This window comes from Oncorhynchus mykiss, chromosome 21 (genome assembly GCF_057628025.1).
Source record: "Oncorhynchus mykiss isolate SJ-2025 chromosome 21, ASM5762802v1, whole genome shotgun sequence".
Lineage (NCBI taxonomy): Eukaryota > Metazoa > Chordata > Actinopteri > Salmoniformes > Salmonidae > Oncorhynchus > Oncorhynchus mykiss.
In genome coordinates this window covers 35,307,693-35,416,458 of record NC_143042.1, presented here as the reverse complement: position 1 = coordinate 35,416,458, position 108,766 = coordinate 35,307,693, and the positions used below count along the sequence as shown (strand labels likewise).

The window sequence follows — 108,766 nt, the reverse complement described above, 5'->3', positions numbered from 1 at the left end:
TTACTCAATAGCTTGATCATTCTGTGTTCTCCAAGGAACATATAATGTATTCTTATTAATCTGGCTGGTATGACAACGTAAATGATGTCAATCTGGCATGAAAAACCTTAGCATTTATATTTATCTCGCGAGAAGGACAATGTTGGTCCAGTGTGTTTGTGTGTATATGTACGCCAATACGCCATGAAAGTGACTAGCCACTTCATCATTCTTCCGGAGTCAGTCCCCTAATTATTTTGAATGGGCTTGGCGATTATATATTACATTTGTGAAAATGCAGTTGTTTAAAATATATATTTATCAGAATATATTTGTGATTGCGGCTGAATTTACTCCTGCCAGATGCCTTTTAATATAATGTTGCGCTGACGAACATTGCGCTACATTTTTGCCCTTTTAAGGCCATTCAAAAAGCTAACAAACATTAGAAAACTATAGGTCTACTTCCTTGAAAATGTTGCTGCACTTTTGATGCACGTTAACACAACCATTGGAACAAAGTGTTGTTGTTTCGTAAACTCCATGTTCAGTTGGATGAGAGCACAAATGGCCATCGATCAAGCGTCAGTGGCGCAATTGGTTAGCGCGTTAGACTTTTAATTTAAAGGTTGGTGGTTCAAGCCCCCCCAGGGACGTCAGTTTGTTGTGCTCCATGATGTGGATGTGACATCCTGGACCTGTAATGAGATTCCTGTTATTTTGCCCCGGTCAATGCCAACACAAGCCTCTCTAGTGCAATCAGTTAGCGTGTTTGACTGTCAATCTAAAGGTTGGTGCATCATCACCACCCAGGGATGACATTTTTCAGATTGTGGAGATGTGAACTGACCCTTCCTGACTTGGCTTGAGCTTCCATGAGACTTTGGCCTGCTGAGGGTCAGTATAACCACAAGTCTCTGTGGTGCAATTGGTTGGCGCGTTAGACTGTTAATTTAAAAGTTGGTGATTTGAGCCCACCCAGGAATGCTGTCTTTCTGTTTCTAGTGATGTGGAAGACCTTCCTGGCCTTACAGTAAGCTTGCTTTTGACCTGCTGTGTTTCCTGTTGTCACATGTGATTGGTGTGTTGTTGAACATGAAAGATGACAAGTTATCATACCTACTGGTAAAATGGTTGTCAATGGTCTCTGATCTTCTGTTACTCAATAGCTTAATCATTCTGTGTTCTCCAAGGAACATATAATTTATTCTTATTAATCTGGCTGGTATGACAACGTAAATGATGTCAATCTGGCATGAAAAACCTTAGCATTTATATTTATCTTGCGAGAAGGACAATGTTGGTCCAGTGTGTTTGTGTGTATATGTACGCCAATACGCCATGAAAGTGACTAGCCACTTCATCATTCTTCCGGAGTCAGTCCCCTAATTATTTTGAATGGGCTTGGCGATTATATATTACATTTGTGAAAATGCAGTTGTTTAAAATATATATTTATCAGAATATATTTGTGATTGCGGCTGAATTTACTCCTGCCAGATGCCTTTTAATATAATTTTATTTTATTTTTATTTCACCTTTATTTAACCAGGTAGGCTAGTTGAGAACAAGTTCTCATTTACAACTGCGACCTGGCCAAGATAAGGCATAGCAGTGTGAACAGACAACACAGAGTTACACATGGAGTAAACAATTAACAAGTCAATAACACAGTAGAAAAAAGGGGAGTCTATATATACATTGTATGCAAAAAGGCATGAGAAGGTAGGCAAATAATTACAATTATGCAGATTAACACTGGAGTGATAAATGATCAGAAGGTTATGTACAGGTAGAGATATTGGTGTGCAAAAGAGCAGAAAAAATAAATAAATAAAAACAGTATGGGGATGAGGTAGGTGAAAATGGGTGGGCTATTTACCAATAGACTATGTACAGCTGCAGCGATCGGTTAGCTGCTCAGATAGCAGATGTTTGAAGTTGGTGAGGGAGATAAAAGTCTCCAACTTCAGCGATTTTTGCAATTCGTTCCAGTCACAGGCAGCAGAGAACTGGAACGAAAGGCGGCCAAATGAGGTGTTGGCTTTAGGGATGATCAGTGAGATACACCTGCTGCAGCGCGTGCTACGGATGGGTGTTGCCATCGTAACCAGTGAACTGAGATAAGGCGGAGCTTTACCTAGCATGGACTTGTAGATGACCTGGAGCCAGTGGGTCTGGCGACGAATATGTAGCGAGGGCCAGCCGACTAGAGCATACAAGTCGCAGTGGTGGGTGGTATAAGGTGCTTTAGTGACAAAACGGATGGCACTGTGATAAACTGCATCCAGTTTGCTGAGTAGAGTGTTGGAAGCAATTTTGTAGATGACATCGCCGAAGTCGAGGATCGGTAGGATAGTCAGTTTTACTAGGGTAAGTTTGGCGGCGTGAGTGAAGGAGGCTTTGTTGCGGAATAGAAAGCCGACTCTTGATTTGATTTTCGATTGGAGATGTTTGATATGGGTCTGGAAGGAGAGTTTAGAGTCTAGCCAGACACCTAGGTACTTATAGGTGTCCACATATTCAAGGTCGGAACCATCCAGGGTGGTGATGCTGATCAGGCGTGCGGGTGCAGGCAGCGAACGGTTGAACAGCATGCATTTGGTTTTACTAGCGTTTAAGAGCAGTTGGAGGCCACGGAAGGAGTGCTGTATGGCATTGAAGCTCGTTTGGAGGTTAGATAGCACAGTGTCCAAGGACGGGCCGGAAGTATATAGAATGGTGTCGTCTGCGTAGAGGTGGATCAGGGAATCGCCCGCAGCATGAGAAACATCATTGATATATACAGAGAAAAGAGTCGGCCCGAGAATTGAACCCTGTGGCACCCCCATAGAGACTGCCAGAGGACCGGACAGCATGCCCTCCGATTTGACACACTGAACTCTGTCTGCAAAGTAATTGGTGAACCAGGCAAGGCAGTCATCCGAAAAACCGAGGCTACTGAGTCTGCCGATAAGAATACGGTGATTGACAGAGTCGAAAGCCTTGGCAAGGTCTATGAAGACGGCTGCACAGTACTGTCTTTTATCGATGGCGGTTATGATATCGTTTAGTACCTTGAGCGTGGCTGAGGTACACCCGTGACCGGCTCGGAAACCAGATTGCACAGCGGAGAAGGTACGGTGGGATTCAAGATGGTCAGTGACCTGTTTGTTGACTTGGCTTTCGAAGACCTTAGATAGGCAGGGCAGGATGGATATAGGTCTGTAACAGTTTGGGTCCAGGGTGTCGCCCCCTTTGAAGAGGGGGATGACTGCGGCAGCTTTCCAATCCTTGGGGATCTCAGACGATATGAAAGAGAGGTTGAACAGGCTGGTAATAGGGGTTGCGACAATGGCGGCGGATAGTTTCAGGAATAGAGGGTCCAGATTGTCAAGCCCAGCTGATTTGTACGGGTCCAGGTTTTGCAGCTCTTTCAGAACATCTGCTATCTGGATTTGGGTAAAGGAGAACCTGGAGAGGCTTGGGCGAGTAGCTGCGGGGGGGGGGGGGGGGGGGAGCTGTTGGCCGAGGTTGGAGTAGCCAGGCGGAAGGCATGGCCAGCCGTTGAGAAATGCTTGTTGAAGTTTTCGATAATCATGGATTTATCGGTGGTGACCGTGTTACCTAGCCTCAGTGCAGTGGGCAGCTGGGAGGAGGTGCTCTTGTTCTCCATGGACTTCATAGTGTCCCAGAACTTTTTGGAGTTGGAGCTACAGGATGCAAACTTCTGCCTGAAGAAGTTGGCTTTAGCTTTCCTGACTGACTGTGTGTATTGGTTCCTGACTTCCCTGAACAGTTGCATATCGCGGGGACTATTCGATGTTAGTGCAGTCCGCCACAGGATGTTTTTGTGCTGGTCGAGGGCAGTCAGGTCTGGAGTGAACCAGGGGCTATATCTGTTCTTAGTTCTGCATTTTTTGAACGGAGCATGCTTATCTAAAATGGTGAGGAAGTTACTTTTAAAGAAAGACCAGGCATCCTCAACTGACGGGATGAGGTCAATGTCCTTCCAGGATACCCGGGCCAGGTCGATTAGAAAGGCCTGCTCACAGAAGTGTTTTAGGGAGCGTTTGACAGTGATGAGGGGTGGTCGTTTGACTGCGGCTCCGTAGCGGATACAGGCAATGAGGCAGTGATCGCTGAGATCCTGGTTGAAGACAGCGGAGGTGTATTTGGAGGGCCAGTTGGTCAGGATGACGTCAATGAGGGTGCCCTTGTTTACAGAGTTAGGGTTGTACCTGGTGGGTTCCTTGATGATTTGAGTGAGATTGAGGGCATCTAGCTTAGATTGTAGGACTGCCGGGGTGTTAAGCATATCCCAGTTTAGGTCACCTAACAGAACAAACTCTGAAGCTAGATGGGGGGCGATCAATTCACAAATGGTGTCCAGGGCACAGCTGGGAGCTGAGGGGGGTCGGTAGCAGGCGGCAACAGTGAGAGACTTATTTCTGGAGAGAGTAATTTTCAAAATTAGTAGTTCGAACTGTTTGGGTATGGACCTGGAAAGTATGACATTACTTTGCAGGCTATCTCTGCAGTAGACTGCAACTCCTCCCCCTTTGGCAGTTCTATCTTGACGGAAGATGTTATAGTTGGGTATGGAAATCTCAGAATTTTTGGTGGCCTTCCTGAGCCAGGATTCAGACACGGCAAGGACATCAGGGTTAGCAGAGTGTGCTAGAGCAGTGAGTAAGACAAACTTAGGGAGGAGGCTTCTGATGTTGACATGCATGAAACCAAGGCTTTTTCGATCACAGAAGTCAACAAATGAGGGTGCCTGGGGACATGCAGGGCCTGGGTTTACCTCCACATCACCCGCGGAACAGAGAAGGAGTAGTATGAGGGTGCGGCTGAAGGCTATCAAAACTGGTCGCCTAGGGCGTTGGGGACAGAGAATAAGAGGAGCAGGTTTCTGGGCATGGTAGAATATATTCAGGGCATAATGCGCAAACAGGGGTATGGTGGGGTGCGGGCACAGCGGAGGTAAGCCCAGGCACTGGGTGATGATGAGAGAGGTTGTATCTCTGGACATGCTGGTAGTAATGGGTGAGGTCACCGCATGTGTGGGGGGTGGGACAAAGGAGGTATCAGGGGTATAAAGAGTGGAACTAGGGGCTCCATTGTAAACTAAAACAATGATAACTAACCTGCACAACAGTATACAAGGCATATTGACATTTGAGAGAGACATACAGCGAGGCATACAGTAATCACAGGTGTTGAATTGGGAGAGCTAGCTAAAACAGTAGGTGAGACAACAACAGCTAATCAGCTAGCACAACAACAGCAGGTAGAATGGCGATTGATTAGGCAGAGAGGGTCGGATTAACTACACACAGAGCCTAAGTGCGGCTGGGGCCGACAGATAAAACATAAACAAGCAGAATGGATTACCGTGATTAATGGACAGTCCAGCATGCATCAGCTATGTAGCCAAGTGATCAGTGTCCAAGGGGCAGCGGTGGATGGGGCAGGGCAGCGGTGGATGGGGCAGGGAAGCTGGACTGGCGAGTGTTATCCAGGTTAGAAAACTAACAATGACTAAATAGCTTGTAGCCAGTTAGCTGGTTAGCTTCTGGAGGTTCTTGAGTGTGTTCTAAAAATGTAAAGATAATAGCGGTTCCGTATCACATTGGGTGAGGCAGGTTACCGGAAGGTATAAACAAATTAAAAATCGAAAAGGGATAGAAAGTAAATATGGGTTCAGTGAGTGTTTGGGACGCGGCGATTCAGACGGTTAGCAGGCCTGTGCTAACAAGCTAACAGTTAGTAGACGGTGCTAAACACGGTAGCAGTTAGCGGACCGGGCTAAACAAGCTAGCAGTTAGCAGGCCAAATTTGCAAGCAAGGAGATAGCAAGGGCTAGAGAGTTAGCCTTTGGGGACGTCGCGATGGGGGGAGTCAGTTTATTCCTCTTCATGCGGTGACATCGATGGACCGGTCGTGGGTCTGTATATTGTAGCCCAGGAGCTCAAAATGTTCCGTTTGCGATGGGAATCCGGGGATGAAAAATAAAAATAATAAATAGGTCCGTTATGCTCTGGTTAGAGTCGCGTTGTTCGAACTGGCGAGAGCTTTCCGAGCTAAAGGTTAGCTGATGAAGGGTTAGCTGAAGACCGCTAGCAATGTTTTGCTGAAGCTGGTAGTTAGTTGGCTAGCTTCAGTTGAGGGGTTCCAGATCTGAAGTAAATATAAATACTTTAGGAAAAATAGCTACGTTGGGTGAGGCGGGTTGCAGGAGAGTATTTAGAAGAAGTTGAGGTTCAGCAAAAAGTTTTAAAGATATGTGAAGAAAAAAAAACGAAAACAAACGATATATACAAGGGACACGACACGACAATACGTCCTACTGCTACGCCATCTTGGATCATTGATCGTTGCGCTGACGAACATTGCGCTACATTTTTGCCCTTTTAAGGCCATTCAAAAAGCTAACAAACATTAGAAAACTATAGGTCTACTTCCTTGAAAATGTTGCTGCACTTTTGATGCATGTTAACACAACCATTGGAACAAAGTGTTGTTGTTTCGTAAACTCCATGTTCAGTTGGATGAGAGCACAAATGGCCATCGATCAAGCGTCAGTGGCGCAATTGGTTAGCGCGTTAGATTGTTAATCTAAAGGTTGGTGGTTCGAGCCCACCCAGGGACGACAGTTGTCAGTTTGTTGTGCTCCATGATGTGGATGTGACATCCTGGACCTGTAATGAGATTCCTGTTATTTTGCCCCGGTCAATGCCAACACAAGCCTCTCTAGTGCAATCAGTTAGCGTGTTTGACTGTCAATCTAAAGGTTGGTGCATCATCACCACCCAGGGATGACATATTTCAGATTGTGGAGATGTGAACTGACCCTTCCTGACTTGGCTTGAGCTTCCATGAGACTTTGGCCTGCTGAGGGTCAGTATAACCACAAGTCTCTGTGGTGCAATTGGTTGGCGCGTTAGACTGTTAATTTAAAAGTTGGTGATTTGAGCCCACCCAGGAATGCTGTCTTTCTGTTTCTAGTGATGTGGAAGACCTTCCTGGCCTTACAGTAAGCTTGCTTTTGACCTGCTGTGTTTCCTGTTGTCACATGTGATTGGTGTGTTGTTGAACATGAAAGATGACAGGTTATCATACCTACTGGTAAAATGGTTGTCAATGGTCTCTGATCTTCTGTTACTCAATAGCTTGATCATTCTGTGTTCTCCAAGGAACATATAATTTATTCTTATTAATCTGGCTGGTATGACAACGTAAATGATGTCAATCTGGCATGAAAAACCTTAGCATTTATATTTATCTTGCGAGAAGGACAATGTTGGTCCAGTGTGTTTGTGTGTATATGTACGCCAATACGCCATGAAAGTGACTAGCCACTTCATCATTCTTCCGGAGTCAGTCCCCTAATTATTTTGAATGGGCTTGGCGATTATATATTACATTTGTGAAAATGCAGTTGTTTAAAATATATATTTATCAGAATATATTTGTGATTGCGGCTGAATTTACTCCTGCCAGATGCCTTTTAATATAATGTTGCGCTGACGAACATTGCGCTACATTTTTGCCCTTTTAAGGCCATTCAAAAAGCTAACAAACATTAGAAAACTATAGGTCTACTTCCTTGAAAATGTTGCTGCACTTTTGATGCATGTTAACACAACCATTGGAACAATGTGTTGTTGTTTCGTAAACTCCATGTTCAGTTGGATGAGAGCGCAAATGGCCATCGATCAAGCGTCAGGTCTCTGTGACGCAATTGGTTAGCGCGTTAGACTGTTAATCTAAAGGTTGGTGGTTCAAGCCCACCCAGGGACAACAGTAGTCAGTTTGTTGTGCTCCATGATGTGGATGTGACATCCAGTAATGAGATTCCTGTTATTTTGCCCCGGTCAATGCCAACACAAGCCTCTCTAGTGCAATCAGTTAGCGTGTTTGACTGTCAATCTAAAGGTTGGTGCATCATCACCACCCAGGGATGACATTTTTCAGATTGTGGAGATGTGAACTGACCCTTCCTGACTTGGCTTGAGCTTCCATGAGACTTTGGCCTGCTGAGGGTCAGTATAACCACAAGTCTCTGTGGTGCAATCGGTTGGTGCGTTAGACTGTTAATTTAAAAGTTGGTGATTTGAGCCCACCCAGGAATGCTGTCTTTCTGTTTCTAGTGATGTGGAAGACCTTCCTGGCCTTACAGTAAGCTTGCTTTTGACCTGCTGTGTTTCCTGTTGTCACATGTGATTGGTGTGTTGTTGAACATGAAAGATGACAAGTTATCATACCTACTGGTAAAATGGTTGTCAATGGTCTCTGATCTTCTGTTACTCAATAGCTTGATCATTCTGTGTTCTCCAAGGAACATATAATGTATTCTTATTAATCTGGCTGGTATGACAACGTAAATGATGTCAATCTGGCATGAAAAACCTTAGCATTGATATTTATCTTGCGAGAAGGACAATGTTGGTCCAGTGTGTTTGTGTGTATATGTACGCCAATACGCCATGAAAGTGACTAGCCACTTCATCATTCTTCCATGATGTGGATGTTACATCCTGGACCTGTAATGAGATTCCTGTTATTTTGCCCTGCTGAGGGTCAATGCCAACACAAGGCTCTCTAGTGCAATCAGTCAGTTAGCTTGTTTGACTGTCAATCTAAAGGTTGGTGCTTCGACACCACCCAGGGATGACATTTTTCAGATTGTGGAGATGTGAACTGACCCTTCCTGACTTGGCGTGAGCTCTCATGAGACTTTGGCCTGCTGAGGGTCAGTATAACCACAAGTCTCTGTGGTGCAATTGGTTGGCGCGTTAGACTGTTAATTTAAAAGTTGGTGATTTGAGCCCACCCAGGGATGCTGTCTTTCTGTTTCTAGTGATGTGGAAAACCTTCCTGGCCTTACAGTAAGCTTGCTTTTGACCTGCTGTGTTGGCCTGCTTAGGGTCAGTATAACCACAAGTCTCTGTGGTGCAATTGGTTGGCGCGTTAGACTGTTAATTTAAAAGTTGGTGATTTGAGCCCACCCAGGGATGCTGTCTTTCTGTTTCTAGTGATGTGGAAGACCTTCCTGGCCTTACAGTAAGCTTGCTTTTGACCTGCTGTGTTTCCTGTTGTCACATGTGATTGGTGTGTTGTTGAACATGAAAGATGACAAGTTATGATACCTACTGCTAAAATGTCTGTCAATGGTCTCTGATCTTCTGTTACTCAATAGCTTGATCATTCTGTGTTCTCCAAGGAACATATAATCTATTCTTATTAATCTGGCTGGTATGACAACGTAAATTATGTCAATCTGGCATGAAAAACCTTAGCACTTATATTTATCTTGCGAGAAGGACAATGTTGGTCCAGTGTGTTTGTGTGTATATGTACGCCAATACGCCATGAAAGTGACTAGCCACTTCATCATTCTTCCGGAGTCAGTCCCCTAATTATTTTTGAATGGGCTTGGCGATTATATATTACATTTGTTAAAATGCAGTTGTTTAAAATATATATTTATCAGAATATATTTGTGATTGCGGCTGAAATTACTCCTGCCAGATGCCTTTTAATATAATGTTGTGCTGACGAACATTGCGCTACATTTTTGCCCTTATAAGGCCATTCAAAAAGCTAACACACATTAGAAAACTACAGGTCTACTTCCTTGAAAATGTTGCTGCACTTTTGATGCACGTTAACACAACCATTGGAACAAAGTGTTGTTGTTTCGTAAACTCCATGTTCAGTTGGATGAGAGCACAAATGGCCAGAGATCAAGCGTCAGGGTCAAATACACCACAAGTCTCTGTGGCGCAATTGGTTAGCGTGTTAGACTGTTAATCTAAAGGTTGGTGGTTAGAGCCCACCCAGGGACGACAGTTCTCAGTTTGTTGTGCTCCATGATGTGGATGTGACATCCTGGACCTGTAATGAGATTCCTGTTATTTTGCCCTGCTGATGGTCAATGCCAACACAAGCCTCTCTAGTGCAATCAGTTAGCGTGTTTGACTGTCAATCTAAAGGTTGGTGCATCATCACCACCCAGGGATGACATTTTTCAGATTGTGGAGATGCTGTGAACTGACCCTTCCTGACTTGGCTTGAGCTTCCATGAGACTTTGGCCTGCTGAGGGTCAGTATAACCACAAGTCTCTGTGGTGCAATTGGTTGGCGCGTTAGACTGTTAATTTAAAAGTTGGTGATTTGAGCCCACCCAGGAATGCTGTCTTTCTGTTTCTAGTGATGTGGAAGACCTTCCTGGCCTTACAGTAAGCTTGCTTTTGACCTGCTGTGTTTCCTGTTGTCACATGTGATTGGTGTGTTGTTGAACATGAAAGATGACAAGTTATGATACCTACTGGTAAAATGGTTGTCAATGGTCTCTGATCTTCTGTTACTCAATAGCTTGATCATTCTGTGTTCTCCAAGGAACATATCATTTATTCTTATTAATCTGGCTGGTATGACAACGTAAATCTGGCATGAAAAACCTTAGCATTTATATTTATCTTGCGAGAAGGACAATGTTGGTCCAGTGTGTTTGTGTGTATATGTACGCCAATACGCCATGAAAGTGACTAGCCACTTCATCATTCTTCCGGAGTCAGTCCCCTAATTATTTTGAATGGGCTTGGCGATTATATATTACATTTGTGAAAATGCAGTTGTTTAAAATATATATTTATCAGAATATATTTGTGATTGCGGCTGAATTTACTCCTGCCAGATGCCTTTTAATATAATGTTGCGCTGACGAACATTGCGCTACATTTTTGCCCTTTTAAGGCCATTCAAAAAGCTAACAAACATTAGAAAACTATAGGTCTACTTCCTTGAAAATGTTGCTGCACTTTTGATGCATGTTAACACAACCATTGGAACAAAGTGTTGTTGTTTCGTAAACTCCATGTTCAGTTGGATGAGAGCACAAATGGCCATCAATCAAGCGTCAGGTCTCTGTGACGCAATTGGTTAGCGCGTTAGACTGTTAATCTAAAGGTTGGTGGTTCGAGCCCACCCAGGGACGACAGTTGTCAGTTTGTTGTGCTCCATGATGTGGATGTGACATCCTGGACCTGTAATGAGATTCCTGTTATTTTGCCCCGGTCAATGCCAACACAAGCCTCTCTAGTGCAATCAGTTAGCGTGTTTGACTGTTAATCTAAAGATTGGTGCATCATCACCACCCAGGGATGACATTTTTCAGATTGTGGAGATGTGAACTGACCCTTCCTGACTTGGCTTGAGCTTCCATGAGACTTTGTCCTGCTGAGGGTCAGTCTCTGGCCAAGTCTCTGTGGTGCAATTAGTTGGCGCGTTAGACTGTTAATTTAAAAGTTGGTGATTTGAGCCCACCCAGGGATGCTGTCTTTCTGTTTCTAGTGATATGGAAGACCTTCCTGGCCTTACAGTAAGCTTGCTTTTGACCTGCTGTGTTTCCTGTTGTCACATGTGATTGGTGTGTTGTTGAACATGAAAGATGACAAGTTACGATACCTACTGGTAAAATGGCTGTCAATGGTCTCTGATCTTCTGTTACTCAATAGCTTGATCATTCTGTGTTCTCCAAGGAACATATAATTTATTCTTATTAATCTGGCTGGTATGACAACGTAAATGATGTCAATCTGACATGAAAAACCTTAGCATTGATATTTATCTTGCGAGAAGGACAATGTTGGTCCAGTGTGTTTGTGTGTATATGTACGCCAATACGCCATGAAAGTGACTAGCCACTTCATCATTCTTCCATGATGTGGATGTTACATCCTGGACCTGTAATGAGATTCCTGTTATTTTGCCCTGCTGAGGGTCAATGCCAACACAAGGCTCTCTAGTGCAATCAGTCAGTTAGCTTGTTTGACTGTCAATCTAAAGGTTGGTGCTTCGACACCACCCAGGGATGACATTTTTCAGATTGTGGAGATGTGAACTGACCCTTCCTGACTTGGCGTGAGCTCTCATGAGACTTTGGCCTGCTGAGGGTCAGTATAACCACAAGTCTCTGTGGTGCAATTGGTTGGCGCGTTAGACTGTTAATTTAAAAGTTGGTGATTTGAGCCCACCCAGGGATGCTGTCTTTCTGTTTCTAGTGATGTGGAAAACCTTCCTGGCCTTACAGTAAGCTTGCTTTTGACCTGCTGTGTTGGCCTGCTTAGGGTCAGTATAACCACAAGTCTCTGTGGTGCAATTGGTTGGCGCGTTAGACTGTTAATTTAAAAGTTGGTGATTTGAGCCCACCCAGGGATGCTGTCTTTCTGTTTCTAGTGATGTGGAAGACCTTCCTGGCCTTACAGTAAGCTTGCTTTTGACCTGCTGTGTTGGCCTGCTTAGGGTCAGTATAACCACAAGTCTCTGTGGTGCAATTGGTTGGCGCGTTAGACTGTTAATTTAAAAGTTGGTGATTTGAGCCCACCCAGGGATGCTGTCTTTCTGTTTCTAGTGATGTGGAAGACCTTCCTGGCCTTACAGTAAGCTTGCTTTTGACCTGCTGTGTTTCCTGTTGTCACATGTGATTGGTGTGTTGTTGAACATGACAGATGACAAGTTACGATACCTACTGGTAAAATGGCTGTCAATGGTCTCTGATCTTCTGTTACTCAATAGCTTGATCATTCTGTGTTCTCCAAGGAACATATAATTTATTTTTATTAATCTGGCTGGTATGACAACGTAAATTATGTCAATCTGGCATGAAAAAACTTAGCATTTATATTTATCTTGCGAGAAGGACAATGTTGGTCCCGTGTGTTTGTGTGTATATGTACGCCAATACGCCATGAAAGTGACTAGCCACTTCATCATTCTTCCGGAGTCAGTCCCCTAATTATTTTTGAATGGGCTTGGCGATTATATATTACATTTGTGAAAATGCAGTTGTTTAAAATATATATTTATCAGAATATATTTGTGATTGCGGCTGAAATTACTCCTGCCAGATGCCTTTTAATATAATGTTGCGCTGACGAACATTGCGCTACATTTTTGCCCTTATAAGGCCATTCAAAAAGCTAACAAACATTAGAAAACTACAGGTCTACTTCCTTGAAAATGTTGCTGCACTTTTGATGCACGTTAACACAACCATTGGAACAATGTGTTGTTGTTTTGAAAACTCCATGTTCAGTTGGATGAGAGCACAAATGGCCAGAGATCAAGCGTCAGGGTCAAATACACCACAAGTCTCTGTGGTGCAATTGGTTAGCGCGTTAGACTGTTAATCTAAAGGTTGGTGGTTCGAGCCCACCCAGGGACGACAGTTCTCTGTTTGTTGTGCTCCATGATGTGGATGTGACATCCTGGACCTGTAATGAGATTCCTGTTATTTTTCCCTGCTAATGATCAATGCCAACACAAGCCTCTCTAGTGCAATCAGTTAGCGTGTTTGACTGTCAATCTAAAGGTTGGTGCATCATCACCACCCAGGGATGACATTTTTCAGATTGTGGAGATGCTGTGAACTGACCCTTCCTGACTTGGCTTGAGCTTCCATGAGTCTTTGGCCTGCTGAGGGTCAGTATAACCACAAGTCTCTGTGGTGCAATTGGTTGGCGCGTTAGACTGTTCATTTAAAAGTTGGTGATTTGAACCCACCCAGGGATGCTGTCTTTCTGTTTCTAGTGATGTGGAAGACCTTCCTGGCCTTACAGTAAGCTTGCTTTTGACCTGCTGTGTTTCCTGTTGTCACATGTGATTGGTGTGTTGTTGAACATGAAAGATGACAAGTGATGATACCTACTGGTAAAATGGCTGTCAATGGTCTCTGATCTTCTGTTACTCAATAGCTTGATCATTCTGTGTTCTCCAAGGAACATATAATTTATTCTTATTAATTTGGCTGGTATGACAACGTAAATGATGTCAATCTGACATGAAAAACCTTAGCATTGATATTTATCTTGCGAGAAGGACAATGTTGGTCCAGTGTGTTTGTGTGTATATGTACGCCAATACGCCATGAAAGTGACTAGCCACTTCATCATTCTTCCATGATGTGGATGTTACATCCTGGACCTGTAATGAGATTCCTGTTATTTTGCCCTGCTGAGGGTCAATGCCAACACAAGGCTCTCTAGTGCAATCAGTCAGTTAGCTTGTTTGACTGTCAATCTAAAGGTTGGTGCTTCGACACCACCCAGGGATGACATTTTTCAGATTGTGGAGATGTGAACTGACCCTTCCTGACTTGGCGTGAGCTCTCATGAGACTTTGGCCTGCTGAGGGTCAGTATAACCACAAGTCTCTGTGGTGCAATTGGTTGGCGCGTTAGACTGTTAATTTAAAAGTTGGTGATTTGAGCCCACCCAGGGATGCTGTCTTTCTGTTTCTAGTGATGTGGAAAACCTTCCTGGCCTTACAGTAAGCTTGCTTTTGACCTGCTGTGTTGGCCTGCTTAGGGTCAGTATAACCACAAGTCTCTGTGGTGCAATTGGTTGGCGCGTTAGACTGTTAATTTAAAAGTTGGTGATTTGAGCCCACCCAGGGATGCTGTCTTTCTGTTTCTAGTGATGTGGAAGACCTTCCTGGCCTTACAGTAAGCTTGCTTTTGACCTGCTGTGTTTCCTGTTGTCACATGTGATTGGTGTGTTGTTGAACATGAAAGATGACAAGTTATGATACCTACTGCTAAAATGTCTGTCAATGGTCTCTGATCTTCTGTTACTCAATAGCTTGATCATTCTGTGTTCTCCAAGGAACATATAATCTATTCTTATTAATCTGGCTGGTATGACAACGTAAATTATGTCAATCTGGCATGAAAAACCTTAGCACTTATATTTATCTTGCGAGAAGGACAATGTTGGTCCAGTGTGTTTGTGTGTATATGTACGCCAATACGCCATGAAAGTGACTAGCCACTTCATCATTCTTCCGGAGTCAGCAGGGTAGCCTAGTGGTTAGAGCGTTGGACTAGTAACCGGAAGGTTGCGAGTTCAAACCCCCGAGCTGACAAGGTACAAATCTGTCGTTCTGCCCCTGAACAGGCAGTTAACCCACTGTTCCCAGGCCGTCATTGAAAATAAGAATTTGTTCTTAACTGACTTGCCTGGTTAAATAAAGGTAAAATAAAAAAATAAAAAAATAAAAGTCCCCTAATTATTTTTGAATGGGCTTGGCGATTATATATTACATTTGTTAAAATGCAGTTGTTTAAAATATATATTTATCAGAATATATTTGTGATTGCGGCTGAAATTACTCCTGCCAGATGCCTTTTAATATAATGTTGCGCTGACGAACATTGCGCTACATTTTTGCCCTTATAAGGCCATTCAAAAAGCTAACAAACATTAGAAAACTACAGGTCTACTTCCTTGAAAATGTTGCTGCACTTTTGATGCACGTTAACACAACCATTGGAACAAAGTGTTGTTGTTCTGAAAACTCCATGTTCAGTTGGATGAAAGCACAAATGGCCAGAGATCAAGCGTCAGGGTCAAATACACCACAAGTCTCTGTGGCGCAATTGGAAAAATAACAGGAATCTCATTACAGGTCCAGGATGTCACATCCACATCATGGAGCACAACAAACAGAGAACTGTCATCCCTGGGTGGGCACGAACCACCAACCTTTAGATTAACAGTCTAACGCGCTAACCAATTGCGCCACAGAGACTTGTGGTGTATTTGACCAGTTTGTTGTGCTCCATGATGTGGATGTGACATCCTGGACCTGTAATGAAATTCCTGTTATTTTTCCCTGCTAATGGTCAATGCCAACACAAGCCTCTCTAGTGCAATCAGTTAGCGTGTTTGACTGTCAATCTAAAGGTTGGTGCATCATCACCACCCAGGGATGACATTTTTCAGATTGTGGAGATGCTGTGAACTGACCCTTCCTGACTTGGCTTGAGCTTCCATGAGTCTTTGGCCTGCTGAGGGTCAGTATAACCACAAGTCTCTGTGGTGCAATTGGTTGGCGCGTTAGACTGTTCATTTAAAAGTTGGTGATTTGAACCCACCCAGGGATGCTGTCTTTCTGTTTCTAGTGATGTGGAAGACCTTCCTGGCCTTACAGTAAGCTTGCTTTTGACCTGCTGTGTTTCCTGTTGTCACATGTGATTGGTGTGTTGTTGAACATGAAAGATGACAAGTTATGATACCTACTGGTAAAATGGCTGTCAATGGTCTCTGATCTTCTGTTACTCAATAGCTTGATCATTCTGTGTTCTCCAAGGAACATATAATTTATTCTTATTAATCTGGCTGGTATGACAATGTAAATTATGTCAATCTGGCATGTTTTGTAAACTCCATGTTCAGTTGGATTAGAGCACAAATGGCCAGAGATCAAGCGTCACGGTCAAATACACCACAAGTCTCTGTGGTGCAATTGGTTAGCGCGTTAGACTGTTAATCTAAAGGTTGGTGGTTCGAGCCCACCCAGGGACGACAGTTCTCAGTTTGTTGTGCTCCATGATGTGGATGTGACATCCTGGACCTGTAATGAGATTCCTGTTATTTTTCCCTGCTAATGGTCAATGCCAACACAATTGTCTCTCTAGTGCAATCAGTTAGCGTGTTTGACTGTCAATCTAAAGGTTGGTGCATCATCACCACCCAGGGATGACATTTTTCAGATTGTGGAGATGCTGTGAACTGACCCTTCCTGACTTGGCTTGAGCTTCCATGAGTCTTTGGCCTGCTGAGGGTCAGTATAACCACAAGTCTCTGTGGTGCAATTGGTTGGCGCGTTAGACTGTTAATTTAAAAGTTGGTGATTTGAGCCCACCCAGGGATGCTGTCTTTCTGTTTCTAGTGATGTGGAAGACCTTCCTGGCCTTACAGTAAGCTTGCTTTTGACCTGCTGTGTTTCCTGTTGTCACATGTGATTGGTGTGTTGTTGAACATGAAAGATGACAAGTTATGATACCTACTGGTAAAATGGCTGTCAATGGTCTCTGATCTTCTGTTACTCAATAGCTTGATCATTCTGTGTTCTCCAAGGAACATATAATTTATTCTTATTAATCTGGCTGGTATGACAACGTAAATTATGTCAATCTGGCATGAAAAACCTTAGCATTTATATTTATCTTGCGAGAAGGACAATGTTGGTCCAGTGTGTTTGTGTGTATATGTACGCCAATACGCCATGAAAGTGACTAGCCACTTCATCATTCTTCCGGAGTCAGTCCCCTAATTATTTTTGAATGGGCTTGGCGATTATATATTACATTTGTTAAAATGCAGTTGTTTAAAATATATATTTATCAGAATATATTTGTGATTGCGGCTGAATTTACTCCTGCCAGATGCCTTTTAATATAATGTTGCGCTGACGAACATTGCGCTACATTTTTGCCCTTATAAGGCCATTCAAAAAGCTAACAAACATTAGAAAACTACAGGTCTACTTCCTTGAAAATGTTGCTGCACTTTTGATGCACGTTAACACAACCATTGGAACAATGTGTTGTTGTTTTGAAAACTCCATGTTCAGTTGGATGAGAGCACGAATGGCCAGAGATCAAGCGTCAGGGTCAAATGCACCACAAGTCTCTGTGGCGCAATTGGTTAGCGCGTTAGACTGTTAATCTAAAGGTTGGTGGTTCGAGCCCACCCAGGGACGACAGTTCTCTGTTTGTTGTGCTCCATGATGTGGATGTGACATCCTGGACCTGTAATGAGATTCCTGTTATTTTTCCCTGCTAATGGTCAATGCCAACACAAGCCTCTCTAGTGCAATCAGTTAGCGTGTTTGACTGTCAATCTAAAGTTTGGTGCATCATCACCACCCAGGGATGACATTTTTCAGATTGTGGAGATGCTGTGAACTGACCCTTCCTGACTTGGCTTGAGCTTCCATGAGTCTTTGGCCTGCTGAGGGTCAGTATAACCACAAGTCTCTGTGGTGCAATTGTTTGGCGCGTTAGACTGTTCATTTAAAAGTTGGTGATTTGAACCCACCCAGGGATGCTGTCTTTCTGTTTCTAGTGATGTGGAAGACCTTCCTGGCCTTACAGTAAGCTTGCTTTTGACCTGCTGTGTTTCCTGTTGTCACATGTGATTGGTGTGTTGTTGAACATGAAAGATGACAAGTTATGATACCTACTGGTAAAATGGCTGTCAATGGTCTCTGATCTTCTGTTACTCAATAGCTTGATCATTCTGTGTTCTCCAAGGAACATATAATTTATTCTTATTAATCTGGCTGGTATGACAATGTAAATTATGTCAATCTGGCATGTTTTGTAAACTCCATGTTCAGTTGGATGAGAGCACAAATGGCCAGAGATCAAGCGTCACGGTCAAATACACCACAAGTCTCTGTGGCGCAATTGGTTAGCGCGTTAGACTGTTAATCTAAAGGTTGGTGGTTAGAGCCCACCCAGGGATGACAGTTCTCAGTTTGTTGTGCTCCATAATGTGGATGTGACATCCTGGACCTGTAATGAGATTCCTGTTATTTTGCCCTGCTGATGGTCAATGCCAACACAAGCCTCTCTAGTGCAATCAGTTAGCGTGTTTGACTGTCAATCTAAAGGTTGGTGCATCATCACCACCCAGGGATGACATTTTTCAGATTGTGGAGATGCTGTGAACTGACCCTTCCTGACTTGGCTTGAGCTTCCATGAGTCTTTGGCCTGCTGAGGGTCAGTATAACCACAAGTCTCTGTGGTGCAATTGGTTGGCACGTTAGACTGTTAATTTAAAAGTTGGTGATTTGAGCCCACCCAGGGATGCTGTCTTTCTGTTTCTAGTGATGTGGAAGACCTTCCTGGCCTTACAGTAAGCTTGCTTTTGACCTGCTGTGTTTCCTGTTGTCACATGTGATTGGTGTGTTGTTGAACATGAAAGATGACAAGTTATGATACCTACTGGTAAAATGGCTGTCAATGGTCTCTGATCTTCTGTTACTCAATAGCTTGATCATTCTGTGTTCTCCAAGGAACATATAATTTATTCTTATTAATCTGGCTGGTATGACAACGTAAATTATGTCAATCTGGCATGAAAAACCTTAGCATTTATATTTATCTTGCGAGAAGGACAATGTTGGTCCAGTGTGTTTGTGTGCATATGTACGCCAATACGCCATGAAAGTGACTAGCCACTTCATCATTCTTCCGGAGTCAGTCCCCTAATTATTTTTGAATGGGCTTGGCGATTATATATTACATTTGTTAAAATGCAGTTGTTTAAAATATATATTTATCAGAATATATTTGTGATTGCGGCTGAAATTACTCCTGCCAGATGCCTTTTAATATAATGTTGCGCTGACGAACATTGCGCTACATTTTTGCCCTTATAAGGCCATTCAAAAAGCTAACAAACATTAGAAAACTACAGGTCTACTTCCTTGAAAATGTTGCTGCACTTTTGATGCACGTTAACACAACCATTGGAACAAAGTGTTGTTGTTCTGAAAACTCCATGTTCAGTTGGATGAGAGCACAAATGGCCAGAGATCAAGCGTCAGGGTCAAATACACCACAAGTCTCTGTGGCGCAATTGGAAAAATAACAGGAATCTCATTACAGGTCCAGGATGTCACATCCACATCATGGAGCACAACAAACAGAGAACTGTCGTCCCTGGGTGGGCACGAACCACCAACCTTTAGATTAACAGTCTAACGCGCTAACCAATTGCGCCACAGAGACTTGTGGTGTATTTGACCAGTTTGTTGTGCTCCATGATGTGGATGTGACATCCTGGACCTGTAATGAAATTCCTGTTATTTTTCCCTGCTAATGGTCAATGCCAACACAAGCCTCTCTAGTGCAATCAGTTAGCGTGTTTGACTGTCAATCTAAAGGTTGGTGCATCATCACCACCCAGGGATGACATTTTTCAGATTGTGGAGATGCTGTGAACTGACCCTTCCTGACTTGGCTTGAGCTTCCATGAGTCTTTGGCCTGCTGAGGGTCAGTATAACCACAAGTCTCTGTGGTGCAATTGGTTGGCGCGTTAGACTGTTCATTTAAAAGTTGGTGATTTGAACCCACCCAGGGATGCTGTCTTTCTGTTTCTAGTGATGTGGAAGACCTTCCTGGCCTTACAGTAAGCTTGCTTTTGACCTGCTGTGTTTCCTGTTGTCACATGTGATTGGTGTGTTGTTGAACATGAAAGATGACAAGTTATGATACCTACTGGTAAAATGGCTGTCAATGGTCTCTGATCTTCTGTTACTCAATAGCTTGATCATTCTGTGTTCTCCAAGGAACATATAATTTATTCTTATTAATCTGGCTGGTATGACAATGTAAATTATGTCAATCTGGCATGTTTTGTAAACTCCATGTTCAGTTGGATTAGAGCACAAATGGCCAGAGATCAAGCGTCACGGTCAAATACACCACAAGTCTCTGTGGTGCAATTGGTTAGCGCGTTAGACTGTTAATCTAAAGGTTGGTGGTTCGAGCCCACCCAGGGACGACAGTTCTCAGTTTGTTGTGCTCCATGATGTGGATGTGACATCCTGGACCTGTAATGAGATTCCTGTTATTTTTCCCTGCTAATGGTCAATGCCAACACAAGCCTCTCTAGTGCAATCAGTTAGCGTGTTTGACTGTCAATCTAAAGGTTGGTGCATCATCACCACCCAGGGATGACATTTTTCAGATTGTGGAGATGCTGTGAACTGACCCTTCCTGACTTGGCTTGAGCTTCCATGAGTCTTTGGCCTGCTGAGGGTCAGTATAACCACAAGTCTCTGTGGTGCAATTGGTTGGCGCGTTAGACTGTTAATTTAAAAGTTGGTGATTTGAGCCCACCCAGGGATGCTGTCTTTCTGTTTCTAGTGATGTGGAAGACCTTCCTGGCCTTACAGTAAGCTTGCTTTTGACCTGCTGTGTTTCCTGTTGTCACATGTGATTGGTGTGTTGTTGAACATGAAAGATGACAAGTTATGATACCTACTGGTAAAATGGCTGTCAATGGTCTCTGATCTTCTGTTACTCAATAGCTTGATCATTCTGTGTTCTCCAAGGAACATATAATTTATTCTTATTAATCTGGCTGGTATGACAACGTAAATTATGTCAATCTGGCATGAAAAACCTTAGCATTTATATTTATCTTGCGAGAAGGACAATGTTGGTCCAGTGTGTTTGTGTGTATATGTACGCCAATACGCCATGAAAGTGACTAGCCACTTCATCATTCTTCCGGAGTCAGTCCCCTAATTATTTTTGAATGGGCTTGGCGATTATATATTACATTTGTTAAAATGCAGTTGTTTAAAATATATATTTATCAGAATATATTTGTGATTGCGGCTGAAATTACTCCTGCCAGATGCCTTTTAATATAATGTTGTGCTGACGAACATTGCGCTACATTTTTGCCCTTATAAGGCCATTCAAAAAGCTAACACACATTAGAAAACTACAGGTCTACTTCCTTGAAAATGTTGCTGCACTTTTGATGCACGTTAACACAACCATTGGAACAAAGTGTTGTTGTTTCGTAAACTCCATGTTCAGTTGGATGAGAGCACAAATGGCCAGAGATCAAGCGTCAGGGTCAAATACACCACAAGTCTCTGTGGCGCAATTGGTTAGCGTGTTAGACTGTTAATCTAAAGGTTGGTGGTTAGAGCCCACCCAGGGACGACAGTTCTCAGTTTGTTGTGCTCCATGATGTGGATGTGACATCCTGGACCTGTAATGAGATTCCTGTTATTTTGCCCTGCTGATGGTCAATGCCAACACAAGCCTCTCTAGTGCAATCAGTTAGCGTGTTTGACTGTCAATCTAAAGGTTGGTGCATCATCACCACCCAGGGATGACATTTTTCAGATTGTGGAGATGCTGTGAACTGACCCTTCCTGACTTGGCTTGAGCTTCCATGAGACTTTGGCCTGCTGAGGGTCAGTATAACCACAAGTCTCTGTGGTGCAATTGGTTGGCGCGTTAGACTGTTAATTTAAAAGTTGGTGATTTGAGCCCACCCAGGAATGCTGTCTTTCTGTTTCTAGTGATGTGGAAGACCTTCCTGGCCTTACAGTAAGCTTGCTTTTGACCTGCTGTGTTTCCTGTTGTCACATGTGATTGGTGTGTTGTTGAACATGAAAGATGACAAGTTATGATACCTACTGGTAAAATGGTTGTCAATGGTCTCTGATCTTCTGTTACTCAATAGCTTGATCATTCTGTGTTCTCCAAGGAACATATCATTTATTCTTATTAATCTGGCTGGTATGACAACGTAAATCTGGCATGAAAAACCTTAGCATTTATATTTATCTTGCGAGAAGGACAATGTTGGTCTAGTGTGTTTGTGTGTATATGTACGCCAATACGCCATGAAAGTGACTAGCCACTTCATCATTCTTCCGGAGTCAGTCCCCTAATTATTTTGAATGGGCTTGGCGATTATATATTACATTTGTGAAAATGCAGTTGTTTAAAATATATATTTATCAGAATATATTTGTGATTGCGGCTGAATTTACTCCTGCCAGATGCCTTTTAATATAATGTTGCGCTGATGAACATTGCGCTACATTTTTGCCCTTTTAAGGCCATTCAAAAAGCTAACAAACATTAGAAAACTATAGGTCTACTTCCTTGAAAATGTTGCTGCACTTTTGATGCATGTTAACACAACCATTGGAACAAAGTGTTGTTGTTTCGTAAACTCCATGTTCAGTTGGATGAGAGCACAAATGGCCATCAATCAAGCGTCAGGTCTCTGTGACGCAATTGGTTAGCGCGTTAGACTGTTAATCTAAAGGTTGGTGGTTCGAGCCCACCCAGGGACGACAGTTGTCAGTTTGTTGTGCTCCATGATGTGGATGTGACATCCTGGACCTGTAATGAGATTCCTGTTATTTTGCCCCGGTCAATGCCAACACAAGCCTCTCTAGTGCAATCAGTTAGCGTGTTTGACTGTTAATCTAAAGATTGGTGCATCATCACCACCCAGGGATGACATTTTTCAGATTGTGGAGATGTGAACTGACCCTTCCTGACTTGGCTTGAGCTTCCATGAGACTTTGTCCTGCTGAGGGTCAGTCTCTGGCCAAGTCTCTGTGGTGCAATTAGTTGGCGCGTTAGACTGTTAATTTAAAAGTTGGTGATTTGAGCCCACCCAGGGATGCTGTCTTTCTGTTTCTAGTGATATGGAAGACCTTCCTGGCCTTACAGTAAGCTTGCTTTTGACCTGCTGTGTTTCCTGTTGTCACATGTGATTGGTGTGTTGTTGAACATGAAAGATGACAAGTTACGATACCTACTGGTAAAATGGCTGTCAATGGTCTCTGATCTTCTGTTACTCAATAGCTTGATCATTCTGTGTTCTCCAAGGAACATATAATTTATTCTTATTAATCTGGCTGGTATGACAACGTAAATGATGTCAATCTGACATGAAAAACCTTAGCATTGATATTTATCTTGCGAGAAGGACAATGTTGGTCCAGTGTGTTTGTGTGTATATGTACGCCAATACGCCATGAAAGTGACTAGCCACTTCATCATTCTTCCGGAGTCAGTCCCCTAATTATTTTGAATGGGCTTGGCGATTATATATTACATTTGTGAAAATGCAGTTGTTTAAAATATATATTTATCAGAATATATTTGTGATTGCGGCTGAATTTACTCCTGCCAGATGCCTTTTAATATAATGTTGCGCTGACGAACATTGCGCTACATTTTTGCCCTTTTAAGGCCATTCAAAAAGCTAACAAACATTAGAAAACTATAGGTCTACTTCCTTGAAAATGTTGCTGCACTTTTGATGCATGTTAACACAACCATTGGAACAAAGTGTTGTTGTTTCGTAAACTCCATGTTCAGTTGGATGAGAGCACAAATGGCCATCAATCAAGCGTCAGGTCTCTGTGACGCAATTGGTTAGCGCGTTAGACTGTTAATCTAAAGGTTGGTGGTTCGAGCCCACCCAGGGACGACAGTTGTCAGTTTGTTGTGCTCCATGATGTGGATGTGACATCCTGGACCTGTAATGAGATTCCTGTTATTTTGCCCCGGTCAATGCCAACACAAGCCTCTCTAGTGCAATCAGTTAGCGTGTTTGACTGTTAATCTAAAGATTGGTGCATCATCACCACCCAGGGATGACATTTTTCAGATTGTGGAGATGTGAACTGACCCTTCCTGACTTGGCTTGAGCTTCCATGAGACTTTGTCCTGCTGAGGGTCAGTCTCTGGCCAAGTCTCTGTGGTGCAATTAGTTGGCGCGTTAGACTGTTAATTTAAAAGTTGGTGATTTGAGCCCACCCAGGGATGCTGTCTTTCTGTTTCTAGTGATATGGAAGACCTTCCTGGCCTTACAGTAAGCTTGCTTTTGACCTGCTGTGTTTCCTGTTGTCACATGTGATTGGTGTGTTGTTGAACATGAAAGATGACAAGTTACGATACCTACTGGTAAAATGGCTGTCAATGGTCTCTGATCTTCTGTTACTCAATAGCTTGATCATTCTGTGTTCTCCAAGGAACATATAATTTATTCTTATTAATCTGGCTGGTATGACAACGTAAATGATGTCAATCTGACATGAAAAACCTTAGCATTGATATTTATCTTGCGAGAAGGACAATGTTGGTCCAGTGTGTTTGTGTGTATATGTACGCCAATACGCCATGAAAGTGACTAGCCACTTCATCATTCTTCCATGATGTGGATGTTACATCCTGGACCTGTAATGAGATTCCTGTTATTTTGCCCTGCTGAGGGTCAATGCCAACACAAGGCTCTCTAGTGCAATCAGTCAGTTAGCTTGTTTGACTGTCAATCTAAAGGTTGGTGCTTCGACACCACCCAGGGATGACATTTTTCAGATTGTGGAGATGTGAACTGACCCTTCCTGACTTGGCGTGAGCTCTCATGAGACTTTGGCCTGCTGAGGGTCAGTATAACCACAAGTCTCTGTGGTGCAATTGGTTGGCGCGTTAGACTGTTAATTTAAAAGTTGGTGATTTGAGCCCACCCAGGGATGCTGTCTTTCTGTTTCTAGTGATGTGGAAAACCTTCCTGGCCTTACAGTAAGCTTGCTTTTGACCTGCTGTGTTGGCCTGCTTAGGGTCAGTATAACCACAAGTCTCTGTGGTGCAATTGGTTGGCGCGTTAGACTGTTAATTTAAAAGTTGGTGATTTGAGCCCACCCAGGGATGCTGTCTTTCTGTTTCTAGTGATGTGGAAGACCTTCCTGGCCTTACAGTAAGCTTGCTTTTGACCTGCTGTGTTGGCCTGCTTAGGGTCAGTATAACCACAAGTCTCTGTGGTGCAATTGGTTGGCGCGTTAGACTGTTAATTTAAAAGTTGGTGATTTGAGCCCACCCAGGGATGCTGTCTTTCTGTTTCTAGTGATGTGGAAGACCTTCCTGGCCTTACAGTAAGCTTGCTTTTGACCTGCTGTGTTTCCTGTTGTCACATGTGATTGGTGTGTTGTTGAACATGAAAGATGACAAGTTATGATACCTACTGGTAAAATGGCTGTCAATGGTCTCTGATCTTCTGTTACTCAATAGCTTGATCATTCTGTGTTCTCCAAGGAACATATAATTTATTCTTATTAATCTGGCTGGTATGACAACGTAAATTATGTCAATCTGGCATGAAAAACCTTAGCACTTATATTTATCTTGCGAGAAGGACAATGTTGGTCCAGTGTGTTTGTGTGTATATGTACGCCAATACGCCATGAAAGTGACTAGCCACTTCATCATTCTTCCGGAGTCAGTCCCCTAATTATTTTTGAATGGGCTTGGCGATTATATATTACATTTGTTAAAATGCAGTTGTTTAAAATATATATTTATCAGAATATATTTGTGATTGCGGCTGAAATTACTCCTGCCAGATGCCTTTTAATATAATGTTGTGCTGACGAACATTGCGCTACATTTTTGCCCTTATAAGGCCATTCAAAAAGCTAACACACATTAGAAAACTACAGGTCTACTTCCTTGAAAATGTTGCTGCACTTTTGATGCACGTTAACACAACCATTGGAACAAAGTGTTGTTGTTTCGTAAACTCCATGTTCAGTTGGATGAGACCACAAATGGCCAGAGATCAAGCGTCAGGGTCAAATACACCACAAGTCTCTGTGGCGCAATTGGTTAGCGTGTTAGACTGTTAATCTAAAGGTTGGTGGTTCGAGCCCACCCAGGGACGACAGTTCTCAGTTTGTTGTGCTCCATGATGTGGATGTGACATCCTGGACCTGTAATGAGATTCCTGTTATTTTGCCCTGCTGATGGTCAATGCCAACACAAGCCTCTCTAGTGCAATCAGTTAGCGTGTTTGACTGTCAATCTAAAGGTTGGTGCATCATCACCACCCAGGGATGACATTTTTCAGATTGTGGAGATGCTGTGAACTGACCCTTCCTGACTTGGCTTGAGCTTCCATGAGTCTTTGGCCTGCTGAGGGTCAGTATAACCACAAGTCTCTGTGGTGCAATTGGTTGGCGCGTTAGACTGTTCATTTAAAAGTTGGTGATTTGAGCCCACCCAGGGATGCTGTCTTTCTGTTTCTAGTGATGTGGAAGATCTTCCTGGCCTTACAGTAAGCTTGCTTTTGACCTGCTGTGTTTCCTGTTGTCACATGTGATTGGTGTGTTGTTGAACATGACAGATGACAAGTTACGATACCTACTGGTAAAATGGCTGTCAATGGTCTCTGATCTTCTGTTACTCAATAGCTTGATCATTCTGTGTTCTCCAAGGAACATATAATTTATTTTTATTAATCTGGCTGGTATGACAACGTAAATTATGTCAATCTGGCATGAAAAAACTTAGCATTTATATTTATCTTGCGAGAAGGACAATGTTGGTCCCGTGTGTTTGTGTGTATATGTACGCCAATACGCCATGAAAGTGACTAGCCACTTCATCATTCTTCCGGAGTCAGTCCCCTAATTATTTTTGAATGGGCTTGGCGATTATATATTACATTTGTGAAAATGCAGTTGTTTAAAATATATATTTATCAGAATATATTTGTGATTGCGGCTGAAATTACTCCTGCCAGATGCCTTTTAATATAATGTTGCGCTGACGAACATTGCGCTACATTTTTGCCCTTATAAGGCCATTCAAAAAGCTAACAAACATTAGAAAACTACAGGTCTACTTCCTTGAAAATGTTGCTGCACTTTTGATGCACGTTAACACAACCATTGGAACAAAGTGTTGTTGTTTTGTAAACTCCATGTTCAGTTGGATGAGAGCACAAATGGCCAGAGATCAAGCGTCAGGGTCAAATAAACCACAAGTCTCTGTGGCGCAATTGGTTAGCGCGTTAGACTGTTAATCTAAAGGTTGGTGCTTGGAGCCCCCCCAGGGACGACAGTTCTCAGTTTGTTGTGCTCCATGATGTGGATGTGACATCCTGTAATGAGATTCCTGTTATTTTGCCCTGCTGATGGTCAATGCCTCTCTAGTGCAATCAGTTAGCGTGTTTGACTGTCAATCTAAAGGTTGGTGCATCATCACCACCCAGGGATGACATTTTTCAGATTGTGGAGATGCTGTGAACTGACCCTTCCTGACTTGGCTTGAGCTTCCATGAGTCTTTGGCCTGCTGAGGGTCAGTATAACCACAAGTCTCTGTGGTGCAATTGGTTGGCGCGTTAGACTGTTCATTTAAAAGTTGGTGATTTGAACCCACCCAGGGATGCTGTCTTTCTGTTTCTAGTGATGTGGAAGACCTTCCTGGCCTTACAGTAAGCTTGCTTTTGACCTGCTGTGTTTCCTGTTGTCACATGTGATTGGTGTGTTGTTGAACATGAAAGATGACAAGTTATGATACCTACTGGTAAAATGGCTGTCAATGGTCTCTGATCTTCTGTTACTCAATAGCTTGATCATTCTGTGTTCTCCAAGGAACATATAATTTATTCTTATTAATCTGGCTGGTATGACAACGTAAATTATGTCAATCTGGCATGAAAAACCTTAGCATTTATATTTATCTTGCGAGAAGGACAATGTTGGTCCAGTGTGTTTGTGTGTATATGTACGCCAATACGCCATGAAAGTGACTAGCCACTTCATCATTCTTCCGGAGTCAGTCCCCTAATTATTTTTGAATGGGCTTGGCGATTATATATTACATTTGTTAAAATGCAGTTGTTTAAAATATATATTTATCAGAATATATTTGTGATTGCGGCTGAATTTACTCCTGCCAGATGCCTTTTAATATAATGTTGCGCTGACGAACATTGCGCTACATTTTTGCCCTTATAAGGCCATTCAAAAAGCTAACAAACATTAGAAAACTACAGGTCTACTTCCTTGAAAATGTTGCTGCACTTTTGATGCACGTTAACACAACCATTGGAACAATGTGTTGTTGTTTTGAAAACTCCATATTCAGTTGGATGAGAGCACAAATGGCCAGAGATCAAGCGTCAGGGTCAAATACACCACAAGTCTCTGTGGCGCAATTGGTTAGCGTGTTAGACTGTTAATCTAAAGGTTGGTGGTTCGAGCCCACCCAGGGACGACAGTTCTCTGTTTGTTGTGCTCCATGATGTGGATGTGACATCCTGGACCTGTAATGAGATTCCTGTTATTTTTCCCTGCTAATGGTCAATGCCAACACAAGCCTCTCTAGTGCAATCAGTTAGCGTGTTTGACTGTCAATCTAAAGGTTGGTGCATCATCACCACCCAGGGATGACATTTTTCAGATTGTGGAGATGCTGTGAACTGACCCTTCCTGACTTGGCTTGAGCTTCCATGAGTCTTTGGCCTGCTGAGGGTCAGTATAACCACAAGTCTCTGTGGTGCAATTGGTTGGCGCGTTAGACTGTTCATTTAAAAGTTGGTGATTTGAGCCCACCCAGGGATGCTGTCTTTCTGTTTCTAGTGATGTGGAAGATCTTCCTGGCCTTACAGTAAGCTTGCTTTTGACCTGCTGTGTTTCCTGTTGTCACATGTGATTGGTGTGTTGTTGAACATGACAGATGACAAGTTACGATACCTACTGGTAAAATGGCTGTCAATGGTCTCTGATCTTCTGTTACTCAATAGCTTGATCATTCTGTGTTCTCCAAGGAACATATAATTTATTCTTATTAATCTGGCTGGTATGACAACGTAAATTATGTCAATCTGGCATGAAAAACCTTAGCATTTATATTTATCTTGCGAGAAGGACAATGTTGGTCCCGTGTGTTTGTGTGTATATGTACGCCAATACGCCATGAAAGTGACTAGCCACTTCATCATTCTTCCGGAGTCAGTCCCCTAATTATTTTTGAATGGGCTTGGCGATTATATATTACATTTGTGAAAATGCAGTTGTTTAAAATATATATTTATCAGAATATATTTGTGATTGCGGCTGAAATTACTCCTGCCAGATGCCTTTTAATATAATGTTGCGCTGACGAACATTGCGCTACATTTTTGCCCTTATAAGGCCATTCAAAAAGCTAACAAACATTAGAAAACTACAGGTCTACTTCCTTGAAAATGTTGCTGCACTTTTGATGCACGTTAACACAACCATTGGAACAAAGTGTTGTTGTTTTGTAAACTCCATGTTCAGTTGGATGAGAGCACAAATGGCCAGAGATCAAGCGTCAGGGTCAAATAAACCACAAGTCTCTGTGGCGCAAATTGGTTAGCGCGTTAGACTGTTAATCTAAAGGTTGGTGCTTGGAGCCCCCCCAGGGACGACAGTTCTCAGTTTGTTGTGCTCCATGATGTGGATGTGACATCCTGTAATGAGATTCCTGTTATTTTGCCCTGCTGATGGTCAATGCCTCTCTAGTGCAATCAGTTAGCGTGTTTGACTGTCAATCTAAAGGTTGGTGCATCATCACCACCCAGGGATGACATTTTTCAGATTGTGGAGATGCTGTGAACTGACCCTTCCTGACTTGGCTTGAGCTTCCATGAGTCTTTGGCCTGCTGAGGGTCAGTATAACCACAAGTCTCTGTGGTGCAATTGGTTGGCACGTTAGACTGTTAATTTAAAAGTTGGTGATTTGAGCCCACCCAGGGATGCTGTCTTTCTGTTTCTAGTGATGTGGAAGATCTTCCTGGCCTTACAGTAAGCTTGCTTTTGACCTGCTGTGTTTCCTGTTGTCACATGTGATTGGTGTGTTGTTGAACATGACAGATGACAAGTTACGATACCTACTGGTAAAATGGCTGTCAATGGTCTCTGATCTTCTGTTACTCAATAGCTTGATCATTCTGTGTTCTCCAAGGAACATATAATTTATTCTTATTAATCTGGCTGGTATGACAACGTAAATTATGTCAATCTGGCATGAAAAACCTTAGCATTTATATTTATCTTGCGAGAAGGACAATGTTGGTCCCGTGTGTTTGTGTGTATATGTACGCCAATACGCCATGAAAGTGACTAGCCACTTCATCATTCTTCCGGAGTCAGTCCCCTAATTATTTTTGAATGGGCTTGGCGATTATATATTACATTTGTGAAAATGCAGTTGTTTAAAATATATATTTATCAGAATATATTTGTGATTGCGGCTGAAATTACTCCTGCCAGATGCCTTTTAATATAATGTTGCGCTGACGAACATTGCGCTACATTTTTGCCCTTATAAGGCCATTCAAAAAGCTAACAAACATTAGAAAACTACAGGTCTACTTCCTTGAAAATGTTGCTGCACTTTTGATGCACGTTAACACAACCATTGGAACAAAGTGTTGTTGTTTTGTAAACTCCATGTTCAGTTGGATGAGAGCACAAATGGCCAGAGATCAAGCGTCAGGGTCAAATAAACCACAAGTCTCTGTGGCGCAATTGGTTAGCGCGTTAGACTGTTAATCTAAAGGTTGGTGCTTGGAGCCCCCCCAGGGACGACAGTTCTCAGTTTGTTGTGCTCCATGATGTGGATGTGACATCCTGTAATGAGATTCCTGTTATTTTGCCCTGCTGATGGTCAATGCCTCTCTAGTGCAATCAGTTAGCGTGTTTGACTGTCAATCTAAAGGTTGGTGCATCATCACCACCCAGGGATGACATTTTTCAGATTGTGGAGATGCTGTGAACTGACCCTTCCTGACTTGGCTTGAGCTTCCATGAGTCTTTGGCCTGCTGAGGGTCAGTATAACCACAAGTCTCTGTGGTGCAATTGGTTGGCACGTTAGACTGTTAATTTAAAAGTTGGTGATTTGAGCCCACCCAGGGATGCTGTCTTTCTGTTTCTAGTGATGTGGAAGATCTTCCTGGCCTTACAGTAAGCTTGCTTTTGACCTGCTGTGTTTCCTGTTGTCACATGTGATTGGTGTGTTGTTGAACATGACAGATGACAAGTTACGATACCTACTGGTAAAATGGCTGTCAATGGTCTCTGATCTTCTGTTACTCAATAGCTTGATCATTCTGTGTTCTCCAAGGAACATATAATTTATTCTTATTAATCTGGCTGGTATGACAACGTAAATTATGTCAATCTGGCATGAAAAACCTTAGCATTTATATTTATCTTGCGAGAAGGACAATGTTGGTCCCGTGTGTTTGTGTGTATATGTACGCCAATACGCCATGAAAGTGACTAGCCACTTCATCATTCTTCCGGAGTCAGTCCCCTAATTATTTTTGAATGGGCTTGGCGATTATATATTACATTTGTTAAAATGCAGTTGTTTAAAATATATATTTATCAGAATATATTTGTGATTGCGGCTGAAATTACTCCTGCCAGATGCCTTTTAATATAATGTTGCGCTGACGAACATTGCGCTACATTTTTGCCCTTATAAGGCCATTCAAAAAGCTAACAAACATTAGAAAACTACAGGTCTACTTCCTTGAAAATGTTGCTGCACTTTTGATGCACGTTAACACAACCATTGGAACAAAGTGTTGTTGTTTTGTAAACTCCATGTTCAGTTGGATGAGAGCACAAATGGCCAGAGATCAAGCGTCAGGGTCAAATACACCACAAGTCTCTGTGGCGCAATTGGTTAGCGCGTTAGACTGTTAATCTAAAGGTTGGTGCTTGGAGCCCCCCCAGGGATGACAGTTCTCAGTTTGTTGTGCTCCATGATGTGGATGTGACATCCTGTAATGAGATTCCTGTTATTTTGCCCTGCTGATGGTCAATGCCTCTCTAGTGCAATCAGTTAGCGTGTTTGACTGTCAATCTAAAGGTTGGTGCATCATCACCACCCAGGGATGACATTTTTCAGATTGTGGAGATGCTGTGAACTGACCCTTCCTGACTTGGCTTGAGCTTCCATGAGTCTTTGGCCTGCTGAGGGTCAGTATAACCACAAGTCTCTGTGGTGCAATTGGTTGGCGCGTTAGACTGTTAATTTAAAAGTTGGTGATTTGAGCCCACCCAGGGATGCTGTCTTTCTGTTTCTAGTGATGTGGAAGACCTTCCTGGCCTTACAGTAAGCTTGCTTTTGACCTGCTGTGTTTCCTGTTGTCACATGATTTCCGGCGCCGACAGAGATGGCCGCCTCGCTTCGCGTTCCTAGGAAACTATGCAGTTTTTTGTTTTTTTACGTGTTATTTCTTACATTAGTACCCCAGGTCATCTTAGGTTTCATTACATACAGTCGAGAAGAAATACTGAATATAAGATCAGCGTCAACTCACCATCAGTACGACCAAGAATATGTTTTTCGCGACGCAGATCCTGTGTTCTGCCTTACAAACAGGACAACGGAGTGGATCCCATGCAGCGACCGAAAAAAACGACTCCGAAAAAGAGGGAAACGAGGCGGTCTTCTGGTCAGACTCCGGAGACGGGCACACCGTGCACCATTCCCTAGCATTCTTCTTGCCAATGTCCAGTCTCTTGACAACAAGGTTGATGAAATCCGAGCAAGGGTAGCATTCCAGAGGGACATCAGAGACTGTAACGTTCTTTGCTTCACGGAAACGTGGCTTACTGGAGAGACGCTATCCGAAGCAGTGCAGCCAACGGGTTTCTCCACGCATCGCGCAGACAGAAACAAACATCTTTCTGGTAAGAAGAGGGGCGGGGGCGTATGCCTTATGACTAACGTGACATGGTGTGATGAAATAAACATACAGGAACTCAAATCCTTCTGTTCACCTGATTTAGAATTCCTCACAATCAAATGTAGACCGCATTATCTACCAAGAGAATTCTCTTCGATTATAATCACAGCCGTATATATCCCCCCCCCAAGCAGACACATCGTTGGCTCTGAATGAACTTTATTTGACTCTTTGCAAACTGGAAACCATTTATCCGGAGGCTGCATTCATTGTAGCTGGGGATTTTAACCTGTCTACGATACTGGTTCCCAATTGGGGATCAACCCTCCCACGTTCAGCTGAAACGGTGGCGCATGGAACGCAAAAATATTCTTAAAAATATTTAACCTCCACACATTAACAAGTCCAATAGCTCAAATGAAAGATAAACACCTTGTTCATCTAGCCAGCAAGTCAGATTTCTAAAATGTTTTACGGCGAAAACATAGCACATATATATGTAAAACCACCACCAGACACAGCTCATTTCAATAGCCAAAACATGCAATCAACAAACGCAGGATTAAAAAATAAATCGCTCACTAACCTTTTGAAAATCTTCATCAGATGACAGTAATATGACATATTACACAGTACATATTTTTTTTTTCAATAATATGCCATTTATATCCATAAATGTCCATTTACAGTGAGTTCACCTTCAGAAATTACTCAAAAATGCCCGCAGGAAATCTATGTAGCGCGGCAAGATAACGTAAATAGACATCATAAACTTTGACTAAATATACATGTTCTACATATAGTTAGAAAGATACACTGCTTCTTTATGCAACCGCTGTGTTAGATTTATTTTTAACGTTACAGAAATCGCACACTATTCCATATGCTGAGACAGCGCTCAGTTCCAAGCTACATTTCCACGTAATGTTGGAGTCAACAGAAACACAGATTTAAGCATAAATATTCCCTTACCTTCGATGGTCTTCGTTCAGAATGTTCTGGAAGGCTTCATACTTACCCAATACATCGTTTGGTTTCAAGTCTTGCGTCTTTGTATTAGCTACTGCTAATAACATCAGCTGAAATGCACCCAAAACGTCCTCTGGTCCGGATAAGTTGCGCATCAAAACTTCAAAATTACACATTATATGTCGACTAAACAGGTCAAACTAAGTGCAGAAGCAAGCTTTATGATGTTTTAGACATGCAAAACAAACTTAAATTCAATCGGCCATCGTCTGCCCTTCTCTTGAGTGCTGGAAACAAAGGAATGGCTGGGACCAATTCGCGCCCATACGCACAGCCTATTCTCTCGTGGCACGCACTAATTTCACTCCCATAGGGTCAATTCTCGCGGGATTTGACAGATTTGAAGCTCTAATGAAAGAGGACATCTAGCGGAAGAGATAGAAAGTGTCCCCAGAATCATAGCTCGTTGGGAAGGGTGGGGGCCATGACGTCAAAGTTGCTCCAACTTTCATGGCCACAAAAACTAGTTTGGAAGAATGCCTGCCCTGTGAGTTCTGCTATACTTACAGACATAATTCCAACGGTTTTAGAATCTTTAGAGTGTTTTCTATCCAATAATAATTTTTATTTGCATATATTAGCAATTTTTGACAGATTTTTTTTCCAGTTTACTAGGGGTACCCAATCTCTCCAAAGGGGGCGTATGTCTGCCATATCCTTAACAGGTCAAGGCTAATCTGAAAACAAGACTCCCTACATTTTATCAGCATATCGATTGCGCAACCAGGGGTGGAAAGACCTTGGATCATTGTTACTCTAACTTCCGCGACACATATAAGGCCCTGCCCCGCCCCCCTTTCGGAAAAGCTGACCACAACTCCATTTTGTTGATCCCTGCCTACAGACAGAAACTAAAACAAGAGGCTCCCACGCTGAGGTCTGTCCAACGCTGGTCCGACAAGGCTGACTCCACACTCCAAGACTGCTTCCATCACGTGGACTGGGACATGTTTCGTATTGCGTCAGAAAACAACATTGACGAATACGCTGATTCGGTGTGCGAGTTCATTAGAACGTGCGTTGAAGATGTCGTTCCCATAGCAACGATTAAAACATTCCCTAACCAGAAACCGTGGATTGATGGCAGCATTCGCGTGAAACTGAAAGCGCGAACCACTGCTTTTAATCAGGTGTCTGGTAACATGACCGAATACAAACAGTGCAGCTATTCCCTCCGCAAGGCTATCAAACAAGCTAAGCGTCAGTACAGAGACAAAGTAGAATCTCAATTCAACGGCTCAGACACAAGAGGCATGTGGCAGGGTCTACAGTCAATCACAGACTACAGGAAGAAATCCAGCCCAGTCACGGACCAGGATGTCCTGCTCCCAGGCAGACTAAATAACTTTTTTGCCCGCTTTGAGGACAATACAGTGCCACTGACACGGCCTGCAACGAAAACTTGCGGTCTCTCCTTCACTGCAGCCGAGGTGAGTAAGACATTTAAACCTGTTAACCCTCGCAAGGCTGCAGGCCCAGACGGCATCCCCAGCCGCACCCTCAGAGCATGCGCAGACCAGCTGGCCGGTGTGTTTACGGACATATTCAATCAATCCCTATACCAGTCTGCTGTTCCCACATGCTTCAAGAGGGCCACCATTGTTCCTGTTCCCAAGAAAGCTAAGGTAACTGAGCTAAACGACTACCGCCCCGTAGCACTCACTTCCGTCATCATGAAGTGCTTTGAGAGACTAGTCAAGGACCATATCACCTCCACCCTACCTGACACCCTAGACCCACTCCAATTTGCTTACCGCCCAAATAGGTCCACAGACGATGCAATCTCAACCACACTGCACACTGCCCTAACCCATCTGGACAAGAGGAATACCTATGTGAGAATGCTGTTCATTGACTACAGCTCGGCATTCAACACCATAGTACCCTCCAAGCTCGTCATCAAGCTCGAGACCCTGGGTCTCGACCCCGCCCTGTGCAACTGGGTACTGGACTTCCTGACGGGCCGCCCCCAGGTGGTGAGGGTAGGCAACAACATCTCCTCCCCGCTGATCCTCAACACTGGGGCCCCACAAGGGTGCGTTCTGAGCCCTCTCCTGTACTCCCTGTTCACCCACGACTGCGTGGCCACGCACGCCTCCAACTCAATCATCAAGTTTGCGGACGACACAACAGTGGTAGGCTTGATTACCAACAATGACGAGACGGCCTACAGGGAGGAGGTGAGGGCCCTCGGAGTGTGGTGTCAGGAAAATAACCTCACACTCAACGTCAACAAAACTAAGGAGATGATTGTGGACTTCAGGAAACAGCAGAGGGAACACCCCCCTATCCACATCGATGGAACAGTAGTGGAGAGGGTAGCAAGTTTTAAGTTCCTCGGCATACACATCACAGACAAACTGAATTGGTCCACTCACACAGGCAGCATTGTGAAGAAGGCGCAGCAGCGCCTCTTCAACCTTAGGAGGCTGAAGAAATTTGGCTTGTCACCAAAAGCACTCACAAACTTCTACAGATGCACAATCGAGAGCATCCTGGCGGGCTGTATCACCGCCTGGTACGGCAACTGCTCCGCCCTCAACCGTAAGGCTCTCCAGAGGGTAGTGAGGTCTGCACAACGCATCACCGGGGGCAAACTACCTGCCCTCCAGGACACCTACACCACCCGATGTCACAGGAAGGCCATAAAGATCATCAAGGACATCAACCACCCGAGCCACTGCCTGTTCACCCCGCTATCATCCAGAAGGCGAGGTCAGTACAGGTGCATCAAAGCTGGGACCGAGAGACTGAAAAACAGCTTCTATCTCAAGGCCATCAGACTGTTAAACAGCCACCACTAACATTGAGTGGCTGTCGCCAACACACTGACACTGACTCAACTCCAGCCACTTTAATAATGGGAAATGATGTAAATATATCACTAGCCACTTTAAACAATGCTACCTTATATAATGTTACTTACCCTACATTATTCATCTCATATGCATACGTATATACTGTACTCTATATCATCGACTGTATCCTTGTGTAATACATGTATCACTAGCCACTTTAACTATGCCACTTTGTTTACATACTCATCTCATATGTATATACTGTACTCGATACCATCTACTGTATCTTGCCTATGCTGCCCTGTACCATCACTCATTCATATATCCTTATGTACATATTCTTTATCCCCTCACACTGTGTACAAGACAGTAGTTTTGGAATTGTTAGTTAGATTACTTGATGGTTATTACTGCATTGTCGGAACTAGAAGCACAAGCATTTCGCTACACTCGCATTAACATCTGCTAACCATGTGTATGTGACAAATAAAATGTGATTTGATTTGATTTGATTTGTTGAACATGAAAGATGACAAGTTATGATACCTACTGGTAAAATGGCTGTCAATGGTCTCTGATCTTCTGTTACTCAATAGCTTGATCATTCTGTGTTCTCCAAGGAACATATAATTTATTCTTATTAATCTGGCTGGTATGACAACGTAAATTATGTCAATCTGGCATGAAAAACCTTAGCATTTATATTTATCTTGCGAGAAGGACAATGTTGGTCCAGTGTGTTTGTGTGTATATGTACGCCAATACACCATGAAAGTGACTAGCCACTTCATCATTCTTCCGGAGTCAGTCCCCTAATTATTTTTGAATGGGCTTGGCGATTATATATTACATTTGTGAAAATGCAGTTGTTTAAAATATAAATTTATCAGAATATATTTGTGATTGCAGCTGAATTTACTCCTGCCAGATGCCTTTTAATATAATGTTGCGCTGACGAACATTGCGCTACATTTTTGCCCTTATAAGGCCATTCAAAAAGCTAACAAACATTAGAAAACTACAGGTCTACTTCCTTGAAAATGTTGCTGCACTTTTGATGCACGTTAACACAACCATTGGAACAAAGTGTTGTTGTTTCGTAAACTCCATGTTCGGTTAGATGAGAGCACAAATGGCCAGAGATCAAGCGTCAGGGTCAAATACACCACAAGTCTCTGTGGCGCAATTGGTTAGTGCGTTAGACTGTTAATCTAAAGGTTGGTGGTTTGACCCCACCCAGGGACGACAGTTCTCAGTTTGTTGTGCTCCATGATGTGGATGTGACATCCTGTAATGAGATTCCTGTTATTTTGCCCTGGTCAATGCCAACACAAGCCTCTCTAGTGCAATCAGTTAGCGTGTTTGACTGTCAATCTAAAGGTTGGTGCATCATCACCACCCAGGGATGACATTTTTCAGATTGTGGAGATGCTGTGAACTGACCCTTCCTGACTTGGCATGAGCTTCCATGAGTCTTTGGCCTGCTGAGGGTCAGTATAACCACAAGTCCCTGTGGTGCAATTGGTTGGTGCGTTAGACTGTTAATTTAAAAGTTGGTGATTTGAGCCCACCCAGGGATGCTGTCTTTCTGTTTCTAGTGATGTGGAAGACCTTCCTGGCCTTACAGTAAGCTTGCTTTTGACCTGCTGTGTTTCCTGTTGTCACATGTGATTGGTGTGTTGTTGAACATGAAAGATGACAAGTTACGATACCTACTGGTAAAATGGCTGTCAATGGTCTCTGATCTTCTGTTACTCAATAGCTTGATCATTCTGTGTTCTCCAAGGAACAAATAATTTATTCTTATTAATCTGGCTGGTATGACAACGTAAATTATGTCAATCTGGCATGAAAAACCTTAGCATTTATATTTATCTTGCGAGAAGGACAATGTTGGTCCCGTGTGTTTGTGTGTATATGTACGCCAATACGCCATGAAAGTGACTAGCCACTTCATCATTCTTCCGGAGTCAGTCCCCTAATTATTTTTGAATGGGCTTGGCGATTATATATTACATTTGTGAAAATGCAGTTGTTTAAAATATATATTTATCAGAATATATTTGTGATTGCGGCTGCAATTACTCCTGCCAGATGCCTTTTAATATAATGTTGCGCTGACGAACATTGCGCTACATTTTTGCCCTTATAAGGCCATTCAAAAAGCTAACAAACATTAGAAAACTATAGGTCTACTTCCTTGAAAATGTTGCTGCACTTTTGATGCACGTTAACACAACCATTGGAACAAAGTGTTGTTGTTTCGTAAACTCCATGTTCAGTCGGATGAGAGCACAAATGGCCATCGATCAAGCGTCAGGGTCATATACACCACAAGTCTCTGTGGCGCAATTGGTTAGTGCGTTAGGATGTTAATCTAAAGGTTGGTGGTTCGAGCCCACCCAGGGACGACAGTTGTCAGTTTGTTGTGCTCCATGATGTGGATGTGACATCCTGGACCTGTAATGAGATTCCTGTTATTTTGCCCCGGTCAATGCCAACACAAGCCTCTCTAGTGCAATCAGTTAGCGTGTTTGACTGTCAATCTAAAGGTTGGTGCATCATCACCACCCAGGGATGACATTTTTCAGATTGTGGAGATGTGAACTGACCCTTCCTGACTTGGCTTGAGCTTCCATGAGACTTTGGCCTGCTGAGGATCAGTATAACCACAAGTCTCTGTGGTGCAATTGGTTGGCGCGTTAGACTGTTAATTTAAAAGTTGGTGATTTGAGCCCACCCAGGAATGCTGTCTTTCTGTTTCTAGTGATGTGGAAGACCTTCCTGGCCTTACAGTAAGCTTGCTTTTGACCTGCTGTGTTTCCTGTTGTCACATGTGATTGGTGTGTTGTTGAACATGAAAGATGACAAGTTATCATACCTACTGGTAAAATGGTTGTCAATGGTCTCTGATCTTCTGTTACTCAATAGCTTGATCATTCTGTGTTCTCCAAGGAACATATAATTTATTCTTATTAATCTGGCTGGTATGACAACGTAAATTATGTCAATCTGGCATGAAAAACCTTAGCATTTATATTTATCTTGCGAGAAGGACAATGTTGGTCCAGTGTGTTTGTGTGTATATGTACGCCAATACGCCATGAAAGTGACTAGCCACTTCATCATTCTTCCGGAGTCAGTCCCCTAATTATTTTGAATGGATTTGGCGATTATATATTACATTTGTGAAAATGCAGTTGTTTAAAATATATATTTATCAGAATATATTTGTGATTGCGGCTGAATTTACTCCTGCCAACATTGCGCTACATTTTTGCCCTTTTAAGGCCATTCAAAAAGCTAACAAACATTAGAAAACTATAGGTCTACTTCCTTGAAAATGTTGCTGCACTTTTGATGCACGTTAACACAACAATTGGAACAAAGTGTTGTTGTTTCGTAAACTCCATGTTCAGTCGGATGAGAGCACAAATGGCCATCGATCAAGCGTCAGGGTCATATACACCACAAGTCTCTGTGGCGCAATTGGTTAGCGCGTTAGGCTGTTAATCTAAAGGTTGGTGGTTCGAGCCCACCCAGCGACGACAGTTGTCAGTTTGTTGTGCTCCATGATGTGGATGTGACATCCTGGACCTGTAATGAGATTCCTGTTATTTTGCCCCGGTCAATGCCAACACAAGCCTCTCTAGTGCAATCAGTTAGCGTGTTTGACTGTCAATCTAAAGGTTGGTGCATCATCACCACCCAGGGATGACATTTTTCAGATTGTGGAGATGTGAACTGACCCTTCCTGACTTGGCTTGAGCTTCCATGAGACTTTGGCCTGCTGAGGATCAGTATAACCACAAGTCTCTGTGGTGCAATTGGTTGGCGCGTTAGACTGTTAATTTAAAAGTTGGTGATTTGAGCCCACCCAGGAATGCTGTCTTTCTGTTTCTAGTGATGTGGAAGACCTTCCTGGCCTTACAGTAAGCTTGCTTTTGACCTGCTGTGTTTCCTGTTGTCACATGTGATTGGTGTGTTGTTGAACATGAAAGATGACAAGTTATCATACCTACTGGTAAAATGGTTGTCAATGGTCTCTGATCTTCTGTTACTCAATAGCTTGATCATTCTGTGTTCTCCAAGGAACATATAATTTATTCTTATTAATCTGGCTGGTATGACAACGTAAATGATGTAAATCTGGCATGAAAAACCTTAGCATTTATATTTATCTTGCGAGAAGGACAATGTTGGTCCAGTGTGTTTGTGTGTATATGTACGCCAATACGCCATGAAAGTGACTAGCCACTTCATCATTCTTCCGGAGTCAGTCCCCTAATTATTTTTGAATGGGCTTGGCGATTATATATTACATTTGTGAAAATGCAGTTGTTTAAAATATAAATTTATCAGAATATATTTGTGATTGCGGCTGAATTTACTCCTGCCAGATGCCTTTTAATATAATGTTGCGCTGACGAACATTGCGCTACATTTTTGCCCTTATAAGGCCATTCAAAAAGCTAACAAACATTAGAAAGCTACAGGTCTACTTCCTTGAAAATGTTGCTGCACTTTTGATGCACGTTAACACAACCATTGGAACAAAGTGTTGTTGTTTTGTAAACTCCATGTTCGGTTAGATGAGAGCACAAATGGCCAGAGATCAAGCGTCAGGGTCAAATACACCACAAGTCTCTGTGGCGCAATTGGTTAGTGCGTTAGACTGTTAATCTAAAGGTTGGTGGTTTGACCCCACCCAGGGACGACAGTTCTCAGTTTGTTGTGCTCCATGATGTGGATGTGACATCCTGTAATGAGATTCCTGTTATTTTGCCCTGGTCAATGCCAACACAAGCCTCTCTAGTGCAATCAGTTAGCGTGTTTGACTGTCAATCTAAAGGTTGGTGCATCATCACCACCCAGGGATGACATTTTTCAGATTGTGGAGATGCTGTGAACTGACCCTTCCTGACTTGGCATGAGCTTCCATGAGTCTTTGGCCTGCTGAGGGTCAGTATAACCACAAGTCCCTGTGGTGCAATTGGTTGGTGCGTTAGACTGTTAATTTAAAAGTTGGTGATTTGAGCCCACCCAGGGATGCTGTCTTTCTGTTTCTAGTGATGTGGAAGACCTTCCTGGCCTTACAGTAAGCTTGCTTTTGACCTGCTGTGTTTCCTGTTGTCACATGTGATTGGTGTGTTGTTGAACATGAAAGATGACAAGTTACGATACCTACTGGTAAAATGGCTGTCAATGGTCTCTGATCTTCTGTTACTCAATAGCTTGATCATTCTGTGTTCTCCAAGGAACAAATAATTTATTCTTATTAATCTGGCTGGTATGACAACGTAAATTATGTCAATCTGGCATGAAAAACCTTAGCATTTATATTTATCTTGCGAGAAGGACAATGTTGGTCCCGTGTGTTTGTGTGTATATGTACGCCAATACGCCATGAAAGTGACTAGCCACTTCATCATTCTTCCGGAGTCAGTCCCCTAATTATTTTTGAATGGGCTTGGCGATTATATATTACATTTGTGAAAATGCAGTTGTTTAAAATATATATTTATCAGAATATATTTGTGATTGCGGCTGCAATTACTCCTGCCAGATGCCTTTTAATATAATGTTGCGCTGACGAACATTGCGCTACATTTTTGCCCTTATAAGGCCATTCAAAAAGCTAACAAACATTAGAAAACTACAGGTCTACTTCCTTGAAAATGTTGCTGCACTTTTGATGCACGTTAACACAACAATTGGAACAAAGTGTTGTTGTTTCGTAAACTCCATGTTCAGTCGGATGAGAGCACAAATGGCCATCGATCAAGCGTCAGGGTCATATACACCACAAATCTCTGTGGCGCAATTGGTTAGCGCGTTAGGCTGTTAATCTAAAGGTTGGTGGTTTGAGCCCACCCAGGGACGACAGTTGTCAGTTTGTTGTGCTCCATGATGTGGATGTGACCTGTAATGAGATTCCTGTTATTTTGCCCCGGTCAATGCCAACACAAGCCTCTCTAGTGCAATCAGTTAGCGTGTTTGACTGTTGGTGCATCATCACCACCCAGGGATGACATTTTTCAGATTGTGGAGATGTGAACTGACCCTTCCTGACTTGGCTTGAGCTTCCATGAGACTTTGGCCTGCTGAGGATCAGTATAACCACAAGTCTCTGTGGTGCAATTGGTTGGCGCGTTAGACTGTTAATTTAAAAGTTGGTGATTTGAGCCCACCCAGGAATGCTGTCTTTCTGTTTCTAGTGATGTGGAAGACCTTCCTGGCCTTACAGTAAGCTTGCTTTTGACCTGCTGTGTTTCCTGTTGTCACATGTGATTGGTGTGTTGTTGAACATGAAAGATGACAAGTTATCATACCTACTGGTAAAATGGTTGTCAATGGTCTCTGATCTTCTGTTACTCAATAGCTTGATCATTCTGTGTTGAGAGCACAAATGAGAGCACAAATGGCCATCGATCAAGCGTCAGGGTCATATACACCACAAGTCTCTGTGGCGCAATTGGTTAGCGCGTTAGACTGTTAATCTAAAGTTTGGTGGTTCGAGCCCACCCAGGGATGACAGTTGTCAGTTTGTTGTGCTCCATGATGTGGATGTGACATCCTGGACCTGTAATGAGATTCCTGTTATTTTGCCCCGGTCAATGCCAACACAAGCCTCTCTAGTGCAATCAGTTAGCGTGTTTGACTGTCAATCTAAAGGTTGGTGCATCATCACCACCCAGGGATGACATTTTTCAGATTGTGGAGATGTGAACTGACCCTTCCTGACTTGGCTTGAGCTTCCATGAGACTTTGGCCTGCTGAGGATCAGTATAACCACAAGTCTCTGTGGTGCAATTGGTTGGCGCGTTAGACTGTTAATTTAAAAGTTGGTGATTTGAGCCCACCCAGGAATGCTGTCTTTCTGTTTCTAGTGATGTGGAAGACCTTCCTGGCCTTACAGTAAGCTTGCTTTTGACCTGCTGTGTTTCCTGTTGTCACATGTGATTGGTGTGTTGTTGAACATGAAAGATGACAAGTTATCATACCTACTGGTAAAATGGTTGTCAATGGTCTCTGATCTTCTGTTACTCAATAGCTTGATCATTCTGTGTTCTCCAAGGAACATATAATTTATTCTTATTAATCTGGCTGGTATGACAACGTAAATGATGTAAATCTGGCATGAAAAACCTTAGCATTTATATTTATCTTGCGAGAAGGACAATGTTGGTCCAGTGTGTTTGTGTGTATATGTACGCCAATACGCCATGAAAGTGACTAGCCACTTCATCATTCTTCCGGAGTCAGTCCCCTAATTATTTTGAATGGATTTGGCGATTATATATTACATTTGTGAAAATGCAGTTGTTTAAAATATATATTTATCAGAATATATTTGTGATTGCGGCTGAATTTACTCCTGCCAACATTGCGCTACATTTTTGCCCTTTTAAGGCCATTCAAAAAGCTAACAAACATTAGAAAACTATAGGTCTACTTCCTTGAAAATGTTGCTGCACTTTTGATGCACGTTAACACAACAATTGGAACAAAGTGTTGTTGTTTCGTAAACTCCATGTTCAGTCGGATGAGAAAATATATATTTATCAGAATATATTTGTGATTGCGGCTGAATTTACTCCTGCCAACATTGCGCTACATTTTTGCCCTTTTAAGGCCATTCAAAAAGCTAACAAACATTAGAAAACTATAGGTCTACTTCCTTGAAAATGTTGCTGCACTTTTGATGCACGTTAACACAACAATTGGAACAAAGTGTTGTTGTTTCGTAAACTCCATGTTCAGTCGGATGAGAGCACAAATGGCCATCGATCAAGCGTCAGGGTCATATACACCACAAGTCTCTGTGGCGCAATTGGTTAGCGCGTTAGACTGTTAATCTAAAGGTTGGTGGTTCGAGCCCACCCAGGGACGACAGTTGTCAGTTTGTTGTGCTCCATGATGTGGATGTGACATCCTGGACCTGTAATGAGATTCCTGTTATTTTGCCCCGGTCAATGCCAACACAAGCCTCTCTAGTGCAATCAGTTAGCGTGTTTGACTGTCAATCTAAAGGTTGGTGCATCATCACCATCCAGGGATGACATTTTTCAGATTGTGGAGATGTGAACTGACCCTTCCTGACTTGGCTTGAGCTTCCATGAGACTTTGGCCTGCTGAGGATCAGTATAACCACAAGTCTCTGTGGTGCAATTGGTTGACGCGTTAGACTGTTAATTTAAAAGTTGGTGATTTGAGCCCACCCAGGAATGCTGTCTTTCTGTTTCTAGTGATGTGGAAGACCTTCCTGGCCTTACAGTAAGCTTGCTTTTGACCTGCTGTGTTTCCTGTTGTCACATGTGATTGGTGTGTTGTTGAACATGAAAGATGACAAGTTATCATACCTACTGGTAAAATGGTTGTCAATGGTCTCTGATCTTCTGTTACTCAATAGCTTGATCATTCTGTGTTCTCCAAGGAACATATAATTTATTCTTATTAATCTGGCTGGTATGACAACGTAAATTATGTAAATCTGGCATGAAAAACCTTAGCATTTATATTTATCTTGCGAGAAGGACAATGTTGGTCCAGTGTGTTTGTGTGTATATGTACGCCAATACGCCATGAAAGTGACTAGCCACTTCATCATTCTTCCGGAGTCAGTCCCCTAATTATTTTGAATGGGCTTGGCGATTATATATTACATTTGTGAAAATGCAGTTGTTTAAAATATATATTTATCAGAATATATTTGTGATTGCGGCTGAATTTACTCCTGCCAGATGCCTTTTAATATAATGTTGCGCTGACGAACATTGCGCTACATTTTTGCCCTTTTAAGGCCATTCAAAAAGCTAACAAACATTAGAAAACTATAGGTCTACTTCCTTGAAAATGTTGCTGCACTTTTGATGCACGTTAACACAACAATTGGATCAAAGTGTTGTTGTTTCGTAAACTCCATGTTCAGTTGGATGAGAGCACAAATGGCCATCGATCAAGCGTCAGGGTCATATACACCACAAGTCTCTGTGGCGCAATTGGTTAGCGCGTTAGACTGTTAATCTAAAGGTTGGTGGTTCGAGCCCACCCAGGGACGACAGTTGTCAGTTTGTTGTGCTCCATGATGTGGATGTGACATCCTGGACCTGTAATGAGATTCCTGTTATTTTGCCCCGGTCAATGCCAACACAAGCCTCTCTAGTGCAATCAGTTAGCGTGTTTGACTGTCAATCTAAAGGTTGGTGCATCATCACCACCCAGGGATGACATTTTTCAGATTGTGGAGATGTGAACTGACCCTTCCTGACTTGGCTTGAGCTTCCATGAGACTTTGGCCTGCTGAGGATCAGTATAACCACAAGTCTCTGTGGTGCAATTGGTTGACGCGTTAGACTGTTAATTTAAAAGTTGGTGATTTGAGCCCACCCAGGAATGCTGTCTTTCTGTTTCTAGTGATGTGGAAGACCTTCCTGGCCTTACAGTAAGCTTGCTTTTGACCTGCTGTGTTTCCTGTTGTCACATGTGATTGGTGTGTTGTTGAACATGAAAGATGACAAGTTATCATACCTACTGGTAAAATGGTTGTCAATGGTCTCTGATCTTCTGTTACTCAATAGCTTGATCATTCTGTGTTCTCCAAGGAACATATAATTTATTCTTATTAATCTGGCTGGTATGACAACGTAAATGATGTAAATCTGGCATGAAAAACCTTAGCATTTATATTTATCTTGCGAGAAGGACAATGTTGGTCCAGTGTGTTTGTGTGTATATGTACGCCAATACGCCATGAAAGTGACTAGCCACTTCATCATTCTTCCGGAGTCAGTCCCCTAATTATTTTGAATGGATTTGGCGATTATATATTACATTTGTGAAAATGCAGTTGTTTAAAATATATATTTATCAGAATATATTTGTGATTGCGGCTGAATTTACTCCTGCCAACATTGCGCTACATTTTTGCCCTTTTAAGGCCATTCAAAAAGCTAACAAACATTAGAAAACTATAGGTCTACTTCCTTGAAAATGTTGCTGCACTTTTGATGCACGTTAACACAACAATTGGAACAAAGTGTTGTTGTTTCGTAAACTCCATGTTCAGTCGGATGAGAAAATATATATTTATCAGAATATATTTGTGATTGCGGCTGAATTTACTCCTGCCAACATTGCGCTACATTTTTGCCCTTTTAAGGCCATTCAAAAAGCTAACAAACATTAGAAAACTATAGGTCTACTTCCTTGAAAATGTTGCTGCACTTTTGATGCACGTTAACACAACAATTGGAACAAAGTGTTGTTGTTTCGTAAACTCCATGTTCAGTCGGATGAGAGCACAAATGGCCATCGATCAAGCGTCAGGGTCATATACACCACAAGTCTCTGTGGCGCAATTGGTTAGCGCGTTAGACTGTTAATCTAAAGGTTGGTGGTTCGAGCCCACCCAGGGACGACAGTTGTCAGTTTGTTGTGCTCCATGATGTGGATGTGACATCCTGGACCTGTAATGAGATTCCTGTTATTTTGCCCCGGTCAATGCCAACACAAGCCTCTCTAGTGCAATCAGTTAGCGTGTTTGACTGTCAATCTAAAGGTTGGTGCATCATCACCATCCAGGGATGACATTTTTCAGATTGTGGAGATGTGAACTGACCCTTCCTGACTTGGCTTGAGCTTCCATGAGACTTTGGCCTGCTGAGGATCAGTATAACCACAAGTCTCTGTGGTGCAATTGGTTGACGCGTTAGACTGTTAATTTAAAAGTTGGTGATTTGAGCCCACCCAGGAATGCTGTCTTTCTGTTTCTAGTGATGTGGAAGACCTTCCTGGCCTTACAGTAAGCTTGCTTTTGACCTGCTGTGTTTCCTGTTGTCACATGTGATTGGTGTGTTGTTGAACATGAAAGATGACAAGTTATCATACCTACTGGTAAAATGGTTGTCAATGGTCTCTGATCTTCTGTTACTCAATAGCTTGATCATTCTGTGTTCTCCAAGGAACATATAATTTATTCTTATTAATCTGGCTGGTATGACAACGTAAATTATGTAAATCTGGCATGAAAAACCTTAGCATTTATATTTATCTTGCGAGAAGGACAATGTTGGTCCAGTGTGTTTGTGTGTATATGTACGCCAATACGCCATGAAAGTGACTAGCCACTTCATCATTCTTCCGGAGTCAGTCCCCTAATTATTTTGAATGGGCTTGGCGATTATATATTACATTTGTGAAAATGCAGTTGTTTAAAATATATATTTATCAGAATATATTTGTGATTGCGGCTGAATTTACTCCTGCCAGATGCCTTTTAATATAATGTTGCGCTGACGAACATTGCGCTACATTTTTGCCCTTTTAAGGCCATTCAAAAAGCTAACAAACATTAGAAAACTATAGGTCTACTTCCTTGAAAATGTTGCTGCACTTTTGATGCACGTTAACACAACAATTGGATCAAAGTGTTGTTGTTTCGTAAACTCCATGTTCAGTTGGATGAGAGCACAAATGGCCATCGATCAAGCGTCAGGGTCATATACACCACAAGTCTCTGTGGCGCAATTGGTTAGCGCGTTAGACTGTTAATCTAAAGGTTGGTGGTTCGAGCCCACCCAGGGACGACAGTTGTCAGTTTGTTGTGCTCCATGATGTGGATGTGACATCCTGGACCTGTAATGAGATTCCTGTTATTTTGCCCCGGTCAATGCCAACACAAGCCTCTCTAGTGCAATCAGTTAGCGTGTTTGACTGTCAATCTAAAGGTTGGTGCATCATCACCACCCAGGGATGACATTTTTCAGATTGTGGAGATGTGAACTGACCCTTCCTGACTTGGCTTGAGCTTCCATGAGACTTTGGCCTGCTGAGGATCAGTATAACCACAAGTCTCTGTGGTGCAATTGGTTGACGCGTTAGACTGTTAATTTAAAAGTTGGTGATTTGAGCCCACCCAGGAATGCTGTCTTTCTGTTTCTAGTGATGTGGAAGACCTTCCTGGCCTTACAGTAAGCTTGCTTTTGACCTGCTGTGTTTCCTGTTGTCACATGTGATTGGTGTGTTGTTGAACATGAAAGATGACAAGTTATCATACCTACTGGTAAAATGGTTGTCAATGGTCTCTGATCTTCTGTTACTCAATAGCTTGATCATTCTGTGTTCTCCAAGGAACATATAATTTATTCTTATTAATCTGGCTGGTATGACAACGTAAATGATGTAAATCTGGCATGAAAAACCTTAGCATTTATATTTATCTTGCGAGAAGGACAATGTTGGTCCAGTGTGTTTGTGTGTATATGTACGCCAATACGCCATGAAAGTGACTAGCCACTTCATCATTCTTCCGGAGTCAGTCCCCTAATTATTTTGAATGGATTTGGCGATTATATATTACATTTGTGAAAATGCAGTTGTTTAAAATATATATTTATCAGAATATATTTGTGATTGCGGCTGAATTTACTCCTGCCAACATTGCGCTACATTTTTGCCCTTTTAAGGCCATTCAAAAAGCTAACAAACATTAGAAAACTATAGGTCTACTTCCTTGAAAATGTTGCTGCACTTTTGATGCACGTTAACACAACAATTGGAACAAAGTGTTGTTGTTTCGTAAACTCCATGTTCAGTCGGATGAGAGCACAAATGGCCATCGATCAAGCGTCAGGGTCATATACACCACAAGTCTCTGTGGCGTAATTGGTTAGCGCGTTAGACTGTTAATCTAAAGGTTGGTGGTTCGAGCCCACCCAGGGACGATAGTTGTCAGTTTGTTGTGCTCCATGATGTGGATGTGACATCCTGGACCTGTAATGAGATTCCTGTTATTTTGCCCCGGTCAATGCCAACACAAGCCTCTCTAGTGCAATCAGTTAGCGTGTTTGACTGTCAATCTAAAGGTTGGTGCATCATCACCACCCAGGGATGACATTTTTCAGATTGTGGAGATGTGAACTGACCCTTCCTGACTTGGCTTGAGCTTCCATGAGACTTTGGCCTGCTGAGGATCAGTATAACCACAAGTCTCTGTGGTGCAATTGGTTGGCGCGTTAGACTGTTAATTTAAAAGTTGGTGATTTGAGCCCACCCAGGAATGCTGTCTTTCTGTTTCTAGTGATGTGGAAGACCTTCCTGGCCTTACAGTAAGCTTGCTTTTGACCTGCTGTGTTTCCTGTTGTCACATGTGATTGGTGTGTTGTTGAACATGAAAGATGACAAGTTATCATACCTACTGGTAAAATGGTTGTCAATGGTCTCTGATCTTCTGTTACTCAATAGCTTGATCATTCTGTGTTCTCCAAGGAACATATAATTTATTCTTATTAATCTGGCTGGTATGACAACGTAAATGATGTCAATCTGGCATGAAAAACCTTAGCATTTATATTTATCTTGCGAGAAGGACAATGTTGGTCCAGTGTGTTTGTGTGTATATGTACGCCAATACGCCATGAAAGTGACTAGCCACTTCATCATTCTTCCGGAGTCAGTCCCCTAATTATTTTGAATGGGCTTGGCGATTATATATTACATTTGTGAAAATGCAGTTGTTTAAAATATATATTTATCAGAATATATTTGTGATTGCGGCTGAATTTACTCCTGCCAGATGCCTTTTAATATAATGTTGCGCTGACGAACATTGCGCTACATTTTTGCCCTTTTAAGGCCATTCAAAAAGCTAACAAACATTAGAAAACTATAGGTCTACTTCCTTGAAAATGTTGCTGCACTTTTGATGCACGTTAACACAACAATTGGAACAAAGTGTTGTTGTTTCGTAAACTCCATGTTCAGTTGGATGAGAGCACAAATGGCCATCGATCAAGCGTCAGGGTCATATACACCACAAGTCTCTGTGGCGCAATTGGTTAGCGCGTTAGACTGTTAATCTAAAGGTTGGTGGTTCGAGCCCACCCAGGGACGACAGTTGTCAGTTTGTTGTGCTCCATGATGTGGATGTGACATCCTGGACCTGTAATGAGATTCCTGTTATTTTGCCCCGGTCAATGCCAACACAAGCCTCTCTAGTGCAATCAGTTAGCGTGTTTGACTGTCAATCTAAAGGTTGGTGCATCATCACCACCCAGGGATGACATTTTTCAGATTGTGGAGATGTGAACTGACCCTTCCTGACTTGGCTTGAGCTTCCATGAGACTTTGGCCTGCTGAGGATCAGTATAACCACAAGTCTCTGTGGTGCAATTGGTTGGCGCGTTAGACTGTTAATTTAAAAGTTGGTGATTTGAGCCCACCCAGGAATGCTGTCTTTCTGTTTCTAGTGATGTGGAAGACCTTCCTGGCCTTACAGTAAGCTTGCTTTTGACCTGCTGTGTTTCCTGTTGTCACATGTGATTGGTGTGTTGTTGAACATGAAAGATGACAAGTTATCATACCTACTGGTAAAATGGTTGTCAATGGTCTCTGATCTTCTGTTACTCAATAGCTTGATCATTCTGTGTTCTCCAAGGAACATATAATTTATTCTTATTAATCTGGCTGGTATGACAACGTAAATGATGTCAATCTGGCATGAAAAACCTTAGCATTTATATTTATCTTGCGAGAAGGACAATGTTGGTCCAGTGTGTTTGTGTGTATATGTACGCCAATACGCCATGAAAGTGACTAGCCACTTCATCATTCTTCCGGAGTCAGTCCCCTAATTATTTTGAATGGATTTGGCGATTATATATTACATTTGTGAAAATGCAGTTGTTTAAAATATATATTTATCAGAATATATTTGTGATTGCGGCTGAATTTACTCCTGCCAGATGCCTTTTAATATAATGTTGCGCTGACGAACATTGCGCTACATTTTTGCCCTTTTAAGGCCATTCAAAAAGCTAACAAACATTAGAAAACTATAGGTCTACTTCCTTGAAAATGTTGCTGCACTTTTGATGCACGTTAACACAACAATTGGAACAAAGTGTTGTTGTTTCGTAAACTCCATGTTCAGTTGGATGAGAGCACAAATGGCCATCGATCAAGCGTCAGGGTCATATACACCACAAGTCTCTGTGGCGCAATTGGTTAGCGCGTTAGACTGTTAACCTAAAGGTTGGTGGTTCGAGCCCACCCAGGGACGAAAGTTGTCAGTTTGTTGTGCTCCATGATGTGGATGTGACATCCTGGACCTGTAATGAGATTCCTGTTATTTTGCCCCGGTCAATGCCAACACAAGCCTCTCTAGTGCAATCAGTTAGCGTGTTTGACTGTCAATCTAAAGGTTGGTGCATCATCACCACCCAGGGATGACATTTTTCAGATTGTGGAGATGTGAACTGACCCTTCCTGACTTGGCTTGAGCTTCCATGAGACTTTGGCCTGCTGAGGATCAGTATAACCACAAGTCTCTGTGGTGCAATTGGTTGACGCGTTAGACTGTTAATTTAAAAGTTGGTGATTTGAGCCCACCCAGGAATGCTGTCTTTCTGTTTCTAGTGATGTGGAAGACCTTCCTGGCCTTACAGTAAGCTTGCTTTTGACCTGCTGTGTTTCCTGTTGTCACATGTGATTGGTGTGTTGTTGAACATGAAAGATGACAAGTTATCATACCTACTGGTAAAATGGTTGTCAATGGTCTCTGATCTTCTGTTACTCAATAGCTTGATCATTCTGTGTTCTCCAAGGAACATATAATTTATTCTTATTAATCTGGCTGGTATGACAACGTAAATGATGTAAATCTGGCATGAAAAACCTTAGCATTTATATTTATCTTGCGAGAAGGACAATGTTGGTCCAGTGTGTTTGTGTGTATATGTACGCCAATACGCCATGAAAGTGACTAGCCACTTCATCATTCTTCCGGAGTCAGTCCCCTAATTATTTTGAATGGATTTGGCGATTATATATTACATTTGTGAAAATGCAGTTGTTTAAAATATATATTTATCAGAATATATTTGTGATTGCGGCTGAATTTACTCCTGCCAACATTGCGCTACATTTTTGCCCTTTTAAGGCCATTCAAAAAGCTAACAAACATTAGAAAACTATAGGTCTACTTCCTTGAAAATGTTGCTGCACTTTTGATGCACGTTAACACAACAATTGGAACAAAGTGTTGTTGTTTCGTAAACTCCATGTTCAGTCGGATGAGAGCACAAATGGCCATCGATCAAGCGTCAGGGTCATATACACCACAAGTCTCTGTGGCGTAATTGGTTAGCGCGTTAGACTGTTAATCTAAAGGTTGGTGGTTCGAGCCCACCCAGGGACGATAGTTGTCAGTTTGTTGTGCTCCATGATGTGGATGTGACATCCTGGACCTGTAATGAGATTCCTGTTATTTTGCCCCGGTCAATGCCAACACAAGCCTCTCTAGTGCAATCAGTTAGCGTGTTTGACTGTCAATCTAAAGGTTGGTGCATCATCACCACCCAGGGATGACATTTTTCAGATTGTGGAGATGTGAACTGACCCTTCCTGACTTGGCTTGAGCTTCCATGAGACTTTGGCCTGCTGAGGATCAGTATAACCACAAGTCTCTGTGGTGCAATTGGTTGGCGCGTTAGACTGTTAATTTAAAAGTTGGTGATTTGAGCCCACCCAGGAATGCTGTCTTTCTGTTTCTAGTGATGTGGAAGACCTTCCTGGCCTTACAGTAAGCTTGCTTTTGACCTGCTGTGTTTCCTGTTGTCACATGTGATTGGTGTGTTGTTGAACATGAAAGATGACAAGTTATCATACCTACTGGTAAAATGGTTGTCAATGGTCTCTGATCTTCTGTTACTCAATAGCTTGATCATTCTGTGTTCTCCAAGGAACATATAATTTATTCTTATTAATCTGGCTAGTATGACAACGTAAATGATGTCAATCTGGCATGAAAAACCTTAGCATTTATATTTATCTTGCGAGAAGGACAATGTTGGTCCAGTGTGTTTGTGTGTATATGTACGCCAATACGCCATGAAAGTGACTAGCCACTTCATCATTCTTCCGGAGTCAGTCCCCTAATTATTTTGAATGGATTTGGCGATTATATATTACATTTGTGAAAATGCAGTTGTTTAAAATATATATTTATCAGAATATATTTGTGATTGCGGCTGAATTTACTCCTGCCAGATGCCTTTTAATATAATGTTGCGCTGACGAACATTGCGCTACATTTTTGCCCTTTTAAGGCCATTCAAAAAGCTAACAAACATTAGAAAACTATAGGTCTACTTCCTTGAAAATGTTGCTGCACTTTTGATGCACGTTAACACAACAATTGGAACAAAGTGTTGTTGTTTCGTAAACTCCATGTTCAGTTGGATGAGAGCACAAATGGCCATCGATCAAGCGTCAGGGTCATATACACCACAAGTCTCTGTGGCGCAATTGGTTAGCGCGTTAGACTGTTAACCTAAAGGTTGGTGGTTCGAGCCCACCCAGGGACGAAAGTTGTCAGTTTGCTGTGCTCCATGATGTGGATGTGACATCCTGGACCTGTAATGAGATTCCTGTTATTTTGCCCCGGTCAATGCCAACACAAGCCTCTCTAGTGCAATCAGTTAGCGTGTTTGACTGTCAATCTAAAGGTTGGTGCATCATCACCACCCAGGGATGACATTTTTCAGATTGTGGAGATGTGAACTGACCCTTCCTGACTTGGCTTGAGCTTCCATGAGACTTTGGCCTGCTGAGGATCAGTATAACCACAAGTCTCTGTGGTGCAATTGGTTGACGCGTTAGACTGTTAATTTAAAAGTTGGTGATTTGAGCCCACCCAGGAATGCTGTCTTTCTGTTTCTAGTGATGTGGAAGACCTTCCTGGCCTTACAGTAAGCTTGCTTTTGACCTGCTGTGTTTCCTGTTGTCACATGTGATTGGTGTGTTGTTGAACATGAAAGATGACAAGTTATCATACCTACTGGTAAAATGGTTGTCAATGGTCTCTGATCTTCTGTTACTCAATAGCTTGATCATTCTGTGTTCTCCAAGGAACATATAATTTATTCTTATTAATCTGGCTGGTATGACAACGTAAATTATGTAAATCTGGCATGAAAAACCTTAGCATTTATATTTATCTTGCGAGAAGGACAATGTTGGTCCAGTGTGTTTGTGTGTATATGTACGCCAATACGCCATGAAAGTGACTAGCCACTTCATCATTCTTCCGGAGTCAGTCCCCTAATTATTTTGAATGGGCTTGGCGATTATATATTACATTTGTGAAAATGCAGTTGTTTAAAATATATATTTATCAGAATATATTTGTGATTGCGGCTGAATTTACTCCTGCCAGATGCCTTTTAATATAATGTTGCGCTGACGAACATTGCGCTACATTTTTGCCCTTTTAAGGCCATTCAAAAAGCTAACAAACATTAGAAAACTATAGGTCTACTTCCTTGAAAATGTTGCTGCACTTTTGATGCACGTTAACACAACAATTGGAACAAAGTGTTGTTGTTTCGTAAACTCCATGTTCAGTTGGATGAGAGCACAAATGGCCATCGATCAAGCGTCAGGGTCATATACACCACAAGTCTCTGTGGCGCAATTGGTTAGCGCGTTAGACTGTTAACCTAAAGGTTGGTGGTTCGAGCCCACCCAGGGACGACAGTTGTCAGTTTGTTGTGCTCCATGATGTGGATGTGACATCCTGGACCTGTAATGAGATTCCTGTTATTTTGCCCCGGTCAATGCCAACACAAGCCTCTCTAGTGCAATCAGTTAGCGTGTTTGACTGTCAATCTAAAGGTTGGTGCATCATCACCACCCAGGGATGACATTTTTCAGATTGTGGAGATGTGAACTGACCCTTCCTGACTTGGCTTGAGCTTCCATGAGACTTTGGCCTGCTGAGGATCAGTATAACCACAAGTCTCTGTGGTGCAATTGGTTGGCGCGTTAGACTGTTAATTTAAAAGTTGGTGATTTGAGCCCACCCAGGAATGCTGTCTTTCTGTTTCTAGTGATGTGGAAGACCTTCCTGGCCTTACAGTAAGCTTGCTTTTGACCTGCTGTGTTTCCTGTTGTCACATGTGATTGGTGTGTTGTTGAACATGAAAGATGACAAGTTATCATACCTACTGGTAAAATGGTTGTCAATGGTCTCTGATCTTCTGTTACTCAATAGCTTGATCATTCTGTGTTCTCCAAGGAACATATAATTTATTCTTATTAATCTGGCTGGTATGACAACGTAAATGATGTAAATCTGGCATGAAAAACCTTAGCATTTATATTTATCTTGCGAGAAGGACAATGTTGGTCCAGTGTGTTTGTGTGTATATGTACGCCAATACGCCATGAAAGTGACTAGCCACTTCATCATTCTTCCGGAGTCAGTCCCCTAATTATTTTGAATGGATTTGGCGATTATATATTACATTTGTGAAAATGCAGTTGTTTAAAATATATATTTATCAGAATATATTTGTGATTGCGGCTGAATTTACTCCTGCCAGATGCCTTTTAATATAATGTTGCGTTGACGAACATTGCGCTACATTTTTGCCCTTTTAAGGCCATTCAAAAAGCTAACAAACATTAGAAAACTATAGGTCTACTTCCTTGAAAATGTTGCTGCACTTTTGATGCACGTTAACACAACAATTGGAACAAAGTGTTGTTGTTTCGTAAACTCCATGTTCAGTCGGATGAGAGCACAAATGGCCATCGATCAAGCGTCAGGGTCATATACACCACAAGTCTCTGTGGCGTAATTGGTTAGCGCGTTAGACTGTTAATCTAAAGGTTGGTGGTTCGAGCCCACCCAGGGACGATAGTTGTCAGTTTGTTGTGCTCCATGATGTGGATGTGACATCCTGGACCTGTAATGAGATTCCTGTTATTTTGCCCCGGTCAATGCCAACACAAGCCTCTCTAGTGCAATCAGTTAGCGTGTTTGACTGTCAATCTAAAGGTTGGTGCATCATCACCACCCAGGGATGACATTTTTCAGATTGTGGAGATGTGAACTGACCCTTCCTGACTTGGCTTGAGCTTCCATGAGACTTTGGCCTGCTGAGGATCAGTATAACCACAAGTCTCTGTGGTGCAATTGGTTGGCGCGTTAGACTGTTAATTTAAAAGTTGGTGATTTGAGCCCACCCAGGAATGCTGTCTTTCTGTTTCTAGTGATGTGGAAGACCTTCCTGGCCTTACAGTAAGCTTGCTTTTGACCTGCTGTGTTTCCTGTTGTCACATGTGATTGGTGTGTTGTTGAACATGAAAGATGACAAGTTATCATACCTACTGGTAAAATGGTTGTCAATGGTCTCTGATCTTCTGTTACTCAATAGCTTGATCATTCTGTGTTCTCCAAGGAACATATAATTTATTCTTATTAATCTGGCTGGTATGACAACGTAAATGATGTCAATCTGGCATGAAAAACCTTAGCATTTATATTTATCTTGCGAGAAGGACAATGTTGGTCCAGTGTGTTTGTGTGTATATGTACGCCAATACGCCATGAAAGTGACTAGCCACTTCATCATTCTTCCGGAGTCAGTCCCCTAATTATTTTGAATGGATTTGGCGATTATATATTACATTTGTGAAAATGCAGTTGTTTAAAATATATATTTATCAGAATATATTTGTGATTGCGGCTGAATTTACTCCTGCCAACATTGCGCTACATTTTTGCCCTTTTAAGGCCATTCAAAAAGCTAACAAACATTAGAAAACTATAGGTCTACTTCCTTGAAAATGTTGCTGCACTTTTGATGCACGTTAACACAACAATTGGAACAAAGTGTTGTTGTTTCGTAAACTCCATGTTCAGTCGGATGAGAGCACAAATGGCCATCGATCAAGCGTCAGGGTCATATACACCACAAGTCTCTGTGGCGCAATTGGTTAGCGCGTTAGACTGTTAATCTAAAGGTTGGTGGTTCGAGCCCACCCAGGGACGACAGTTGTCAGTTTGTTGTGCTCCATGATGTGGATGTGACATCCTGGACCTGTAATGAGATTCCTGTTATTTTGCCCCGGTCAATGCCAACACAAGCCTCTCTAGTGCAATCAGTTAGCGTGTTTGACTGTCAATCTAAAGGTTGGTGCATCATCACCACCCAGGGATGACATTTTTCAGATTGTGGAGATGTGAACTGACCCTTCCTGACTTGGCTTGAGCTTCCATGAGACTTTGGCCTGCTGAGGATCAGTATAACCACAAGTCTCTGTGGTGCAATTGGTTGGCGCGTTAGACTGTTAATTTAAAAGTTGGTGATTTGAGCCCACCCAGGAATGCTGTCTTTCTGTTTCTAGTGATGTGGAAGACCTTCCTGGCCTTACAGTAAGCTTGCTTTTGACCTGCTGTGTTTCCTGTTGTCACATGTGATTGGTGTGTTGTTGAACATGAAAGATGACAAGTTATCATACCTACTGGTAAAATGGTTGTCAATGGTCTCTGATCTTCTGTTACTCAATAGCTTGATCATTCTGTGTTCTCCAAGGAACATATAATTTATTCTTATTAATCTGGCTGGTATGACAACGTAAATGATGTCAATCTGGCATGAAAAACCTTAGCATTTATATTTATCTTGCGAGAAGGACAATGTTGGTCCAGTGTGTTTGTGTGTATATGTACGCCAATACGCCATGAAAGTGACTAGCCACTTCATCATTCTTCCGGAGTCAGTCCCCTAATTATTTTGAATGGGCTTGGCGATTATATATTACATTTGTGAAAATGCAGTTGTTTAAAATATATATTTATCAGAATATATTTGTGATTGCGGCTGAATTTACTCCTGCCAGATGCCTTTTAATATAATGTTGCGCTGACGAACATTGCGCTACATTTTTGCCCTTTTAAGGCCATTCAAAAAGCTAACAAACATTAGAAAACTATAGGTCTACTTCCTTGAAAATGTTGCTGCACTTTTGATGCACGTTAACACAACAATTGGAACAAAGTGTTGTTGTTTCGTAAACTCCATGTTCAGTTGGATGAGAGCACAAATGGCCATCGATCAAGCGTCAGGGTAATATACACCACAAGTCTCTGTGGTGCAATTGGTTAGCGTGTTAGACTGTTAATCTAAAGGTTGGTGGTTCGAGCCCACCCAGGGACAACAGTTGTCAGTTTGTTGTGCTCCATGATGTGGATGTGACATCCTGGACCTGTAATGAGATTCCTGTTATTTTGCCCCGGTCAATGCCAACACAAGCCTCTCTAGTGCAATCAGTTAGCGTGTTTGACTGTCAATCTAAAGGTTGGTGCATCATCACCACCCAGGGATGACATTTTTCAGATTGTGGAGATGTGAACTGACCCTTCCTGACTTGGTTTGAGCTTCCATGAGACTTTGGCCTGCTGAGGGTCAGTGTAACCACAAGTATCTGTGGTGCAATTGGTTGGCGCGTTAGACTGTTAATTTAAAAGTTGGTGATTTGTGCCCACCCAGGAATGCTGTCTTTCTGTTTCTAGTGATGTGGAAGACCTTCCTGGCCTTACAGTAAGCTTGCTTTTGACCTGCTGTGTTTCCTGTTGTCACATGTGATTGGTGTGTTGTTGAACATGAAAGATGACAAGTTATCATACCTACTGGTAAAATGGCTGTCAATGGTCTCTGATCTTCTGTTACTCAATAGCTTGATCATTCTGTGTTCTCCAAGGAACATTTAATTTATTCTTATTAATCTGGCTGGTATGACAACGTAAATGATGTCAATCTGGCATGAAAAACCTTAGCATTTATATTTATCTCGCGAGAAGGACAATGTTGGTCCAGTGTGTTTGTGTGTATATGTACGCCAATACGCCATGAAAGTGACTAGCCACTTCATCATTCTTCCGGAGTCAGTCCCCTAATTATTTTGAATGGGCTTGGCGATTATAACAATTGGAACAAAGTGTTGTTGTTTCGTAAACTCCATGTTCAGTTGGATGAGAGCACAAATGGCCATCGATCAAGCGTCAGGGTCATATACACCACAAGTCTCTGTGGCGCAATTGGTTAGCGCGTTAGACTGTTAATCTAAAGGTTGGTGGTTCGAGCCCACCCAGGGACGACAGTTGTCAGTTTGTTGTGCTCCATGATGTGGATGTGACATCCTGGACCTGTAATGAGATTCCTGTTATTTTGCCCCGGTCAATGCCAACACAAGCCTCTCTAGTGCAATCAGTTAGCGTGTTTGACTGTCAATCTAAAGGTTGGTGCATCATCACCACCCAGGGATGACATTTTTCAGATTGTGGAGATGTGAACTGACCCTTCCTGACTTGGCTTGAGCTTCCATGAGACTTTGGCCTGCTGAGGGTCAGTATAACCACAAGTCTCTGTGGTGCAATTGGTTGGTGCGTTAGACTGTTAATTTAAAAGTTGGTGATTTGAGCCCACCCAGGAATGCTGTCTTTCTGTTTCTAGTGATGTGGAAGACCTTCCTGGCCTTACAGTAAGCTTGCTTTTGACCTGCTGTGTTTCCTGTTGTCACATGTGATTGGTGTGTTGTTGAACATGAAAGATGACAAGTTATCATACCTACTGGTAAAATGGCTGTCAATGGTCTCTGATCTTCTGTTACTCAATAGCTTGATCATTCTGTGTTCTCCAAGGAACATATAATTTATTCTTATTAATCTGGCTGGTATGACAACGTAAATGATGTCAATCTGGCATGAAAAACCTTAGCATTTATATTTATCTCGCGAGAAGGACAATGTTGGTCCAGTGTGTTTGTGTGTATATGTACGCCAATACGCCATGAAAGTGACTAGCCACTTCATCATTCTTCCGGAGTCAGTCCCCTAATTATTTTGAATGGGCTTGGCGATTATATATTACATTTGTGAAAATGCAGTTGTTTAAAATATATATTTATCAGAATATATTTGTGATTGAGGCGGGATTTACTCCTGCCAGATGCCTTTTAATATAATGTTGCGCTGACGAACATTGCGCTACATTTTTGCCCTTTTAAGGCCATTCAAAAAGCTAACAAACATTAGAAAACTATAGGTCTACTTCCTTGAAAATGTTGCTGCACTTTTGATGCACGTTAACACAACAATTGGAACAAAGTGTTGTTGTTTCGTAAACTCCATGTTCAGTTGGATGAGAGCACAAATGGCCATCGATCAAGCGTCAGGGTCATATACACCACAAGTCTCTGTGGCGCAATTGGTTAGCGCGTTAGACTGTTAATCTAAAGGTTGGTGGTTCGAGCCCACCCAGGGACGACAGTTGTCAGTTTGTTGTGCTCCATGATGTGGATGTGACATCCTGGACCTGTAATGAGATTCCTGTTATTTTGCCCCGGTCAATGCCAACACAAGCCTCTCTAGTGCAATCAGTTAGCGTGTTTGACTGTCAATCTAAAGGTTGGTGCATCATCACCACCCAGGGATGACATTTTTCAGATTGTGGAGATGTGAACTGACCCTTCCTGACTTGGTTTGAGCTTCCATGAGACTTTGGCCTGCTGAGGGTCAGTGTAACCACAAGTATCTGTGGTGCAATTGGTTGGCGCGTTAGACTGTTAATTTAAAAGTTGGTGATTTGTGCTCACCCAGGAATGCTGTCTTTCTGTTTCTAGTGATGTGGAAGACCTTCCTGGCCTTACAGTAAGCTTGCTTTTGACCTGCTGTGTTTCCTGTTGTCACATGTGATTGGTGTGTTGTTGAACATGAAAGATGACAAGTTATCATACCTACTGGTAAAATGGCTGTCAATGGTCTCTGATCTTCTGTTACTCAATAGTTTGATCATTCTGTGTTCTCCAAGGAACATATAATTTATTCTTATTAATCTGGCTGGTATGACAACGTAAATGATGTCAATCTGGCATGAAAAACCTTAGCATTTATATTTATCTCGCGAGAAGGACAATGTTGGTCCAGTGTGTTTGTGTGTATATGTACGCCAATACGCCATGAAAGTGACTAGCCACTTCATCATTCTTCCGGAGTCAGTCCCCTAATTATTTTGAATGGGCTTGGCGATTATATATTACATTTGTGAAAATGCAGTTGTTTAAAATATATATTTATCAGAATATATTTGTGATTGAGGCGGGATTTACTCCTGCCAGATGCCTTTTAATATAATGTTGCGCTGACGAACATTGCGCTACATTTTTGCCCTTTTAAGGCCATTCAAAAAGCTAACAAACATTAGAAAACTATAGGTCTACTTCCTTGAAAATGTTGCTGCACTTTTGATGCACGTTAACACAACAATTGGAACAAAGTGTTGTTGTTTCGTAAACTCCATGTTCAGTTGGATGAGAGCACAAATGGCCATCGATCAAGCGTCAGGGTCATCTACACCACAAGTCTCTGTGGCGCAATTGGTTAGCGCGTTAGACTGTTAATCTAAAGGTTGGTGGTTCGAGCCCACCCAGGGACGACAGTTCTCAGTTTGTTGTGCTCCATGATGTGGATGTGACATCCTGGACCTGTAATGAGATTCCTGTTATTTTGCCCCGGTCAATGCCAACACAAGCCTCTCTAGTGCAATCAGTTAGCGTGTTTGACTGTCAATCTAAAGGTTGGTGCATCATCACCACCCAGGGATGACATTTTTCAGATTGTGGAGATGTGAACTGACCCTTCCTGACTTGGTTTGAGCTTCCATGAGACTTTGGCCTGCTGAGGGTCAGTGTAACCACAAGTATCTGTGGTGCAATTGGTTGGCGCGTTAGACTGTTAATTTAAAAGTTGGTGATTTGTGCCCACCCAGGAATGCTGTCTTTCTGTTTCTAGTGATGTGGAAGACCTTCCTGGCCTTACAGTAAGCTTGCTTTTGACCTGCTGTGTTTCCTGTTGTCACATGTGATTGGTGTGTTGTTGAACATGAAAGATGACAAGTTATCATACCTACTGGTAAAATGGCTGTCAATGGTCTCTGATCTTCTGTTACTCAATAGCTTGATCATTCTGTGTTCTCCAAGGAACATATAATTTATTCTTATTAATCTGGCTGGTATGACAACGTAAATGATGTCATTCTGGCATGAAAAACCTTAGCATTTATATTTATCTCGCGAGAAGGACAATGTTGGTCCAGTGTGTTTCTGTGTATATGTACGCCAATACGCCATGAAAGTGACTAGCCACTTCATCATTCTTCCGGAGTCAGTCCCCTAATTATTTTGAATGGGCTTGGCGATTATATATTACACTTGTGAAAATGCAGTTGTTTAAAATATATATTTATCAGAATATATTTGTGATTGAGGCGGGATTTACTCCTGCCAGATGCCTTTTAATATAATGTTGCGCTGACGAACATTGCGCTACATTTTTGCCCTTTTAAGGCCATTCAAAAAGCTAACAAACATTAGAAAACTATAGGTCTACTTCCTTGAAAATGTTGCTGCACTTTTGATGCACGTTAACACAACAATTGGAACAAAGTGTTGTTGTTTCGTAAACTCCATGTTCAGTTGGATGAGAGCACAAATGGCCATCGATCAAGCGTCAGGATCATATACACCACAAGTCTCTGTGGCGCAATTGGTTAGCGCGTAAGACTGTTAATCTAAAGGTTGGTGGTTCGAGCCCACCCAGGGACGGCAGTTGTCAGTTTGTTGTGCTCCATGATGTGGATGTGACATCCTGGACCTGTAATGAGATTCCTGTTATTTTGCCCCGGTCAATGCCAACACAAGCCTCTCTAGTGCAATCAGTTAGCGTGTTTGACTGTCAATCTAAAGGTTGGTGCATCATCACCACCCAGGGATGACATTTTTCAGATTGTGGAGATGTGAACTGACCCTTCCTGACTTGGCTTGAGCTTCCATGAGACTTTGGCCTGCTGAGGGTCAGTATAACCACAAGTCTCTGTGGTGCAATTGGTTGGTGCGTTAGACTGTTAATTTAAAAGTTGGTGATTTGAGCCCACCCAGGAATGCTGTCTTTCTGTTTCTAGTGATGTGGAAGACCTTCCTGGCCTTACAGTAAGCTTGCTTTTGACCTGCTGTGTTTCCTGTTGTCACATGTGATTGGTGTGTTGTTGAACATGAAAGATGACAAGTTATCATACCTACTGGTAAAATGGCTGTCAATGGTCTCTGATCTTCTGTTCCTCAATAGCTTGATCATTCTGTGTTCTCCAAGGAACATATAATTTATTCTTATTAATCTGGCTGGTATGACAACGTAAATGATGTCAATCTGGCATGAAAAACCTTAGCATTTATATTTATCTCGCGAGAAGGACAATGTTGGTCCAGTGTGTTTGTGTGTATATGTACGCCAATACGCCATGAAAGTGACTAGCCACTTCATCATTCTTCCGGAGTCAGTCCCCTAATTATTTTGAATGGGCTTGGCGATTATATATTACATTTGTGAAAATGCAGTTGTTTAAAATATATATTTATCAGAATATATTTGTGATTGAGGCGGGATTTACTCCTGCCAGATGCCTTTTAATATAATGTTGCGCTGACGAACATTGCGCTACATTTTTGCCCTTTTAAGGCCATTCAAAAAGCTAACAAACATTAGAAAACTGTAGGTCTACTTCCTTGAAAATGTTGCTGCACTTTTGATGCACGTTAACACAACAATTGGAACAAAGTGTTGTTGTTTCGTAAACTCCATGTTCAGTTGGATGAGAGCACAAATGGCCATCGATCAAGCGTCAGGGTCATATACACCACAAGTCTCTGTGGCGCTATTGGTTAGCGTGTTAGACTGTTAATCTAAAGGTTGGTGGTTCGAGCCCACCCAGGGACGACAGTTGTCAGTTTGTTGTGCTCCATGATGTGGATGTGACATCCTGGACCTGTAATGAGATTCCTGTTATTTTGCCCCGGTCAATGCCAACACAAGCCTCTCTAGTGCAATCAGTTAGCGTGTTTGACTGTCAATCTAAAGGTTGGTGCATCATCACCACCCAGGGATGACATTTTTCAGATTGTGGAGATGTGAACTGACCCTTCCTGACTTGGTTTGAGCTTCCATGAGACTTTGGCCTGCTGAGGGTCAGTGTAACCACAAGTATCTGTGGTGCAATTGGTTGGCGCGTTAGACTGTTAATTTAAAAGTTGGTGATTTGTGCCCACCCAGGAATGCTGTCTTTCTGTTTCTAGTGATGTGGAAGACCTTCCTGGCCTTACAGTAAGCTTGCTTTTGACCTGCTGTGTTTCCTGTTGTCACATGTGATTGGTGTGTTGTTGAACATGAAAGATGACAAGTTATCATACCTACTGGTAAAATGGCTGTCAATGGTCTCTGATCTTCTGTTACTCAATAGCTTGATCATTCTGTGTTCTCCAAGGAACATATAATTTATTCTTATTAATCTGGCTGGTATGACAACGTAAATGATGTCAATCTGGCATGAAAAACCTTAGCATTTATATTTATCTCGCGAGAAGGACAATGTTGGTCCAGTGTGTTTGTGTGTATATGTACGCCAATACGCCATGAAAGTGACTAGCCACTTCATCATTCTTCCGGAGTCAGTCCCCTAATTATTTTGAATGGGCTTGGCGATTATATATTACATTTGTGAAAATGCAGTTGTTTAAAATATATATTTATCAGAATATATTTGTGATTGAGGCGGGATTTACTCCTGCCAGATGCCTTTTAATATAATGTTGCGCTGACGAACATTGCGCTACATTTTTGCCCTTTTAAGGCCATTCAAAAAGCTAACAAACATTAGAAAACTGTAGGTCTACTTCCTTGAAAATGTTGCTGCACTTTTGATGCACGTTAACACAACAATTGGAACAAAGTGTTGTTGTTTCGTAAACTCCATGTTCAGTTGGATGAGAGCACAAATGGCCATCGATCAAGCGTCAGGGTCATATACACCACAAGTCTCTGTGGCGCTATTGGTTAGCGTGTTAGACTGTTAATCTAAAGGTTGGTGGTTCGAGCCCACCCAGGGACGACAGTTGTCAGTTTGTTGTGCTCCATGATGTGGATGTGACATCCTGGACCTGTAATGAGATTCCTGTTATTTTGCCCCGGTCAATGCCAACACAAGCCTCTCTAGTGCAATCAGTTAGCGTGTTTGACTGTCAATCTAAAGGTTGGTGCATCATCACCACCCAGGGATGACATTTTTCAGATTGTGGAGATGTGAACTGACCCTTCCTGACTTGGCTTGAGCTTCCATGAGACTTTGGCCTGCTGAGGGTCAGTATAACCACAAGTCTCTGTGGTGCAATTGGTTGGTGCGTTAGACTGTTAATTTAAAAGTTGGTGATTTGAGCCCACCCAGGAATGCTGTCTTTCTGTTTCTAGTGATGTGGAAGACCTTCCTGGCCTTACAGTAAGCTTGCTTTTGACCTGCTGTGTTTCCTGTTGTCACATGTGATTGGTGTGTTGTTGAACATGAAAGATGACAAGTTATCATACCTACTGGTAAAATGGCTGTCAATGGTCTCTGATCTTCTGTTACTCAATAGCTTGATCATTCTGTGTTCTCCAAGGAACATATAATTTATTCTTATTAATCTGGCTGGTATGACAACGTAAATGATGTCAATCTGGCATGAAAAACCTTAGCATTTATATTTATCTCGCGAGAAGGACAATGTTGGTCCAGTGTGTTTGTGTGTATATGTACGCCAATACGCCATGAAAGTGACTAGCCACTTCATCATTCTTCCGGAGTCAGTCCCCTAATTATTTTGAATGGGCTTGGCGATTATATATTACATTTGTGAAAATGCAGTTGTTTAAAATATATATTTATCAGAATATATTTGTGATTGAGGCGGGATTTACTCCTGCCAGATGCCTTTTAATATAATGTTGCGCTGACGAACATTGCGCTACATTTTTGCCCTTTTAAGGCCATTCAAAAAGCTAACAAACATTAGAAAACTATAGGTCTACTTCCTTGAAAATGTTGCTGCACTTTTGATGCACGTTAACACAACAATTGGAACAAAGTGTTGTTGTTTCGTAAACTCCATGTTCAGTTGGATGAGAGCACAAATGGCCATCGATCAAGCGTCAGGGTCATATACACCACAAGTCTCTGTGGCGCAATTGGTTAGCGCGTTAGACTGTTAATCTAAAGGTTGGTGGTTCGAGCCCACCCAGGGACGACAGTTGTCAGTTTGTTGTGCTCCATGATGTGGATGTGACATCCTGGACCTGTAATGAGATTCCTGTTATTTTGCCCCGGTCAATGCCAACACAAGCCTCTCTAGTGCAATCAGTTAGCGTGTTTGACTGTCAATCTAAAGGTTGGTGCATCATCACCACCCAGGGATGACATTTTTCAGATTGTGGAGATGTGAACTGACCCTTCCTGACTTGGCTTGAGCTTCCATGAGACTTTGGCCTGCTGAGGGTCAGTATAACCACAAGTCTCTGTGGTGCAATTGGTTGGTGCGTTAGACTGTTAATTTAAAAGTTGGTGATTTGAGCCCACCCAGGAATGCTGTCTTTCTGTTTCTAGTGATGTGGAAGACCTTCCTGGCCTTACAGTAAGCTTGCTTTTGACCTGCTGTGTTTCCTGTTGTCACATGTGATTGGTGTGTTGTTGAACATGAAAGATGACAAGTTATCATACCTACTGGTAAAATGGCTGTCAATGGTCTCTGATCTTCTGTTACTCAATAGCTTGATCATTCTGTGTTCTCCAAGGAACATATAATTTATTCTTATTAATCTGGCTGGTATGACAACGTAAATGATGTCAATCTGGCATGAAAAACCTTAGCATTTATATTTATCTCGCGAGAAGGACAATGTTGGTCCAGTGTGTTTGTGTGTATATGTACGCCAATACGCCATGAAAGTGACTAGCCACTTCATCATTCTTCCGGAGTCAGTCCCCTAATTATTTTGAATGGGCTTGGCGATTATATATTACATTTGTGAAAATGCAGTTGTTTAAAATATATATTTATCAGAATATATTTGTGATTGAGGCGGGATTTACTCCTGCCAGATGCCTTTTAATATAATGTTGCGCTGACGAACATTGCGCTACATTTTTGCCCTTTTAAGGCCATTCAAAAAGCTAACAAACATTAGAAAACTATAGGTCTACTTCCTTGAAAATGTTGCTGCACTTTTGATGCACGTTAACACAACAATTGGAACAAAGTGTTGTTGTTTCGTAAACTCCATGTTCAGTTGGATGAGAGCACAAATGGCCATCGATCAAGCGTCAGGGTCATCTACACCACAAGTCTCTGTGGCGCAATTGGTTAGCGCGTTAGACTGTTAATCTAAAGGTTGGTGGTTCGAGCCCACCCAGGGACGACAGTTCTCAGTTTGTTGTGCTCCATGATGTGGATGTGACATCCTGGACCTGTAATGAGATTCCTGTTATTTTGCCCCGGTCAATGCCAACACAAGCCTCTCTAGTGCAATCAGTTAGCGTGTTTGACTGTCAATCTAAAGGTTGGTGCATCATCACCACCCAGGGATGACATTTTTCAGATTGTGGAGATGTGAACTGACCCTTCCTGACTTGGTTTGAGCTTCCATGAGACTTTGGCCTGCTGAGGGTCAGTGTAACCACAAGTATCTGTGGTGCAATTGGTTGGCGCGTTAGACTGTTAATTTAAAAGTTGGTGATTTGTGCCCACCCAGGAATGCTGTCTTTCTGTTTCTAGTGATGTGGAAGACCTTCCTGGCCTTACAGTAAGCTTGCTTTTGACCTGCTGTGTTTCCTGTTGTCACATGTGATTGGTGTGTTGTTGAACATGAAAGATGACAAGTTATCATACCTACTGGTAAAATGGCTGTCAATGGTCTCTGATCTTCTGTTACTCAATAGCTTGATCATTCTGTGTTCTCCAAGGAACATATAATTTATTCTTATTAATCTGGCTGGTATGACAACGTAAATGATGTCATTCTGGCATGAAAAACCTTAGCATTTATATTTATCTCGCGAGAAGGACAATGTTGGTCCAGTGTGTTTCTGTGTATATGTACGCCAATACGCCATGAAAGTGACTAGCCACTTCATCATTCTTCCGGAGTCAGTCCCCTAATTATTTTGAATGGGCTTGGCGATTATATATTACACTTGTGAAAATGCAGTTGTTTAAAATATATATTTATCAGAATATATTTGTGATTGCGGCTGAATTTACTCCTGCCAGATGCCTTTTAATATAATGTTGCGCTGACGAACATTGCGCTACATTTTTGCCCTTTTAAGGCCATTCAAAAAGCTAACAAACATTAGAAAACTATAGGTCTACTTCCTTGAAAATGTTGCTGCACTTTTGATGCACGTTAACACAACCATTGGAACAAAGTGTTGTTGTTTCGTAAACTCCATGTTCAGTTGGATGAGAGCACAAATGGCCATCGATCAAGCGTCAGGGTCATCTACACCACAAGTCTCTGTGGCGCAATTGGTTAGCGCGTTAGACTGTTAATCTAAAGGTTGGTGGTTCGAGCCCACCCAGGGACGACAGTTCTCAGTTTGTTGTGCTCCATGATGTGGATGTGACATCCTGGACCTGTAATGAGATTCCTGTTATTTTGCCCCGGTCAATGCCAACACAAGCCTCTCTAGTGCAATCAGTTAGCGTGTTTGACTGTCAATCTAAAGGTTGGTGCATCATCACCACCCAGGGATGACATTTTTCAGATTGTGGAGATGTGAACTGACCCTTCCTGACTTGGTTTGAGCTTCCATGAGACTTTGGCCTGCTGAGGGTCAGTGTAACCACAAGTATCTGTGGTGCAATTGGTTGGCGCGTTAGACTGTTAATTTAAAAGTTGGTGATTTGTGCCCACCCAGGAATGCTGTCTTTCTGTTTCTAGTGATGTGGAAGACCTTCCTGGCCTTACAGTAAGCTTGCTTTTGACCTGCTGTGTTTCCTGTTGTCACATGTGATTGGTGTGTTGTTGAACATGAAAGATGACAAGTTATCATACCTACTGGTAAAATGGCTGTCAATGGTCTCTGATCTTCTGTTACTCAATAGCTTGATCATTCTGTGTTCTCCAAGGAACATATAATTTATTCTTATTAATCTGGCTGGTATGACAACGTAAATGATGTCATTCTGGCATGAAAAACCTTAGCATTTATATTTATCTCGCGAGAAGGACAATGTTGGTCCAGTGTGTTTCTGTGTATATGTACGCCAATACGCCATGAAAGTGACTAGCCACTTCATCATTCTTCCGGAGTCAGTCCCCTAATTATTTTGAATGGGCTTGGCGATTATATATTACACTTGTGAAAATGCAGTTGTTTAAAATATATATTTATCAGAATATATTTGTGATTGCGGCTGAATTTACTCCTGCCAGATGCCTTTTAATATAATGTTGCGCTGACGAACATTGCGCTACATTTTTGCCCTTTTAAGGCCATTCAAAAAGCTAACAAACATTAGAAAACTATAGGTCTACTTCCTTGAAAATGTTGCTGCACTTTTGATGCACGTTAACACAACCATTGGAACAAAGTGTTGTTGTTTCGTAAACTCCATGTTCAGTTGGATGAGAGCACAAATGGCCATCGATAAAGCGTCAGGATCATATACACCACAAGTCTCTGTGGCGCAATTGGTTAGCGCGTTAGACTGTTAATCTAAAGGTTGGTGGTTCGAGCCCACCCAGGGACGACAGTTGTCAGTTTGTTGTGCTCCATGATGTGGATGTGACATCCTGGACCTGTAATGAGATTCCTGTTATTTTGCCCCGGTCAATGCCAACACAAGCCTCTCTAGTGCAATCAGTTAGCGTGTTTGACTGTCAATCTAAAGGTTGGTGCATCATCACCACCCAGGGATGACATTTTTCAGATTGTGGAGATGTGAACTGACCCTTCCTGACTTGGTTTGAGCTTCCATGAGACTTTGGCCTGCTGAGGGTCAGTGTAACCACAAGTATCTGTGGTGCAATTGGTTGGCGCGTTAGACTGTTAATTTAAAAGTTGGTGATTTGTGCCCACCCAGGAATGCTGTCTTTCTGTTTCTAGTGATGTGGAAGACCTTCCTGGCCTTACAGTAAGCTTGCTTTTGACCTGCTGTGTTTCCTGTTGTCACATGTGATTGGTGTGTTGTTGAACATGAAAGATGACAAGTTATCATACCTACTGGTAAAATGGCTGTCAATGGTCTCTGATCTTCTGTTACTCAATAGCTTGATCATTCTGTGTTCTCCAAGGAACATATAATTTATTCTTATTAATCTGGCTGGTATGACAACGTAAATGATGTCAATCTGGCATGAAAAACCTTAGCATTTATATTTATCTCGCGAGAAGGACAATGTTGGTCCAGTGTGTTTGTGTGTATATGTACGCCAATACGCCATGAAAGTGACTAGCCACTTCATCATTCTTCCGGAGTCAGTCCCCTAATTATTTTGAATGGGCTTGGCGATTATATATTACATTTGTGAAAATGCAGTTGTTTAAAATATATATTTATCAGAATATATTTGTGATTGAGGCGGGATTTACTCCTGCCAGATGCCTTTTAATATAATGTTGCGCTGACGAACATTGCGCTACATTTTTGCCCTTTTAAGGCCATTCAAAAAGCTAACAAACATTAGAAAACTATAGGTCTACTTCCTTGAAAATGTTGCTGCACTTTTGATGCACGTTAACACAACAATTGGAACAAAGTGTTGTTGTTTCGTAAACTCCATGTTCAGTTGGATGAGAGCACAAATGGCCATCGATCAAGCGTCAGGGTCATATACACCACAAGTCTCTGTGGCGCAATTGGTTAGCGCGTTAGACTGTTAATCTAAAGGTTGGTGGTTCGAGCCCACCCAGGGACGACAGTTGTCAGTTTGTTGTGCTCCATGATGTGGATGTGACATCCTGGACCTGTAATGAGATTCCTGTTATTTTGCCCCGGTCAATGCCAACACAAGCCTCTCTAGTGCAATCAGTTAGCGTGTTTGACTGTCAATCTAAAGGTTGGTGCATCATCACCACCCAGGGATGACATTTTTCAGATTGTGGAGATGTGAACTGACCCTTCCTGACTTGGCTTGAGCTTCCATGAGACTTTGGCCTGCTGAGGGTCAGTATAACCACAAGTCTCTGTGGTGCAATTGGTTGGTGCGTTAGACTGTTAATTTAAAAGTTGGTGATTTGAGCCCACCCAGGAATGCTGTCTTTCTGTTTCTAGTGATGTGGAAGACCTTCCTGGCCTTACAGTAAGCTTGCTTTTGACCTGCTGTGTTTCCTGTTGTCACATGTGATTGGTGTGTTGTTGAACATGAAAGATGACAAGTTATCATACCTACTGGTAAAATGGCTGTCAATGGTCTCTGATCTTCTGTTACTCAATAGCTTGATCATTCTGTGTTCTCCAAGGAACATATAATTTATTCTTATTAATCTGGCTGGTATGACAACGTAAATGATGTCAATCTGGCATGAAAAACCTTAGCATTTATATTTATCTCGCGAGAAGGACAATGTTGGTCCAGTGTGTTTGTGTGTATATGTACGCCAATACGCCATGAAAGTGACTAGCCACTTCATCATTCTTCCGGAGTCAGTCCCCTAATTATTTTGAATGGGCTTGGCGATTATATATTACATTTGTGAAAATGCAGTTGTTTAAAATATATATTTATCAGAATATATTTGTGATTGAGGCGGGATTTACTCCTGCCAGATGCCTTTTAATATAATGTTGCGCTGACGAACATTGCGCTACATTTTTGCCCTTTTAAGGCCATTCAAAAAGCTAACAAACATTAGAAAACTATAGGTCTACTTCCTTGAAAATGTTGCTGCACTTTTGATGCACGTTAACACAACAATTGGAACAAAGTGTTGTTGTTTCGTAAACTCCATGTTCAGTTGGATGAGAGCACAAATGGCCATCGATCAAGCGTCAGGGTCATATACACCACAAGTCTCTGTGGCGCAATTGGTTAGCGCGTTAGACTGTTAATCTAAAGGTTGGTGGTTCGAGCCCACCCAGGGACGACAGTTGTCAGTTTGTTGTGCTCCATGATGTGGATGTGACATCCTGGACCTGTAATGAGATTCCTGTTATTTTGCCCCGGTCAATGCCAACACAAGCCTCTCTAGTGCAATCAGTTAGCGTGTTTGACTGTCAATCTAAAGGTTGGTGCATCATCACCACCCAGGGATGACATTTTTCAGATTGTGGAGATGTGAACTGACCCTTCCTGACTTGGTTTGAGCTTCCATGAGACTTTGGCCTGCTGAGGGTCAGTGTAACCACAAGTATCTGTGGTGCAATTGGTTGGCGCGTTAGACTGTTAATTTAAAAGTTGGTGATTTGTGCTCACCCAGGAATGCTGTCTTTCTGTTTCTAGTGATGTGGAAGACCTTCCTGGCCTTACAGTAAGCTTGCTTTTGACCTGCTGTGTTTCCTGTTGTCACATGTGATTGGTGTGTTGTTGAACATGAAAGATGACAAGTTATCATACCTACTGGTAAAATGGCTGTCAATGGTCTCTGATCTTCTGTTACTCAATAGTTTGATCATTCTGTGTTCTCCAAGGAACATATAATTTATTCTTATTAATCTGGCTGGTATGACAACGTAAATGATGTCAATCTGGCATGAAAAACCTTAGCATTTATATTTATCTCGCGAGAAGGACAATGTTGGTCCAGTGTGTTTGTGTGTATATGTACGCCAATACGCCATGAAAGTGACTAGCCACTTCATCATTCTTCCGGAGTCAGTCCCCTAATTATTTTGAATGGGCTTGGCGATTATATATTACATTTGTGAAAATGCAGTTGTTTAAAATATATATTTATCAGAATATATTTGTGATTGAGGCGGGATTTACTCCTGCCAGATGCCTTTTAATATAATGTTGCGCTGACGAACATTGCGCTACATTTTTGCCCTTTTAAGGCCATTCAAAAAGCTAACAAACATTAGAAAACTATAGGTCTACTTCCTTGAAAATGTTGCTGCACTTTTGATGCACGTTAACACAACAATTGGAACAAAGTGTTGTTGTTTCGTAAACTCCATGTTCAGTTGGATGAGAGCACAAATGGCCATCGATCAAGCGTCAGGGTCATCTACACCACAAGTCTCTGTGGCGCAATTGGTTAGCGCGTTAGACTGTTAATCTAAAGGTTGGTGGTTCGAGCCCACCCAGGGACGACAGTTCTCAGTTTGTTGTGCTCCATGATGTGGATGTGACATCCTGGACCTGTAATGAGATTCCTGTTATTTTGCCCCGGTCAATGCCAACACAAGCCTCTCTAGTGCAATCAGTTAGCGTGTTTGACTGTCAATCTAAAGGTTGGTGCATCATCACCACCCAGGGATGACATTTTTCAGATTGTGGAGATGTGAACTGACCCTTCCTGACTTGGTTTGAGCTTCCATGAGACTTTGGCCTGCTGAGGGTCAGTGTAACCACAAGTATCTGTGGTGCAATTGGTTGGCGCGTTAGACTGTTAATTTAAAAGTTGGTGATTTGTGCCCACCCAGGAATGCTGTCTTTCTGTTTCTAGTGATGTGGAAGACCTTCCTGGCCTTACAGTAAGCTTGCTTTTGACCTGCTGTGTTTCCTGTTGTCACATGTGATTGGTGTGTTGTTGAACATGAAAGATGACAAGTTATCATACCTACTGGTAAAATGGCTGTCAATGGTCTCTGATCTTCTGTTACTCAATAGCTTGATCATTCTGTGTTCTCCAAGGAACATATAATTTATTCTTATTAATCTGGCTGGTATGACAACGTAAATGATGTCATTCTGGCATGAAAAACCTTAGCATTTATATTTATCTCGCGAGAAGGACAATGTTGGTCCAGTGTGTTTCTGTGTATATGTACGCCAATACGCCATGAAAGTGACTAGCCACTTCATCATTCTTCCGGAGTCAGTCCCCTAATTATTTTGAATGGGCTTGGCGATTATATATTACACTTGTGAAAATGCAGTTGTTTAAAATATATATTTATCAGAATATATTTGTGATTGAGGCGGGATTTACTCCTGCCAGATGCCTTTTAATATAATGTTGCGCTGACGAACATTGCGCTACATTTTTGCCCTTTTAAGGCCATTCAAAAAGCTAACAAACATTAGAAAACTATAGGTCTACTTCCTTGAAAATGTTGCTGCACTTTTGATGCACGTTAACACAACAATTGGAACAAAGTGTTGTTGTTTCGTAAACTCCATGTTCAGTTGGATGAGAGCACAAATGGCCATCGATCAAGCGTCAGGATCATATACACCACAAGTCTCTGTGGCGCAATTGGTTAGCGCGTAAGACTGTTAATCTAAAGGTTGGTGGTTCGAGCCCACCCAGGGACGGCAGTTGTCAGTTTGTTGTGCTCCATGATGTGGATGTGACATCCTGGACCTGTAATGAGATTCCTGTTATTTTGCCCCGGTCAATGCCAACACAAGCCTCTCTAGTGCAATCAGTTAGCGTGTTTGACTGTCAATCTAAAGGTTGGTGCATCATCACCACCCAGGGATGACATTTTTCAGATTGTGGAGATGTGAACTGACCCTTCCTGACTTGGCTTGAGCTTCCATGAGACTTTGGCCTGCTGAGGGTCAGTATAACCACAAGTCTCTGTGGTGCAATTGGTTGGTGCGTTAGACTGTTAATTTAAAAGTTGGTGATTTGAGCCCACCCAGGAATGCTGTCTTTCTGTTTCTAGTGATGTGGAAGACCTTCCTGGCCTTACAGTAAGCTTGCTTTTGACCTGCTGTGTTTCCTGTTGTCACATGTGATTGGTGTGTTGTTGAACATGAAAGATGACAAGTTATCATACCTACTGGTAAAATGGCTGTCAATGGTCTCTGATCTTCTGTTCCTCAATAGCTTGATCATTCTGTGTTCTCCAAGGAACATATAATTTATTCTTATTAATCTGGCTGGTATGACAACGTAAATGATGTCAATCTGGCATGAAAAACCTTAGCATTTATATTTATCTCGCGAGAAGGACAATGTTGGTCCAGTGTGTTTGTGTGTATATGTACGCCAATACGCCATGAAAGTGACTAGCCACTTCATCATTCTTCCGGAGTCAGTCCCCTAATTATTTTGAATGGGCTTGGCGATTATATATTACATTTGTGAAAATGCAGTTGTTTAAAATATATATTTATCAGAATATATTTGTGATTGAGGCGGGATTTACTCCTGCCAGATGCCTTTTAATATAATGTTGCGCTGACGAACATTGCGCTACATTTTTGCCCTTTTAAGGCCATTCAAAAAGCTAACAAACATTAGAAAACTATAGGTCTACTTCCTTGAAAATGTTGCTGCACTTTTGATGCACGTTAACACAACAATTGGAACAAAGTGTTGTTGTTTCGTAAACTCCATGTTCAGTTGGATGAGAGCACAAATGGCCATCGATCAAGCGTCAGGGTCATATACACCACAAGTCTCTGTGGCGCAATTGGTTAGCGCGTTAGACTGTTAATCTAAAGGTTGGTGGTTCGAGCCCACCCAGGGACGACAGTTGTCAGTTTGTTGTGCTCCATGATGTGGATGTGACATCCTGGACCTGTAATGAGATTCCTGTTATTTTGCCCCGGTCAATGCCAACACAAGCCTCTCTAGTGCAATCAGTTAGCGTGTTTGACTGTCAATCTAAAGGTTGGTGCATCATCACCACCCAGGGATGACATTTTTCAGATTGTGGAGATGTGAACTGACCCTTCCTGACTTGGCTTGAGCTTCCATGAGACTTTGGCCTGCTGAGGGTCAGTATAACCACAAGTCTCTGTGGTGCAATTGGTTGGTGCGTTAGACTGTTAATTTAAAAGTTGGTGATTTGAGCCCACCCAGGAATGCTGTCTTTCTGTTTCTAGTGATGTGGAAGACCTTCCTGGCCTTACAGTAAGCTTGCTTTTGACCTGCTGTGTTTCCTGTTGTCACATGTGATTGGTGTGTTGTTGAACATGAAAGATGACAAGTTATCATACCTACTGGTAAAATGGCTGTCAATGGTCTCTGATCTTCTGTTACTCAATAGCTTGATCATTCTGTGTTCTCCAAGGAACATATAATTTATTCTTATTAATCTGGCTGGTATGACAACGTAAATGATGTCAATCTGGCATGAAAAACCTTAGCATTTATATTTATCTCGCGAGAAGGACAATGTTGGTCCAGTGTGTTTGTGTGTATATGTACGCCAATACGCCATGAAAGTGACTAGCCACTTCATCATTCTTCCGGAGTCAGTCCCCTAATTATTTTGAATGGGCTTGGCGATTATATATTACATTTGTGAAAATGCAGTTGTTTAAAATATATATTTATCAGAATATATTTGTGATTGAGGCGGGATTTACTCCTGCCAGATGCCTTTTAATATAATGTTGCGCTGACGAACATTGCGCTACATTTTTGCCCTTTTAAGGCCATTCAAAAAGCTAACAAACATTAGAAAACTATAGGTCTACTTCCTTGAAAATGTTGCTGCACTTTTGATGCACGTTAACACAACAATTGGAACAAAGTGTTGTTGTTTCGTAAACTCCATGTTCAGTTGGATGAGAGCACAAATGGCCATCGATCAAGCGTCAGGGTCATATACACCACAAGTCTCTGTGGCGCAATTGGTTAGCGCGTTAGACTGTTAATCTAAAGGTTGGTGGTTCGAGCCCACCCAGGGACGACAGTTGTCAGTTTGTTGTGCTCCATGATGTGGATGTGACATCCTGGACCTGTAATGAGATTCCTGTTATTTTGCCCCGGTCAATGCCAACACAAGCCTCTCTAGTGCAATCAGTTAGCGTGTTTGACTGTCAATCTAAAGGTTGGTGCATCATCACCACCCAGGGATGACATTTTTCAGATTGTGGAGATGTGAACTGACCCTTCCTGACTTGGCTTGAGCTTCCATGAGACTTTGGCCTGCTGAGGGTCAGTATAACCACAAGTCTCTGTGGTGCAATTGGTTGGTGCGTTAGACTGTTAATTTAAAAGTTGGTGATTTGAGCCCACCCAGGAATGCTGTCTTTCTGTTTCTAGTGATGTGGAAGACCTTCCTGGCCTTACAGTAAGCTTGCTTTTGACCTGCTGTGTTTCCTGTTGTCACATGTGATTGGTGTGTTGTTGAACATGAAAGATGACAAGTTATCATACCTACTGGTAAAATGGCTGTCAATGGTCTCTGATCTTCTGTTACTCAATAGCTTGATCATTCTGTGTTCTCCAAGGAACATATAATTTATTCTTATTAATCTGGCTGGTATGACAACGTAAATGATGTCAATCTGGCATGAAAAACCTTAGCATTTATATTTATCTCGCGAGAAGGACAATGTTGGTCCAGTGTGTTTCTGTGTATATGTACGCCAATACGCCATGAAAGTGACTAGCCACTTCATCATTCTTCCGGAGTCAGTCCCCTAATTATTTTGAATGGGCTTGGCGATTATATATTACACTTGTGAAAATGCAGTTGTTTAAAATATATATTTATCAGAATATATTTGTGATTGAGGCGGGATTTACTCCTGCCAGATGCCTTTTAATATAATGTTGCGCTGACGAACATTGCGCTACATTTTTGCCCTTTTAAGGCCATTCAAAAAGCTAACAAACATTAGAAAACTATAGGTCTACTTCCTTGAAAATGTTGCTGCACTTTTGATGCACGTTAACACAACAATTGGAACAAAGTGTTGTTGTTTCGTAAACTCCATGTTCAGTTGGATGAGAGCACAAATGGCCATCGATCAAGCGTCAGGATCATATACACCACAAGTCTCTGTGGCGCAATTGGTTAGCGCGTTAGACTGTTAATCTAAAGGTTGGTGGTTCGAGCCCACCCAGGGACGGCAGTTGTCAGTTTGTTGTGCTCCATGATGTGGATGTGACATCCTGGACCTGTAATGAGATTCCTGTTATTTTGCCCCGGTCAATGCCAACACAAGCCTCTCTAGTGCAATCAGTTAGCGTGTTTGACTGTCAATCTAAAGGTTGGTGCATCATCACCACCCAGGGATGACATTTTTCAGATTGTGGAGATGTGAACTGACCCTTCCTGACTTGGCTTGAGCTTCCATGAGACTTTGGCCTGCTGAGGGTCAGTATAACCACAAGTCTCTGTGGTGCAATTGGTTGGCGCGTTAGACTGTTAATTTAAAAGTTGGTGATTTGAGCCCACCCAGGAACGCTGTCTTTCTGTTTCTATTGATGTGGAAGACCTTCCTGGCCTTACAGTAAGCTTGCTTTTGACCTGCTGTGTTTCCTGTTGTCACATGTGATTGGTGTGTTGTTGAACATGAAAGATGACAAGTTATCATACCTACTGGTAAAATGGCTGTCAATGGTCTCTGATCTTCTGTTCCTCAATAGCTTGATCATTCTGTGTTCTCCAAGGAACATATAATTTATTCTTATTAATCTGGCTGGTATGACAACGTAAATGATGTCAATCTGGCATGAAAAACCTTAGCATTTATATTTATCTCGCGAGAAGGACAATGTTGGTCCAGTGTGTTTGTGTGTATATGTACGCCAATACGCCATGAAAGTGACTAGCCACTTCATCATTCTTCCGGAGTCAGTCCCCTAATTATTTTGAATGGGCTTGGCGATTATATATTACATTTGTGAAAATGCAGTTGTTTAAAATATATATTTATCAGAATATATTTGTGATTGAGGCGGGATTTACTCCTGCCAGATGCCTTTTAATATAATGTTGCGCTGACGAACATTGCGCTACATTTTTGCCCTTTTAAGGCCATTCAAAAAGCTAACAAACATTAGAAAACTGTAGGTCTACTTCCTTGAAAATGTTGCTGCACTTTTGATGCACGTTAACACAACAATTGGAACAAAGTGTTGTTGTTTCGTAAACTCCATGTTCAGTTGGATGAGAGCACAAATGGCCATCGATCAAGCGTCAATGCCAACACAAGCCTCTCTAGTGCAATCAGTTAGCGTGTTTGACTGTCAATCTAAAGGTTGGTGCATCATCACCACCCAGGGATGACATTTTTCAGATTGTGGAGATGTGAACTGACCCTTCCTGACTTGGCTTGAGCTTCCATGAGACTTTGGCCTGCTGAGGGTCAGTATAACCACAAGTCTCTGTGGTGCAATTGGTTGGTGCGTTAGACTGTTAATTTAAAAGTTGGTGATTTGAGCCCACCCAGGAATGCTGTCTTTCTGTTTCTAGTGATGTGGAAGACCTTCCTGGCCTTACAGTAAGCTTGCTTTTGACCTGCTGTGTTTCCTGTTGTCACATGTGATTGGTGTGTTGTTGAACATGAAAGATGACAAGTTATCATACCTACTGGTAAAATGGCTGTCAATGGTCTCTGATCTTCTGTTCCTCAATAGCTTGATCATTCTGTGTTCTCCAAGGAACATATAATTTATTCTTATTAATCTGGCTGGTATGACAACGTAAATGATGTCAATCTGGCATGAAAAACCTTAGCATTTATATTTATCTCGCGAGAAGGACAATGTTGGTCCAGTGTGTTTGTGTGTATATGTACGCCAATACGCCATGAAAGTGACTAGCCACTTCATCATTCTTCCGGAGTCAGTCCCCTAATTATTTTGAATGGGCTTGGCGATTATATATTACATTTGTGAAAATGCAGTTGTTTAAAATATATATTTATCAGAATATATTTGTGATTGAGGCGGGATTTACTCCTGCCAGATGCCTTTTAATATAATGTTGCGCTGACGAACATTGCGCTACATTTTTGCCCTTTTAAGGCCATTCAAAAAGCTAACAAACATTAGAAAACTGTAGGTCTACTTCCTTGAAAATGTTGCTGCACTTTTGATGCACGTTAACACAACAATTGGAACAAAGTGTTGTTGTTTCGTAAACTCCATGTTCAGTTGGATGAGAGCACAAATGGCCATCGATCAAGCGTCAGGGTCATATACACCACAAGTCTCTGTGGCGCTATTGGTTAGCGTGTTAGACTGTTAATCTAAAGGTTGGTGGTTCGAGCCCACCCAGGGACGACAGTTGTCAGTTTGTTGTGCTCCATGATGTGGATGTGACATCCTGGACCTGTAATGAGATTCCTGTTATTTTGCCCCGGTCAATGCCAACACAAGCCTCTCTAGTGCAATCAGTTAGCGTGTTTGACTGTCAATCTAAAGGTTGGTGCATCATCACCACCCAGGGATGACATTTTTCAGATTGTGGAGATGTGAACTGACCCTTCCTGACTTGGTTTGAGCTTCCATGAGACTTTGGCCTGCTGAGGGTCAGTGTAACCACAAGTATCTGTGGTGCAATTGGTTGGCGCGTTAGACTGTTAATTTAAAAGTTGGTGATTTGTGCCCACCCAGGAATGCTGTCTTTCTGTTTCTAGTGATGTGGAAGACCTTCCTGGCCTTACAGTAAGCTTGCTTTTGACCTGCTGTGTTTCCTGTTGTCACATGTGATTGGTGTGTTGTTGAACATGAAAGATGACAAGTTATCATACCTACTGGTAAAATGGCTGTCAATGGTCTCTGATCTTCTGTTACTCAATAGCTTGATCATTCTGTGTTCTCCAAGGAACATATAATTTATTCTTATTAATCTGGCTGGTATGACAACGTAAATGATGTCAATCTGGCATGAAAAACCTTAGCATTTATATTTATCTCGCGAGAAGGACAATGTTGGTCCAGTGTGTTTGTGTGTATATGTACGCCAATACGCCATGAAAGTGACTAGCCACTTCATCATTCTTCCGGAGTCAGTCCCCTAATTATTTTGAATGGGCTTGGCGATTATATATTACATTTGTGAAAATGCAGTTGTTTAAAATATATATTTATCAGAATATATTTGTGATTGAGGCGGGATTTACTCCTGCCAGATGCCTTTTAATATAATGTTGCGCTGACGAACATTGCGCTACATTTTTGCCCTTTTAAGGCCATTCAAAAAGCTAACAAACATTAGAAAACTGTAGGTCTACTTCCTTGAAAATGTTGCTGCACTTTTGATGCACGTTAACACAACAATTGGAACAAAGTGTTGTTGTTTCGTAAACTCCATGTTCAGTTGGATGAGAGCACAAATGGCCATCGATCAAGCGTCAGGGTCATATACACCACAAGTCTCTGTGGCGCTATTGGTTAGCGTGTTAGACTGTTAATCTAAAGGTTGGTGGTTCGAGCCCACCCAGGGACGACAGTTGTCAGTTTGTTGTGCTCCATGATGTGGATGTGACATCCTGGACCTGTAATGAGATTCCTGTTATTTTGCCCCGGTCAATGCCAACACAAGCCTCTCTAGTGCAATCAGTTAGCGTGTTTGACTGTCAATCTAAAGGTTGGTGCATCATCACCACCCAGGGATGACATTTTTCAGATTGTGGAGATGTGAACTGACCCTTCCTGACTTGGCTTGAGCTTCCATGAGACTTTGGCCTGCTGAGGGTCAGTATAACCACAAGTCTCTGTGGTGCAATTGGTTGGTGCGTTAGACTGTTAATTTAAAAGTTGGTGATTTGAGCCCACCCAGGAATGCTGTCTTTCTGTTTCTAGTGATGTGGAAGACCTTCCTGGCCTTACAGTAAGCTTGCTTTTGACCTGCTGTGTTTCCTGTTGTCACATGTGATTGGTGTGTTGTTGAACATGAAAGATGACAAGTTATCATACCTACTGGTAAAATGGCTGTCAATGGTCTCTGATCTTCTGTTACTCAATAGCTTGATCATTCTGTGTTCTCCAAGGAACATATAATTTATTCTTATTAATCTGGCTGGTATGACAACGTAAATGATGTCAATCTGGCATGAAAAACCTTAGCATTTATATTTATCTCGCGAGAAGGACAATGTTGGTCCAGTGTGTTTGTGTGTATATGTACGCCAATACGCCATGAAAGTGACTAGCCACTTCATCATTCTTCCGGAGTCAGTCCCCTAATTATTTTGAATGGGCTTGGCGATTATATATTACATTTGTGAAAATGCAGTTGTTTAAAATATATATTTATCAGAATATATTTGTGATTGAGGCGGGATTTACTCCTGCCAGATGCCTTTTAATATAATGTTGCGCTGACGAACATTGCGCTACATTTTTGCCCTTTTAAGGCCATTCAAAAAGCTAACAAACATTAGAAAACTATAGGTCTACTTCCTTGAAAATGTTGCTGCACTTTTGATGCACGTTAACACAACAATTGGAACAAAGTGTTGTTGTTTCGTAAACTCCATGTTCAGTTGGATGAGAGCACAAATGGCCATCGATCAAGCGTCAGGGTCATATACACCACAAGTCTCTGTGGCGCAATTGGTTAGCGCGTTAGACTGTTAATCTAAAGGTTGGTGGTTCGAGCCCACCCAGGGACGACAGTTGTCAGTTTGTTGTGCTCCATGATGTGGATGTGACATCCTGGACCTGTAATGAGATTCCTGTTATTTTGCCCCGGTCAATGCCAACACAAGCCTCTCTAGTGCAATCAGTTAGCGTGTTTGACTGTCAATCTAAAGGTTGGTGCATCATCACCACCCAGGGATGACATTTTTCAGATTGTGGAGATGTGAACTGACCCTTCCTGACTTGGCTTGAGCTTCCATGAGACTTTGGCCTGCTGAGGGTCAGTATAACCACAAGTCTCTGTGGTGCAATTGGTTGGTGCGTTAGACTGTTAATTTAAAAGTTGGTGATTTGAGCCCACCCAGGAATGCTGTCTTTCTGTTTCTAGTGATGTGGAAGACCTTCCTGGCCTTACAGTAAGCTTGCTTTTGACCTGCTGTGTTTCCTGTTGTCACATGTGATTGGTGTGTTGTTGAACATGAAAGATGACAAGTTATCATACCTACTGGTAAAATGGCTGTCAATGGTCTCTGATCTTCTGTTACTCAATAGCTTGATCATTCTGTGTTCTCCAAGGAACATATAATTTATTCTTATTAATCTGGCTGGTATGACAACGTAAATGATGTCAATCTGGCATGAAAAACCTTAGCATTTATATTTATCTCGCGAGAAGGACAATGTTGGTCCAGTGTGTTTGTGTGTATATGTACGCCAATACGCCATGAAAGTGACTAGCCACTTCATCATTCTTCCGGAGTCAGTCCCCTAATTATTTTGAATGGGCTTGGCGATTATATATTACATTTGTGAAAATGCAGTTGTTTAAAATATATATTTATCAGAATATATTTGTGATTGAGGCGGGATTTACTCCTGCCAGATGCCTTTTAATATAATGTTGCGCTGACGAACATTGCGCTACATTTTTGCCCTTTTAAGGCCATTCAAAAAGCTAACAAACATTAGAAAACTGTAGGTCTACTTCCTTGAAAATGTTGCTGCACTTTTGATGCACGTTAACACAACAATTGGAACAAAGTGTTGTTGTTTCGTAAACTCCATGTTCAGTTGGATGAGAGCACAAATGGCCATCGATCAAGCGTCAATGCCAACACAAGCCTCTCTAGTGCAATCAGTTAGCGTGTTTGACTGTCAATCTAAAGGTTGGTGCATCATCACCACCCAGGGATGACATTTTTCAGATTGTGGAGATGTGAACTGACCCTTCCTGACTTGGCTTGAGCTTCCATGAGACTTTGGCCTGCTGAGGGTCAGTATAACCACAAGTCTCTGTGGTGCAATTGGTTGGTGCGTTAGACTGTTAATTTAAAAGTTGGTGATTTGAGCCCACCCAGGAATGCTGTCTTTCTGTTTCTAGTGATGTGGAAGACCTTCCTGGCCTTACAGTAAGCTTGCTTTTGACCTGCTGTGTTTCCTGTTGTCACATGTGATTGGTGTGTTGTTGAACATGAAAGATGACAAGTTATCATACCTACTGGTAAAATGGCTGTCAATGGTCTCTGATCTTCTGTTCCTCAATAGCTTGATCATTCTGTGTTCTCCAAGGAACATATAATTTATTCTTATTAATCTGGCTGGTATGACAACGTAAATGATGTCAATCTGGCATGAAAAACCTTAGCATTTATATTTATCTCGCGAGAAGGACAATGTTGGTCCAGTGTGTTTGTGTGTATATGTACGCCAATACGCCATGAAAGTGACTAGCCACTTCATCATTCTTCCGGAGTCAGTCCCCTAATTATTTTGAATGGGCTTGGCGATTATATATTACATTTGTGAAAATGCAGTTGTTTAAAATATATATTTATCAGAATATATTTGTGATTGAGGCGGGATTTACTCCTGCCAGATGCCTTTTAATATAATGTTGCGCTGACGAACATTGCGCTACATTTTTGCCCTTTTAAGGCCATTCAAAAAGCTAACAAACATTAGAAAACTGTAGGTCTACTTCCTTGAAAATGTTGCTGCACTTTTGATGCACGTTAACACAACAATTGGAACAAAGTGTTGTTGTTTCGTAAACTCCATGTTCAGTTGGATGAGAGCACAAATGGCCATCGATCAAGCGTCAGGGTCATATACACCACAAGTCTCTGTGGCGCTATTGGTTAGCGTGTTAGACTGTTAATCTAAAGGTTGGTGGTTCGAGCCCACCCAGGGACGACAGTTGTCAGTTTGTTGTGCTCCATGATGTGGATGTGACATCCTGGACCTGTAATGAGATTCCTGTTATTTTGCCCCGGTCAATGCCAACACAAGCCTCTCTAGTGCAATCAGTTAGCGTGTTTGACTGTCAATCTAAAGGTTGGTGCATCATCACCACCCAGGGATGACATTTTTCAGATTGTGGAGATGTGAACTGACCCTTCCTGACTTGGTTTGAGCTTCCATGAGACTTTGGCCTGCTGAGGGTCAGTGTAACCACAAGTATCTGTGGTGCAATTGGTTGGCGCGTTAGACTGTTAATTTAAAAGTTGGTGATTTGTGCCCACCCAGGAATGCTGTCTTTCTGTTTCTAGTGATGTGGAAGACCTTCCTGGCCTTACAGTAAGCTTGCTTTTGACCTGCTGTGTTTCCTGTTGTCACATGTGATTGGTGTGTTGTTGAACATGAAAGATGACAAGTTATCATACCTACTGGTAAAATGGCTGTCAATGGTCTCTGATCTTCTGTTACTCAATAGCTTGATCATTCTGTGTTCTCCAAGGAACATATAATTTATTCTTATTAATCTGGCTGGTATGACAACGTAAATGATGTCAATCTGGCATGAAAAACCTTAGCATTTATATTTATCTCGCGAGAAGGACAATGTTGGTCCAGTGTGTTTGTGTGTATATGTACGCCAATACGCCATGAAAGTGACTAGCCACTTCATCATTCTTCCGGAGTCAGTCCCCTAATTATTTTGAATGGGCTTGGCGATTATATATTACATTTGTGAAAATGCAGTTGTTTAAAATATATATTTATCAGAATATATTTGTGATTGAGGCGGGATTTACTCCTGCCAGATGCCTTTTAATATAATGTTGCGCTGACGAACATTGCGCTACATTTTTGCCCTTTTAAGGCCATTCAAAAAGCTAACAAACATTAGAAAACTGTAGGTCTACTTCCTTGAAAATGTTGCTGCACTTTTGATGCACGTTAACACAACAATTGGAACAAAGTGTTGTTGTTTCGTAAACTCCATGTTCAGTTGGATGAGAGCACAAATGGCCATCGATCAAGCGTCAGGGTCATATACACCACAAGTCTCTGTGGCGCTATTGGTTAGCGTGTTAGACTGTTAATCTAAAGGTTGGTGGTTCGAGCCCACCCAGGGACGACAGTTGTCAGTTTGTTGTGCTCCATGATGTGGATGTGACATCCTGGACCTGTAATGAGATTCCTGTTATTTTGCCCCGGTCAATGCCAACACAAGCCTCTCTAGTGCAATCAGTTAGCGTGTTTGACTGTCAATCTAAAGGTTGGTGCATCATCACCACCCAGGGATGACATTTTTCAGATTGTGGAGATGTGAACTGACCCTTCCTGACTTGGCTTGAGCTTCCATGAGACTTTGGCCTGCTGAGGGTCAGTATAACCACAAGTCTCTGTGGTGCAATTGGTTGGTGCGTTAGACTGTTAATTTAAAAGTTGGTGATTTGAGCCCACCCAGGAATGCTGTCTTTCTGTTTCTAGTGATGTGGAAGACCTTCCTGGCCTTACAGTAAGCTTGCTTTTGACCTGCTGTGTTTCCTGTTGTCACATGTGATTGGTGTGTTGTTGAACATGAAAGATGACAAGTTATCATACCTACTGGTAAAATGGCTGTCAATGGTCTCTGATCTTCTGTTACTCAATAGCTTGATCATTCTGTGTTCTCCAAGGAACATATAATTTATTCTTATTAATCTGGCTGGTATGACAACGTAAATGATGTCAATCTGGCATGAAAAACCTTAGCATTTATATTTATCTCGCGAGAAGGACAATGTTGGTCCAGTGTGTTTGTGTGTATATGTACGCCAATACGCCATGAAAGTGACTAGCCACTTCATCATTCTTCCGGAGTCAGTCCCCTAATTATTTTGAATGGGCTTGGCGATTATATATTACATTTGTGAAAATGCAGTTGTTTAAAATATATATTTATCAGAATATATTTGTGATTGAGGCGGGATTTACTCCTGCCAGATGCCTTTTAATATAATGTTGCGCTGACGAACATTGCGCTACATTTTTGCCCTTTTAAGGCCATTCAAAAAGCTAACAAACATTAGAAAACTATAGGTCTACTTCCTTGAAAATGTTGCTGCACTTTTGATGCACGTTAACACAACAATTGGAACAAAGTGTTGTTGTTTCGTAAACTCCATGTTCAGTTGGATGAGAGCACAAATGGCCATCGATCAAGCGTCAGGGTCATATACACCACAAGTCTCTGTGGCGCAATTGGTTAGCGCGTTAGACTGTTAATCTAAAGGTTGGTGGTTCGAGCCCACCCAGGGACGACAGTTGTCAGTTTGTTGTGCTCCATGATGTGGATGTGACATCCTGGACCTGTAATGAGATTCCTGTTATTTTGCCCCGGTCAATGCCAACACAAGCCTCTCTAGTGCAATCAGTTAGCGTGTTTGACTGTCAATCTAAAGGTTGGTGCATCATCACCACCCAGGGATGACATTTTTCAGATTGTGGAGATGTGAACTGACCCTTCCTGACTTGGCTTGAGCTTCCATGAGACTTTGGCCTGCTGAGGGTCAGTATAACCACAAGTCTCTGTGGTGCAATTGGTTGGTGCGTTAGACTGTTAATTTAAAAGTTGGTGATTTGAGCCCACCCAGGAATGCTGTCTTTCTGTTTCTAGTGATGTGGAAGACCTTCCTGGCCTTACAGTAAGCTTGCTTTTGACCTGCTGTGTTTCCTGTTGTCACATGTGATTGGTGTGTTGTTGAACATGAAAGATGACAAGTTATCATACCTACTGGTAAAATGGCTGTCAATGGTCTCTGATCTTCTGTTACTCAATAGCTTGATCATTCTGTGTTCTCCAAGGAACATATAATTTATTCTTATTAATCTGGCTGGTATGACAACGTAAATGATGTCAATCTGGCATGAAAAACCTTAGCATTTATATTTATCTCGCGAGAAGGACAATGTTGGTCCAGTGTGTTTGTGTGTATATGTACGCCAATACGCCATGAAAGTGACTAGCCACTTCATCATTCTTCCGGAGTCAGTCCCCTAATTATTTTGAATGGGCTTGGCGATTATATATTACATTTGTGAAAATGCAGTTGTTTAAAATATATATTTATCAGAATATATTTGTGATTGAGGCGGGATTTACTCCTGCCAGATGCCTTTTAATATAATGTTGCGCTGACGAACATTGCGCTACATTTTTGCCCTTTTAAGGCCATTCAAAAAGCTAACAAACATTAGAAAACTATAGGTCTACTTCCTTGAAAATGTTGCTGCACTTTTGATGCACGTTAACACAACAATTGGAACAAAGTGTTGTTGTTTCGTAAACTCCATGTTCAGTTGGATGAGAGCACAAATGGCCATCGATCAAGCGTCAGGATCATATACACCACAAGTCTCTGTGGCGCAATTGGTTAGCGCGTTAGACTGTTAATCTAAAGGTTGGTGGTTCGAGCCCACCCAGGGACGGCAGTTGTCAGTTTGTTGTGCTCCATGATGTGGATGTGACATCCTGGACCTGTAATGAGATTCCTGTTATTTTGCCCCGGTCAATGCCAACACAAGCCTCTCTAGTGCAATCAGTTAGCGTGTTTGACTGTCAATCTAAAGGTTGGTGCATCATCACCACCCAGGGATGACATTTTTCAGATTGTGGAGATGTGAACTGACCCTTCCTGACTTGGCTTGAGCTTCCATGAGACTTTGGCCTGCTGAGGGTCAGTATAACCACAAGTCTCTGTGGTGCAATTGGTTGGCGCGTTAGACTGTTAATTTAAAAGTTGGTGATTTGAGCCCACCCAGGAACGCTGTCTTTCTGTTTCTATTGATGTGGAAGACCTTCCTGGCCTTACAGTAAGCTTGCTTTTGACCTGCTGTGTTTCCTGTTGTCACATGTGATTGGTGTGTTGTTGAACATGAAAGATGACAAGTTATCATACCTACTGGTAAAATGGCTGTCAATGGTCTCTGATCTTCTGTTCCTCAATAGCTTGATCATTCTGTGTTCTCCAAGGAACATATAATTTATTCTTATTAATCTGGCTGGTATGACAACGTAAATGATGTCAATCTGGCATGAAAAACCTTAGCATTTATATTTATCTCGCGAGAAGGACAATGTTGGTCCAGTGTGTTTGTGTGTATATGTACGCCAATACGCCATGAAAGTGACTAGCCACTTCATCATTCTTCCGGAGTCAGTCCCCTAATTATTTTGAATGGGCTTGGCGATTATATATTACATTTGTGAAAATGCAGTTGTTTAAAATATATATTTATCAGAATATATTTGTGATTGAGGCGGGATTTACTCCTGCCAGATGCCTTTTAATATAATGTTGCGCTGACGAACATTGCGCTACATTTTTGCCCTTTTAAGGCCATTCAAAAAGCTAACAAACATTAGAAAACTGTAGGTCTACTTCCTTGAAAATGTTGCTGCACTTTTGATGCACGTTAACACAACAATTGGAACAAAGTGTTGTTGTTTCGTAAACTCCATGTTCAGTTGGATGAGAGCACAAATGGCCATCGATCAAGCGTCAATGCCAACACAAGCCTCTCTAGTGCAATCAGTTAGCGTGTTTGACTGTCAATCTAAAGGTTGGTGCATCATCACCACCCAGGGATGACATTTTTCAGATTGTGGAGATGTGAACTGACCCTTCCTGACTTGGCTTGAGCTTCCATGAGACTTTGGCCTGCTGAGGGTCAGTATAACCACAAGTCTCTGTGGTGCAATTGGTTGGTGCGTTAGACTGTTAATTTAAAAGTTGGTGATTTGAGCCCACCCAGGAATGCTGTCTTTCTGTTTCTAGTGATGTGGAAGACCTTCCTGGCCTTACAGTAAGCTTGCTTTTGACCTGCTGTGTTTCCTGTTGTCACATGTGATTGGTGTGTTGTTGAACATGAAAGATGACAAGTTATCATACCTACTGGTAAAATGGCTGTCAATGGTCTCTGATCTTCTGTTCCTCAATAGCTTGATCATTCTGTGTTCTCCAAGGAACATATAATTTATTCTTATTAATCTGGCTGGTATGACAACGTAAATGATGTCAATCTGGCATGAAAAACCTTAGCATTTATATTTATCTCGCGAGAAGGACAATGTTGGTCCAGTGTGTTTGTGTGTATATGTACGCCAATACGCCATGAAAGTGACTAGCCACTTCATCATTCTTCCGGAGTCAGTCCCCTAATTATTTTGAATGGGCTTGGCGATTATATATTACATTTGTGAAAATGCAGTTGTTTAAAATATATATTTATCAGAATATATTTGTGATTGAGGCGGGATTTACTCCTGCCAGATGCCTTTTAATATAATGTTGCGCTGACGAACATTGCGCTACATTTTTGCCCTTTTAAGGCCATTCAAAAAGCTAACAAACATTAGAAAACTGTAGGTCTACTTCCTTGAAAATGTTGCTGCACTTTTGATGCACGTTAACACAACAATTGGAACAAAGTGTTGTTGTTTCGTAAACTCCATGTTCAGTTGGATGAGAGCACAAATGGCCATCGATCAAGCGTCAGGGTCATATACACCACAAGTCTCTGTGGCGCTATTGGTTAGCGTGTTAGACTGTTAATCTAAAGGTTGGTGGTTCGAGCCCACCCAGGGACGACAGTTGTCAGTTTGTTGTGCTCCATGATGTGGATGTGACATCCTGGACCTGTAATGAGATTCCTGTTATTTTGCCCCGGTCAATGCCAACACAAGCCTCTCTAGTGCAATCAGTTAGCGTGTTTGACTGTCAATCTAAAGGTTGGTGCATCATCACCACCCAGGGATGACATTTTTCAGATTGTGGAGATGTGAACTGACCCTTCCTGACTTGGTTTGAGCTTCCATGAGACTTTGGCCTGCTGAGGGTCAGTGTAACCACAAGTATCTGTGGTGCAATTGGTTGGCGCGTTAGACTGTTAATTTAAAAGTTGGTGATTTGTGCCCACCCAGGAATGCTGTCTTTCTGTTTCTAGTGATGTGGAAGACCTTCCTGGCCTTACAGTAAGCTTGCTTTTGACCTGCTGTGTTTCCTGTTGTCACATGTGATTGGTGTGTTGTTGAACATGAAAGATGACAAGTTATCATACCTACTGGTAAAATGGCTGTCAATGGTCTCTGATCTTCTGTTACTCAATAGCTTGATCATTCTGTGTTCTCCAAGGAACATATAATTTATTCTTATTAATCTGGCTGGTATGACAACGTAAATGATGTCAATCTGGCATGAAAAACCTTAGCATTTATATTTATCTCGCGAGAAGGACAATGTTGGTCCAGTGTGTTTGTGTGTATATGTACGCCAATACGCCATGAAAGTGACTAGCCACTTCATCATTCTTCCGGAGTCAGTCCCCTAATTATTTTGAATGGGCTTGGCGATTATATATTACATTTGTGAAAATGCAGTTGTTTAAAATATATATTTATCAGAATATATTTGTGATTGAGGCGGGATTTACTCCTGCCAGATGCCTTTTAATATAATGTTGCGCTGACGAACATTGCGCTACATTTTTGCCCTTTTAAGGCCATTCAAAAAGCTAACAAACATTAGAAAACTATAGGTCTACTTCCTTGAAAATGTTGCTGCACTTTTGATGCACGTTAACACAACAATTGGAACAAAGTGTTGTTGTTTCGTAAACTCCATGTTCAGTTGGATGAGAGCACAAATGGCCATCGATCAAGCGTCAGGGTCATATACACCACAAGTCTCTGTGGCGCTATTGGTTAGCGTGTTAGACTGTTAATCTAAAGGTTGGTGGTTCGAGCCCACCCAGGGACGACAGTTGTCAGTTTGTTGTGCTCCATGATGTGGATGTGACATCCTGGACCTGTAATGAGATTCCAGTTATTTTGCCCCGGTCAATGCCAACACAAGCCTCTCTAGTGCAATCAGTTAGCGTGTTTGACTGTCAATCTAAAGGTTGGTTCATCATCACCACCCAGGGATGACATTTTTCAGATTGTGGAGATGTGAACTGACCCTTCCTGACTTGGTTTGAGCTTCCATGAAACTTTGGCCTGCTGAGGGTCAGTGTAACCACAAGTATCTGTGGTGCAATTGGTTGGCGCGTTAGACTGTTAATTTAAAAGTTGGTGATTTGTGCCCACCCAGGAATGCTGTCTTTCTGTTTCTAGTGATGTGGAAGACCTTCCTGGCCTTACAGTAAGCTTGCTTTTGACCTGCTGTGTTTCCTGTTGTCACATGTGATTGGTGTGTTGTTGAACATGAAAGATGACAAGTTATCATACCTACTGGTAAAATGGCTGTCAATGGTCTCTGATCTTCTGTTACTCAATAGCTTGATCATTCTGTGTTCTCCAAGGAACATATAATTTATTCTTATTAATCTGGCTGGTATGACAACGTAAATGATGTCAATCTGGCATGAAAAACCTTAGCATTTATATTTATCTCGCGAGAAGGACAATGTTGGTCCAGTGTGTTTGTGTGTATATGTACGCCAATACGCCATGAAAGTGACTAGCCACTTCATCATTCTTCCGGAGTCAGTCCCCTAATTATTTTGAATGGGCTTGGCGATTATATATTACATTTGTGAAAATGCAGTTGTTTAAAATATATATTTATCAGAATATATTTGTGATTGAGGCGGGATTTACTCCTGCCAGATGCCTTTTAATATAATGTTGCGCTGACGAACATTGCGCTACATTTTTGCCCTTTTAAGGCCATTCAAAAAGCTAACAAACATTAGAAAACTATAGGTCTACTTCCTTGAAAATGTTGCTGCACTTTTGATGCACGTTAACACAACAATTGGAACAAAGTGTTGTTGTTTCGTAAACTCCATGTTCAGTTGGATGAGAGCACAAATGGCCATCGATCAAGCGTCAGGGTCATATACACCACAAGTCTCTGTGGCGCAATTGGTTAGCGCGTTAGACTGTTAATCTAAAGGTTGGTGGTTCGAGCCCACCCAGGGACGACAGTTGTCAGTTTGTTGTGCTCCATGATGTGGATGTGACATCCTGGACCTGTAATGAGATTCCTGTTATTTTGCCCCGGTCAATGCCAACACAAGCCTCTCTAGTGCAATCAGTTAGCGTGTTTGACTGTCAATCTAAAGGTTGGTGCATCATCACCACCCAGGGATGACATTTTTCAGATTGTGGAGATGTGAACTGACCCTTCCTGACTTGGTTTGAGCTTCCATGAGACTTTGGCCTGCTGAGGGTCAGTGTAACCACAAGTATCTGTGGTGCAATTGGTTGGCGCGTTAGACTGTTAATTTAAAAGTTGGTGATTTGTGCCCACCCAGGAATGCTGTCTTTCTGTTTCTAGTGATGTGGAAGACCTTCCTGGCCTTACAGTAAGCTTGCTTTTGACCTGCTGTGTTTCCTGTTGTCACATGTGATTGGTGTGTTGTTGAACATGAAAGATGACAAGTTATCATACCTACTGGTAAAATGGCTGTCAATGGTCTCTGATCTTCTGTTACTCAATAGCTTGATCATTCTGTGTTCTCCAAGGAACATATAATTTATTCTTATTAATCTGGCTGGTATGACAACGTAAATGATGTCAATCTGGCATGAAAAACCTTAGCATTTATATTTATCTCGCGAGAAGGACAATGTTGGTCCAGTGTGTTTGTGTGTATATGTACGCCAATACGCCATGAAAGTGACTAGCCACTTCATCATTCTTCCGGAGTCAGTCCCCTAATTATTTTGAATGGGCTTGGCGATTATATATTACATTTGTGAAAATGCAGTTGTTTAAAATATATATTTATCAGAATATATTTGTGATTGAGGCGGGATTTACTCCTGCCAGATGCCTTTTAATATAATGTTGCGCTGACGAACATTGCGCTACATTTTTGCCCTTTTAAGGCCATTCAAAAAGCTAACAAACATTAGAAAACTGTAGGTCTACTTCCTTGAAAATGTTGCTGCACTTTTGATGCACGTTAACACAACAATTGGAACAAAGTGTTGTTGTTTCGTAAACTCCATGTTCAGTTGGATGAGAGCACAAATGGCCATCGATCAAGCGTCAGGGTCATATACACCACAAGTCTCTGTGGCGCTATTGGTTAGCGTGTTAGACTGTTAATCTAAAGGTTGGTGGTTCGAGCCCACCCAGGGACGACAGTTGTCAGTTTGTTGTGCTCCATGATGTGGATGTGACATCCTGGACCTGTAATGAGATTCCTGTTATTTTGCCCCGGTCAATGCCAACACAAGCCTCTCTAGTGCAATCAGTTAGCGTGTTTGACTGTCAATCTAAAGGTTGGTGCATCATCACCACCCAGGGATGACATTTTTCAGATTGTGGAGATGTGAACTGACCCTTCCTGACTTGGTTTGAGCTTCCATGAGACTTTGGCCTGCTGAGGGTCAGTGTAACCACAAGTATCTGTGGTGCAATTGGTTGGCGCGTTAGACTGTTAATTTAAAAGTTGGTGATTTGTGCCCACCCAGGAATGCTGTCTTTCTGTTTCTAGTGATGTGGAAGACCTTCCTGGCCTTACAGTAAGCTTGCTTTTGACCTGCTGTGTTTCCTGTTGTCACATGTGATTGGTGTGTTGTTGAACATGAAAGATGACAAGTTATCATACCTACTGGTAAAATGGCTGTCAATGGTCTCTGATCTTCTGTTACTCAATAGCTTGATCATTCTGTGTTCTCCAAGGAACATATAATTTATTCTTATTAATCTGGCTGGTATGACAACGTAAATGATGTCAATCTGGCATGAAAAACCTTAGCATTTATATTTATCTCGCGAGAAGGACAATGTTGGTCCAGTGTGTTTGTGTGTATATGTACGCCAATACGCCATGAAAGTGACTAGCCACTTCATCATTCTTCCGGAGTCAGTCCCCTAATTATTTTGAATGGGCTTGGCGATTATATATTACATTTGTGAAAATGCAGTTGTTTAAAATATATATTTATCAGAATATATTTGTGATTGAGGCGGGATTTACTCCTGCCAGATGCCTTTTAATATAATGTTGCGCTGACGAACATTGCGCTACATTTTTGCCCTTTTAAGGCCATTCAAAAAGCTAACAAACATTAGAAAACTATAGGTCTACTTCCTTGAAAATGTTGCTGCACTTTTGATGCACGTTAACACAACAATTGGAACAAAGTGTTGTTGTTTCGTAAACTCCATGTTCAGTTGGATGAGAGCACAAATGGCCATCGATCAAGCGTCAGGATCATATACACCACAAGTCTCTGTGGCGCAATTGGTTAGCGCGTTAGACTGTTGATCTAAAGGTTGGTGGTTCGAGCCCACCCAGGGACGACAGTTGTCAGTTTGTTGTGCTCCATGATGTGGATGTGACATCCTGGACCTGTAATGAGATTCCTGTTATTTTGCCCCGGTCAATGCCAACACAAGCCTCTCTAGTGCAATCAGTTAGCGTGTTTGACTGTCAATCTAAAGGTTGGTGCATCATCACCACCCAGGGATGACATTTTTCAGATTGTGGAGATGTGAACTGACCCTTCCTGACTTGGCTTGAGCTTCCATGAGACTTTGGCCTGCTGAGGGTCAGTATAACCACAAGTCTCTGTGGTGCAATTGGTTGGTGCGTTAGACTGTTAATTTAAAAGTTGGTGATTTGAGCCCACCCAGGAATGCTGTCTTTCTGTTTCTAGTGATGTGGAAGACCTTCCTGGCCTTACAGTAAGCTTGCTTTTGACCTGCTGTGTTTCCTGTTGTCACATGTGATTGGTGTGTTGTTGAACATGAAAGATGACAAGTTATCATACCTACTGGTAAAATGGCTGTCAATGGTCTCTGATCTTCTGTTACTCAATAGCTTGATCATTCTGTGTTCTCCAAGGAACATATAATTTATTCTTATTAATCTGGCTGGTATGACAACGTAAATGATGTCAATCTGGCATGAAAAACCTTAGCATTTATATTTATCTCGCGAGAAGGACAATGTTGGTCCAGTGTGTTTGTGTGTATATGTACGCCAATACGCCATGAAAGTGACTAGCCACTTCATCATTCTTCCGGAGTCAGTCCCCTAATTATTTTGAATGGGCTTGGCGATTATATATTACATTTGTGAAAATGCAGTTGTTTAAAATATATATTTATCAGAATATATTTGTGATTGAGGCGGGATTTACTCCTGCCAGATGCCTTTTAATATAATGTTGCGCTGACGAACATTGCGCTACATTTTTGCCCTTTTAAGGCCATTCAAAAAGCTAACAAACATTAGAAAACTATAGGTCTACTTCCTTGAAAATGTTGCTGCACTTTTGATGCACGTTAACACAACAATTGGAACAAAGTGTTGTTGTTTCGTAAACTCCATGTTCAGTTGGATGAGAGCACAAATGGCCATCGATCAAGCGTCAGGGTCATATACACCACAAGTCTCTGTGGCGCAATTGGTTAGCGCGTTAGACTGTTAATCTAAAGGTTGGTGGTTCGAGCCCACCCAGGGACGACAGTTGTCAGTTTGTTGTGCTCCATGATGTGGATGTGACATCCTGGACCTGTAATGAGATTCCTGTTATTTTGCCCCGGTCAATGCCAACACAAGCCTCTCTAGTGCAATCAGTTAGCGTGTTTGACTGTCAATCTAAAGGTTGGTGCATCATCACCACCCAGGGATGACATTTTTCAGATTGTGGAGATGTGAACTGACCCTTCCTGACTTGGTTTGAGCTTCCATGAGACTTTGGCCTGCTGAGGGTCAGTGTAACCACAAGTATCTGTGGTGCAATTGGTTGGCGCGTTAGACTGTTAATTTAAAAGTTGGTGATTTGTGCCCACCCAGGAATGCTGTCTTTCTGTTTCTAGTGATGTGGAAGACCTTCCTGGCCTTACAGTAAGCTTGCTTTTGACCTGCTGTGTTTCCTGTTGTCACATGTGATTGGTGTGTTGTTGAACATGAAAGATGACAAGTTATCATACCTACTGGTAAAATGGCTGTCAATGGTCTCTGATCTTCTGTTACTCAATAGCTTGATCATTCTGTGTTCTCCAAGGAACATATAATTTATTCTTATTAATCTGGCTGGTATGACAACGTAAATGATGTCAATCTGGCATGAAAAACCTTAGCATTTATATTTATCTCGCGAGAAGGACAATGTTGGTCCAGTGTGTTTGTGTGTATATGTACGCCAATACGCCATGAAAGTGACTAGCCACTTCATCATTCTTCCGGAGTCAGTCCCCTAATTATTTTGAATGGGCTTGGCGATTATATATTACATTTGTGAAAATGCAGTTGTTTAAAATATATATTTATCAGAATATATTTGTGATTGAGGCGGGATTTACTCCTGCCAGATGCCTTTTAATATAATGTTGCGCTGACGAACATTGCGCTACATTTTTGCCCTTTTAAGGCCATTCAAAAAGCTAACAAACATTAGAAAACTATAGGTCTACTTCCTTGAATATGTTGCTGCACTTTTGATGCACGTTAACACAACAATTGGAACAAAGTGTTGTTGTTTCGTAAACTCCATGTTCAGTTGGATGAGAGCACAAATGGCCATCGATCAAGCGTCAGGGTCATATACACCACAAGTCTCTGTGGCGCAATTGGTTAGCGCGTTAGACTGTTAATCTAAAGGTTGGTGGTTCGACCCCACCCAGGGGGGGGTCGAACCATGATGTGCTCCATGATGTGGATGTGACATCCTGGACCTGTAATGAGATTCCTGTTATTTTGCCCCGGTCAATGCCAACACAAGCCTCTCTAGTGCAATCAGTTAGCGTGTTTGACTGTCAATCTAAAGGTTGGTGCATCATCACCACCCAGGGATGACATTTTTCAGATTGTGGAGATGTGAACTGACCCTTCCTGACTTGGTTTGAGCTTCCATGAGACTTTGGCCTGCTGAGGGTCAGTGTAACCACAAGTATCTGTGGTGCAATTGGTTGGCGCGTTAGACTGTTAATTTAAAAGTTGGTGATTTGTGCCCACCCAGGAATGCTGTCTTTCTGTTTCTAGTGATGTGGAAGACCTTCCTGGCCTTACAGTAAGCTTGCTTTTGACCTGCTGTGTTTCCTGTTGTCACATGTGATTGGTGTGTTGTTGAACATGAAAGATGACAAGTTATCATACCTACTGGTAAAATGGCTGTCAATGGTCTCTGATCTTCTGTTACTCAATAGCTTGATCATTCTGTGTTCTCCAAGGAACATATAATTTATTCTTATTAATCTGGCTGGTATGACAACGTAAATGATGTCAATCTGGCATGAAAAACCTTAGCATTTATATTTATCTCGCGAGAAGGACAATGTTGGTCCAGTGTGTTTGTGTGTATATGTACGCCAATACGCCATGAAAGTGACTAGCCACTTCATCATTCTTCCGGAGTCAGTCCCCTAATTATTTTGAATGGGCTTGGCGATTATATATTACATTTGTGAAAATGCAGTTGTTTAAAATATATATTTATCAGAATATATTTGTGATTGAGGCGGGATTTACTCCTGCCAGATGCCTTTTAATATAATGTTGCGCTGACGAACATTGCGCTACATTTTTGCCCTTTTAAGGCCATTCAAAAAGCTAACAAACATTAGAAAACTGTAGGTCTACTTCCTTGAAAATGTTGCTGCACTTTTGATGCACGTTAACACAACAATTGGAACAAAGTGTTGTTGTTTCGTAAACTCCATGTTCAGTTGGATGAGAGCACAAATGGCCATCGATCAAGCGTCAGGGTCATATACACCACAAGTCTCTGTGGCGCTATTGGTTAGCGTGTTAGACTGTTAATCTAAAGGTTGGTGGTTCGAGCCCACCCAGGGACGACAGTTGTCAGTTTGTTGTGCTCCATGATGTGGATGTGACATCCTGGACCTGTAATGAGATTCCTGTTATTTTGCCCCGGTCAATGCCAACACAAGCCTCTCTAGTGCAATCAGTTAGCGTGTTTGACTGTCAATCTAAAGGTTGGTGCATCATCACCACCCAGGGATGACATTTTTCAGATTGTGGAGATGTGAACTGACCCTTCCTGACTTGGTTTGAGCTTCCATGAGACTTTGGCCTGCTGAGGGTCAGTGTAACCACAAGTATCTGTGGTGCAATTGGTTGGCGCGTTAGACTGTTAATTTAAAAGTTGGTGATTTGTGCCCACCCAGGAATGCTGTCTTTCTGTTTCCAGTGATGTGGAAGACCTTCCTGGCCTTACAGTAAGCTTGCTTTTGACCTGCTGTGTTTCCTGTTGTCACATGTGATTGGTGTGTTGTTGAACATGAAAGATGACAAGTTATCATACCTACTGGTAAAATGGCTGTCAATGGTCTCTGATCTTCTGTTACTCAATAGCTTGATCATTCTGTGTTCTCCAAGGAACATATAATTTATTCTTATTAATCTGGCTGGTATGACAACGTAAATGATGTCAATCTGGCATGAAAAACCTTAGCATTTATATTTATCTCGCGAGAAGGACAATGTTGGTCCAGTGTGTTTGTGTGTATATGTACGCCAATACGCCATGAAAGTGACTAGCCACTTCATCATTCTTCCGGAGTCAGTCCCCTAATTATTTTGAATGGGCTTGGCGATTATATATTACATTTGTGAAAATGCAGTTGTTTAAAATATATATTTATCAGAATATATTTGTGATTGAGGCGGGATTTACTCCTGCCAGATGCCTTTTAATATAATGTTGCGCTGACGAACATTGCGCTACATTTTTGCCCTTTTAAGGCCATTCAAAAAGCTAACAAACATTAGAAAACTATAGGTCTACTTCCTTGAAAATGTTGCTGCACTTTTGATGCACGTTAACACAACAATTGGAACAAAGTGTTGTTGTTTCGTAAACTCCATGTTCAGTTGGATGAGAGCACAAATGGCCATCGATCAAGCGTCAGGGTCATATACACCACAAGTCTCTGTGGCGCAATTGGTTAGCGCGTTAGACTGTTAATCTAAAGGTTGGTGGTTCGAGCCCACCCAGGGACGACAGTTGTCAGTTTGTTGTGCTCCATGATGTGGATGTGACATCCTGGACCTGTAATGAGATTCCTGTTATTTTGCCCCGGTCAATGCCAACACAAGCCTCTCTAGTGCAATCAGTTAGCGTGTTTGACTGTCAATCTAAAGGTTGGTGCATCATCACCACCCAGGGATGACATTTTTCAGATTGTGGAGATGTGAACTGACCCTTCCTGACTTGGTTTGAGCTTCCATGAGACTTTGGCCTGCTGAGGGTCAGTGTAACCACAAGTATCTGTGGTGCAATTGGTTGGCGCGTTAGACTGTTAATTTAAAAGTTGGTGATTTGTGCCCACCCAGGAATGCTGTCTTTCTGTTTCTAGTGATGTGGAAGACCTTCCTGGCCTTACAGTAAGCTTGCTTTTGACCTGCTGTGTTTCCTGTTGTCACATGTGATTGGTGTGTTGTTGAACATGAAAGATGACAAGTTATCATACCTACTGGTAAAATGGCTGTCAATGGTCTCTGATCTTCTGTTACTCAATAGCTTGATCATTCTGTGTTCTCCAAGGAACATATAATTTATTCTTATTAATCTGGCTGGTATGACAACGTAAATGATGTCAATCTGGCATGAAAAACCTTAGCATTTATATTTATCTCGCGAGAAGGACAATGTTGGTCCAGTGTGTTTGTGTGTATATGTACGCCAATACGCCATGAAAGTGACTAGCCACTTCATCATTCTTCCGGAGTCAGTCCCCTAATTATTTTGAATGGGCTTGGCGATTATATATTACATTTGTGAAAATGCAGTTGTTTAAAATATATATTTATCAGAATATATTTGTGATTGAGGCGGGATTTACTCCTGCCAGATGCCTTTTAATATAATGTTGCGCTGACGAACATTGCGCTACATTTTTGCCCTTTTAAGGCCATTCAAAAAGCTAACAAACATTAGAAAACTATAGGTCTACTTCCTTGAAAATGTTGCTGCACTTTTGATGCACGTTAACACAACAATTGGAACAAAGTGTTGTTGTTTCGTAAACTCCATGTTCAGTTGGATGAGAGCACAAATGGCCATCGATCAAGCGTCAGGGTCATATACACCACAAGTCTCTGTGGCGCTATTGGTTAGCGTGTTAGACTGTTAATCTAAAGGTTGGTGGTTCGAGCCCACCCAGGGACGACAGTTGTCAGTTTGTTGTGCTCCATGATGTGGATGTGACATCCTGGACCTGTAATGAGATTCCAGTTATTTTGCCCCGGTCAATGCCAACACAAGCCTCTCTAGTGCAATCAGTTAGCGTGTTTGACTGTCAATCTAAAGGTTGGTTCATCATCACCACCCAGGGATGACATTTTTCAGATTGTGGAGATGTGAACTGACCCTTCCTGACTTGGTTTGAGCTTCCATGAAACTTTGGCCTGCTGAGGGTCAGTGTAACCACAAGTATCTGTGGTGCAATTGGTTGGCGCGTTAGACTGTTAATTTAAAAGTTGGTGATTTGTGCCCACCCAGGAATGCTGTCTTTCTGTTTCTAGTGATGTGGAAGACCTTCCTGGCCTTACAGTAAGCTTGCTTTTGACCTGCTGTGTTTCCTGTTGTCACATGTGATTGGTGTGTTGTTGAACATGAAAGATGACAAGTTATCATACCTACTGGTAAAATGGCTGTCAATGGTCTCTGATCTTCTGTTACTCAATAGCTTGATCATTCTGTGTTCTCCAAGGAACATATAATTTATTCTTATTAATCTGGCTGGTATGACAACGTAAATGATGTCAATCTGGCATGAAAAACCTTAGCATTTATATTTATCTCGCGAGAAGGACAATGTTGGTCCAGTGTGTTTGTGTGTATATGTACGCCAATACGCCATGAAAGTGACTAGCCACTTCATCATTCTTCCGGAGTCAGTCCCCTAATTATTTTGAATGGGCTTGGCGATTATATATTACATTTGTGAAAATGCAGTTGTTTAAAATATATATTTATCAGAATATATTTGTGATTGAGGCGGGATTTACTCCTGCCAGATGCCTTTTAATATAATGTTGCGCTGACGAACATTGCGCTACATTTTTGCCCTTTTAAGGCCATTCAAAAAGCTAACAAACATTAGAAAACTATAGGTCTACTTCCTTGAAAATGTTGCTGCACTTTTGATGCACGTTAACACAACAATTGGAACAAAGTGTTGTTGTTTCGTAAACTCCATGTTCAGTTGGATGAGAGCACAAATGGCCATCGATCAAGCGTCAGGGTCATATACACCACAAGTCTCTGTGGCGCAATTGGTTAGCGCGTTAGACTGTTAATCTAAAGGTTGGTGGTTCGAGCCCACCCAGGGACGACAGTTGTCAGTTTGTTGTGCTCCATGATGTGGATGTGACATCCTGGACCTGTAATGAGATTCCTGTTATTTTGCCCCGGTCAATGCCAACACAAGCCTCTCTAGTGCAATCAGTTAGCGTGTTTGACTGTCAATCTAAAGGTTGGTGCATCATCACCACCCAGGGATGACATTTTTCAGATTGTGGAGATGTGAACTGACCCTTCCTGACTTGGTTTGAGCTTCCATGAGACTTTGGCCTGCTGAGGGTCAGTGTAACCACAAGTATCTGTGGTGCAATTGGTTGGCGCGTTAGACTGTTAATTTAAAAGTTGGTGATTTGTGCCCACCCAGGAATGCTGTCTTTCTGTTTCTAGTGATGTGGAAGACCTTCCTGGCCTTACAGTAAGCTTGCTTTTGACCTGCTGTGTTTCCTGTTGTCACATGTGATTGGTGTGTTGTTGAACATGAAAGATGACAAGTTATCATACCTACTGGTAAAATGGCTGTCAATGGTCTCTGATCTTCTGTTACTCAATAGCTTGATCATTCTGTGTTCTCCAAGGAACATATAATTTATTCTTATTAATCTGGCTGGTATGACAACGTAAATGATGTCAATCTGGCATGAAAAACCTTAGCATTTATATTTATCTCGCGAGAAGGACAATGTTGGTCCAGTGTGTTTGTGTGTATATGTACGCCAATACGCCATGAAAGTGACTAGCCACTTCATCATTCTTCCGGAGTCAGTCCCCTAATTATTTTGAATGGGCTTGGCGATTATATATTACATTTGTGAAAATGCAGTTGTTTAAAATATATATTTATCAGAATATATTTGTGATTGAGGCGGGATTTACTCCTGCCAGATGCCTTTTAATATAATGTTGCGCTGACGAACATTGCGCTACATTTTTGCCCTTTTAAGGCCATTCAAAAAGCTAACAAACATTAGAAAACTGTAGGTCTACTTCCTTGAAAATGTTGCTGCACTTTTGATGCACGTTAACACAACAATTGGAACAAAGTGTTGTTGTTTCGTAAACTCCATGTTCAGTTGGATGAGAGCACAAATGGCCATCGATCAAGCGTCAGGGTCATATACACCACAAGTCTCTGTGGCGCTATTGGTTAGCGTGTTAGACTGTTAATCTAAAGGTTGGTGGTTCGAGCCCACCCAGGGACGACAGTTGTCAGTTTGTTGTGCTCCATGATGTGGATGTGACATCCTGGACCTGTAATGAGATTCCTGTTATTTTGCCCCGGTCAATGCCAACACAAGCCTCTCTAGTGCAATCAGTTAGCGTGTTTGACTGTCAATCTAAAGGTTGGTGCATCATCACCACCCAGGGATGACATTTTTCAGATTGTGGAGATGTGAACTGACCCTTCCTGACTTGGTTTGAGCTTCCATGAGACTTTGGCCTGCTGAGGGTCAGTGTAACCACAAGTATCTGTGGTGCAATTGGTTGGCGCGTTAGACTGTTAATTTAAAAGTTGGTGATTTGTGCCCACCCAGGAATGCTGTCTTTCTGTTTCTAGTGATGTGGAAGACCTTCCTGGCCTTACAGTAAGCTTGCTTTTGACCTGCTGTGTTTCCTGTTGTCACATGTGATTGGTGTGTTGTTGAACATGAAAGATGACAAGTTATCATACCTACTGGTAAAATGGCTGTCAATGGTCTCTGATCTTCTGTTACTCAATAGCTTGATCATTCTGTGTTCTCCAAGGAACATATAATTTATTCTTATTAATCTGGCTGGTATGACAACGTAAATGATGTCAATCTGGCATGAAAAACCTTAGCATTTATATTTATCTCGCGAGAAGGACAATGTTGGTCCAGTGTGTTTGTGTGTATATGTACGCCAATACGCCATGAAAGTGACTAGCCACTTCATCATTCTTCCGGAGTCAGTCCCCTAATTATTTTGAATGGGCTTGGCGATTATATATTACATTTGTGAAAATGCAGTTGTTTAAAATATATATTTATCAGAATATATTTGTGATTGAGGCGGGATTTACTCCTGCCAGATGCCTTTTAATATAATGTTGCGCTGACGAACATTGCGCTACATTTTTGCCCTTTTAAGGCCATTCAAAAAGCTAACAAACATTAGAAAACTATAGGTCTACTTCCTTGAAAATGTTGCTGCACTTTTGATGCACGTTAACACAACAATTGGAACAAAGTGTTGTTGTTTCGTAAACTCCATGTTCAGTTGGATGAGAGCACAAATGGCCATCGATCAAGCGTCAGGATCATATACACCACAAGTCTCTGTGGCGCAATTGGTTAGCGCGTTAGACTGTTGATCTAAAGGTTGGTGGTTCGAGCCCACCCAGGGACGACAGTTGTCAGTTTGTTGTGCTCCATGATGTGGATGTGACATCCTGGACCTGTAATGAGATTCCTGTTATTTTGCCCCGGTCAATGCCAACACAAGCCTCTCTAGTGCAATCAGTTAGCGTGTTTGACTGTCAATCTAAAGGTTGGTGCATCATCACCACCCAGGGATGACATTTTTCAGATTGTGGAGATGTGAACTGACCCTTCCTGACTTGGCTTGAGCTTCCATGAGACTTTGGCCTGCTGAGGGTCAGTATAACCACAAGTCTCTGTGGTGCAATTGGTTGGTGCGTTAGACTGTTAATTTAAAAGTTGGTGATTTGAGCCCACCCAGGAATGCTGTCTTTCTGTTTCTAGTGATGTGGAAGACCTTCCTGGCCTTACAGTAAGCTTGCTTTTGACCTGCTGTGTTTCCTGTTGTCACATGTGATTGGTGTGTTGTTGAACATGAAAGATGACAAGTTATCATACCTACTGGTAAAATGGCTGTCAATGGTCTCTGATCTTCTGTTACTCAATAGCTTGATCATTCTGTGTTCTCCAAGGAACATATAATTTATTCTTATTAATCTGGCTGGTATGACAACGTAAATGATGTCAATCTGGCATGAAAAACCTTAGCATTTATATTTATCTCGCGAGAAGGACAATGTTGGTCCAGTGTGTTTGTGTGTATATGTACGCCAATACGCCATGAAAGTGACTAGCCACTTCATCATTCTTCCGGAGTCAGTCCCCTAATTATTTTGAATGGGCTTGGCGATTATATATTACATTTGTGAAAATGCAGTTGTTTAAAATATATATTTATCAGAATATATTTGTGATTGAGGCGGGATTTACTCCTGCCAGATGCCTTTTAATATAATGTTGCGCTGACGAACATTGCGCTACATTTTTGCCCTTTTAAGGCCATTCAAAAAGCTAACAAACATTAGAAAACTATAGGTCTACTTCCTTGAAAATGTTGCTGCACTTTTGATGCACGTTAACACAACAATTGGAACAAAGTGTTGTTGTTTCGTAAACTCCATGTTCAGTTGGATGAGAGCACAAATGGCCATCGATCAAGCGTCAGGGTCATATACACCACAAGTCTCTGTGGCGCAATTGGTTAGCGCGTTAGACTGTTAATCTAAAGGTTGGTGGTTCGAGCCCACCCAGGGACGACAGTTGTCAGTTTGTTGTGCTCCATGATGTGGATGTGACATCCTGGACCTGTAATGAGATTCCTGTTATTTTGCCCCGGTCAATGCCAACACAAGCCTCTCTAGTGCAATCAGTTAGCGTGTTTGACTGTCAATCTAAAGGTTGGTGCATCATCACCACCCAGGGATGACATTTTTCAGATTGTGGAGATGTGAACTGACCCTTCCTGACTTGGTTTGAGCTTCCATGAGACTTTGGCCTGCTGAGGGTCAGTGTAACCACAAGTATCTGTGGTGCAATTGGTTGGCGCGTTAGACTGTTAATTTAAAAGTTGGTGATTTGTGCCCACCCAGGAATGCTGTCTTTCTGTTTCTAGTGATGTGGAAGACCTTCCTGGCCTTACAGTAAGCTTGCTTTTGACCTGCTGTGTTTCCTGTTGTCACATGTGATTGGTGTGTTGTTGAACATGAAAGATGACAAGTTATCATACCTACTGGTAAAATGGCTGTCAATGGTCTCTGATCTTCTGTTACTCAATAGCTTGATCATTCTGTGTTCTCCAAGGAACATATAATTTATTCTTATTAATCTGGCTGGTATGACAACGTAAATGATGTCAATCTGGCATGAAAAACCTTAGCATTTATATTTATCTCGCGAGAAGGACAATGTTGGTCCAGTGTGTTTGTGTGTATATGTACGCCAATACGCCATGAAAGTGACTAGCCACTTCATCATTCTTCCGGAGTCAGTCCCCTAATTATTTTGAATGGGCTTGGCGATTATATATTACATTTGTGAAAATGCAGTTGTTTAAAATATATATTTATCAGAATATATTTGTGATTGAGGCGGGATTTACTCCTGCCAGATGCCTTTTAATATAATGTTGCGCTGACGAACATTGCGCTACATTTTTGCCCTTTTAAGGCCATTCAAAAAGCTAACAAACATTAGAAAACTATAGGTCTACTTCCTTGAATATGTTGCTGCACTTTTGATGCACGTTAACACAACAATTGGAACAAAGTGTTGTTGTTTCGTAAACTCCATGTTCAGTTGGATGAGAGCACAAATGGCCATCGATCAAGCGTCAGGGTCATATACACCACAAGTCTCTGTGGCGCAATTGGTTAGCGCGTTAGACTGTTAATCTAAAGGTTGGTGGTTCGACCCCACCCAGGGGGGGGTCGAACCATGATGTGCTCCATGATGTGGATGTGACATCCTGGACCTGTAATGAGATTCCTGTTATTTTGCCCCGGTCAATGCCAACACAAGCCTCTCTAGTGCAATCAGTTAGCGTGTTTGACTGTCAATCTAAAGGTTGGTGCATCATCACCACCCAGGGATGACATTTTTCAGATTGTGGAGATGTGAACTGACCCTTCCTGACTTGGTTTGAGCTTCCATGAGACTTTGGCCTGCTGAGGGTCAGTGTAACCACAAGTATCTGTGGTGCAATTGGTTGGCGCGTTAGACTGTTAATTTAAAAGTTGGTGATTTGTGCCCACCCAGGAATGCTGTCTTTCTGTTTCTAGTGATGTGGAAGACCTTCCTGGCCTTACAGTAAGCTTGCTTTTGACCTGCTGTGTTTCCTGTTGTCACATGTGATTGGTGTGTTGTTGAACATGAAAGATGACAAGTTATCATACCTACTGGTAAAATGGCTGTCAATGGTCTCTGATCTTCTGTTACTCAATAGCTTGATCATTCTGTGTTCTCCAAGGAACATATAATTTATTCTTATTAATCTGGCTGGTATGACAACGTAAATGATGTCAATCTGGCATGAAAAACCTTAGCATTTATATTTATCTCGCGAGAAGGACAATGTTGGTCCAGTGTGTTTGTGTGTATATGTACGCCAATACGCCATGAAAGTGACTAGCCACTTCATCATTCTTCCGGAGTCAGTCCCCTAATTATTTTGAATGGGCTTGGCGATTATATATTACATTTGTGAAAATGCAGTTGTTTAAAATATATATTTATCAGAATATATTTGTGATTGAGGCGGGATTTACTCCTGCCAGATGCCTTTTAATATAATGTTGCGCTGACGAACATTGCGCTACATTTTTGCCCTTTTAAGGCCATTCAAAAAGCTAACAAACATTAGAAAACTGTAGGTCTACTTCCTTGAAAATGTTGCTGCACTTTTGATGCACGTTAACACAACAATTGGAACAAAGTGTTGTTGTTTCGTAAACTCCATGTTCAGTTGGATGAGAGCACAAATGGCCATCGATCAAGCGTCAGGGTCATATACACCACAAGTCTCTGTGGCGCTATTGGTTAGCGTGTTAGACTGTTAATCTAAAGGTTGGTGGTTCGAGCCCACCCAGGGACGACAGTTGTCAGTTTGTTGTGCTCCATGATGTGGATGTGACATCCTGGACCTGTAATGAGATTCCTGTTATTTTGCCCCGGTCAATGCCAACACAAGCCTCTCTAGTGCAATCAGTTAGCGTGTTTGACTGTCAATCTAAAGGTTGGTGCATCATCACCACCCAGGGATGACATTTTTCAGATTGTGGAGATGTGAACTGACCCTTCCTGACTTGGTTTGAGCTTCCATGAGACTTTGGCCTGCTGAGGGTCAGTGTAACCACAAGTATCTGTGGTGCAATTGGTTGGCGCGTTAGACTGTTAATTTAAAAGTTGGTGATTTGTGCCCACCCAGGAATGCTGTCTTTCTGTTTCCAGTGATGTGGAAGACCTTCCTGGCCTTACAGTAAGCTTGCTTTTGACCTGCTGTGTTTCCTGTTGTCACATGTGATTGGTGTGTTGTTGAACATGAAAGATGACAAGTTATCATACCTACTGGTAAAATGGCTGTCAATGGTCTCTGATCTTCTGTTACTCAATAGCTTGATCATTCTGTGTTCTCCAAGGAACATATAATTTATTCTTATTAATCTGGCTGGTATGACAACGTAAATGATGTCAATCTGGCATGAAAAACCTTAGCATTTATATTTATCT

At 42.0% G+C, this 108,766-nt stretch overlaps 28 non-coding genes across 28 annotated transcripts; all 28 read left to right on the top strand.

The window, feature by feature from the left end:
* Nucleotides 1-17,437: 17,437 nt before the first annotated feature.
* Nucleotides 17,438-17,511, top strand: trnan-guu (transfer RNA asparagine (anticodon GUU)). Its single transcript has one exon. It is a non-coding gene; the product is annotated as a tRNA-Asn (tRNA).
* A 26,967-nt stretch (nucleotides 17,512-44,478) lies between these two features.
* trnan-guu (transfer RNA asparagine (anticodon GUU)) lies at nucleotides 44,479-44,552 on the top strand. Its single transcript has one exon. It is a non-coding gene; the product is annotated as a tRNA-Asn (tRNA).
* Nucleotides 44,553-45,646: 1,094 nt separating this feature from the next.
* Nucleotides 45,647-45,720, top strand: trnan-guu (transfer RNA asparagine (anticodon GUU)). The gene has a single exon. It is a non-coding gene; the product is annotated as a tRNA-Asn (tRNA).
* Nucleotides 45,721-47,005: 1,285 nt separating this feature from the next.
* trnan-guu (transfer RNA asparagine (anticodon GUU)) lies at nucleotides 47,006-47,079 on the top strand. Its single transcript has one exon. It is a non-coding gene; the product is annotated as a tRNA-Asn (tRNA).
* Nucleotides 47,080-48,173: 1,094 nt separating this feature from the next.
* Nucleotides 48,174-48,247, top strand: trnan-guu (transfer RNA asparagine (anticodon GUU)). Its single transcript has one exon. It is a non-coding gene; the product is annotated as a tRNA-Asn (tRNA).
* Nucleotides 48,248-50,478: 2,231 nt separating this feature from the next.
* trnan-guu (transfer RNA asparagine (anticodon GUU)) lies at nucleotides 50,479-50,552 on the top strand. The gene has a single exon. It is a non-coding gene; the product is annotated as a tRNA-Asn (tRNA).
* Nucleotides 50,553-57,424: 6,872 nt separating this feature from the next.
* On the top strand, nucleotides 57,425-57,498 carry trnan-guu (transfer RNA asparagine (anticodon GUU)). The gene has a single exon. It is a non-coding gene; the product is annotated as a tRNA-Asn (tRNA).
* Nucleotides 57,499-59,532: 2,034 nt separating this feature from the next.
* trnan-guu (transfer RNA asparagine (anticodon GUU)) lies at nucleotides 59,533-59,606 on the top strand. The gene has a single exon. It is a non-coding gene; the product is annotated as a tRNA-Asn (tRNA).
* A 1,094-nt stretch (nucleotides 59,607-60,700) lies between these two features.
* trnan-guu (transfer RNA asparagine (anticodon GUU)) lies at nucleotides 60,701-60,774 on the top strand. Its single transcript has one exon. It is a non-coding gene; the product is annotated as a tRNA-Asn (tRNA).
* Nucleotides 60,775-61,868: 1,094 nt separating this feature from the next.
* Nucleotides 61,869-61,942, top strand: trnan-guu (transfer RNA asparagine (anticodon GUU)). Its single transcript has one exon. It is a non-coding gene; the product is annotated as a tRNA-Asn (tRNA).
* A 4,598-nt stretch (nucleotides 61,943-66,540) lies between these two features.
* On the top strand, nucleotides 66,541-66,614 carry trnan-guu (transfer RNA asparagine (anticodon GUU)). Its single transcript has one exon. It is a non-coding gene; the product is annotated as a tRNA-Asn (tRNA).
* Nucleotides 66,615-67,708: 1,094 nt separating this feature from the next.
* Nucleotides 67,709-67,782, top strand: trnan-guu (transfer RNA asparagine (anticodon GUU)). Its single transcript has one exon. It is a non-coding gene; the product is annotated as a tRNA-Asn (tRNA).
* Nucleotides 67,783-68,876: 1,094 nt separating this feature from the next.
* Nucleotides 68,877-68,950, top strand: trnan-guu (transfer RNA asparagine (anticodon GUU)). Its single transcript has one exon. It is a non-coding gene; the product is annotated as a tRNA-Asn (tRNA).
* Nucleotides 68,951-70,044: 1,094 nt separating this feature from the next.
* trnan-guu (transfer RNA asparagine (anticodon GUU)) lies at nucleotides 70,045-70,118 on the top strand. The gene has a single exon. It is a non-coding gene; the product is annotated as a tRNA-Asn (tRNA).
* A 1,094-nt stretch (nucleotides 70,119-71,212) lies between these two features.
* On the top strand, nucleotides 71,213-71,286 carry trnan-guu (transfer RNA asparagine (anticodon GUU)). Its single transcript has one exon. It is a non-coding gene; the product is annotated as a tRNA-Asn (tRNA).
* A 1,094-nt stretch (nucleotides 71,287-72,380) lies between these two features.
* On the top strand, nucleotides 72,381-72,454 carry trnan-guu (transfer RNA asparagine (anticodon GUU)). The gene has a single exon. It is a non-coding gene; the product is annotated as a tRNA-Asn (tRNA).
* Nucleotides 72,455-73,548: 1,094 nt separating this feature from the next.
* On the top strand, nucleotides 73,549-73,622 carry trnan-guu (transfer RNA asparagine (anticodon GUU)). Its single transcript has one exon. It is a non-coding gene; the product is annotated as a tRNA-Asn (tRNA).
* Nucleotides 73,623-75,884: 2,262 nt separating this feature from the next.
* Nucleotides 75,885-75,958, top strand: trnan-guu (transfer RNA asparagine (anticodon GUU)). The gene has a single exon. It is a non-coding gene; the product is annotated as a tRNA-Asn (tRNA).
* A 1,094-nt stretch (nucleotides 75,959-77,052) lies between these two features.
* Nucleotides 77,053-77,126, top strand: trnan-guu (transfer RNA asparagine (anticodon GUU)). The gene has a single exon. It is a non-coding gene; the product is annotated as a tRNA-Asn (tRNA).
* Nucleotides 77,127-78,220: 1,094 nt separating this feature from the next.
* Nucleotides 78,221-78,294, top strand: trnan-guu (transfer RNA asparagine (anticodon GUU)). The gene has a single exon. It is a non-coding gene; the product is annotated as a tRNA-Asn (tRNA).
* Nucleotides 78,295-82,717: 4,423 nt separating this feature from the next.
* Nucleotides 82,718-82,791, top strand: trnan-guu (transfer RNA asparagine (anticodon GUU)). The gene has a single exon. It is a non-coding gene; the product is annotated as a tRNA-Asn (tRNA).
* A 4,423-nt stretch (nucleotides 82,792-87,214) lies between these two features.
* trnan-guu (transfer RNA asparagine (anticodon GUU)) lies at nucleotides 87,215-87,288 on the top strand. The gene has a single exon. It is a non-coding gene; the product is annotated as a tRNA-Asn (tRNA).
* Nucleotides 87,289-88,382: 1,094 nt separating this feature from the next.
* trnan-guu (transfer RNA asparagine (anticodon GUU)) lies at nucleotides 88,383-88,456 on the top strand. Its single transcript has one exon. It is a non-coding gene; the product is annotated as a tRNA-Asn (tRNA).
* A 4,423-nt stretch (nucleotides 88,457-92,879) lies between these two features.
* On the top strand, nucleotides 92,880-92,953 carry trnan-guu (transfer RNA asparagine (anticodon GUU)). Its single transcript has one exon. It is a non-coding gene; the product is annotated as a tRNA-Asn (tRNA).
* Nucleotides 92,954-96,383: 3,430 nt separating this feature from the next.
* trnan-guu (transfer RNA asparagine (anticodon GUU)) lies at nucleotides 96,384-96,457 on the top strand. The gene has a single exon. It is a non-coding gene; the product is annotated as a tRNA-Asn (tRNA).
* Nucleotides 96,458-99,884: 3,427 nt separating this feature from the next.
* On the top strand, nucleotides 99,885-99,958 carry trnan-guu (transfer RNA asparagine (anticodon GUU)). Its single transcript has one exon. It is a non-coding gene; the product is annotated as a tRNA-Asn (tRNA).
* Nucleotides 99,959-102,220: 2,262 nt separating this feature from the next.
* On the top strand, nucleotides 102,221-102,294 carry trnan-guu (transfer RNA asparagine (anticodon GUU)). Its single transcript has one exon. It is a non-coding gene; the product is annotated as a tRNA-Asn (tRNA).
* A 3,430-nt stretch (nucleotides 102,295-105,724) lies between these two features.
* Nucleotides 105,725-105,798, top strand: trnan-guu (transfer RNA asparagine (anticodon GUU)). The gene has a single exon. It is a non-coding gene; the product is annotated as a tRNA-Asn (tRNA).
* Nucleotides 105,799-108,766: the final 2,968 nt, after the last annotated feature.